At 41.2% G+C, this 144,179-nt stretch overlaps 1 protein-coding gene across 1 annotated transcript; it reads left to right on the plus strand.

Annotated features, from left to right (window-relative positions):
- The first annotated feature begins 8,605 nt into the window (after window positions 1-8,605).
- On the plus strand, window positions 8,606-112,189 carry LOC135880792 (contactin-3-like). The gene is made up of 19 exons (XM_065407132.1): window positions 8,606-8,690; window positions 43,944-44,147; window positions 44,486-44,588; window positions 45,495-45,679; window positions 57,689-57,825; window positions 59,002-59,131; window positions 60,449-60,599; window positions 79,204-79,331; window positions 80,199-80,374; window positions 93,685-93,802; window positions 95,067-95,225; window positions 95,323-95,472; window positions 96,920-96,990; window positions 98,003-98,237; window positions 98,435-98,550; window positions 101,945-102,131; window positions 107,589-107,701; window positions 110,021-110,189; window positions 112,086-112,189. Exons 3-19 carry the CDS (start codon window positions 44,491-44,493, stop codon window positions 112,187-112,189), a joined length of 2,427 nt encoding a protein of 808 aa, XP_065263204.1. The 5' UTR covers window positions 8,606-8,690; window positions 43,944-44,147; window positions 44,486-44,490.
- Window positions 112,190-144,179: the final 31,990 nt, after the last annotated feature.

Raw genomic sequence — 144,179 nt, forward strand, 5'->3', positions numbered from 1 at the left:
GTATCCATAGGGGACCGGCTCTGGCACCCTCTGGAGTGGTGCCGTATGGCGCAATGTAAGGGGTGCTTCCGGCTCCCGCCACCCTCAGTTCCTTCTTACCGCCAGTGACCGTGCTGGAACATTTCTTGCGTTGGCAAGCCTTCTCATTCTTAATCCTTTGAGACGAACTTTTCTCTGTAAATAGTTAAAAGTTGTTAGTAGTTTCCCTCAGTGTAGTTAGTTAGTTAGTCCCAGATGGGACTCAGCCTAGGGATGGGGCATGCCCCGATCCCCAGGCTTCAAACCCTGTGATCGCTGCAAAAAAAAAACTGTGCCCATCAGCGATCCTCATAGTAGCTGTCTGAGGTGCCTGGATGAGACCCGTATCAGTGACAAGTGTCGGGTTTGCAAGGGGTTCAAACCTCGGACAAAGAAGGAGCGAGACCTACATCTCTGGGTGCTCCTTATGGAGTCGGTGCTAGCACCGGCACTGGAGCCGTCCAGGTCGGACTCTGCTCCTAGTATCTGGGATCTCAGCGTGGGGACTCGTCACCCTCAGACAGATTATTAACTCTCACTCCGTCTTGTCCCCTCTTTGTGTAAGGAGTAAAGGTGCAAGAATGTTAGGGTGGCTAATGAGTTGTGCTGCCATACTGGGGGGAGGCGGGGAAGGGGCAACCAGACAGAAACATTGGAGGATCTGAGATCGAAGGGCTTGGGAGCTTCCTTTGAGCTCCCATTGGAATAAATCAGAGTTATAGGTGCTCAGTACCGCTGAACATCAGGCCCTGTGTGAATACAACTGGAGTAACAAAAATTACTTGATTCTTCTGAGAATTTGGGCCTCAGAGACTCATCCACATTCACACACACATTCCGTGGCAAAGCTGGGAGTACAAGCCAGTTCCTGAGCCCCTCTCATGTATCTTAACCACAGGATCGTCCTCCTGAGGACAGTTGTAAAAACACATGGTGATGGGTTCCCCCCAGGGTGCCACCTGGAACTGGGGTACCACTGAGTCCCCCCCGACCCACCAGCCTAGGCTCCATTTACACTGTATTGCTGTGACCAGCCTGCCAAGTCCTATCCCAAGCTCCAGCCTGCACTTCACCAGCACACATACAGGTAGGGACACACCCAGCTGCAGTTACATACAGATACTGTGATCAGCTCTGCATGGGGAGGCACAGTTAGGGCACCTCCCAGTTCCTAAGGCACACACTCCTCTCTGGAGTGTAAACCCAAAATTATACAGAGAAGTGTACAGCGTAAACTCGTGACATCCCTCCCCCCCATGTAGAGAGGAAATATACAACAGCTTTCTGCCCCAAGTTATGATTTACACACAAACTGGTTTTAGACAAAGCAAAAACAAATTTATTAACTACAAATGGTAGATTTTAAGTGATGATAAGAGATAGCAAACAGATCGAAGCAGATTACCTAGCAAATAAACAAAACATGCAAACTAAGCTTAATATACTACATAGAACAGATATGAATAGCAAATTCTCTCCCTAAATGAGGAGGCAAGCAGGCTGCAGGCTCCTGAGGGGCAAGCTGCACTAATTTACAACTTGGAATCCCCAGGTGTTTCATTCACAGGCTAAAAATTCCTTTAGCCTGGGTCTAGCACTTCCGTCCAATTCAGTTTTTGTTCCTTCGGTGTTTCCAAGAGTCAGTGTCAGAGTCAGTGGAGAACCCCGATGATGTCACTCCCCTGCCTTATATAACTTTTGCATATGGCGGGAACCCTTTGTTTCAAAGCTTGGTTCCCACACCAGTCAGTGGAAAAATACTGGTATCCCAAGATGGAGTCCAGCACCAGGTGATCTGATCACATGTGCCTGTAGTGTCATAGCAGCCATGAGTCAGAGGCTGTTTGTAGCATCCTCAGGAAGCCCCCCCACCCCACTAGGCCCCCACTCCCGGTGGGAGATAAACAACTTCTAAGGCCTAATATTTTCTCTAATGGCCCTTTAATCTGAATGGGCCCTTCCCAGCCAGCCATCTGGACGGAGTGCATTGTGCCTAGTGGGCGTTCCCCAGGTGTAAACACATTTGTAATACAGATATATAGTCAATATTCCTAACTTCAGATACAGAAAAGATACATGTATACAAATAGGATAACTATATTCAGTAAATCATAACCTTTCCAATGATATCTCACATGACCTATCTTGCGTGAAGTACATCAGAATTATGCCATAATCATATCATATATATAATAACATCTCTATGAAGAATACGGGGTGCAGTGTCACATATGTGTCCATATGTGTTGTGCTCCCAAAGTATCTGAGAGTCACTGGATGAGACCCATATCAGTGACAAGTGTCGGGTCTGGCAAGTCTGAGTGAAACCAATCTGCCTGTAAAGTGACTGACTCTGCCCCAGTGAGAATACAGTGTCACGCTGATATGAAAAGAGAGAGATGGTCAGGTTCATACATTAATCGGCTCTTAAGCGCTCACAGATGTTTTCTCTTTCAGTTTGATTTTTAGTGTTTTTAAATTGTTTAAAGAATAATAATATGAATAAGGAAAAGTACATTATTACTGTTGCATTAAGCAACAGTTTTTTTTAAAAAACGAGGCATTGAAATGCATAATTACTGTAGTTGAGTGGTCTTGTTGGGTTGAACATCTGTTGTTGCTTTTTAATGTTACATATAAATTACACTGGAAAACAGCTATTGTTGGTCAACCCACTATTTTTATTATGCTTGGCTGCAAAGATTTTAAAAAGTCCTTTGTGCGCGTCATCGAACATCTGTACATGATAACTTTTGTGCCTGTCCCCTTTCCAAAGTTGTAAACAAATCTTTTTCCCCTCCTAGCTGATTCCACTGATAGCTGTCTGGATTGACTTCTGTTTGGCCTATTAATTTGTAATGGTGTACTTCAGTTCTTCATTATTGTAAATAACACTCAAATGAGTATCTTGAGAGCAGATCTCAGATTGTACTGGAGGAAAACTGCCATCCACTGTGAGCTCTGTTTTCAAAATCCAGTGTTGATGTCTCTGCAAGTTTGCGTTTGAAAGATTTGCTTTAAGATTATTTAGTGTTTACTGGGGAGGACTTCTTTCTTTATTTTAAATTTTTTTTAGGATGGAGTACCAAATTGTCAGCTTGTATTTACGGCTGTTTCTGGCATCACAGATAGATGTAACAGGGCCTGACTGTCCATTGGACCTTGTGTCATCATTTACACCATTGCAAAGTGGGTATAAAATGTTATTGATCTGGAATTCTGCATTTACGCACAGAGTTAGCAGCATTTTACACCCACTTTGCACAGATATTTAAATGACTGTACAAGGTACAAGGCAGTGGAGAATCCAGCCCAATATACTGAGACCCAGTTCTGGTGTCCTTACTTAAACAAACTACCATGAACTTCAAAGCTAATTTTGCTTGAGTAAGGTCAGTAGTATCAAAAAGACATCCTCCAGTTCTTCTTCGAGTGATTGCTCATGTGTATTCCACAATAGGTGTGCGTGCTCACATGTGCACCGGCCCTGGAAGTTTTTCCCCTAGCAGTACCCGTGGGGGGGAGTGCCCCCGCGACCGCTGGAGTGGCACCTGCCTGGCACGGTATAAGGGAGCTGCGTGCTCCCCCCACCCTCAGTTCCTTCTTGCCGCCAGTGAAGATGCGTCGGAACTGCTCTGCTCCAGCTTTGCTGCAGCTTGTCCCCAGAACTGTTCGTTCGTTCAGTGTTAGTACCTGTAGTTAGTTAGCTGTTTAGCTAGTTTAGTTAGCCAGTGAGCCCGGGCCGGGGCATGCCCCGCGCCCCGGGATTTAAGTCGTGCAGCTCTTGTAGGCGTTCTATGCCAAGAAGTGACCCGGGCACAGACTGTTTGCACTGCTTGCGAGAAACTCATATCAACGAAAGGTGCAAGATTTGCAAGTCGTTTAAGCCTTGGACCAAAAGAGAAAGGGACATTAGGCTCCAAGCCATCCTGATGGAGTCGGCATTGACCCCGACCCCGGCACACTGTTCTGAACCGGTACCCGGCCCCATGGCATTGGTACACGGCGACTCTCCGGTACCATCAACCAGAGAAAGAAGTCAGTGGGACATACGTACTCGGCATTGTGCCCGGAGTCCAACCAAGTGGTGGACCCTCCGGTGCCAGCCGACACCCAGAGCACCGCACTGGCCTCTTCGCCCCACCCGGAGGAGGCGATTGCGGCCCCGCCCTCCTGCGTCCCACAGGAGGACTTTAGGGCCCACCAAGAACTCTTAAAAAGGATGGCAGCAAGCCTTCACCTCCAGACAGAAGAGATGGAGGAGCCCTCAGATTCCCTCTTTAACGTGTTGTCCCCATCGGCACCAGGTAGGGTAGCCTTGCCGCTCCATGACGGGTGGCTAAGATTTCAAATGCCCTGTGGCAAACACCGGCCTCGTTGGCCCCCATCTCTAAAAAGGTGGAACCCGCTAAGGGGCACGAGTACTTGTATACCCACCCAGCGCCCAACTCCTTGGTGGTTGAGTCGGTCTACCATAGGGAATGGCAGGGTCAGCCAGCCCTGACCCCAAAGAACAAAGACTCTTGGAGACTAGACTCTTTCAGAAGGAAAATTGATTCATCTTTGAGCTTCCAGTTAAGAGTAGCGAACCATCAGGCTCTCCTGGGCTGGTACGAATTCAGTCTGTGGGGCTCCCTGCCTAAGTTTGAGGACTCTCTCCAGGAGTGTGATAGGAAAGAGTTTAAGGCACAAGTGGAACAAGGGGCAGCAACCGCTGGGGGTCCCTGCAGGCAGCCTCGGATGCTGCGGACATGGCCGCATGATCAATGGCCTCTGCGGTGTCCATGAGACGGGCGCCATGGCTCCTGCTTTCTGGGCTGTCCAGCGAGGCGCAGTCTTCCATGCAGCATCTCCCGTTTGATGGGAAAGCTCTGTTTGTGGAGGAAACAGATACAAGGCTGCATGGAATGAAAGACTCCTGCACGACCCTCCAGACTTTGGGCCTCTATGTCCCAGCTCTGGCAAAACCTAAATTCAAGCCGCAGCAGACTCCCGCCCAGGCCGCCCTCCCGAAGTATGAGGCCGCCCATAGGAAGCAGTGGGACTATAAGAAACGCCCTCAGAGGCATTCTCAGCCTGCCTCCCAGCCTGGGTCCTCCAAGGGCAAGCAGGCGGGGAAAAGGCGTTTTTGATGGGATGCTCAGGGGCACCCTGCCAGTCCTCATCAGGGATCCACCCCCAATAAAGCTTCCCTTCTCCAACCAGTTGTGTGATTTCCTCCTGGAATGGTCGCGGCTAACCTCGGACCTATGGGTCCTCAACACCATCTCCCGGGGTTACACCCTCCAGTTTACTTCCTCCCCGCCCAACCACCCCCCGCCTCCGTTCCTCCTGGGGGACCTCTCGCACGAAGCTCTGCTTGAGCAGGAGAGACTAGGAGCCATAGAGGCGGTGCCCGAGGAGTTCATGGGCAAGGAGGTATTACTCCCGTTATTTCCTTATCTCGAAGGCTAAAGCGGGGCTCAGGCCCATCCTGGACCTCTGAGGTCTGAACCAATACATGGTGAAGCTCAAGTTCCGCATGGTCTCCCTAGCCTCCATCATCCCCTCCCTGGATCCCGGGGACTGGTATGCTGCCCTCGATCTACATGACGCATAGAATCATAGAATCATAGAATATCAGGGTTGGAAGGGACCTCAAGAGGTCATCTAGTCCAACCCCCTGCTCAAAGCAGGACCAATTCCCAACTAAATCATCCCAGCCAGGGCTTTGTCAAGCCGGGCCTTAAAAACCTCCAAGGAAGGAGACTCCACCACCTCCCTAGGTAACGCATTCCAGTGCTTCACCACCCTCCTAGTGAAATAGTGTTTCCTAATATCCAACCTGGACCTCCCCCACTGCAACTTGAGACCATTGCTCCTTGTTCTGTCATCTGCCACCTCTGAGAACAGCCGAGCTCCATCCTCTTTGGAACCTCCCTTCAGGTAGTTGAAGGCTGCTATCAAATCCCCCCTCATTCTTCTCTTCTGGAGACTAAACAATCCCAGTTCCCTCAGCCTCTCCTCATAAGTCATGTGCTCCAGACCCCTAATCATTTTTGTTGCCCTCCGCTGGACTCTTTCCAATTTTTCCACATCCTTCTTGTAGTGTGGGGCCCAAAATTGGACACAGTATTCCAGATGAGGCCTCACCAATGTCGAATAAAGGGGAACGATCACGTTCCTCGATCTGCTGGCAATGCCCCTACTTATACAGCCCAAAATGCCGTTAGCCTTCTTGGCAACAAGAGCACACTGTTGACTCATATCCAGCTTCTCGTCCACTGTGACCCCTAGGTCCTTTTCTGCAGAACTGCTACCTAGCCATTCGGTCCCTAGTCTGTAGCAGTGCATGGGATTCTTCCGTCCTAAGTGCAGGACTCTGCACTTATCCTTGTTGAACCTCATCAGGTTTTTTTTGGCCCAATCCTCTAATTTGTCTAGGTCCCTCTGTATCCGATCCCTACCCTCTAGTGTATCTACCACGCCTCCTAGTTTAGTGTCATCTGCAAACTTGCTGAGAGTGCAGTCCACACCATCCTCCAGATCATTAATAAAGATATTAAACAAAACCGGCCCCAGGACCGACCCTTGGGGCACTCCGCTTGAAACCGGCTGCCAACTAGACATGGAGCCATTGATCACTACCCGTTGAGCCCGACGATCTAGCCAGCTTTCTATCCACCTTACAGTCCATTCATCCAGCCCATATTTCTTTAACTTGGCGGCAAGAATACTGTGGGAGACTGTATCAAAAGCTTTGCTAAAGTCAAGGAATAACACATCCACTGCTTTCCCCTCATCCACAGAGCCAGTTATCTCATCATAGAAGGCAATTAGGTTAGTCAGGCACGACTTCCCTTTGGTGAATCCATGCTGACTGTTCCTGATCACTTTCCTCTCCTCTAAGTGTTTCATAATTGATTCCTTGAGGACCTGTTCCATGATTTTTCCAGGGACTGAGGTGAGGCTGACTGGCCTGTAGTTCCCCGGATCCTCCTTCTTCCCTTTTTTAAAGATGGGCACTACATTAGCCTTTTTCCAGTCATCCGGGACCTCCCCCGATCGCCATGAGTTTTCAAAAATAATGGCTAATGGCTCTGCAATCTCATCCGCCAACTCCTTTAGCACCCTCGGATGCAGCGCATCCGGCCCCATGGACTTGTGCACATCCAGTTTTTCTAAATAGTCCCGAACCACTTCTTTCTCCACATAGGGCTGGTCACCTTCTCCCCATATTGTGCTGCCCAGTGCAGCAGTCTGGGAGCTGACCTTGTTTGTGAAGACAGAGGCAAAAAAATCATTGAGTACATTAGCTTTTTCCACATCCTCGGTCACTAGGTTGCCTCCCACATTCAGTAAGGGGCCCACACTTTCCTTGACTTTCTTCTTGTTGCTAACATACCTGAAGAAACCTTTCTTGTTACTCTTAACATCTCTTGCTAGCTGCAACTCCAAGTGTGATTTGGCCTTCCTGATTTCATTCCTGCATGCCTGAGCAATAGTTTTATACTTTTGCATACTTCCACATCCACATATTCGAGGGGCACAGACGCTTCCTCCGTTTCATGGTGGGACAGAATCATTATCAATTCACAGTCCTCCCGTTTGGTCTGTCCATTGCCCCCAGGATGTTTACTATATGCATGTCGGTGGTAGCGGCCTACCTCAGACGGCGGAGCGTCCAGATATTCCCCTGTCTGGACGATTGGCTTGTCAAGGGCATCTCCCGGTCGCAGGTAAGGGATCACATGGCGCTCCTCCTGTCCACGTGCACCACCTTGGAATTACCTATCGTGGTATACACATGAACAATCACTCGAAGAAGAAAAGACAGGTACCTTTTCCGTAACTGGTGTTCTTTGAGATGTGTTGCTCATGTCTATTCCACATCCCATCCTCCTTCCCCTCTGTCGGAGTTGTCTGGCAAGAAGGAACTGAGGGTGGGGAGAGTGCGCAGCTCCCCTTATACTGCGCCAATCAGGCGTCACTCCAGGGGCCGCGGGGGCGGTCCCCCCCCTACGGGTATTGCTAGGGGAAAAACGTCCGGCACCGGTGCACATGGCAAGCACGCACACCTATTGTGGAATAGACATGAGCAGCACATCTCGAAGAACACCAGTTACGGAAAAGGTAACTGTCTTTTTCTGAACAACTATTGGCTATTGAGTATGAATTTACTGGTGATCAGAGGACATTCAAATCAGATCCTTAATGTTATTCCCAAATATCAAATGCTTCATTTCAGATGAAACTCTAGTTACCAAATAGCAGCAAATTAGAGACCTGATTCTAACCCAAGTTACAGTAGTAACACCATTGGAGTTGACTGAGTTATGCTGGTTTAAACCCAGCATCAGTGAAATCAGATTCAGGTTCGGTATCTATTTAGTCATATATCGGCATAAATAATTCCGATCCTCATCGTCACCCTTACTCAGTTGCTTATACTGAGTAGTCCACTGAAGTCAGTGCAACTAATTTGTCTAGTAAATTGCTGTTTGTCCTGCACAAAAATCACAGTCCTGGGCCCTCTGTGAATGTATTCTTCTGTCATTGTATGTGTTCTGATACGCACTTCTCTTTTCTTTCAAAAACAGATCTTGAAACCTTTAAAACTAAAAGAATTACAGTGTCTGTTCGAGAAGGTCAAGGAGTTGTGCTGCTTTGCAGACCACCGCCTCATTCTGGAGGTAAGAAATGTTTGCAGCTCTGTTGTTTGCTGCCATAGTTAAATGATGTCAGGTTGGAGCCCCTACACTAAAGGTGTCAGCACTGTGGGATTTTAGAGTAACTAACCAGAATTCCCCTGCAGTAGAAGTTTCATATATAAATATGCCATCTGAAATCTCTATTTCACAAAAAATTGAGGACTAGTCCATGTAAGGATACTCCATGCTAGTAAATGATTCCCCCCAACAATGTTTATCGTATTAGTGCCAGGTGAACAAGCATTTCAAAACCTTAAAGGACCTGAATGCACATCTGAGAACATACACCCTAGTTGACATTTTTAATATACCTCTCAGCAATAATTTCCATTCTTTATAACTTGTCTTAGATGCCTGCGATTTTAAAAATCTTTCTCCTGTGAGCTAGGCGTACTTAGTCAATTATGATTATTATTTTGTGATTATTGTTTGATATGTATTTATGTTGCAATGGAGGTTAACCAAGTTAGGGATCCTACATGCTAGGTACTCCACAGACATACAGGAAATGCCAGTGCATGTCCCAGAGAGCTTATAAGCCAAATCGTGAACATTGTTGGAACTATTAGGAAAGCAATAGGTAATAAGACAAAAATATCATAATGCCACTATCTGCATCCATAGTACACCCATGCCTTGAATACTGTGTGCAGTTCTGGTTGCCCCATCTCTAAAAAGATCTATTAGAATTGGAGAAGGTGCAGAGAAGGGCAACAAAAATGATTAGTGGTATGGTACAGCTTCCACATGACGAGAGGTTAAAAAGACTGGGACTGCAGCTTAGAAAAGAGAAGAGCAAGGGGAAATATGATAGAGGTCTGTAAAATCATGAATGGTGTGGAGAAAGCGAATAGGGAAGTGTTATTTTCCCCTTCACGTAACACAAGAACAACGGGTCACCTGATGACATTAATAGGCAGGAGGTTTAAAACAAACAAAAGGAAGGACTTCTTCACAAAGCCCACAATCAACTTGTAGAACTTGTTGTCTTGGGATTTTGTGAAGGCCAAAAGTATAATTGGGTTCAAAAAAGAATTAGATAAATTCATGGAGGACAGGTCTATCAATGACTATTAGCCAAGATTGTCAGGGATGCAACCCTATGCTCCAGATGTCCCTAAATCTGCAGCTGCCAGAAGCTGTGATTGGATGACAGGGGATGGATCACTTGAAATTGCCCTGGTCTGTTCATTCCCGTTGAAGCATCTGGTATTGTCCTCTTTCAGGATACTGGGCTAAATGGACCATTGATCTGACCCAGAATGGCTGTTCTTATAGGAGTGCATTCCAAGAAGATATTTATTGACTTAACCAGCTATGCCACTAATGTCCTCTTTCCCTCTCTGAACATCTTGGTAGCCAAGTGTCAAGCCCCCTCACTCTTCACCCTCTTCACTTCTGGGAAGGAGATTCTGCTCCCCCTTTTCTCCCACACCTCCACTCCACCAAACACACGTATCTTTGCTCCCTTACAGCTACTGGACGGAAAGTTCACTTGGCTTTTGACTGCAGGAGAGGAAGGGGCTGTTTAACTTCTCTTCTCTCTCCCTTTCATTCTGCTGGCTTGAGGGTCTGTATGTGTCAACTCCTGTTCTCTGTCCTGGCTTGGTGTGTGTGTGTTGGGGGGGATAAACCCCATCATGAGAGTGGGGGTACTTGTTAGGTGGGTTCCAGGGCTTTGCCTTCCCCACTCACACACTTGTCATGCAGCTCCTTCTCTCTTCTCACCTTGGAGGCCTGCAGTTGCTCCCATGCTTTCAGTACAGAAATGGCACTGACATGCCCAGTTGATTCTCTGCCAAGGCACTGAGTATGTAACGTTTACTGCAGATGTAAGTATTATTTCTCACTGGATGTAACACATGCTTGATGCAAAAACAACACGTGAATCAGTCATGAGGATCAGATTTAACCAGATATGAAATTTTGAAATAAAATGGCCTAGTGTCTCCCACTTCTATTCAGTATTGTTTAAATTGCTGCCTGTCAGACAATCAACACCTGCCACATTGACTGGCAGATGACACCCATCTCATAAGAAGTAAAATGTGCACTCTTGGTACAGTGAGAAGTCCACAGCCTCAAACATTGTTTATTTCCCTTATTTCTGCTCCTGAATTACCCTCTCATAAAACAATAGAAGACTTGGCTGCCTTTTGATTATGTTCTTTGGAAACTTAGAGTAAGTATCATGTTGGCAGCCTTTCCTGGTGACACTACAAGTAGCACTAGGCCCATTAATTAGCTGAAAGCAATAGCGTAAAACTCTAACTTTTAGCTTTAATGCAAATTTATTTGTGGGCACACTATTTAGTGGAAGAGTCACTCACCTCTTATTAGAACAAGATCAGTTCCTTTCAGTGATCCCAAGGGCACTGCTAGCGAGAGTCCAATAGTAATTGTTTACCTGGTTGCCTTTCCAGCCTTGCTTGTAGACCATGAAAATGTCACTCCATTGAGAGGTGAATGGGAGGGTGCATAGAGAAATTCATTAAAATTCCAGTCTGAGTCACTCTGTGTTGGAACGTAAGAATATAGAATCTGGTATGTTTCATTCTGTTTTGAACAACTTGAGAGACAAAGGACCCCCATGTATGAACTGGATATGGAGGAGAGAAAGAAAAATCACAGAAAGCTGAGGCTGAGGGAAAGGGAAGGGAAAGGTGGACGGATTTACCTGGATTTTGAAGTGTGTTCCAACCTCTAGTTAATTTCTTGGGGCTCAATGGCTTTGATTCTACAGGAATTCTAATAGTTGATTGATAACCCTTACGGTTAATTTCTGCCCTCTGGGCAGCATTGCTGAAGCCTATGTAGTTACGTAGCTGTAATTAGCCTAAGGAGCAGGTTTTGGTCTTAGTTTTGCTAGAATGGATCTATTTTCATGACAAACAAACTAATAAATCTGACTCTGTCTAAGGACGAGAAACTGTAATGTGGTGATGCTCAACCAGAGCTAAAACAAATATTCTGATGGACCATGCAATCATAGACATGAAAACAAAGTTCCGTTAGAGGCAAAAGGCTATGTGCATTTTATAATTCATGCTCTATTTTAAAATGTCTTGGACTAATTGGCTTTGGGCCTCCAATAAGATTCTGAAAGAAACTAGTTTTGTTTGCTTGTTTGTTTTAATTATTGATGTGCAATCACATTTCGGAAGTACCGCAATGTTAAATATTGGATGCTATTTCCTAGGCAAGGTGAATATAAACTAGACATGGGTGAATGGCTGGCATTGGTAATGCAGCGATTTAGCTATTATGGCTCTTTGCGTTTGACAGGGCCAAGCAGATGCAGCCTTAAAGGGGCCATTTTACAACTGGCTGAGCTTGCTAAATTTTTCTGTCTTTGAGATGATGTATATTCTGAACTCCTGTTCATTCCTCCCACACAGTTTCCCCTTTCTTGTTGCTGCGGAGATGGCACATTCTCCCAGCTCTCTATAGGAATAGACTAATGAAAACCTATTCCTGCAGATAGACAAATGCTTTTATTACCGATGTCAGTCATTCAATTAGGTCATGTACGTTGGCTTCCAGTATTTTACAGCACTGTGGAACTTCAAGAATATGAAAGTCTGAGGTGCCAAACAGAAGGTGATAAAAAAAACAGATGATTTTGCTAAGAATTTTTGTCCAAAATGACACGTAGAAAAAGTGAGAATTCCTGTCATCATCCACAGATGGGATGTGACTTGCATCCAAACTATAAATGTTATTCACCAAAATGGAGGGAAAGACAGCTGAGTTGCTACTGAGATACCACAACGGAATCCGGAGTTGCTCCTAACATCCATTTAGGATTCCTAGACTTGTGAAGAACTGTCCACTATCTAAAGCTGTTGGAGGTATGAGAACAAAGTGGAACAGCCATAGGAGTCGGATCAGGGTCCCTTTCTAAGCCCCAGACCACAAACAAACCTGAACATTGGGATGGTCAAGATCTGGGTCTGAGTTTTGCACCTCCAGCAGATCTGTAATGTTACGTGTCTCTGTGAAGCCAGGTTAATGTATTGCACTCCAGTAACCATTATTTTTGGTGTGATATAGTTGTGCCAAGATAAATGAATTTTTAAAATAAATATTGTTAAATTCACAGCCAAAGTTAATAATGTTTTACCAAGTGGTCTAATACGCACACATCCAAAAAAGCTATAGAGTGGAAGGAAGCACACAAGCATGAACAGTTTCATTTTCCACCTTTGAATTGGATCCTGACCTTGCAAACACTTATGTACATTTTTAAATATATGAGTAGTTCTATTGGCTTTAACGGCACTGCTCACAAGAAAGGGTAAGCACACGTTTGCAGCGTTAGGTTCTTGAACTGCCACTCAATCTGCAGTTGTTTACAGTCAGTTGATATAAAATGTATTGTATAAAGCCCAACATGAGGTAGTAATAAAGTCAGGTGAACAATGAAACCGTTACCTTTGACTATTTTATTCACACGTCATGGTGGTCTGTTATATTTGTGAACATCCATGAATTATTGATCCAGCTCTCCAAGCCAAAAGTTTAATCTCTGTCAGCCAGTTGTGTCAGCATTTCTCTCCCATTGATCTGTCAAATAAATAAACTAATTCTATACAAAACGGTTTAGAAATCTTCTTCAAAGATTTCATAATATCGTTTTTTAGGGTTGCTTTCCCCATGTCCCTGCAGAAACTATTCCTGTATTCTTAGTAATTTACTAAAGTGCACAGAAATGTTGAGAAGAGCTTGAGGAAAGAACTATTAAATCCTGTAAGAGATGAAGGGCAAAACACTGTCTGCACTTTGAATAGAGCTCAGGAAGAACTTAACACCCTTACCACCACACAGCCCATGTTAATTTTTAAAAAGTATGGGTCATCTTGCAAACTCTTAAGCATGTAAGTAACTTTACTCATAGGAGTAGTCTCTTTGAAGTTAATGAGATTACTCATGATCAAAGTTACTTATGTGCTTTCGTATTTGCAAGCTGAGCAAGTGCCAAGACTTCAGTGGGAGCAGGACTGGGCTCACATTCTAGTTTTGTTTGAATTATTTCTATTGGATTACGATGGGTGGATGGGAGTGATTTACAATAAATGCTCTTAACTGACTCATTATGTTTCTGGACTTAGTTTGCTAGCTAAGCTGTGCCATAAACTGCTAGTGAATTATATACTCACTTGCATTTGTGGGAGGATACTTCATGCCTCTTATAATGGACTAGGAAAAGAGGAGAAGACTGTTTATACTATAGTTATGGTAATTTTGGTGTTTGGCATTTGCCATTTGGGGAGATCAGATTAGATGTTAAATTGAATGGGGGACCTTCAATTTTGATGCATTTTGGGAATTTTATTTTTGAGTTCTTTTTTGGTCATAGATCCAACTGAATATTTATATTTTTATAATGCTTGTATTGGTGTCTAGCGGGTTGGGTTTTATTTGAAATAAATATTTTGCTGATATAACGGTGTGCACTTCACATCAAATCTCTTGTAATTATAGTTGACTGTTGTTTTTTGGATAATTCGGATGCCCCATATCAGGTATAATAATTGATTTGCAGATATGGGAAAACATTTCTAGCTGCTATAATTTTCACTGTATCACCAACTGTTCTGCTAAAACATATTGTTTTTCACAAATAATTAGGAAATTCTCCCCAGTATACACATGAGGTGAAATAAAATCTGAAGTTTAGATTTACGTGGACTTACAGCTATCTTTTTCATTCATTTTAACCATTAAGGCCCTCTGAAGTCCTTAAAGGGTGTTTTGATTTTTTGCTATCTTTATACTATGTTTTTGATTGTTTAGAAAGAGAAACAGTATATCAGATCTCTGGCGTGAATGAAACAAGTTAATGTTTGGCACACATTTCACATGCCCACTTAAAAATATTAATAGGATGTTCGTTTTCTCCTGAAAAGGAAGGAAGGAGCTAGCCACGAGGAGATGTTAAAAATTATTTTTTTCTGTACTGTTGTCTTTGTTCCAAAACAAGTAATTACTGAAAGAGTAATATAGGGTCAAGGCACTGTTAAGCAAATCAACTTCCCAAATTCATGTAGAGCATTGCCTGCTATCACATGTACATATGTATCTTGAGTTTTCATATAATTTACATACAAGATTTCTAATGTGCATGAGTTATATACAGTGATTTCTCCTTAATCTGTCAATAATTTTGTCACTGAAGGGAATGTTATCCATCTTTAAGATCTTCTCTGTTAGACAGGGAAGGGGTCACATTCTCCAAAGGGCATGGAATTAGTCAAACTGACCAACTTTCTATCTCACTCATTCAGTAATGTGGGCAACAGATAAACTGTATTTTTTAAGTTATTTGTGCCTGTGCCCATGACTCCCCTGTGATAGGGAGTTTTCTTCTTACAGATAACATTCAAGGTTCAAATCTTCTCTTGAAAGTCAAGAACATGGAGACCTGGGAGAAGGTTTAGAATGTGTGGGGAGCATGGGCTGTTATAGCAGGGGTAAAGGAAAGACAAGACAGAACTTGTGGCGCGGGGGATCAAATCAGTATCTTAGATGTCTGTATACTAATGCAAGAAGTATGGGGAATAAGCAGGAAGAACTCGGAATCATAGAATCATAGAATATAAGGGTTGGAAGGGCCCTCAGGAGGTCATCTAGTCCAACCCCCTGCTCAAAGCAGGACCAATTCCCAACTAAATCATCCCAGCCAGGGCTTTGTCAAACCGGGCCTTAAAAACCTCCAAGGAAGGAGACTCCAATACCTCCCTAGGTAATGCATTCCAGTGCTTCACCACCCTCCTAGTGAAATAGTGTTTCCTAATATCCAACCTAGACCTCCCCCACTGCAACTTGAGACCATTGCTCCTTGTTCTGTCATCTGCCACCACTGAGAACAGCCGAGCTCCATCCTCTTTGGAACCCCCCCCTCAGGTAGTTGAGCAGCTATCAAATCCCCCCTCATTCTTCTCTTCTGGAGACTAAACAATCCCAGTTCCCTCAGCCTCTCCTCATAAGTCATGTGCTCCAGACCCCTAATCATTTTTGTTGCCCTCCGCTGGACTCTTTCCAATTTTTCCACATCCTTCTTGTAGTGTGGGGCCCAAAACTGGACACAGTACTCCAGATGAGGCCTCACCAATGTCGAATAAAGGGGAACGATCACGTTCCTCGATCTGCTGGCAATGCCCCTACTTATACAGCCCAAAATGCCGTTAGCCTTCTTGGCAACAAGAGCACACAGTTGACTCAATGTTGGTAAATAAACAAAACTATGACATAGTTGGCATCACAGAGACCTGGCGGGATAATACGCATGACTGGAATATTGGTATAGAAGGGTAATATTGGTATAGAAGTGTACAGCTTGCTCAGGAAGGACAGGCAGGGAAAAAAGGGAGGAAGTGTTGCCTTATATATTAAAAATGCATACAAATGGACTATGGTGATGGAAAATAGAAGACAGACTTGTTGAAAGTCTCTGGGTAAGGATAAAAGGGGAAAAATACATGGGTGATGTCATGGTAGGGGTTTACTACAGACCACCTAATGAGGAGGAAGAAGAGGCGGATGAGGATTTTTTAAAACAGCTAGCAAAATAATCCAAAGCACGGGACTTGGTGGTGATGGGAGACTTCAGCTACCCAGACATCTATTGGGAAAATAACACAGCAAGGCACAGATTACCCAGTACGTTCTTGTAATGTATTGGAGACATTTTTTTTTTCAGAATGTGTAGACAGCTACTAGGGGAGAGGCTGTTCTAGATTTGATTTTGTCAAATAGGGAGGAACTGGTTGAGAATTTGAAAGTGCAAGGCAGGTTGGGTGAAAGTGATCATGAAATGGTAGAGTTCATGATTCTAAGCAATGGTAGGAGGGAGAACAGCAAAATAAAGACAATGAATTTCAAGAAGGCAGACTTTAACAACTCAGGGAGTTGGTAGGTAAGATCCCATGGGAAGCAAGTCTAAGGGGAAAAACAATAGAAGACAGTTGGCGGTTTTTCAAAGAGACATTATTAAGGGCACAAGAGCAAACTATCTCACTGCTTAACCAGGAGATCTTCAATGATCTCAAAATCAAAAAAGAGTCCTACAAAAAGTGGAAACTAGGTCAAATTACAAAGGATGAATATAAACAAATAACACAAGTGTGTAGGGACAAAATTAGAAAGGCCAAGGCACAAAATGAGATCAAACTAGCTAGAGACATAAAGGGTAACAAGAAAACATTCTACAAATACCTTAGAAGCTAGTAGAAGACCAAGGACAGGGTAGGCCCGTTACTCAATGAGGGAGGAAAAATAACAACAGAAAATGTGGAAATGGCAGATGTGCTTAATGACGTTTTTGTTTCGGTTTTCACCAAGAAGGTTGGTGGTGACTGGACATCTAACGTAGTGAATGCCAGTGAAAATGAGGTAGGCTCAGAAGAGACTAAAATAGGGAAAGAACAAGTTAAAAATTACTTGGACAAATTAGATGTCTTCAAGTCACCAGGGTCTGATGAAATGCATCCTAGAATACTCAAGGAGCTGACTGAGGAGATATCTGAGCAATTAGCGATTATCTTGGAAAAGTCATGGAAGATGGGAGAGATTCCAGAAGACTGGAAAAGGGCAAATATAGTCCCAATCTATAAAAAGGGAACTAAGGACAACCCAGGGAATTACAGACCAGTCAGCTTAACTTCTGTACCCAGAAAGATAATGGAGCAAATAATCAAGCAATCAATTTGCAAACATCTAGAAGATAAGAAGGTGGTGATAAGTAACAGTCAGCATGGATTTGTCAAAAACAAATTGTGTCAAAACAACCTGATAGCTTTCTTTGACAGGGTAACAAGCCTTTTGGATGGGGGGAAGCGGTAGACGTGGTATATCTTGACTTTAGTAAAGCTTTTGATACTGTTTTTCATGACCTGCTCATAAAAAAACTAAGGAAATGCAGCCTAGATGTAGCTACTATAAGGTGGGTGCAAAACTGTTTGGAAAACCATTCCCAGACAGGAATTATCAGTGGTTCACACTCATGCTGGAAGGGCATAACGAGCGGGGTCCTGCAGGGATCAGTTCTGAATCCGGTTCTGTTCAGTATCTTCATCAATGCTTTAGATCAGGGGTGGCCAACATGTGACTCCAGAGCCACATGCGGCTCTTCAGAGGTTAATATGCGGCTCCTTGCATAGGTGCCAACTCCGGGGCTGGAGCTACAGGTGCCAACTTTCCAATGTGCTACAGGGTGCTCACTGCTCAACCCCTGGCTCTGCCCCAGCCCCACTCCACTCCTTCCCCCAAGACCCCGGCCCCTTCCTCTGAGTCTGCTGCGCCCTTGCTGCTCCCCCCCAAGCCTTCTGCACACCACAAAACAGCTGATCATGGCGGGAGGAGGCGCAGGGATGGAGAGTTATGTGCTGATTGGCGGTGCTGCTGGTGGGTGGGAGACACTGGGGGAGAGGGGGGAGCTGACGGGGGGCTGCTGATGTATTACTGTGGCTCTTTGGCAATGCACATTGGTAAATTCTGGCTCCTTCTCAGGCTCAGGTTGGCCACCCCTGATTTAGATAATGGCATACAGAGTATACTTATAAAGTTTGTGGATGATACCAAGCTGGTAGGGGTTGCAAGTGCTTTGGAGGATAGGATTAAAATTCAAAATAATCTGGACAAACTGGAGAAATGGTCTGAAGTAAATAGGATAAAATTCAATAAGGACAATGCAAAGTAGGAAGGAACGATCAGTTGCACACATACAAAATGGAAAATGACTGCCTAGGAAGGAGTACTGCGGAAAGGGATCTGGGGTCATAGTGGACCACAAACCAAATATGAATCAACAGTGTAACGCTGTTGCAAAAAAAGCTAACATTATTCTCGGATGTATTAGCAGGAATGTTGTAAGCAAGACACAAGACGTAATTCTTCTGCTCTACTCCGCGCTGAGTAGGGCTCAACTGGAGTATTGTGTCCAGTTCTGGGTGCCACATTTCAGGAAGGACAAATTGAAGAGAATCCAGAGAAGAGTGACAAAAATGATTAAAGGTCTAGAAAACATAACCTATGAGGGAAGATTGAAAAAATTGGGTTTATTTAGTCTGGAAAAGAGAAGACTGAGAGGGGATATAACAGTTTTCAAGTATGTGAAAGTTTGTTACAAGGAGGAGGAAGAAATTTTTTTTTAACCTCTGAAGATAGGATAAGAAGTAATGGGTTTAAATTGCAGCAAGGCAGGTTTAGGTTGAACATTAGGAAAAACTTCCTAACTGTCAGAGTGGTTAAGCACTGGAATAAATTGCCTTGGGAGGTTGTGGGATCTCCATCATTGGAGATTTTTAAAAGCAGGTTAGACAAACACCTGTCGGCGATGGTCTAGATAATACTTCGTCCTGCCATGAGTGCAGGGGACTGGATTAGATGACCTCTCGAGGTCCCTTCCAGTTCTATGATTCTAAATTATATTGTACACAGCACTACAGCTGGTTGGGAAAATGTGATGGTAGCTTGGGGAGTGTTAGAAGTGTTGCTACAGAAAATGTCAGCTTTTTGTCAAACACCTGAAAACTTTAAGATTTTTGGACAAAATTTTTCTGATAGAAAAACTGAAAATTTTAGAGGAAAGCAGACACTCTCCACAAAAATAAAATAAAATAATTCAAAAAATCCTGTTTTGTTTTGTTTTTTCATTTAAAAAAAAATTACATGGAAAATTTTCAATCAACCTCATACAGTACATCTCAAATATACATCATTTGGAGGGATATCATTTGTTTTAGTGCCAGTTTCTCCTATATTTCACACAAATTTGGTGTACCCTCACTGTTATTGTTGCAGTAATAAAGACTCACATAACTAAGAATATACAAAGCATTATTAATACTAAAGAAGTGAATCCAACAGCATTCGAAGGCTCCTGCATAAATAATTATTTTTGTCTCTCTCATTTTGAGTGTTTATCACACATTGTGTCCCGAACTTGGTGATTGGAAGATTAAGATTGAGAATTATAAATGCTGACAGTATGTGCCTCGTGTGTATTGTATTTCAGCTTTGCCGTTGCAGTTCCAATTCACTGTATACATGTTACAGATTCAAGAAGTAAACATGTTGGGAATGCAAGAAGGTTGTTTAGACTTTAGAGATTTTTTTTTTTTTAACTTTGGACAAATCTGACAAAACTGTCCGAGACAAAAGTGTCTGTGTAACAAAAATAACTTGGTTACTCCAATTACATTCTAATGTAGTTGTTAGTATTTTATAGCTGAAGTGTTCACTCATGCCATTCTCCTGAGCACAAGTAGCTCTTCTTCATTGTTCATCTGAGGGGAGGTCAAGCCAAAAATTAGTTGAATAAATAGACTCTTTCTTCAATTTCTCTGCCTCTAAGGATCCAAACAGCCAGCGGATGGTGTCAAAAGGAATCTGGATTTTTATTATATAACTTGCTGCTGCATAACACCAGAAAAGCTGGCCATAAATAGTCCCAAAAAATAAAACACCAGGCTTTTGGTATGGAAGAACACAAGGATACCTGTAATGGATTGACGTTAATCTGTCAATAATACCTACTCGACACAGAGCAGACTAATGATAAAAGGGAATTATAATAAAATATAAACCCTGCCTCTTTTTAAAGGAAGACTATAAGCTCCATTCAACTTGCATCTCCAGCTACAATTACTAACATGCAAAAACATGGTCATTGAGCTAGAACAAAGATCAAATGACCTTTGGAGTGTGCAACACTGATTTGTAAATAAGATGGGAAGGTGGTGATGGGAGACCATTACTGAACATTGTGACAAAGTTCCGAGCCTGTATTGGTGGGTCCCACACTTCTGGGCGGATTCAGTGGCCTCAGAAACTCGACAAGGCCCCAATGTGACCTCCTCTTTCTCAGTGTAGTGGCAAGAGTCACAGCCTATTGAGTTACTTTCATCGCCAGCCAGTGTGGGAGATAGGAAGGGGGAATACCCCACAGTCTCTGTTGCTCCGTAGAGCTCAGTAGGCACAGTTTGGCCTCCTGCCTGGACTGAGTCCTGCTTCCCTTCTCCAGGGGATCTCTGTAGAGTATGGGGTGGGGGAAACCTGGGCCCACCCTCTACTCTGGGTTCCAGCCCAGGTACCCTAATGGTAGCAGCTGTTGGTGACTTTCCCTTCACCACTGACGCTGCTTTGATTCCCTGGGCCACTTCCCCTGTGGTCCTCTTTTCCTAGCTTCACCCTTAGCTCAGGATTCAGCAATGCTTCTTCTCCTCCAGCTCCTTTCACCTTGGCTCCCTGGAGGGCACTGGAAGGAGAGCTTTTAAAAAATATAAGAGGGACCTTGATTGGTTCCAGCTGTCTCCATTAGCCTAAAGGCCTTAATTGGTTAATTGGCCTGGAGTAGCCTTTGTTTGGCTATTCAGGGAACAGGGATCTGCTCATTCTGAAGGCTGATATACCTGCCTTCCACTACTCTCTTATATCCTTCTGGTCTGAATCTGTCACAGCATATTTTTTTTTCCCAAAGGATGTTTAAAATTTGTGACTGTGGACAAGGAAAAGGAGGAACTGTAAACTGTCCATCCAAGTAACTACCACAATATTGAATGGATTTGGGAACTGGACAAAGGATGTTTCATGAGAGACGTTCGTTCCACAGAGAATACGTCAGTGGAAGTACTTTAGTTGGAAGGTCACAAGGGAGAAGGCCAAAATAATCTGAGGGAGATAACGGAGAAACTTGAATCAGTATAGGTAGAAAGATGATACAAGACATCTGACAGCAGAGGCTGGGTCTCTGATATGTTGCCCTGGCCAAAGGTTTGGGAAATGGAGGAGAGAAAATGACTAGCTCTTGTAGAATCATAGAATATTAGGGTTGGAAGAGACCTCAGGAGGTCATCTAGTCCAATCCCCTGCTCAAAGCAGGACCAACACCAACTAAATCATCCCAGCCAGGGCTTTGCCAAGCAGGGCCTTAAAAACCTCTAAGGATGGAGATTCCACCACCTTCCTAGGTAACCCATTCCAGTGCTTCACCACCCTCCTAGTGAAATAGTGTTTCCTAATATCCAACCTAGACCTCCCTCACTGCAACTTGAGACCATTGCTCTTTGTTCTGTCATCTACCACCACTGAGAACAGCCTAGCTCCATCCTCTTTGGAACCCCCCTTCAGGTAGTTGAAAGCTGTTGTCAAATCCCCCCTCACTCTTCTGGAGACTAAATAACCCCAGTTCCCTCAGCCTCTCCTCGTAAGTCATGTGCCCCAGCCCCCTAATCATTTTCGTTACCCTCCGCTGGACTCTCTCCAATTTGTCCACATCCCTTCTGTAGTGGGGAGACCAAAACTGGACGCAATACTCCATGTTTGTGTGAGTCGATATGTTATATGCACTGTTCTTCATTTAAATCTCTCTTTCTCTCTACTTAGCACCTCTTGCTTTACTCCACCTACACATGGGTATAGAGTGTTGTTTAAGAATTTCACGCACACCAATGCAAAGGAACAGCCTTCAGACCCTAAGGAGAGGTCCTGTAGCAAAGGAAGGGTATTTGGAGTCCATCTGTTTTTGAGATTCTTGGTCAAAAGGGCACAGACTAAGGTCTGGTCTGCACTTAAAAGTTGTGCTGGCATAGCTTGGTCATTTAGGAGTGTGAAAAAATCACACACCCCTCATTTATATAGTTATCCAGACAAAAGCCCTAGTTTAAACGAGTTATTCCCACACAAAAAAGTCCTTTTTCTGATATTGCTTGCTTTGTTCAGGGATCTGGTATAAACTATACTGCAAACCTTTTCTAGTATTGTATAGACAAGACCTAAGGGAGACATCTACCATAGGGTGTATTGCTTTCAGTGTTAAGTTTCAGAGAACACATGGAAAATTCCAAATACTGCAGGTGAGAATTGAGTTAACTTGGCATAAAGTGACTTCCTTACACCCAAATCCCTGGCCTTTAAATATCTGGGAATGTAACTGCTTTCAGATGTTAAACAGATCTCTTGTCTCTGGCTGCTTACTTGCCATTGAATTCTTTGTTATAAGCTCACCTGTTTAAGAGGGCCTTTTCTAACATGCCACTGTCCAGTAGCTGGCCCTGTTCATCTAGGAGGCACAACCAAGAGCAGCCCTGAAATGGCCATTGTTTGGCCTACAGCAGACATTTGCCTCTATCTTACTTCCTTTCCAGTCAGTAAACAATTGTTTGGGGGTAAAGTCGGGGGGGCTCCTGTTATATTTTCTCCTGGATTTTCCCTTCTTTTGTCTCTGAGGATATCTTCACATTCCCATTCTCCTTCATTCTTCTCATCTATAATGCCCTGTCCCCTGAGGGGCGAGAGCTGTAGATTGTTGGTGTTAGAAAATGTAAAAGACAATGCAAGTCTGACCAGCATCAGATGCCAAAAGACAGTAGTGGGGTGAGAACAATAGTTGTAATTTCTGCCATTAGTGGCTTCTTCATCCCTAGAAGGTTCCTAGACAGTCTCATCTTCATCCTTATTCTGAGAGCATCTAACCTATAGTCTTTTTTGTGGAGAGGAGAATCACTGGTGCCAACCATTAGGAAGCACATACTGCTGGAAGAACAACCTCACCCTGCCAGGTATGTACAAGAGCAGTGACTCTGTTATAGCTTGGGAGCTAGGATACAGGATGTGACCTCATTGGAGTTACTCCTTGATCGTGGGAGGTAAGGTAGTCCCTGCAGAAGGTGTGCTGCCAGAGCTTTTCTGTCTGCTTTTACCATTCTGACTCTCCTCCTCCCCTGCACATATCATCTTTATGCACCAGGAGTTGCATTTTGCCTTTCCCTATGATATTGGTAGTGCTGCTGCAGTTTCTTCAGCAGGATCCTTCCATGTTGTTCCAGTCAGACTGGCAGAACTGCTGCGACACAGTCAGAGACCAAGGCAGTGTCAACAAACTGAACATACACATCTTGTTTTGTGAAGTTAACTTGTAATTTTTAAAAACGAAGGTTAGTTTTGTTCCCTGCTTAAACTGTTCTAGGAAAACAGTTTAAGGCAGACTTTAAGATCTTATGCTGGAGGAGAGGGGAAGGAGTCTCAATAACTCTGCATAACCTTTATATTGCTATAGCTGCACAAATTATCTTTAACATATGGAGGATGCGAGTAACCCAAGACAACTTGAATAAATTACAACAATCGTATACAAGAGATTATTGACAGTTCTATTCATTAGCCTCTGGGCAGATATGTTTCTGCCTTGCAGGCAATGGCATGAGTAAGAGAGACCTGCTGATACCTCTGGGATCCTGAGGCATTTGATTGCATGTGGTGGGTGGGCGGTTTGTTGATCATGATCTCAAATTAGCATTTCAACAGCAGTTGCTGTTACTTTAATCCACTGGGCTGCTAAATTACTAAAACATTATTATCGTTATCAAATACTTTCGTGTGCACAGTTTTAGGGCTAAATTCTGGTTGCCTTACTCACATGATTAGCCCTGTTGAAGGCACTGTTCTTAATTCATACTCTGCCAACCGGACTACTCTTGTGAATAAGGCAAGTACGAGTTTGCCCTGCCTCTCACTTCCAGCACCGATAGATGCAGTCTTAATTGATAAATGAATGTATATTGAATGATATTGATCATTCTCGCTCATGGCTCATTATTTTAAAGACTTGGCATGTCAGTTCAAAATGACGTGAGATCGCTTAAAATAGATAATTTACCGCTCATTAGTTAGTGTGACAAATCGTTCAATGAATAATGTCATGTCTGTTGCAAATTAGTATTTTCACATGCAAATTGATATTGCCATTTGGAGACCCATAAGTTCCAACAAAATACTTCTTCATGAATAAAATAGTGTGAAAACTCTCCTGTGCTGAGTAAGTATGTGTCAGGAGTATTTTCAGACCTTTATTTTACCTAACTTTTGAATGCTCTAATACCATTTTGCAACAAAGTATAATCCAGCATATTTTTGTTTAATTTGTTAAACACATCAGACCTTTTTTGTGTGCGCATGTATGCATGTGCGATAGAACTGCAGAATTCAATGCAAATTCTGTTACTGTTGTTTGGGCTATAAAGGGTCAAACGTTCAGCTAGCTGCAAATTGGCCTGACTTTGCACAAACCCACTTACACCCTTGTAACCAATTTTTCACACCCAACTGTATGTGCACTTAGAATAAATTGCACTTGGCACATACAAATCATGATGTGGGCACCCCCTTGCTCAATTTTTGTACACAAAAAGGCATGTACACCCAGGGTAGTAAATTGAGTAATCAAAGGCCAAGTAAAATCAAAGACCGAGGCCTTAAAAATTGTGTTCTGTAGCACTTCTTTAGCAGGTCTGCCTCTGCCATGTAGAAAAACTGTGTTCTACTTAAAAAATATAAATTGCAGTAGCCCTGAAAGTATCATCATCATTTGCACAAATTTCAGATGACAGCCTGAAATCAAATGGGACCCAAGAGAAATTTATATTGGCCCATATAAGGTACAATAATACACGTTCACAGCTGGAATTTACATTGATTCTATGTGTCGCGTTTTTTTTCTCCTCACCAGCAACAAATCAGTGTTGACAAAGAGAAATAACTCCTCAGACACGCTCTAGCTGTGTTCTTCCCTTGCACTAATGCAGTCCTTCATCATCTTTTTCTTTTGACAAAACTGTACACTGGGTAGAACTGAAAGTAAATCTGACCAAAATCATCATATCTTTATTTGAGTGACGGTTGCACCCACTAGAGAGACAAGGTGGGTGAGGTAATACTTTTTATTGGACCAACTTCTGTTGGTGAGAGAGAAGAGCTTTTGAGCCAGGCAGAGCTGTGCTTCAGGTCTGGGAAAGGAATTCACAGTTTCACAGCAAAATGCAAGGTGGAAGAGATTGTTTAGCATGAGTGGTTAGCACATATTGTAAGGGTCCATTCAAGGTAGAGTGGCGCGTTAACACCTCTGCAGTCATGGGAGAAAAAGAGGGAGTTAGTGGGTTACAGATTGTTGTAATAAGCCATAAATCCAGGGTCTCTGTTCAGGCTATGATTTTTAGTGTCTCACAGAGTAATTAATTTAAGCTGTCAGGCTCATGTTTTGAAAATGTTGTGCAGGTTTCCTTTGAGGGTGGGGACCGATAAGGCAGATATAGAGTGATCACTTTGTGAAAAGTAAAAACAACGAGGAGTCCTTGTGGCACCTTATAGACTAACAAATGTATTTGGACATAAGCTTTCGTGTGCTAGAACCCACTTCATCAGATATGGAGTGGAAAATGCAGGAGCAGGTATAAATATATGACAAGATGGGAGTTGCCTTACCAAGTGTGAGGTCAGTCTAAGGAGACAATTCAATTCACAGTAGGATACGAAGGGAGGAAACATAACTTTTGTAGTGGTAATGAGAGTGGGCCATTTCGAACAGTTGACAAGAAGGTGTGAGTAACAGTAGGGGGAAATTAGGTTTAGGTTTTGTAATGACCCAACCACTCCCAGTCTTTATTCAGGCCTAATTTGATGGTGTCCAGTTTGCAAATTAATTCCCGTTTTGCAGTTTCACGTTGGAGTCTGTTTTTGAAGTTTTTTTGTTGAAGAATTGCCACTTTTAGGTCTGTTATTGAGTGACCGGGAAGATTGAAGTGTTCTCCTACTGGTTTTTGAATGTTATAATTCCTGATGTCAGATTTGTGTCCATTTTTTCTTTTGCGTAGAGACTGTCAGGTTTGTGAAAAGTGTGCACCCACAGGCAGAGCCAGTAGCTCCTCTGGTGCGGCTGTACTGGCCCGAGCCCTTCCACAAAGCTACGTCTGCAGGGGTCTGTACAGCCCCGCCAGAGGGTACAGCCGGGGGTGGTACAGCCGAGCAGGACCTGCTGCCGGTGTGGGGCCGCCGGGCTACCCTATGTACTGCTCCTTTCACCACTGCAGTTCCCGGGAGAGCCCTGCTGTTCAGTTCAGCACTGACCTGAACTCCAGGGCTCTCCCGGGAACTGCAGCAGCGACAGGAGCTAAGCGTGCAGCCACTGCTCCCAGGAGCCAGCGCCTCGTGCCGGCAGCTCCTCTGGTGCGGCTGTTCCGGTACCGCCCCCAACCCTGTCCTCCAGTGGGGCTGCACAGACCCCAGGGGAGACAGCTTCATGGAAGGGCTGGGGGTGGTACAGCCAGCGTCAGAGGAGCCGCTGGCATGGGGCCACCCGGCGCTGTGGTTTGGAGACACTGTATGCAGAAGTCTGTATCCAGCGCAGTGGGAGGACAGACACACACCCCCCCCGCCCCCGGTAACATGGGATAGGGGATGGGGAAAGCATGGGGGCTGGGGGCAGGGCGGGAAGGAGTCACGTGGGGACGTCAGGTGTCCCCCTTTAGCTGGTGCCCCCCTTTGTATCCCTCCCATGAGTCGCCTATGCCCACAGGTGATACGGTGGTTTTGTCTTTTATCATTTTTCTGTGTGAGCTCATTCGAGAGCATAGTGATTGTCTGGTTGCACCCACATAGTTGCTATTGGGGCATTTAGTGCACTGGATAAGGTACACCACATCTTGTGATAGGCAAGCGTAAGACCCAGGGCTCTTTGAAAGGTGAGTAGTGGGGGGTGTTGATCATTGTAGCAGTAGAGATAAGTCTGCAGGTTTTGCATCTATTGTTCTGACAGGGTCTGGTGCTGCTTTGAGTTGATGTGGCCTGGTGTGTGGGGAGCTTGCTTCTGATGATGAGCTTGGAGAGGTCGGGGGGTTGGTGAAGGCCAGAAGTGGAGGGTCAGGAAAGATTTCTTTCAGGATGAGGTCACCAATGTGTATGGGATGTAATTGTTTAATGACAACCCTTATGGACTCCAGTGTGGAGTGGTAGGTGACAACTAGGAGTGTACGGTCAGGGGGGCTTTATTTCTGTATTGAAGCAGGTTCTCTTGGGGTATTTGGGTGGTCCGTCCCATGATGCAATCTACTTCTCTGGTAGAGTGTCCTTGTTTGGTGAAGGTGGTTTTGAGTGTGCTAAGGTATATATATCCTGGACTTCCTTCTCGGAGCATATTCTGTGATATCTGTGTGCCTGGCTGAATGCAGAGTTCAGTCCTGGATCCGATACTATTCAGTATTTTCATTAATGTTTTGGGTAATGGAGTGGAGAGTATGATTATAACATTTTTGGATGACCCCAAGCCAGTAGGGGTTGTAAGAACTTTGGAGGACAGAATTAGAATTCAAGATGATCATGACAAATTGAAAAATTGGTCTGGAATCAGGAAGATGAAATTCAGTAAAGACATATTCAAAGTACTACACTTAGGAAGGAAAATTCAAATGCAGAACCACATCATGGGGAATAACTGGCTAGGCAATAGTGCTGCTGAAAAGGATCTGAGTGATTATAGTGGTTCACAAATTGAATAAGAGTCAACAATGTGATGCAATTGTGAAAAGGCTGATAGCATTCTGGGGTCTATTAACAGGAGTGTCCTATGTAAGACACAGGAGGTAAATGTCCCACTCTACTCGGCGCTGGTGAGGACTCAGCTTGAGTATTATGTACCATTGTGGGCACCACACTTTAGGAAAGATATGGATAAGTTGGAGAGAGTCTAGGGGAGAGCAATAAAAATAATAAAAGGTTCAAAAAAACCTGATCTATGAGGAAAGGTTAAAAAAAAAACAACCTGGGTATGTTTAGTCTGGAGAAATGAAGGTTGTGTGGGGACCTAATAAGTCTTCAAATATGTGATGGGGTGTAATAAAAAGGATACTGATCAATTGTTCCCCATGTTCACTGAAGGTAGGACAAAAAGTAATAGGCTTAATCTGCAGCAAGGGAGATTTAGTTTAGATATTAGAAAAATCTTTCTCACTATAAGAATAGTTAAGTTCTGGAATAGGCTTAAATGAGGTTGTGGAATCCCCATTGGTTTTTAAGAACAAACACTTCTCACGGTTGCTCTAGGTAGACCCAGTATACTTGCCTCAATATAATGGGCTGGGTTTGATGACCTCTCAAGGTCCCTTCCAGCCCTACATTTCTATGATCCCATTATTCTATGTGCTAGACACTTTCTACACTCATAGAGATGCATTCCCTGTCCATAAAAGCTTATGATACAGGATGAGTATTTCAAGTTTGGGAGAAGGGGGACTAGACGGTAACACTGTTTTGTTTCAAATGCTTCACAAAATTTGAAATTCACAGAGGCCGTTTTGTACATTAATATAAAAATGTTTGATGTAAAATCTCTACTCTCGCATTGCACAAAGGACTATGTGACTTATTGGATACCCTACATTCCCGTGCTTTTCATAAGACATTGTTTGGACGTTATGCATAGATGGTGAAGGATGCTTTTGTGGGTCGATGGGACACTAGAGGTTGATGATGCTAAGACTCACCAATAATGCCCAGTGTTGCCAACTCTCATGGATTTTATTGGGAGTCTCACACTATTTGTTGTACTTAAAGCTCCACCTCCTAGAGTCAAATGATTACATGAGAATTTCAGTTTTCATTTAAAAAAAATAAAGCAAGTTTGTAACTTTTGTGTTTGTTGAGAAAAATTGAAAATATAACCTGCGTGCACGCCAGTTGCTAATGCAAACCAGAAAGAATGCAAACCAAAAAGAACCCAAAATGTATTATTGTATGGAAATCTAATTTTTAAGCCCATCTAATGATTTTTGGGCTGCTTGACTCATGATTTTTGAACACTTGAGGTTGTCAGATACGCTGGAGACACTGTGTAGTGTGCACTTCGGGGTGTAGTACCACCTGCTGCCATTGGGGGGAGTGCTGGTGGCACTAGAGTTGATTCAGTCCTTGGAGGCTGTAATATACAGGGTTCCAACTAGAGATGAGTAGTGAGAGTCCCAGTAGCACAAGCGGCACAAAGCTGAGGAAGGAGGCAAGGGGTGGGGCTAATTCCATGGGAGCAGGCATTAGGGGACATGTACAGAGATCCTTGTCACCACAGCAAGGAAGACCATGGGGTCTCCCTGGCACATGTTGCCTGATGCCTGCTCCCAGAGTCCTTCCCTGCTGGAGCAAGTAGAGATGATTTCTGAGATGTCGGAGTGTGGGGCTCCTTTTTTTATCTTCAAAATTATTATAGTCAGGAAGTAATTTGAAATACTTTCAACCATTGAAAAAGCACAACAGAGTTGTTAAAAAAAAACAACAACAATGCTTGGAGCAATTCAAATATAAAATTGTGGGGAGGTGATTAACAGAACAATTTGTCATTTGAAATAGATATGGCTAATGGGTATGTGTTTAAATATTGCTTTCCGAAGCAGTTTCTTACCCTAAAAGTATGCACAAAAGTAAGAATAATATGCTCACATTTTTGAATGGCATTGCTAGTCTGAAACAATTAGTTCAGAAATGTGATAAAGAGAAACTAATACATCATCCCCTCACAGCTACAGGGTAAATGAAATTGGGTTTTTATTCAGTAGTAAAACCCAAATGTATAAAAGCATTTTGTTAGACCTTTTCATTAGCATTTTAGTTTCTCTCCGAGTGACAAGGAACATTTAACCTGTCAGCCAAGGAGCGCTTTTATGTTACAAGGTCACAAGTTTCATCCCTCTTTGGGATTTTTCACTCCTGGCCTATATCTAAATGACTGCAGTGGAAGCACTGAAAACTCACAGATCTCATTCCTTCTGTTAGAATACAAGGAAAGAACATTGTTGTGGGCATTCAGTTTTAAATAAATGGTAGCTAATTATAAAATCCCCATGTGTCTGAAGAGGCAAAGAAGAACAAGTGGTGCCAAATTGCCAAGTGCTTATGTTGTTTGGATTTTTACTTACCTTGTGTTATATGCATATGGCATTAATACATTTTCTAAATGAATGAAATGACGGTTCTTGAAGATAAATGTGTAATGAGGGTGAGCATAGACATTATTATTCTTTTTTTTAATTGCAGCCACATGCTGCTCTTTGAAGGTTTTAAGAAAACTTGGGGGGGAAAACTGCAATATGCTGTTATTACTGAGTGTCGTCCCCCCCTCTGTTTTTTCAGCTGCTTTTGCTAAGCAAATGTATCCTTCCAATAGAGCAGACACAGAACTGGTCTTAGAAGGTTTTGCAACAGGGATGAAAGGACACTGATGATGTCATCAGGCTGCTTTCTAGAGATTTCACTGAACGTTCATCTCTTCTGTGCTAATTGGCTGTCTGCTTCAAATCCCTTCCCTCACAGTCTTTTCAGCTTAGCCTCACTGCACTTGCCCTTCATCCTCTTCCCCCCAGACCTCTCCTCCCTCACCCCCTCTTTCTTTCTGTGTAGTTAATCCACTCCCAACAAAACTCAACCTAGATAATTAAAAAAGGAAATACAAACAAAAAATCCATGGCACTAACTTAACATTTGCAAACTATCACTTTTATGCCCCTTTCCCCTGTCCTCTTTCTGTCTTGTCTATGTAGACTGTGAGCAAATCAGAGGAGGAACTATCTACTATTCTGTCAAGTATCAGGGGTAGCCATGTTAGTCTGTATCCACAAAAACTACAAGGAGTCCGGTGGCACCTTCCTTAAGGTGCCACCGGACTCCTTGTTGTTTTTATCTACTACTCTGTGATTGTACAGCACCAAGCTATTCTACTACTCATACGTGTCCTCTACAGGCAGCCCTACCAGTGTCTGTTTTGTGAAGGGCTTACGTGGGCACTTGGTCGAATCACATCACAGCCTCTGCATATCCCATGTGCAAGCAGAATCCAGTCTCTGGAAACTGCCCATCTCTTCACTGCAATTTGAGCTCAGCCTCCCCATGGCTTTTTCTAACTAGGTTTAAGTCACGTTTGGTGTGAGCTAAAAGCAGTTTCCTAAGTCCTGATCTCTCTTTTACAATGCCTTGGCAGGATGTGTATTGTGCCCATGCTTTGGCTTTTTTGTTAGTATTTCATTTGGCTTTGATCTTGTCGGATGTCTTAATTGTCCTTGATAGTTTTGTGTTCTAGCTCTTTTTGGAGCACACTGTGTGCTTGGAGGTGGGGACTGGACACTTTATGAATACAGTTATGATGTTTTATATTATGGCACCTGATTAATACTCTAAATGAGCTCTGAAGAGACGAGTGTGGTGTTACCCATTTATGAATGAGTGGGGAGGTGCTAGAGGTCAAATGGGCAGTGCTGCTACTGGAAAATCAAGATCAGCTCCTTCTTTTCCCCAGGATCAGACATGAGGCTGGATTATTTCTTCAATTTCACTTCACATAACACTTTAGTTTGAAGCAAAAGACTCAATTTCAACCAAAAAAATGCATTTCAACATTCTTACTAAGAATTTAGGGTTAAACATTCAACAGGTTACATGGGTAATTGCTCCCACGACTTTCATTGTTTTGTTTTCTTTTTGTGGGAGTTGCATGCCTAATAATCTGCATAACAGGCTGAAAATTCATCTTTTATATTTTATCTGCAAAACAATTCACTTTTTATGCCAGAAAGATTAATGATTTACATTAGTTTCAAATCAAAACATTTCCTTGGTACTCTGGGGAGTTTCAGTGTACAATTTCCATATTCTGCGTAGTTGGAAACAGAATGATCAGATACGAATTTCCATCATGCAATAGAGGGAAGGGCTACTAAAATGATCAGAGGAATGGAAAATCTATTCTATGAGATAAGACTTAGGGAGCTTGGCTTGTTTTTAGCCTAACAAAACAAAGCCTGAGGGGAGATAGGATGGGGCTCAATAAATACATCAGTGGATAAATACCAAGCAGGCGTGACAGAAATAGAATTAGGAACTCGGGGGAGGGGAGGAGGCACTGGCACCCGAACTGTGGCCCGGCTCCTGAAACCCAACCGCTTGCTCCGCCTCGTCCCTCTCATCGCTCGCCCTTAAAAAAGTGGGAGGGCATAGCCCTCTGCAGCATGTGGCACGGTCACATAGTGGTTTAAAGTAGAGTAAATGGCGGAGTCTTTGTAACTTGAAGTCTTTAAATCATGGTTTGTGGACTTCAGTAACTCAGCCAGAGGTTATGGGATGTATTACAGGAGTGGGTGGGTGGGTGAGGTTCTGTGGCCTGCGATGTGCAGGAGGTCAGACTAGATGATCACAATGGTCCTTTCTGCCCTAAAGTCTATGAGTCTAAATCCAAAATATAAATGAAATCAACCAAAAGAAGAGGGCAGCATAAATAGTGTTGTTAGGCTTTCAAAAGAAAGTCTCCACATTTAATTTGTACAAATGTAATGAGAAGGGGAAAGGACACAATTATTTTATCCACTTAATCTGTGCCCCTTTTGTTCCTAAAAGGGTAATTTTTTTGAAAACACTGCACAGGGGTTTCTATTTGGTAGATGTGAGTGGAGATGGTATCCAGTAATGGTTCCTGTTTCACTTTATTGTTGATAAAATAACTACATGCATGAGCACAATTCTGGAAGCCCCACAGAGCTGCTAATTCAGTTTCCAACTAAAAGTAATTGGGTCTGTTTTCCTTTTTCTGTCATTAAGAGTTATGAGTGCTCAAGGAATGCAGCGTCAGGCCCTGCTTGGAAATACTCTTTGTTTGCACTCAGCCTGTTGTGAGTCCTTGTCATATATGCAGTTACACAGGGCATCTCATTTAGGCAAGTGGCAGACAAGACCGGTAACCCTTCTACGCACACATCATACATCATTTGAAAGCTTATTATGTCTACTTTAAGATGAGGTATGATGTGGATCTGTCAAGTGGTGCCTTTACCATAGAAATGGGGATAAACAATGACACTATCACTATGTTAAAATGACTTTTCGATATTTACATTCGTTTCTGTTAGTTTAATGACTCCGTGTATTATTTTAAGACATAACATGGGTTTATTTGTGACCTCAAAGCACTGCAACAACAATCTTAAAATCTAATAAGAATTTGTACAGGTATCATTGAAATCTAATAGTGCTGGTGACATCATCATCATCTTGTTCATCACTATAATCTCTGGAGAGTATGTGGGTTACTACAGTCTTCACTGCCTTGGCATGTACACAGTCCTGTGCAGGGACCATTGTTCTGACTACAGGCACAGTTGATATTACAGTAACCCCTACAGGCATAGGCATAATTAAGAATTGTAGAAGGTCTGATGCCGTTGGGTCCCTGAAGAATACAGGAAGTAATTCATCCCTTTTTTTTTTCATCTATGTTGCAATGATGATCCAATATCTGGTTTATCTATGTGTGAAGACATCCAAATCTTTGTTTGCTAAGATGTTCTTTTGACATGCTCTTCAAAACTGTCCTCGCATGGTGGGAGTTTGGCCAGTGACTTGTCCTTTTTGATGGCTAGATTGTGGTGCAAGCAATTCAGGTCTCTGTTGGTCTCCTTTTCTTTCTCACTCAGGTCATACAGCATTGCTACCAAGTTCCTTGCAGCAGAAATTGCAGCTTGTCCGACACACTTCCCCCAATTTGGCAAGATCTCTGAAGCAGTAAGATCCCATTGTTTTGACAACATTAAATACATTTTTTTTCTCAATGCTGGATAGGGATGGCACAGAGTCGAATCTTTGAAATGCACATACAGCAGGAAGTATGTTGCAGAAGTCAGGAGTGAGTGCATCACAAATTGCATGCATAGGTCTGAAGAGATATTTGTCAGTCATGCTGGTAATGGTGCCTGTTTCAATCCACATGTTGTCCTTGTGTTTCATTTTTGGAAAGTAGTGAACAGCAAGGACTAAAACGTGTATCAGGTGACCTAATTACTATGGATCCTTTGACACCAAGAGACCCCAAAGTCATATTGGCACATACAACATGCAGAAGCATCCTTGTGTCTGTTTCCTCTTGAGTATAACACAAGGCTTGGTTTTCCGCATCTGTGTGGGTGAAGAACTTTGCTACTTTACCATTGGAAAAGCCTCCAGCAGGAAGGAATGTTTGTGTTGGGTGTGTTCCTACACACTCAGGTACATTTTGAACCATATATTCATAGAAGAATTTTCAGAGTTGTTGTCAAACATTTTAAGGACTTTGATTATAAAATTAACTTTGTCGGATCCTTTTAGGACCTGTCTCAAATACTCAGCAGCCTATTCATAGAAAATGTGGAATTTGTCTCCATCTGTACAAAAGCTGTGGAATCTCTCATGTACAGTGTGGTTTCTTTCCTGCATGCTCTCAACTCATGGATTGTTTCAGTGCAGTGCTGTGATAACTTTGGAACTGTTCAATACTATGCACTCCTCAGCTGAGAAGCACATTCTCCGAATGTTTTCTGAAGGATGATATTCACTGCTAGCTGAATTATATGCCTCTTTATCTAACAACCAAAGGTCAAACTCTTGCACCACTTGGGGCACAAAAGTAGCTGACCTCTGCAAACTACAATCACCTGGTTTGGATAATATTCTGAGGCTTTCATTTTGGCTATTTCAGATTGAAGAATTGAAGCAGCATTATATAAAACCACTTGTCCATTTGAAAGCTGTTTATCAGGCTCACTCAGCAGAAGAACATCCACAAAACATTTGGATGACTTAAGTTCCTGCTTCGTTTACTTGCAGCTAGGATAGCATCAGCTAATGTTATTGCACTGCATAGAACAATGGTAGACTTGCCTTGTCCATGCTGTTCATGGAATGAAATTGCAGAACCAGTCTTTTTTTCTAATCTTGCCTGTAATTTGCTACTGGAATTGCTTGCAGTTTCTCTATCTGAGGGAAGTAGGGCATTATAGTTGTGTAGCAGCGTGGACAGGAGAAGAGCCTTCTTGTTGTACATAAGATCATTGTCTACCTCTCCAACCAGCTGATAAAATGCATTGTCATAAGGTGACTGTATTGTTGCAGGGTAACTAGATAGTTTTGCTTTAAGATTTGTTTTACCCGAGTAGGAAAAAAGGCATGTTGAGTGATAAACTGCAGGCTTAGTGATCAAGTCTTCCACAGATATTCTGCGTAACATGTCATCATCTCCTTTTTGAAGTGCTGCCTCCCTTCAATTGGTTGTTCTCTCACATGTTTGTATTTGATGAAGTTTCCTGTCTTTTTGTGTGTTGCTTTTCTCAAGCAAGCAATGCAACAAGACCAGTCAGTGCAGGACATGCTTGCTTGGGTGGCTGAGCGTGATGCTCTCTGATCGGATTCAGAGTAATTTTCTTCCTGAGTTCAGTACAGCTCTGACATGTGCCAAATTCGACGTGCTTGTGTGTTTCTGAAAGCAAACCCTGTGATAGGGTATTGGTGGCACATCAGCTAAACTCATTCAGTAGCTGCCTATACAATTCATCTCTCCTGGCTCCAGCTGACAGCATCACCGAATTCTCTCCAGCACTGGTGGCTTTTGATACTTGCATTCTTTTGATTTTCTTGACAAATAACACATTTTTCAAAGTTTGTGGTGAGCCTTTTGCTCTTTGATGTAAGCTTTAAGGGGTTTGTATCCTCCACGTTTTCCTATTCTGTAATTCCCTGTAGAGGTAAAATTCCCAGGGTATATTGGTAACAGCACCATCACTACTGCCATTTTTTATTTTGTACAACTATGCAGATTTGTGCTAAATTAGATCTATATTTTAGTATCAAAATTGCCATTTTTGTTTAGTGAGCACTTTGACTGAAGCTCAGTATGAACCTGTGTATTGCCATCTGTAACACTAATACTCACCTGTGCATAAATGTCACTGAATTAAAAAGCTAGTTTCTAGAATATTTCAAAGACTAGTACTTCATGTATAGGAAATTACAAATTTAAACCTTCGACCAGACACACTAAATGCTACATTTTTGCCATATACTAAACAGCTTAATCATTTCTGGGGAAAAAATACTTGCCCGGACCCATACAAATCTTTTAATACATTGTTGTTTGGTAGCTTTGACTAATAAACGCCACATTACAGGGTTGAAATGAATGGAAACAATAAAAACTGTAGTCCTAGTCATGTTGCAGTGTTTCTGGAACTGTTCGAAAATGACACTTTTTCATATTGGGTACCATTGTTTCGCCTTGCCTACAGGCTTATGGCACCATTTGACAGCTCCTCATCATACCGCATCTAAATATACATAAAATAAGCTTCCAATTGAGATATGATGTGAGTGGTGTGTAGAAATGGGTACATTAAACTCCCCATATATGGCCCTTTTTAGAGAATTGTCACATGCCTACTTGTCATACAATGCTTTCAAGTTGATATGCAGACAAGTTGGTTGTCACCCCTCCAGACCTTCAGGCAATTTTCACACATCCTTAGAAAGGTTGCATGAGAGAGCCTGGCAATGTGTCAGTGGAACTAGCTGTCATCGCCTTAACAAGATTTTCAACTGGATTAAAACTGTTTTGAAGTTACATATAACTACGCTTTACATATCCCATCTATGGTGGTAGGGATCTAATATGAGTTCATTAACACCTTTTCTTCATGCCTGCAAGTAATAGAGTGTTATATTTGGGTCTACAGCTATAATGAATACAGGAAGTGTGCAGGAATTTGCATTGTATTTTACATCAATAATATACTGTCAACTTTTCTTGAGTCCAGTAACTAAAAATATGAAGGCAGATCATAGAATCATAGAAATGTAAGACTTTGGAGGGACTTTGATAGGTCATCTACCTTACACTGAGGCAGGGCTAAGTATTATCTAGAACATCCCCGACAGGTGTTTGTCTAAACTGTTCTTAGAAATCTCCAATGACTGAGATTCCTCAATCTCTGTATGTAATTTGTTTCTTCTGAGCTCTCCATTCCAGTTGCAGTTGCTGGTTTATGTGGAAAATCTAACTCCTATTGTTTCTCCATTTAACACTGTGATTATGATGCAGTTAGCGTCAGAAAAACATCTGCCAAAATGTAAAAGACAGATGGGTGCATCTGTAGACAGGAAAAAGTGTCGGGTCTGACCTGATTTTTCTGTGGATTTTAGCTTGCTTTCTGATAAATAGTGAAGTCTACTATTCCCTAAGGATTGACTGTTTCTTTACTGTGCATTGTGTCTTCCAAATGCCTCTGTTACAATCCATCTTGTGCTGCATCAAGGATATGTGGGGGTTGCATCTCACACATCCTTAATCCATCATGAGTCTTTCTCCATATGGTCTTGAAAGCACAGTGTCGTGATATGAAAATAGTGGAGGCACCTGGAATAAAAACACAGATGTTGGAAGGGAGATAAAACCTCATGCCAGTCTGCACCTGCAAGGCAGGGGGGGGGGGGGGGGATGGAGTGTAGTGGGAAATTATCCCACATCTGCCTACTCTGGGGTTTCTTGTACCTTCCTCTAAAGCATCTGTTACTGGGCACAAGATGAGTCTGATCCATGGTAATTCCTATGTTGATGTTAGATAAAGAAACCAACCAGAGACAACTTTTTAAATTTTTTGAAATAATTTATTTAATTTTTGTCTGGGTACATTCTCATATGGGAAAGCTGGCTATGTATCAGATGAAAAAGTCATGGCTAGAATAGTCTATTGAAAGTGCTTCGAAGAGAGCAGAGGAAAATTAGGTGAGTTGTGCTAAATCCAGGTGCCTCTTTTTAGTTCTCTTTGTGGATTAAATACACAATTAGGTATGGCCTTTGTAACAATCTGTATTCCTATGTTCACCCTTTTTACAAAACTATAATGGATTTTGTACAAAGTATTCCTTGTGAGGTATCATTTGAAAACTCATAATCTGCTGATCATTATTGTCCTGGTAAAATGTGTGTGTCAACATTGTATGTAAAGTTATAAGATTTTACTGTATAATATTACTGAGACATTCCAAGTTTCGAAAAGCAGGCACAAACGAGTCCCTCGAAGACAAAAGGCAAACTGATGCATCAGCCAGGTGTCAACAAAATCAAATGGGCTATCACCTGTTTAAGTGGCCATTCTTTGGCAGGAAAAAGGGTGTGAGCAAGAAATTTACATCTTGGCAAAGAAGCAGTTGGAAGTTCCTGTCTCCCCAGACTTTTTGTCTCCTGAACCCTGGAGATGATTCTCAAAGAAGAGGAAAAGGATGAAAATGAGGAACAGAGGCCCAAAATCATCTTTCCCTTCATCCCTACTCATGGCATCATTAGACTGGCTGAAAAGTTTTTAGCTAGTAAGACTGCTAAAGCATATGGCAAGAGAAACCTTTTCTTTGAATTCACTTTGCTTGTTAAATTAGGTATTAATTTGCATTTTACCTTTTATTTCTTTATAACCAATTCTGACTTTTAAGGGTCATTACTTATAATCACTTAAAAATGTATCTTTCTGTAGTTAATACATTTGTGGTGTTGTTTTATCTAAACCAGTGTGTGTTTGGATTAAGTATTTGGGAAACTTCATTTGAGATAACAAGGTTTGTGCTTATTATTTTCTATTAATGAAATGACAGACTTTATATGAGCTTGCATTGTCCAGGACGATGCTGGACAGTACAAGATGCACATTTCAGGGGGAAGGTCTGGGACTGAGAATCTGCTGGTGTTACCCTGCAAAGTAATTCATAAGTGGCTGATTATAGCACTCATAAAATATAGCTGAGAATGATTTACATGCTGGAGGCTATGTGTGAGCAGACCAGCAGTGGTTGCTCTCACAGCGAAGCAATGTAAGAGGCACCCAAGATAAGAGGCACCCATCAGTCCAGCACTCTGGGGAATGTCACAGCCTTAAAACACTGACCTGGAATTTCAGTCACTTCCTCAGCTTGCTTTCTTAGTCGTCTGAGCCCAGCTTAGCGTAGGATTGGCACTTGGAACTCAGAACCTGGCTGTACACAGTAGATCAAAGCTTCCGCAATCTCACTTCCTGATGGCTGTATAGACATACCCATCACTTAGGTGCTTTTGAAAATTGTACTCTTAAATTCCTAAGTGACAGAAAATGACAGTGCTAGACTAGAAAGATTATGCTGATTAAGACAATTTTATCTTTAAATTCTCTAGACTGTATACATTTAAACTTGGAAGCTTTGTAATTGAACTATTATGTATATGCAGTGCCTAGCACAAAGGGGGACTTGATCCCAGATGGGGCCTCTCGATGCTATTGTAATATGAATAATAATAAAATAGGGATAAATAATGCTGAAAAATTGACTGAAGTAATCATACTTGGAGAAAAACTGTGGAAATAAGCCACGATCTAAACAAATAAAAATTAAAAATTGAGTAGTAGCTATAATTCTCTATGCCTTATGCCCCTTGTAGTCTCAAGAAAGAAAAAACTGTATGGTTGAAAACAGAGGATTGGATCTCTGAGGAAACCTAAAAAAGGCTGCATTACTTTCATTTATAATAGAAGAAATATAATGGACAGGAAAGAAGAGATTTTATGTCACTAGAGGTACAGTAAGAGCAGCAAAAGGCAAGCAGAGCAAATGTAATAAGTCACAGAACAAGTTATTTAATATGAATTTATTGGGGAAAAATACAGTTTTGTTAGGCAGTGTAAATATAAATAAAATACTAGCTATGGGGTGCTGGGAAAAGGAACATTGTACTTCATTTTTAAAAGAATCAATGAAAATTGCTGTTGAAAGGGCAGTTAGGATTTATTCATAGTATGTCTATACGTCTGATCAAACTGGGATATACTGGCCTGACTGTTGTCCTCTGTCACAGGAGTAATTATTGACTTGACTGAAGTTACTCCTGCTTTATGCCAGGGTAATGAGAGCCGAATCAAGCCTCTGCTTTTTACACTAAATATCCAAATCCTTATTTTTTGCTTTAGTGTCTTTTTCTGGAGGAAAAATAAAACGGATTTCATTAAAGCAGAGTCAACAGAAAACAGTTTTACAAAAGAATCTGCTTTATAATTTACTTTAAACAACATTTCTTTTAAGGATAGGATGTAGGTGGCTGTGTTTAGTATCTCGAACTGCTGAAGAGAAACAATTACATCTGAAGAGACTATTCAGAATGATTTTACAATGTCATACTAATTATCTAACTTCTGCAGCTTTCAGTATAAAACAAGCTATACTGTGATAATAAAGTTAGTTAACTCGTTACTTTAACAAAATGAATACTTATGCTTCTATCCTTTATTAAACAGAAATTTCCCCACATTAGAAATTATTCCCTCCCTATTGTGAAAAACATTAGTATTTAACAGGGCTGAAATCAATAGGGCTGTGTGGAAATTAAATAAGATTCTGTAGGAAGTTCTCTATAGAAAGTGTGCCACTCTGTTTTTATCAGTTTTATGAATCATCCTATAGAATTCTATAGCAATTATATAATTCTTTATAAAATTCTATAGGGTGCTTTTGAAAACTAATTACAAAAATGTCACTATTTTATCTCATCCTATAGGACTTTTGCATACACTCCTGAACACTAGGTAAATTGAAGAGTCTGATCTAAAGTCTGTGTCTCTTGCCCATCTCCAGCATTAAACTATTTAAGCGAAGGAACATCAGAGTTTTCTCTGCTGTTTTAAATCAGGATTGGAAGGCAATACACTTAAGACTCTCAGTAAGAAAGGGACGGTGTAGCAGATTAGAGAAGAGAGGTAAAGGAAAAAAGGGAAGAAAATAATTCAGACCAGAGACAAAAGGAAGGGGAAAGGTGAAAACATGGTATGAGGATAAAAAGGCAGAGCAAAAAGGGCAGCTCAAGCAGGATAAGGAATGAAGAAATCAAATAGGTAAAAGGACATACAGTTTGATTTTTTTCTGTTTTATTATGCTCCCCTGTTGTAAAATCAGAACGGGTTTGGTTTATTTTATTTTAATTTTTTTAAGCATATCGGTATGCAAACTGGTGCAACCCTTTGCTTCTGGAAAGGTGCGGATGACCTTGATTCAGCATAGTTTTGGGACCCCTCTTTAGTCCTTTTGGGGGTACCTTAGGTGTAGCTGAGGAAGTTTCACCTTAGGAGCATTGCTTTTCACTTCCAAAGGTCGCATTATGCCTAGCTTGAACCCAACAGGAAGATTGCCAATGTGAAAATATGTAAATGTCAGAGCAGTTTTAAAGAGCCCCACAGTATCAGAAAGGGAATAAATGTCATCAAAGTTCAGTCGCTCACATACCGTGAATGTCTCTTTGTCTTAGAAAGCAGTAGTCTGGGCTCAGTGCTGCCATGTTTACTTATGCTGTGTAGTAGTTGAGCAGGCACAGAGTGAGGCACTCCACAACAGTGGGTTTTATCTAGTCCCCTTTTTCTATAAGATAAGGTGGGGATGCATGGGCTGATTTATAATATTTTGCACCCTCTTTGTAGTTGCGTTCCTTGCTATACCTCCTCCACCCCGCTCTGGTCTCCTGGCCTATCGTGTAAGGTGCACTCATTTTATATGCCTAATGGACACAGGTTACCCTTCTTCCCCACTTCTCATAAAGTTGGATACATGATATTGTGGAACAATTGCTAAGTATACAGAGGGGGACACTTTCAAAGGCGCTCAATGTTGACCTAACTCTGGTCTCTTTGAAGGTAATGATAAAATTCCCATTGCCTTAACCTGGGAGAACTAGGCTCTTTTAGGTAAGTTTTAGCCCATATATAGATTTTAAGGTCGGAAGGGACCATTGTGACTAGCTAGTCTGATCTCCTGCATGACACAGATCATAGAATTTTGCCCACTATATTCTTGCATCAACCTCAGTTAGCTGCCCTCCTCACTTAAGCAAAATTCCTTTTAAAATCAGTGAGGCTGTTGCTCCGCCATGCTCTTTTGAATCAGGCTTTAAATCCTTGTCTACAAAGAAGAGTTGTATTATTTATACTGATGCATTATATACATATGGTTATATCAGTATTGTAGCCTGATATGGGGGGAGGGCTAGCTCAGTGGTTTGAGCATTGGCCTGCTAAACCCAGGGTTGTGAGTTCAATCCTTGAGGGGGCCACTTAGGGATCTGGGGTAAAATCAGTACTTGGTCCTGCTAGTGAAGGCAGGGGGTTGGACTCAATGACTTTTCAAGGTTCCTTCCAGTTCTAGGAGATAAGATATCTCCATTAATTTATTTATCTATAGATTATATATTAATTATATTGATTACTTAAGAATTTACAATAATCACACTGAGGTTTGGCAGATTCTTGTCCGAAGATCAGGCCCAGTGTTATTAAAACTACTGTTCAGTTGGGAACCCCGACATGCACAGTTGCAACATTCACACTTTAAGAACCCTTCTGCATTTACAGTAGTTTATTAATACATTTAGCAAAGTTACAATCACTCTAACCCAGCAAGATATTTAGAGATAATACCGCATGTACATCTGAACATCCATCTGCAAAGTTCATAGGCCTCAATCCTTATGCTAACTGCTGAAGCCAGTGTCTTACAGGCTAAAGCTCTAAATGCCCCATGGGCTACAGTGTAACTCTTCTGTGTGGGGACACTTACACTGGAATAAATGTCCACACGGGGTTGCGGGGGTATAAATAGTCTGGTTTAAATTCACACCTTAGGTTATACTGAAAAGCTTTTCTGTTTAGGCAAGGGATTATCCTCATATAAAGAGACTTATACTAAAAGTTCATTAGGTCTCTTGGGTATATTCTTTCAGTAATGAATGCCTCCTAATATAACAAAACCCTAACACTTGAAAACAACATTCAGGCTCAATAGAAAGCAAAAGGTCTTGCTGTTAACATTGTCTATGACTTTGCTAATGGAGGGAGTTTAAATTTTAATAAAAGAAAATGAAACATAATTAGGAAATCCATCCCATTTTGATGTCTGCTTTGTATTACTCAGTACATAAATATTTTAATAATTTGCTTTAGTCCAACTTCTCCCATACATATCATCTCCAGTGTTGTGACATTGGTCTTCTGATTCCCTGTTCTCTTGGAACTCGTTGGGAATATAGTTCTAAGAATTATGTTAAATTTGCACTCTTTCTTTTGATAGCTGCACTGAAAGGATCACTACATGCACACCTATGGATTTCTAATTAGCTGCGTGCAAAGAGGTATAATGTCCATTTGCAAAGGCAGGGCAAGTGCTATAAGGTATTTTAATACTAGGGCAGGTCAATCAAATTATAATTAACTCTAATTAGCACTCACAGAAGCTCTAACTTTTAAAAAAACTTTCACCCAGGTGGCACTCAGAAAGGTGAAAAATTGTTTGCTGCCTGCAAAACATATTTGAAGCAGTGGATATAAGGTTTCCTGCCTCTGACTGTTTGGGAGCTGTGGGAGGTGATGGGGTAGAGAAATACTGGTGTATTTCTATATAAATTGTCCCAGGTAAAATGGCCAATCCTTCCTAGTTGAGGCATAACTAACTACACCCTGATACCAGTATTTGCGAGAATATCGTACCTGCGAGTAAGAAGCCCACTTCTTGTGCTATGAGGCAGACTGTGTGTATTACATTCCTATTTCTTTTTTTTTTAAAAACACAAATTAGAACTGTCATTTGCTTGGATCTTCAATAAATATCCATCATTTGTACAAGAGGACAGTCGCCGATTTGTATCTCAAGAGACCGGGCATCTCTACATAGCTAAAGTGGAGCCATCAGATGTAGGAAATTACACCTGTGTTGTGACCAGCACTGTAACAAACACCAGAATTCTCGGTTCACCAACCCCTCTAGTGCTACGCACAGATGGTATGACTTCAATCTGAAACTGTATATTGATTAAAACTGCTATCTACATACACATAGTATCTGGTGCATGCATTTTTCAGATGTAGAGTAATCTTTCATGCATATCAAGAAAAGTAGTTTCTAATCAAAAGATTCATGCTGACTTTGACTACTTTACTGTACACTTAAATTATTTGTCTCATGGGAAGAAAATCCCGAGGCCCACAAGTTTTTTTTAAAAGTGTGCATTTGATCAGACGAGATGGATATGTTGAACCTAACTTGCTGTAATGCTAAAGAAAAAGACAGAGCTATACAAATAAAAACTACTGATCTTTTGTTCTTCTCATAATTAACAGGTGTTATGGGTGAGTATGAACCCAAAATAGAAGTTCAGTTTCCTGAGACACTTCCTGCAGCTAAAGGTTCAACAGTGAAACTGGAATGTTTTGCCCTAGGAAAGTAAGTTCTTATACACTTTATTAAAATTAAAAACATGTATATAGGCAACATAGCAATTTAAATGAGACTTCAAGTTACCTTGAATAAAATCAATATGATGTTATACTGATATTTATTCAAACCATCTGTGGCATGCGAACACACACAGAATTCTCATTGTACTGTTAACTGATGCTGTCATAATACTTCTTTTCTTTGACATTGTAAATATCCATAAAAACAGTTTCTTAGCACATCATCATAGTTCTTTCCTCTTATCCAAACTTAGTCTCTTCTGCTCTTCACAAAAGACTTCACACAGTCTTAATTTCTGCAAATGTATTTGCCAGTTATTCTATGGGTTATTTGACGAGAGCTTTGCCAAGTATTCATGATTTAGGGTGTGAGATTGGCAACCTAAATCACATAGTACTGCTTGTACTTATTCACTAGGTGACTGAAATTTTTAAAATCAGAGAATTAATGAACAGCAACTGAAGAATGCAAATTTCAAAATTGATTAGCCTCATCCTATCTTTCTTCCCATGGAAGTCAATCATAAAACTGCCTTTGACTTTACTGGGAAACCAACACTAAGATTTTTTGAAAATCCTATCCTAAAGTATTTCTGGAATGAAACTACTGGGATTTGTAGAAAGTTTTACAAACACGAAACAGTCATCCAAATTGTTGTGAATAATGGACAATCTGCCAACACAAATAATAGTGAACCAAACACAATGCATATATTTGCAAATCAGTTTCTTCAGTGTTCCAACATCTCTAATATATGATAAAATTGACTACAAACCTTTTTTCTTTAGTCAGTTTTGAGGTTATAATTTCATATTATGTATATAATGTTGCCAAATGAGTGTTTTTAAGCAAACTTTTTAAAAGTAACTAATCCCATAACTTTCTTTTTAGCCCAGTGCCTCAGATAAACTGGAGAAGAACTGATGGCCTACCATTTCCAAGTAAAGTAAAGTTGAGGAAATCCAATGGCATGATTGAAATTCCAAATTTCCAGCAGGAGGATGCAGGCCTCTATGAGTGCATTACTGAAAACTCAAGAGGGAAAAACATTGCAAGAGGACGTCTCACCTATTATGGTAGGAACCTTTCATCGTTACAAAATAAGAGGCAATTTACGTAGGACAGACTATGGATACATGCTTTAATACAGTATCCTAGAATTCCTGCAGTTGAGAAGAAGAGAATCTCCACATCCAGTTTTTTTGCTTAAACAGGCTTTATTCCAAGAGAAACAATCTTTAAAGCTTCAAAAATAGGAAATGAGGGCTTTCTCCTGCTAAGAACAGTCCATGTTCAAGAGCACTCCTGGAAGTGGTATGGGAAGAACTATATTTAATGAATTGGCTGTTGCAACAGAATAGTTAGTTACCTAAAGCGCTCTTTTTTTTTTTTTTTATACCGTCATTGATGAATAGGTCAAAGCTTTCCAATGGCCATAATTGTTTTGCATACTACATGTGGAAGCCAGACTTCTGTTTAAACAAATAAGCTGATTTTTTGAGGATCCTTTTGGGATTATCAAATCATATTTACAGGAAAATTAAATTCCCTCTTGGTTTAGAAAAAATGATTCCCCAATACTCTCAAATCCTTTGCGTTCGAAAGGACCAATTAGACTTTAAGATGAATAAATAAATTAGGGAATGTAATCTAACTTAGAAAATGAAGAAACGTGGAATTTAATAGCTGGAGAACAGCTACAGTCTCTTGTGCATTTAAAACTATACAGCCTATTGAATATCAACAATGCATATTGGTGTTTTCTTAATGGTAAAGTGATTTACAGGCAAACTGGCAATTGACAATTTTTGTAAAAGTCAAATCTCAGCAAATGTAATTTTCCTTAGGAGTAGCAATTAAACGAATGTTTCACTGTATGCTATGAAGTGTTTACTTCATGTAAGATTATTTTAACAAAGATACAAAAGTTGTATATACAAGGTTAGAATGTAGACTCAAAGAAGATCACAGAAATATTCTTTTCAGATGTTTATGCTTTGATACAGCACACAAAGCGCTACAGCATAGATTTCCTGAATTTTGATTCAATTTATATAAAGGTGGTTTCACAAATAAGTGGAAAGGCAAATTTTCCTCCGTGTGCAATTAAAAAGGATAGACTGATTGTCCATGTGCAGGTTGCAGTTATGAATCCTACAATAAACATTATATATATATAAAGAAAATACAGTACAAAATGGCTAGGATTTATCATCTATGCACTGCTTTTTATAGAGTGACTTTCATTAGCAACTTGCAAAGTCTTAAGTAAGTGACAGTACATCCATCGAGTTTGTCACTTGGTTACAGCAGTTTTACGACAGTGTAATAAACGCATTGATTTATGAGCCACACCACCACAAACCTGGTGTAACACACTGGTTCTAGACAACTGATTTATTGGTTACTTGGCATAATTTAACCTATAGGACACTGTTTTCTATGTTGCATTTGGGTTCCTAGAGGACACCCTGCCTGAATCAAAGAAAGTTTCTGCACAAGAGATGGCACAACTGGGTTGGGGCTACTGAGAACAGAGAGTCCTGACCTGCCTCTGACCTTAGAACCATAAAAGGATGAAAATGCTCACTGCAAGCTCTGTATCCACATGGGAATTCGAACTGTCTCAGAGTTAGTATTCAGCTACAGTGTTGGGGATAGGTTCATCCCTATTATTGATGGTTAAGACAAAAACAACAACTATACATATAATAATGGTACAAAAGTTGTACAAGTTGATTCATTTGTTCTGCTTAGTGAAATCCATACCACAGAATCAAATAGTCTTCACCTGGTCTTTCTACTTTGATACTTGCTCTGTTGACATAAGTTGCAAACCAACCAGTCTATATTAAGGAAAGCATATTTGTATAACTTTTTTCTTTTGGCAGCTGGGGGATTGTTTGTAGATTAATACTGTTCTGTAACTGAAGATGCTGTCTTCATGTGACTCTAATATTTACTTGTCACTGACTGTGATCTCACAGCTCAGAAATCTTTCTGGTAAAGAAATGTAACCTTAAAGTATATGCAATTTAATCACCCAGTAAACTCCTGTGTCAATTATTCTGGAGTTCCTGAAGAAGTTATTCTGAGAACCACAGGGTGAGAAATTTAGTTAAAACTAATGCAATATATTAAGGATTCAGCCATCTGCTAGAAAGCACCAACTCTGGTAAAATACAATTATAAGGCATGGTGGTGATACTAGTGCAGGTTGGCTGGTGTTTCAAGGTTTTATGAGTCTGAGATGCTTCTGTTACTCATATGTGGTGAAATATGCACATAACTAATGAAGAATCTAATATGATTCACCAAGGCAGGGGAGGGGGGAGTATATCTTCCTCTCACACAATCACCACACTATCCTGCCCACTTTCCTCATCAAGAAGTTTGATGTTTTTACTAATTATGGCCCTCATTCAGCAAAGCACTTAGTCTTGTGTTTGACTTTAAGCATGTGCTTAATTCTCATTGACAATTTGGATTTAGGGACATGCTTGAAGTTAATCAGGTGCTTAAGTACTTTGCTGAATAAGGTTGGACTGGGGCTTAAAGTTAAGTATAGTCTAAGTGTTTTTCTGTGTCTGGGCCTATTTTATCTGTAAATACTGTATTGGAGGGGTGAGCGTATTTCCTTGTGCTTGTTAAAAATCCCACCCACACCAGTGGCACTGTATAAATAATGGAGCAGGTGTTGTTATTCTACTTCAGCACTCATACTTTTGACACTTTTCTGAAGTTGTTAATTAAGATAGATATCTAAAACAAATATTCTTGACCCTTTCATAATGTCACTAAGATCATATTAATCCTCTTAATTATTTCTCTCCTGAAGGAGTTTATTAGGGGATGATCCAACGTCAAGTTAACAACTTATTTTTCTTTCCACAGTTCTAACATGATTAATACCTGATTTTTCCACACTACAGTCCTCATCTTTTAAAAATTGAAAACCTGGCTCAGATATTGCTCTAATTTATTATATCATCATGACATAGATAGATTGCTCTCACCTTCAGTATTGTGCTCCATTACGATCACCCCCATCCCATAAAAGATAGAGGAAACTCAGTGAAGATGTTTGGAAACATAGAGATGCTTCCAAATGAGGAGAGGTGAAAAAGATTACCTTTATATAGTTTAGAGATAAATAAGAGGTGACAAGATAAAAGTACCTAAAATAACTATAGATGTCTGTGAACTCCTATTTACTCCATCTCTTCATCCAAACAAAGTCACAAAATAAAATTAGTAGCCAACACATTTTAAAATGATCAAAGGAAATGCATTTTTAAACACAGAATGACCCTGCAAAACTCAACTGATTCAACTATTATTGAGGCAAAGAGCTTAATGGAGGGGCACAATTCCTTCCCTTTTCCTTTCTTGCTCCTTAGGTTAGTCATTTTTCTGCTGGTCTATAATAGCAATACATTACTATTGTGCTGGCCAGCACGTTTGCAGCAAAACCAACGCTCTGTCCATTCCCTGATCACTCGCTTAGGAGAGCAGTGGGTGAACAGCAACCCCCGTCTTTCTGCTCACCTAGACCCAAGGTCTGGTGAGTGTAAGGTGAAAGGAGGACTTACACCCTTATGCAGGTGTATAGCCCAAGAGACAGTTAACCCCTTTGGTGAATAAGCTGCTGGTGCTCTGGGTCTGCAGTAATGTAATAGTAAAGCTACATTGAGATTGCAGTATCTTTGAAAATAGATCATTGCTAGAGCAATCGAATTATGTACACTCTAAAATATTAGTGCTTTTGTCAGATAACCTCAATCTGTCTTGTTCGTAGAGATTTCTTCACAACATTAATTACAAAAATATAAATAAACAAATTAACATTGACGAGTTGCTGAGCTTGATCAACTTGAAACTTAATCATCAACGTTATCTAATGATTTAATTGCTTTGCTACTGAGACAGATTGTTAATCTTTGTATGTACTAACAATTTTCCCAGTTATTAAAAATTACAAAAAATAAGTCTGATTGCTGGAGGTATTGAAGGCAGTTTGGTTTTTGGGGGTGTGCTTTTGGTTACAGAGGATGGGTCACCTCAAAACTCCAAAACTCACTTATTTTGCCTGCCAAAAAAGGCAAATTAATGCTTAGTTATTTAGTTTTGTATATACAAATAAGCTCATCACTTCCATGGTGGTAAAGTAGCTTGAGTCATAGCCTGAGATTGGGAAAAATATTGCCCTGTTATCTAGAAAAGCAGAGAAGAAATTTTCCATTTTTGCCCGATGTCATAAGTTGGTAATTTTGGTTGAACGGTTGTAACTAATTTTTCTCCTAACGTATTGCCAGACTACTGGGTCAGTAGAAAACACAGGCCAGTACAGTTGAGTTTTTCACCCAGGTCTCAGTTCCCTCCATGTCTTCTCCGTAGGGAGTTCCCCATCTTTATGGTAACTGGGGACAGACCAGATCTTTGCTCAGAGCCTGGTCTTAAGATCCCCTTCAGGAAGAACTCCCTACAATTCTCTGCATTGGCTCCCTGGCTCCCTTTGTCGCAGAGTTTTCATGAAGTTTTAGACAAGGGGAATAAGTCCCTCCCTTTGTGCAGGGGGAGAATCTTCAAACTACCTTATCTTGGGAAATGTTCCTTATGAAGCTACTGCTTCTCGAGGTTCCAGCAGGGGCATTACATGTTAGAAGGAGGCCATTGCTGTCGTGAGAGTTGGAAGACCAAGGCTGGGATTGTCTGGAAAACCATCCAATTCCAAAAGCTCCTCTTGATTTTTCCAAGTCTGGGCAGATTTTCCTGTTATGAGTGGAGTTTCACGGTGGGCCCTCATCTGGATGTGAACTACCACAGAAAATGGATGTTTGACATAATCAGGAGAGGATATAAAATAGAACTTGTTAATTGTCCTGGGGGGTAAGTTTATCCATTCCCAGAATTTAAGTAAAATAAAACAGCACTATCAACAAGTCCTTCATAGCATCAAAAGATGTAGGGGCCAATAGTTTCTCCTGCATAATGAAATGATAGAACCAGTTCTGTAGAGAGACAGATATTTTGGTAAGGTCACAAGATTTTGTGGTACCAACGAGAAAACAAAGTGATGTAGCCCATTTTAGATTTCAGATCTCCTAACAAGATCAGTATTCCAGGTGGAAATCCATCCTTAGATTATCTTCCCAAAATTTCAGAAAATGAAAATAAACCTCTTGGAGATCTATTGAAGATATGATCAGAGAGAGTCAGCCAGAGATACTTTAGCTTTTGTTACAACAAGAAGCGTTTTCAATACAGAATGCTTCTCTTGTAGTCTTGTAACTGGTATACAAGTATTCTCAGATGCCATTTCATCCCTCCATTCAGATGACAAACTTCTCATCATGTTACACATGATGAGAAGTTCTCAGACTTGGTTCTCAGACCTGATTTAAATATATCTGGAACTGCCTCTCAAACTCCCAATACACACACACACACAACAGTGCAACAGGGACTTATCCCTGTCCCAAACCAAAATCTAGCACTGCCTCACCCATCATCTGGGAAGCTAAGAGGAAGGTTTGAACTACCATCATGCATTTAAGAAGGTGATACACAGCTTGTTAGTATTTCAGGGGAAATTCACAAATGATGTCAATTTATCACTTGATGTAACAAGGGACACACATCAGGATAAGTCAACTGACGATGGGGCTCAAAGCCAACGTTTCTTGGAAAGACAAGTCAGACTGCAGGTACATTGCACTGTAAGATACCCAAGAGAGTCTTTCATCACTGTCACGTAACAGATTCCTGAGGACCAGCACTCTAACAATATGCAGATTGCTATCATGATCTTGATCTGTATACTACAAGTCCTAATAAAACCACCTTTCAGCTTCACAGTGATAGGTCTCTTCCTTGTGTCACTGAAAAGCTGTTTTCTACTCACCACTTCCTTGTCCAAGGGGTTTCAGAGCTTGGTTTGCTCTCAGTGAAACCTCAGTTCCATGGTCTATCAAGCATGGTAGTTTTGTGAACTAACCAGGCCTCCATCCCCAAGGTCACCACAATCTTTCTCCTATAATAGGAAGTGTTGTTTGTTGTCCTTCTGGATGAATCTGAATATCCTAAAAAAGTAAAATGCATAAGTTAATGCAACAGAGCCTAGAGGAGAGTAAAGCTGTATAGCTGAGGTACTCAAATCTTCTGGTTCAACTTCTCTCATTACCAGACACTGTTTTTTTAAAAATATTTTTTGGGTGTGGAGATATCATATTCATCTTATGAGGAAGTAGGTAAGACTACTATTACCATGGTCTTCCATCCATACTTTCTCAAACCTTATGGAGTTGACACCCTCACACCTGGTAATGCACCATTTCGTGGAAGGGTATTATGCAAAAGGGTGCCCTCGTAATGCTTACATTCTTACATGGTTAGAATGAATCCTTCTCCCTGTCTAGAAATGATATACCGTTTTCTGTATCCCACTGTGTAGAGTGTCTGGCATGGAGGGGACTCAGAAAGGGAAAATTCTGTCTTACCTGCGCGTTTTTATTCTAGGACCCTCTATGTCAGTCTGATGCTCCCTCAAATGATTGCATTATGTCCTTTTTTCCCCTTGCTATTGGTCACTTGTTAAGTGGTTTGAAAAAGAAGAGGGTGTTCCTTAAATTCCATGTTAAGACTCTGCTGCAAATGTGTCAGTTGAACAGTGCTTTTGAACTTATAGTTAGTATTTTTCAGCTTTGGAATCTATTCTTCTAGAGAGTTCTTCCTTGAGGGGGTCGTCCTGAGCCCAGGCTCAGAGTAAAGATCTGGTTTGCTCCCAATAGCTATAGAGACAGACAACAAGCCACTGTGAAAAATGATATGGAGTGTCCCAGAATGAAAATTTACAGATAAGACAGAACTTTCCCTTTCTCGGGAATACAGAAAATGATGAATTTTATAGCTATGAGCATCAAAGAACTGGGCTACTTTAAACCTACTTTATAGGAATGCTTTCAAATGAGGGTATATAGCAGATGTGAAATATTGCACATCTATGGATCCATCAATAATGCAAGTACTGTTGCCTGTTTTACATAAATATTTAGGTATGCAAAGTGCAAGAACCATGCAGACATCTATGCTCAGTCTTTCATCCCCCTTGACACACATGGGACAAACATTCCAAAATGATAGTTCAAGAAGTTTTAGCATAAATGGTGGCTCTTTTGGTAACTTCAGTTTAATAATTTAGCTTTTGTGATGTAAATAAATTTGATGATAGTAAGATAATAAGTTTGTGTGACGCAGAGATGAACCTGTGTTATAATTGAGGGATACCTCGATAAAGAGGACAGTTGAAAGTGCATTTCTTAGGGTACAAGAGGTTTGTCAATAGAACGGTATCTGCTGAGATAGGGCAGAAACAAGATCTGCAGTTTCTCTGTTCCCAGTAGCAGTTCTCCCTTGGACTCCCCTGGAATCTCATCACTTAAAAGGCCCATTCACTGTTCCTGTCTCAGCCCTTGGGCTTTTCATCTGGGAAACCCCTTACTTCAAGGTTGCTCACCTAGCATTGGTCTGGTCATTAACTCTTGTTTGCACAGCTAGTCTGCAAAACAAAGGAACCTCGGAAAGATTTCACAGAGGATGGGACAGAAGAGAGTGGTTTAAACTACATAATCCCCTTAATGACTGCCAGATGTGTACTGCATGTTTAATTTTAACTCTTTACATGAGCGTTTCATCCCATGTGCTTATACATCAGTGACCTATAACCGGTATGATATTAGTACCTATTAGTATAACATTATACTGTATTATTTTAATGATTGTAATGAGTCCAATGTAATACACTGTGACAACATCATCTTTTGAGGAATATAGACCTGGAGGTATATTACAGTACAGAAATGGGTAAATTGGTTTGTATAAAAAGAAAACCAACCCAATCTTCATCCAAATGGTAGACTAATGGTCCTGTGGCTAAGGCACAGGCCTGAGAATCAGGAGATCTGGTTTCAGTTCTCAGCTGCCCTGTAGACTACCCATGTGACCAAAGGCAAGTCATTAATTTCTCAGAGCTGAACTCATCCCTGGTGTAATTTCACTGTAGTCACCATCTCAACAGGAATTCATTAGGCCCTTTCTGCCTCAGTACTAGAGCGAGTTGCAATTTTTTATTAGAATGATTTTTCCAACCCAACATGCCCTTTTTGAAAAACTGAAATTTTTTTGTGAGAACATTTCAGTTTTGACTTAAAATTTTGATGTTTCTATTGGGAAAATCTAAGTGATGGCTTCCCACCTGGGAGGCTTGTGTCACTTCTATTTTTCTACAAATGAAACTGCCAAAATCTTTCCCAGAAGGCTGCGGAGGTTGAGCATCCTAATTCTCTGACCTCTCAGCCTTCCCCCAGCAATGGGGACAGAGAGGCAAAAGGCAGCCAGGAGACCAAAGCATCCCGTTTTGTTTCTCCCAAAAGGGAATTATTTTAGAAAACCCTTCCTGTGAAAAGTTTTGCAATTGTTGACGTTTCAGATCAGTTTAAGATGATTTTTTTCAAAAGCTTGAAATATTTCATAGGAATGGATTTCCATTTTCCAGCCAGGTGTACTCAGAACCCCATCTGTAAAATGTGGATATTTCCCTACCTTGCCAAGTCATTGTGAGGATAAATGTTTAATGTTTGTGAGGTGCTCAGTTGGGCTCCCAAATCATTTTTGAAAATGGGCCTTAGTCTTCTAGGTCATTCAGCATTTTCAAAAACTTACCCCAAAGCTTTTTTCAACATTCAAAACATTTTCAGTAACTTTTATTCTTCGTTTCCCCACAACCTGGTATTGTCTGAATGTGGAAAGATGCGTCTGTCTTGAGCTATGTTCTTTTCATAGCATTTCTGGTGTGGATGTTTATCTGAACCTTTTCATATTCACCCATCATTATTTTATACTGCGGAATGCAGTAATGCTGGGTTCTCTAGGGGTCTGTGTCAACAAGTAAATAGTGCCTCTGTTTATATTTTCTATGTAAAATGCGCAGAAGAAGGTGTGAGGTACTTTACTTTTTGAAATGCAGCTTTCACCCAATAAAAGGGAGTACATTAAGAAATTAAAAATGAAAGTAGTTTTGATTTAGCCTGATACCCATCTTCCAATGGTAAATTACTTATCCCCTTCCTGTTAGCAGTCAATCAAAGCTAGACTCGACAAGTACATAAGGTATCAATTTTGTAAACTCAGTTCTGGCAGAATGTTATAAGAAGGAGAACCAAATTCCAGACAGCCTTCTTTTTTCACAAAAAAATAGCAATTGCAGAAAATCCATAAAATCAAGAAAGTTATGGTTTTGAGCCCTGACAGTCTTATTTTAGCAAAGTGTTACACAACCTTGCATCTGGTTTCTGCAAATGCAAAGGTCAGGGTTTGTCTGTTGTGAGAGAAATAGCATATATGAGAATACAGACTTAGTACAAACTTTACTTATTTCTGTTTCAAATGGAATTCATAGTAATAACTTGTCAAGAAACTTTCTGCTTTTCAGTGGAGAGCTACTAAAGGGCCAGGTTATTATTACCTTTTACCCAGTTAGCTTGTAACTGCCAATTCCCCATTTCCCTTGTTTGCAAAGGAAAGGGGAAACAGCTGTCATATATGCATCCGAAGAAGTGGGTTGTAGCCCACGAAAGCTTATGCTCTAATAAATTTGTTAGTCTCTAAGGTGCCACAAGTACTCCTGTTATTTTTGCGGATACAGACTAACACGGCTGCTACTCTGAAAGCTGTCATATGATATCTAAATTTATTTCAAGAAATGCTGAAGAGGACACAATATGAATGGTTCCTTTCTTTTGTTAGATAATTGGTTATTTTTATGGTCCTTCTTAAGGCACGTGCTGGGTGGTGTGCCATATGTCACCCACGGCCATTTACCCCAGGGGGTTAGGGGGGTAATTAGGTAGGGTAATTACCTCACAACTTGCCTTTAATAGTCAGCAGATTTAAAATGAATAGGCAGCAGATTTAAAACAAACAGAAGGAAGTACTTCTTCACACGACGCACAGTCAACCTGTGGAACTCCTTGCCAGATGATGTTGTGAAGGCAAAGACTATAACAGGGTTCAAAAAAGAACTAGATAAGTTCATGGAGGATGGGTCCATCAATGGCTATTAGCCAGGATGGACAGGGATGGTGTCCCTAGCCTCTGATTGCCAGAAGCTGGAAATGGGCAAGAGGGGATGAATCATTTAATGATTACCTGTTCTATTCCTTCGCTCTGGGGCACCTGGCACTGCCCACTGTCGGAAGACAGGATACTGGGCTAGATGGACCTCTACTCTGACCCAGTATGGCCATTCTTATGCCTTGTGTTTTTCCAGTTCTTGATATTTTTGAGGTTCGCATTGCATATCGTTGTAAAATGGATTTTAAGAAGACTACTTGGTCTAAGCAAGATTTTCCAAACTGATGTTCAGTCCAAAGCTTGTTCACGACAGTATAGTTGTACCATGCTGTCTGTATCCAGGTCACAATGCCTGCCTAAGAGCCCCAAATGAGGTGCTGTAAGGTGAAGCAAGCTAGAATTATGAACCATAAAGATGAAGGTAAAAGTGGAAGACCTTGCATTTTGGGTCAGCAAGCCAGTTCAAGAAGCTAAACATTTCCGTACTCTGAGACTGATCAACTCTGAGGAAGAAAGTCATGATGTCAACAGGCTACGTACCCATGACTTGTCTCCCTGTATCTAAAGAAGCTTGCAAGCATATAGCATTGTGACAGCAATGTCATCATCTGGTGCTTGACTGCAGTTACAGCTCCCACTCCACGCAAGTGGAACGTCTGTGAGAACTAGAGAGTTCAGAGCCCTTTGTATCTTATGTATCTTGTTTATCCATTTTCTGTTTTTGTCTTTTGTTTTCATTAATTGAGGGACCTCCCAGCTTTTTATTATTTTAGGGTGTGAATGTGTGGTTATGTTAATGAATGTGTGTGTAACCACCCATAAAGACCACATGGGAAGGTGTGAAAGAATAATCTTCTACGTTTAAGTAGCCCTAAAATTTTGCCTGAAAATCATTGCATATATGTGTTCCTAGTTCTGTAAAAGCATCCAGAGAAATTAAATTTTCAGCAATATAATGCTAAGTGAGAGCTGTGAAACTTTTGCTTATTAGAAAGTTTGATTAAAGTCTGCATTTGTGTTAGTGAGGAGTAAATGGATTGTTCATCATACATAATAGCGGTGTTTCCCAAACTTGGGACGCCACTTGTTCAGGGAAAGCCCCTGGCGGGCCGGGCCGGTTTGTTTACCTGCCGCGTCTGCAGGTCCGGCCGATTGCGGCTCCCCCTGGCCGCAGTTCGCTGCTCCAGGCCAATGGGAGCTGCTGGAAGCGCCGCGGGCCGAGGGACGTACTGGCCGCAGCTTCCCGCAGCTCCCATTGGCCTGGAGAGCAAACCATAGCCAGTGGGAGCTGCGAGCGGCCAGACCTGTGGACGCGGCAGGTAAACAAACCGGCCCGGACCGCCAGGGGCTTTCCCTGCACAAGCGGCGGCCCCAGTTTGGGAAACACTGATAATAGAGATATCTGAGAAGAAAGTTTCAATTGGCTTTTGATGTTGTGATTTACATGTAAACAATAATTTGGTTTCTGTATTAAAATATTCACCCAGCTATGTTTTGATTACACTGCCATAGGAAAAATCCTTCACTTGGAGTTTAGAAATAAACGGACAGCCACCTCTTTAGATGTTCTGGTTTAAGTATGTGTTAATTTCATGATTTAACTAAACTGATTATTGAATTCCAATATTGGTGCTGATTTGTCTATTTACACTTATTTTGACCTCAATTTCTTACTGTATTGTTTAACACTTAATTAGTGTAGTAATATTTTAATACTTGGTGATATATTTAGCCTTAGTGATGTATTTATCAGCTTTAATCAAATTTATTTTAAAAGGACATCGAGTCATATTTCTTTCAGTAAGCAACCCAGGTCAGAACCATGGAGAATCTTTGGGCACCAGCTGATCCACCTAGCAGCCTAATATCCTCTTTCTAAATTAACCCTTTTGTTCTCACACTGAACAGTAATTTGCAATTTGTTTGGGCTTTCTTGTTTTGTATTTCTTATGTAGCAAAACCTCACTGGGTCCAGATTATAAAAGATATTGAAGCTGCAGTGGAGGATAGTTTATACTGGGAATGTAGGGCAAGTGGGAAGCCCAAACCATCCTACAGATGGACAAAGAATGGAAACACTCTAGCATTAGAGGTAAAGTGGATTTTTTTATGCTTTGTTTGACTTTTTTAAGTAAAGTCATATGAAATTAAGATCCCTACATATTAACTGCTAAGAGTTCATTGAGGTCCATGGAACTAACCAGTCCAATAGGGTGCCCAACTTTCTAATTTATGAAAACTGGACACTGAGTGCCGGAACCTCCCCCACCCCCTGCTCTGCCTTTCCCCAAGGCCCCACCCCTTGTTCCACCTCTCTCCACCACCCTCCCCCTGCCAGTTGAGCAGGGCTCTAGGGGTGGAGGGGTGACTGGGGCAGGACATTGAAGAGAGAGGTAGGCTCCAGGGGTGAGTAACTGGGGCAAGACGGGGAGGGAGAGACGCACTCTGGGGGCGGGGAGGGTGACTGGAGCCGGGTGCGAGAGGGAGAGGCGCGCTCCCGGGGTGCGGGAAGAGACTGGGGCAGGGTGGGGAGTCATGCTCCGCGAACAGAGGGGTGAGTGGGGCAGGGTGGGGGAGGGGTAGCCACTCTCTGGAGGTGGAGGGGTACTTCATGGACTCCAAATTATTGTAAATTGATGAAGTTAGAGCAAGTGATTACAGACTTTCAGTGATGCCAACTCACACGATTTTATCATAAGTCCCATGATATTTGGTCCGTTTCTTAAAGCGCAGCTCTTGGAGGCAAGTGATTGGGTGAGAATCTCAGCTTTTTAGTAAGTTTCTAATCTTCATGATTATAGAGAAAAATCTCAGGCCTTTAGGACTCAGACTAATAAAAAAGAGCCTAAAATTATTTATTTTTGTAAAAAACAACAACAACAAAAAACCATGATTTGGGGGGGCCTAACTCATAATTTCTGAGTACTTGCCGTTGGCAGTAGGGCACTTTGCTAGTCAGAATCACAAGTGACAAAGTTAAGATCCATACCTGGATTTCCTTAGTGTGGGGAGGATTTGGTGTCTGATTCAGGCCTTTTTCTCATTAGATGGCACCATAAAGCTCTATTTGTCTCACTCAAGCCATCATTGCATCATTCCCAAAGTATGGAGTTCACCCCTGTGCAGAGAGCATATCCCCTACATAAATCCCGCTTAGGGCCTCGTAATGGGACTTACGCAAACTCTCTGCACATCGATGAATTGCACCCCTTTTATTTATTTCCTGTAAAACTTAGTGTACATTAAAGGTGTTTTTCTTAATATCCAGGGAAGGATCCAAACTGAAGGTGGTACACTTATAATAACAAATCTAAATCTGACAGATTCTGGCATATACCAGTGCATAGCTGAAAACAAACATGGAATGATATATTCCAGTGCAGAGCTCAGGGTTGTAGGTAAGATTAATTTTTCTTTCTACTGGGGGGCGGGGGGAGATAACTTTTTGCCATTACTGCTGCAGCTAGTAACATGCACATGATCTCAAAGTTTTAACCCACTCAGATGCTTTCAACAAAATAAACATTTTTATTACAGCAGATAACTTCTTATCCACAGTTCTGAGGAGTTTACCCACCTGGTTCTAAAGGATTTGCTGGAAATAGCCACCATATTTACAGCCCAATCATTCACTGCTTTAACCCGAGGACACAGAGATAAATTATTAATTAGGGGGAGAGCAGAGACAAAGGCTTGGATGCAAGCCCAAAGATTAAAACTAATCACACAATCTGGAAGCCACATTGGCTAAGCACATTAATCAGTAGCACTGACCTTCTGCATCCTGACTCCACTATTCCCAAGAGAGAAATGTCATTTCAAAGCAATAAGCTGGTTGTATGTGCTACTTTCCTTGATCGTCGGGATAAGGGTCTGTCATTTTATGGTTCAGGTGATCTGTGCTCATTTTAAAAACAAATGACAATCACTTACTAGAATGAAACATTGAACTTGCAAAGTGTCATGTGAATTCAAATGCTTTCATGCTTTTTACTTTTAAGGCGAGGGAGAGTGATTTGGAAATTAATTGGAATGAGGCCTATGTAAAACAAACTAGTTCCCTTCCAATGATAAGGTTCAGAGTCAATCACTGAACCATTAACCCAGCCTCGTCTTCCTAAAAATTGGATTTCCATTCAAAGTTCAGTGATTGGCATTCTTCTCTGTCATGCCCATTTGTTGAACTGTTAATACAGAATATACTTCTACAGTCCAAGCGGTTTCATAATCCTGAGGCCCAGACCAGTGATCTGACACAAGACGAGGAGTCAGGAAATTCTCTGAGTTCTAATACAGGTCCTGGTGCTGAGTCCAAGTGATCGTGGGAAAATCCCTTCAGGCCAGATTCATCAAAGCTCTTGAGCATATACTTAAACTTATGCATGTGCTTAAACACGACCAACTTCAGTAGGACTTAACCATATGTTTAAATCCCAGTCAAGTCGGTGGGACCTTAAACCCACGCTTAAACCTCAGCATGTGCTTAAGTGCTTTGCAGAATCAAGGCCTTAACTTTTGTGTCCCAGTACCTCAAGTTGTAAAAAGGAGAAATAATATTTCCCTTACAGGAGTACTGTTTGAATTAACTACTGTACTTAATTAATGTTTGTAAATACACTTAGAAGCTGAGAAGTGCCATATAAATGCTCAGTACTAGCATCATTAATATAATGTCAATCAGTTTTATTTCACTGTTAACATTCCCTCTGTTTTAGCTTCTGCTCCAGATTTCTCCAAGAACCCAATGAAGAAACTGATTCAGGTTCAGATAGGCAGCACAGTAAATTTTGAGTGCAAGCCAAAAGCTTCCCCTAAGGCAATTTGCTCCTGGAAGAAGGGAGGCGAGCTGCTACAGGAAAATGAAAGGTATTATAATTGTTTTAATCTTATTAAAAGATTATTTGTTTATAACCTGCAAATTCCTTTTTAAGGACAGCTATATAATGGTATCACTTTCAAATCCAAATAGTAACTGGGCAAAATCTTATCTAATATCTGTCTAGATTTTAATAATTGAAAATAACAATATCTAGCTTTTATATAGCCTTTATACCGTGTGTATTGCCATTCTATCTGAGAATATTCTGCTCTGAGATACAAGCATACAGCATTCATTGAAGTCAGTGGGCCAGCCTCTGCTTTCTGGTTCACAGGAGTAATGGAGAGCGGACTTTGGCCCAGGGCAGTGGCACCTTGGGAAATCTATGTGAGACTTGGAAATATACTGCAATTACAAAACCTGTAATATAACATGCAAATACTTGTACTTGCAAAATCCTTTAGACAAAATCCTTCACAAGTGGAGGGTAAGAAAAGAGGTTTGGGGTAAGAACTGTAAAGTAGTGCTACAGTGAGAATTTGGCTCAGAAACAAAAAACAGAATAGGAATAAATGGTCGATTTTCATCATAGCAAAAGGTTAACAGTGGGGTGGTCTGAGGTCCTGCACTTAAGACAGCTGTTGTTTAATGTATTTATTAATAATCTGGAAAAGGGAGTGACCAGTATGGTTCAAATTTACAGATGACACAAAATTAGTCAGGTTAGTCCATTGTACTCCAGAGGGAGCTAATAACGCCAGGCAGTTGGGTTGAACAGTAGCAGATGAAAATCACTGTTAAGTAATGCAGACTAATATACATTGGAACAGAAAACTCAAATTGCTCATACACAATGTTGTGTTGTAAATTTTAACTATAACCACTTAGAGAAAAGATGGGGACATCACTGTTTACAGCTCAATGAAAAAAATCTGCTCAATGTGCACCATCAGTCAAAAAAAAAACCAACCCACAGAATTATGATGTGTAAAGAATGGGATAGAAAATATTATAATGTTGTTACATAAACTGATGATGTTCCCTTACCTTGAATACTGTGTTCGGTTCTGATCACCTTTTCATAAAAATATACCACAGAAATAGAAATGGATGAGAGAAAGGCTTTCATATGAGCAGAGACTGAAAAGATTAGGACTGCTTGATTTAGAGAAGAGCTAAATAAAATGGGTCAGAATAGAAGTATATGATGTAATGAATGGTGAGCAGAGGATTATCAGGCACTTGTGTATACCCTTTCTCATAATATTATGAAATAGAATAGCAACAAATGGAAAACTAATAAAAGGAAATACTTTACTAACGTAGCACATGACAAGCCTGTGGAGGTCCCTGCCACAGAATATCATTGAGATCTAGCAGATTTCAAATAAAAATTAGGGGTGTGATTTTTCAGATGCGATTAACATTGACCTAACTCCGCTCCCCTTGAAGTCCACAGTAATTTGCTTCAAGGGGGACAGAGTAAGGCCAGTGCTAAATGCTTTGAAAAATCCCACTGTATCATAAATGTCTAATGAGAACATCCATAGTTACCTTTTTTTTCATCCTATCTAATGTATAAAGAATGTGAACCCTCATGCTTTTGGGTATAAACCAACTAATGAGTGGAGTTTCTGTCGGGGCAAGTAATTCCATAATGTCCTTATGGCATCCTTTTCACAAGCAACTGGCACTGGTCATGGTTGAGGGTGGGATACTGGACTGGATGCAGCACTGGTCTGATCCAGTGTGGCAGTTCTTATGTAAACGTCCCCGTTTCCTGAAGACAGAATTTAGCCTTAATTGGGAGTTATATTTGACTCAGTGGTAGTGGTCCAGTCTGTCTGTCATACTGTGGGGGAGACAGAGCCCTCACCTATGTTTGCCCTTTCAATCCTTCGGTGAGTGTGGAGAGAATTGAAATATATTTATGGAATTTTAAGTTTTCAAGGTCTCTCACCACTCCCATGCCATCCCTGCTGAATGAGTAATTAAAGAGGCAGCATTTTTTCAGTGTGTGACAAGTGGCTCTGCTTACTACATTCAGGCGTAACCTAGTCAAGAACCATCAGTCTGGAAGCAACAGACACTCTTGTAAATACTTGATATCTAACTAGTTTAGCAGGATGCACTGAAATATTCCAGAGACCAGATACATTTCCTGGGCAAACAATCTTCCTGCCTTACATATTTCAGCCTCTCCTGTTAAAACCGAATATTGCATGCTTTAATTGGGCTCCCACAGCACTGAGATACTAAAAATTGTCCATGCATGTGCTGAATTCCATATGCACATAATCTGCATTTTAAAAAGAAAATCTGAAAAAATGTACACAGCTGTTTTACATATATAAATTAGTACATGGGCTTAAATTTACCACTGACATAAGTGATTGAAACTTTGCCCAATTATAACAGCATTGAATATGGCCTGGTGTTCTCAAAGTGCTGTGCAGTATAGATGCTGAGTATTAATAATAATTAGTTCATTAGCGGTACTATTACTATTATAAATACGGGATGAATAAATATAACTGACTGTAAATGAAAAATGGAACAAAAGCATGTCCAAAACAATGAGAAAAGTAAATGTGCCCCCTTGTACAAGATTATACAGAAACCAAATGATTAACAATAAGCAGAGTCCGCTAAGTAACTAAATGTGGGGCAGGAGGAGGGAGTTTTTATACTTTCTTGTTGACAGTTTGTGGTTCATTTCTACTTTGTTAAGAAAATAGACTGCTTCCTACCATAGTTAAATAAAGACCCCACCTAAGAACAGGTATTGAAAAATTGTCAAATCAGTTTGCATTTGCCAGATCTTGTATGTGTTCAGTTAAAAATCGCACACGCTCAGTGGTTCAGTTCCACTGACTCAGAGTACAGGAAAATACAGCTCTTTCTACCCTGGAAGAGTAGAAGCAGAGGTACATTTGCTTTGTGTTTCTTAAGCCTTGGGGGAGCACTGCTGTCCTCAGCATTCTCCCTTACACCTCACCATTTGCATGGAGCAGGTGCCTCCAAGATGTGATCACAGGCAGGAAGAAAACCTTTGTGGGACACTGAGTGACAAGCAGAAAGAATTCTGAGGATGGCTGAGAGCCATGAAAAAGGGTGGGCTGCAGAATGTGTTTGTTGTAACATTCTGGCATCAAACGTCCTCTATCAAGTGAGAGAGGGGATGTGACTCTAGGTGGAGGTGCACTTGAGAGGCCTGTGATGAGCATAGGGAAGCTGTGCTGACTGCTTTGATTTGATGGGGTGGTTCAGAATGCTGATTCTAATTTCTTCTACGTATACTTCCATGGAACCTTGTTTACTGTGTTAGATTTTGCAGCGCTTGACTTGCTGCTGGCAAGGTATTCTAGTTCAGGAGAAAATCACTGGGTCTTATTCCCGTAAAACATTGCTAGTACTGTCACTTTTTTGTTGTGAAATTAATTAAATATTTTTAAATGCAGAAAATTGGACAAGGTGTTTTTCATAGATATTTTGTGGACGTGGCTCAGAGATGTTACCTTTATTATTTGTTACATACATCAAACTAGAGATGGACCAGAACCAAAACCCCAACACCCCTGAGCTTTGAAGAGTCAGCAGCTTTTTGGTCTGTGCAATTCTCACTCCTCTCTTCACATCAAACACTATTCTTATTTGTGGTCAAGTCTAATGCTGAGAAGTATAGGAGTATGGCATGATGTTGGGCACACACCCTTACACAGCTTCATACAGCCCCATAAATTTGCTTAGCTGGCTGCAGACCCACCTGGGATCATGAACTCCTTTCAAACCAGTCTCTTTCCTTGTTGCTTCTGCTTTCCACATGTAATTTCCCATCATCTTGAAATGTCACAACATCTCATTGTCCTGTGAGTTTGTAACCTAGTACCTCAATATCCACCAAAATTTGTGAGATCCCCTTCATAATTTGGTGTATTTCAACTATTGCATGTTTTCTATACCTCCTTCTTGCTCATTTTTGTAAAGCACTGCTTTGCATGCAGAAACTCAGGGCCTGATGCTGTTCTTGTGAGAAAAAGTCCCATTGATTTTATTGGGGGGAAAAGACCAGGTCTATATTGAACATACAAATGTCCCATCACCAACAAATATTTTGTGTACAAAGTACTACCTGATAGATTTATGCACCTACTTGAAAACTAGGGTGACCAGATGTCCCGATTTCATAGGGACAGTCCCGATTTTTGGGTCTTTTTCTTATATAGGTTCCTATTACCCCCCACCCCCGTCCCGATTTTTCACACTTGCTGTCTGGTCACCTTACTTGAAAACGCAAATCATGGCTCTTAGATGTGAAAACTGAGTTCAGTTGTTTTTAAAATGTAGCCCAGAGTATCTGCAGCTTTATTTTCGATAGCATGCTATAAATGGCTTACAAAATAAATGTAATAACAAGCCAATAACCCTGGATTAATCTAATGAACTTGCCTTCAGAGTAGAGTGGAATTGTGAATCTTTGCAGGAGACACTCTAGTTCATTACTGTCTCCTGTGAATAATTGCAATTCAGGAATCTATTGCAATTCATGAAAGGTTTGTCACTATATACAAATCGCAATTCAGGAAAGGTTTGCAATTAGTGGAACTTTTTTTCATTCACTCTCTTCAAATGAAGAAGTCTTTATTAAAGCAAACAAGCAAAAAATATGATGCTAATATCCGGACTAGATTCTGCTCTTTGCCAAGCTGGTGAACGTAGGGGAGGCAGGCAGGACAAGCCAACCTGGATTTTGGGCCCAGGTCTAGTGCAGAGTGCAGCCCTTGTTCTTCAAATACTCTCCACTAGGTGCATGTTGGGAGGGGAAAGAGAAGGCAGGAAGTAGGCAGAACTTTAGCTGTGTCCCCTGTCCATATCCCCCTGCTGGCCAAATTAGTTGGCAAGGTGCAAGCTGGTAGGTAAGCTGGATACTTCCCAGGGACGCAGTAAATTATTTTCCCTTCCTGAAGCTGCCTGGGGGGGCAGAGGGGAGGACAACTCTGCACTACCCCCCTACATGATGCTGAGCGTAAAGGCTCATTATAACCCCATATTGGTAAAGAAGGCAACTAATCTTTCCACCCTCATCAGTTGAATAGAACCTTACCCATATTAATTTCAGTGGGTCTTCTTGTGGAAAGGGGGCCGCTCAGCTTGAGTGCAGGTGGCAGAACCTTGCCTGGTGTTAAACATATATTGGACTAAATTCTATTCTGTTACACTTGGGTAAATCTGGAGTGACACGATTAGAGTGAATACGTTTTAATAAAGTTTATACTTGAATAATTAAAAAATACGGTGATACTGTTTCAAAGTGTTCTCAGAATTTTATTGTTTAATAATTTATATTTGTTTGGATGTTGTAGCCACATTCCTTCTAAACATGTACGATTTTCACTTTGATGTCATTGTTGCTTATATTTTTTGAATATTTTCGAATATTTGTTGCTGCATTTTCAGCTCATGGGAGATTTGGAGAACAACTCATAGGTTTAATTAAAAGAGCTAAAAATGTCTTGGAGAAAAAGCATACAATTTAAAAATGAATTCATATCTTCTGTACTGAAAAACCACTCAAAACGGGTGGAAAAAATAAATTCTTGTGAGCCCCTAAAAAGGTGTCACTTTTTAGAGTGACTTGAATAAGGAATGCAGGGGCTTGGAGTGCTGGATTGGGAAAAGTGTTAAAGAGACAGGGGTCTGCATGGAAAATGCATCAGGATGGGATGGGAAGAATTAAATGACTTGAGTCATTGAGGCTGGCGTTATTGTCAGAGTATAGAGGTTAGTAGAGAGATAGGTGGAGGCAAAGCTTTGAGGGATATTGAAGGCAAGTTTGAGCAGTTCCAAATGGATCCAGTGCTTAAGGGGGATCCCGGGGTGGGATCAGAAGAGGAGTGTGATACCTGTAGTGATCCTCGCATATAGCTGTAGTTAATCATTTAAACCTTATGCTCCTTCCCCTTTTTAAAGCGAATTTTTCCTCTGCAGTAAATTTTGTAATCCTTTTAAGAGTTACACAATGAGTTACACAATGGGCATAAAAATTTTGATCTTGTTCTCATTTAAGTCAATAGCAAGACTCCTATTGACATCAGTGGTGCAGAATCAGGCCCTAAAAGAGGAGGAGTCTGGTTGATTTTGTGGTTATCTGGCATAACAGCACAGGTCAGTTCGTATTCCCCATTGTAGCCATCGTTGGGGCCCAGCCTGCTATGGGCAGCCAAGAGCTAGTTAATCTGTTATTTGCCAATCATCTCATGTTACAAGCAATGTTGCCAATTTGTGTGATTTTTATCGCAAGTCTTCTGATGTGTGGTGTTAACTGGAGAAGTTGGAAGCTCCAGATCATTTGGTGGCACTTCGTACAAATAGTGCAATTTGACTTCAGTTGGGTCTTCCAGTGAGAACTCCTGCAGTGCGTGACAAAATCACCTTAATCTATAAATTTAGTATGGGGCGACTTTGGTTACAAGGCCTGCAAAGACTTCTTTAGAGATTGTTTTATCAGCAGGTCAGTCATAAAGCAATAGTTTTGGCCGCTTTGATTCAAAGTTAAACATAGTTACAAATAAAAAGTCTGGCTCTTCTTTTGGTTGCATTGGAGCCACTTCAACGGACGATGGCAGAGCAGTGGTTTATCCACAGTGGAACTGCTTCAACAGGAGAGACTGGGGGAGCCCCACATCAGAATATCCCATAACCGAGTGGTTAGAGCACTAATCTGAGAGATAGCTGGTCCTTGTTTAAATCCCTTCTCCCCCTCAGGTGGTGGGAGGACTTGAACTGGGGGGCTTCTACATCCCAAGTACCTGAAACAGCAGTCTAAAACTTATGAGGGAGGTCCTCTCCTCCGCTTCCCCCTGCTTCTTGCAAAAAACCCATTGGGTGCCTAACTCCAAAGAAGGTTCACAGCTGAGAATCGCTAACAGAGGTAGGTGATTCCCCTCAGCCTGGAGTCAGGCATCCATCTCCATGAGAGGGGCTGGGCCTAGCATGCACCCCTCTCGTTGGCATCTCCCATTGGCTAAGTTAGGTGGCTTCCCGCTTAGTCTGCTGGCTTTTGTCAGTTGCAATCTAAGGGGCCTCTCTCTCTCCCCATACATTGTATAGGGAGTCTAAGTCCCTAACCTTTGTGAATCACATTGAGTTCCTATGGTTTTCTGGGTGCCTAAACCTTAGGCCTTGTGACACTAAGCACCACGAAGCCTACGTTTCTTTGTGAATCTAAGTATAAGAGAACGGTAGTGCAAATTATTTTCACCCATCAGTCTTCCAAATAAAAAAGAAAGAGCATAATGCTGGTGGAGATGGCATGGAATAAGAAACCGTCTTCGTATGTTATTGATTCATCCCCAGATGAATGTCTTCTACTCAGATGTTAGAAAACTCATGCAAGTTACTCCAGGTTTACACTCTTTCTTTCCACCCATCCCACACTCCACCGCACCCCCCGGAAATCTGATTATTATGGAACATATCCTGAATTGTTGAATTTTTAAACTGATAAAATAACCATTTGGAATGTTAGTGACTGCTGCCAATAAATGGCTACAAAAAATCCTCCCCTCTTAAGAAATGTAGTCAATCAGAATAAAAAAAGAGAAATGGATTGATTTACTGTCTCTATTAGATTAACAACTGAACTATCTGGGAAGCAGTGACTCTGAAAAAGACTTGGGGTCATGGTGAATAATCAGCTGAACATGAGCTCCCAGCACAATGTTATGGCTAAAAGGTCTAATGCGATCCTCGGATATATAAACAGGAATACTGAGTAAGAATAGGGAGATTACATTTCAGAGGTATTTGACACTGATGTGAACACTAGTGGAATACTGTGTCCAGGTCTGGTGTTCCCAGATTCTTAGGATCATTCTAGAATCAGTACTACTAGCTGGTTCTAAGCCTCTGTCTTCACTGTTTATTGCAAACTTTGATTTATCTTTCGATTGGGAAAGGGTTAATATTGGTGGTTTTGAGGGGAAAAAAGAGCATAGTCATAACAGTAAACAAATCTATCTTCTTCGAGTGCTTGCTCATGTCAATTCCATTCTATGTGTGTGTGCACACCCATGTGTGCAGTCATCATAGATTTTTGACTTAGCGGTATCCATAGGGCCAGCTGTGGTGCCCCCTTGAGTGCCACGCTCATGCGTTGGTATATCAGGTGCCACTGGCCCTACACCTTCTCGGTGGTGGTTAGTCGGAGCGTCTTTCCTTGCATAGCAAGGGCTAGCGGTTTCGTCTCCTCTGACTTCAAGTCTTAGGGCCTTGTAAATAGTTTGTTAGTGTTAAGTAGTTGTTAAGTGTAGTCATCAGGGGCCTGCTAGGAGGAGGGTTAGACACACAAGTTTTAGTCATCACTGCCCTTCCTCCTCCCACAGAGCCTGGCCCAGTGAAGCATCCTGGAGGCCAGAAGCACTCCTTTAGAACATGCACTCAAGAGCGATGCCCCATTGAATTCCCCTGATCCACACTGCCCTTTCCTCGCCCATTTTCGTGCCTACCGTTCGGCCTGGTTGCGGGTCACCTCAGACCACTGAGGGCTGGACGTAGTATCTCGGGGCTATTCCCTGCAATTTTAAGCCGTCCCTCCCTCCCCCCGCTTTCCTGTCCCTCTTCAGGGACCCTTCTCACGAGCAACTCCTCGTTCAAGAGATCGAGAACCTCTTGCACCTTGGGGTGGTGGAGGAGGTCCCTCAGGACATGAAAGGAAAAGGGTTCTATTCCCTCTACTTCCTAATTCTGAAGGCAAAAGGGAGCTTCAGACCCATCCTGGATCTGCGTCACCTCAACAATTCTCTCCAAAAGTTGAAGTTTTGCATGGTCTCCCTGGCCTCCATCATCCCCTCCCTGGATCTGGGAGACTAGTACACCACCCTCAACTTAAAGGACGTTTATTTCCATATTCCCAGGTCACAGACATTTCCACCGTTTCATAGTGAGGAGGCACCATTTTCAATTCACAGCACTGCCCTTTGGTCTCTCATCGGCCCTCAGGGTGTTCACAAAATGTATGGTGCCAGTGGCTGTTTACCTGAGACGCCGAGGGGTCCAGGTCTTCCCATATCTTGACGACTGGCTCATCGAGAGCAGGTCTTGGGAGCAAGTGCAGAGGAGCCTCGATCTGGTGCATTCCACTTGCCGCGACCTGGGCCTGTTAATAAACGAGAAAAAATCCACCTTAATGCCCATCCAGCAAATAGAGTTCATTGGGGCGGTTCTCGACTCCACGCAAGCCAGAGTCTTCCTTCAGGAAGCGTGTTTTCAGGCCATGTCGGACTGATCTCCCATGTAAAGAACCACCCGCTCACCATGGCTCACACATGCCTGTGGCTATTGGGCCACATAGCTGTGTGTACATATGTGGTCAGCCATGCTCAGATCCATCTCTGGTCCCTGCAAGTGTGGCTGGCGACGGTCTACATTCCCAACAGGCATGACCTGGACTGGGTAGTCAGGGTGCCGGACCACATCGGGTCGTCCATGGATTGGTGGTTGGACCCTGGGTCAGTGTTGGAGGGAGTCCCCTTCGCGACCCTGTCCCTAGCACTGACCCTGGTCTCTGATGCTTCGGACCTGGCCTGTGGAGCCGGCCTGGGGAGTCCAGCTGGGCGAGCTGAGCACCCATGGCCGCTGGTTGCAGGATGATCTGGCCCTCCACATCAACGTCATGGAGCTCAGAGCAGTTTGCCTGGTCTGCCCAGCATTCTTGTCCTGCCTGAAAGGCGAAGTGCAGGTCCTGACGGACAATACCACCACCATGTATTACATCAACAAGCAGGGCAGTGCCAGGTCTTCAGCGCTTTGTCAAGAAACTCTCTGCCTGTGGGATTTTTGAGTGCAACATGCCGTTCATCTGATAGCTGCTCACCTGCCTGGGACCAGGAATGTCCTAGAGGATCACCTCAGCAGGACTTTCTCCTCTCGCCACGAGTGGTCGTTCCATCCGGAGGCAGTCAGCATAATCTTCCAGAGGTGGGGGACTCCCCAGGTGGACTTGTATCAGAGGGGTAGCTGTGTTAGTCTGGATCTGTAAACAGCAACAAAGAGTCCTGCGGCACCTTATAGACTAACAGATGTATTGGAGCATAAGCTTTCGTGGGTGAATACCATGAAAGCTTATGCTCCAATACATCTGTTAGTCTACAAGGTGCCATAGGACTCTGTTCCAGGTGGACTTGTTCACGTCCAGGCAGAACAGAAAATGTCACATGTTCTGTTCGATCCAGGAGTGGACAAGAGCTCCCTGTCAGACGCCTTTTTCATTCCATGGTCAGGGGCGTTGATGTATGCCTTCCCGCCAGTGCCGCTGATTCACAGAGTCCTTGTGAAGATCAGGCAAGACAGGGTGAAAGTTATCCTAATAGCCCCCGCATGGCCTCATCAGCACTGGTTCGGCACATTGCTGAGCCTTTTGGTAGCCGCCCCACTGCAGCTGCCCCTCTGGCTAGATCTGCTGTCACAGAACCATGGCAGCCAAACCTGGTGGCGCTGCACTTGACAGCTTGGCTACTTCATGGCTAAGCAAAGATGAACGGGCATGCTCGGCCCGTGTCTTGCTGGGTAGCAGGAAACCCTCCACCAGAGTGACTTACCTGGCCAAATGGCTATCTCGGCTTTCCATCCTCCGTTCCAAGGCAGCTCGAACATGATGGCATGGTTTTTGAAAGGTCTGGAGCGTCTCTACCCACACGACCGGGATCCCATCCCCCCTGGGACCTGAATCTCGTGCTGTCGAGGCTCCATTTGAGCCGCTGGCTTCTTGCTCTCTCCTGCTACTCTCCTGTAAAGTTTCGTTCCTGGTCATGATCATGTCGGCCCACAGGGTGTCAGAGATCAGGACACTTCGGAGCCGCCCTATACAGTCTTCTACAAGGATAAGGTCCAGCTGTGACCGCACCCAGCATTTCTGCCCAAGGTCATTTCCCAATTTCATACTGGCCAGGATATATACTTATGTGTCTTCTTTCCAAAGCCTCATGCGTCAGGTGAGGAGCGCAGGCTACACACCCTGGACGTCAGGAGGACGCTGGCCTTCTACATAGGTAGAATAAGGCCGTGCCGTAAGTCGACGCAGTTGTTCGTTGTGGTGGCAGACAGAACGAAAGGTCGCCCAATGTCTGCTCAGAGGATTTCGTCCTTGATCACGACCTGCATCCACTACTGCTATGAGCTGGCGAAAGTGCCTTCACCGGCAATTGTGACAACACACTCGACTAGGGCACAAGCGTCATCAGTGGCCTTCCTGGCACAGGTACCAATCCAAGAGATCTGTAGAGCTGCTATCTGGTTGTCTGTCCACACGTTTGTGTCTCATGATGTGCTTACCCAACAAGCTCAAGACAACACTGGCTTTGGCAGAGCAGTGCTGCAAGCTGCAAGACCGTGAACTCTGAGTCTGCTTCCATTGATACTGCTTGTGAGTCACCTAGAATGGAATCAACATGAGCAAGCACTCGAAGAAGAAAAAACGGTTACCCACCTTTTTTAGTCTTAAAGGTGCCACAGGACCCTCTGTTGCTTTTTACAGATTCAGACTAACACGGCTACCCCTCTGATACTTGCCACCTTTTTCATAATTGTTCTTCGAGATGTGTTGCTCATGTCCATTCCATTGCCTGCCCCCTTACCCCTCTGTGGAAGTTGTCAGTAAGAAGGAAATGAGACGGGTGTAGGGCTGGTGGTGTCTGATATACCGATGCATAAGCGTGGCAGTCACGGGGGCACCACAATTGGCCCTATGGATACCACTAAGGCAAAAATCTCCGATGACCGCGCATGTGGGCGCGAGCACACACCTCAAATGGAATGGACAGGAGTAACACATCTCGAAGAACAACAGTTGTGAAAAATATGGTTAACCGTTTTTTTTCTCCAGATAGTTCTAGGCTCCTCCAGACTAGAAGAAGGGGGTTAAAAACCACAACAAATAAAAGATGCTAAAAATTGTGTTTTACGGTTGTGATGAAGTGGTGTCAAATTAAGGGAAATAAGATGATTGCTGATTAAAAAGTTGAATGAGTCTGATGAGGATCAGTAACTGGATTCATCTTGACTAGAATTTGAATTAAGTAACTTTTACTTACGTTTGGTCTATGGTTTGAAACTGTGTGTGATCTGGAAAGGTAACGTATTTGCATTTACTTACCAGGACATCAATATGAATTTAATGATGCTAGCTTTCTTGTTGAGTAATCTGGTTCAATCTAGCTGGAATTTGACTGATATATAAAAAATCAGTGTTGACCTAGTTTCCTACTGATCCTTTGTATTGAAGTGTTGTGTAGTGGGAAAGTAATACATTTGTGTTTATTATCATATCAATAGGGGCCTAATTTTGTTGCTTTTATGCTGAATAATCTGATAAATACAAAAAAGCAGTTGGGATGTAGCTTTGTTGTTATTTTAGTAATAAAACGTTGTGATCTGAAGAGTAACAAGCTTGTATTCACTTACTGTCTCATTATTGGGTCCTGATTTCATGCTACAGTCCTGTCTGGGACTGAATAAACAGGGTCCCCAGTAGCAAATACTGAGGTGGGATCAGGGCTTTAATCTTGTGTGTTTATGCGGGGGAGGGTGGTGTTCTATGAATAATCAGATCTAATTTAACTTGACTTTGATGGGTAAAATATGCAGTTTTTACCTACTTATATAGTATGGGCCAGATTCCCTAAGCAAGCCACACTGGTCCTAGGGGAAAGGAGGGTGGACACAAAAGTGACTTCAGCTGGTGCTGAAGTCAATAAAAAGACTCCCATCGACTTAATCTTGGGCATGGTTTATTTTTGAGCAGCCTGATGAGATAGAAATGCCCTGGCCCTAGCTGCTTTCTGCCAGGAATGCCCCCAGTGCCAGGGGCTGGACATTCTGTTGTCAGAGCTGCTATAAGAACTCCATGCTACCCATGGATTATACAGGGGGAATCCTCAGATGGATGAATCAACAGGCTTTAGAGATGGGTTGTGTTGCCATACCCCTGGTCAGGCTGAGGATCGGGCCCTATGTGTTGAATTCTTACATGCTGTAATGAAATTTTCATGCATGATTAGCCACCTGATTTTTATCTAATGGATACTGAACTACTTAGGGTGTCTTGAGGAGTTGGCGATGAGCTTATATTTATTGCATTGTCCATTATTGTCCTGACCTGATTATTATTTTATTGAAACCCTTTAAGTTATACCTATTGTGACATACCGGGGCACAATCCAGACTAATGAGTAGCTGTTTCACCTCTGCCCTGCAACCTGTCATGCCCTTCACAACGCCTTGTTGCTTAGCCTACAACCTGGACTGCTCACAAACAGCCTTCAGCATGTAAGTCACTCCCAGCTATGACTGTGTGTATTGCAGCCAGCCAGCCACACCTTGGCTCTTGCCAGCCTGGGTTAAGCTGCAGAGTGACCCCAACACACTCCCAGTCCCAGATCTTCCCCAGAAATATATGTCCTGTACTTTCCAGCCCTTTCCTGGACAATACAAATGTATTAAGTGTGTTATTAGTTTAAGGGAATTACAAAATACATCTTATTATTTTAAATAGTTATCCAGACACTTCAACTGAAACACATTGGATTAGCTAAAATAATAAAACAGGTTTATGAACGGCACAGAGATAGATTTTAAGTGAGTACAAGAAATGAGGCATAAAAGTCAGAAACGGTTACAAGAAAAATCAAGATAAAATGCTTATTGGTGCCTAACTTCACAAAGGATATTAGGTTCAAAACAAAGATTTCCCACCAGATGCTTTCGGCTGTCTGAGGGCAGGTCTACACTTAAAATGCTGCATCAGCACAGCTGACCCTATGCAGCTGCGCCATTAAGTGCTGCTTAAGTGAAGGGGCTCCTACACTGACGGGAGAGCCTCTCCCATTGGCGTAGTTAATCCACCTCTGTGGGAGGTGGTAGCTACGTCGACATGAGAAGCTCTCCCATCAACATGGCACTGTCCACATGGGGGGTTAAGTCGATATAACTACGTTGCTCAGGGGTGTGGATTTTTCACACTCCTGAGCGACGTAGTCCTACCAATATAGGTCTGTTGTGTGCCTCACTGACCAAACTCTTTGGGTTAGAACCCCTCCTCCAGAGTCTGATGGCTGCTTCCTTTTTCTTTTTGGATGCAGAGAATATGATGGGCAAGGAGAGAAAGAGGGGTGTCTTGCAGTGTCTGCCCCTTCTTCTTATAGTTCTTTCCCCCTTTTGCAAAACATTTCCAGCTGGGAGCAAGATGACAGGCAGTCTGTCCATGCTGTCTCTTTGCTAAGATGTAGATTTTTGCCCCAACCCCCTTTCCTGCCAAAGAATAGCCATTTAGCAGGTAATGGTGCATCAGCCTTGTTTACCCCTCTGCAGCTGCACTGCTGTAAGCTCTCCTGTGTAGCCACTCTATGCCTGCGGGAGACGAAAAGTTGTTGAGTCCAGGAACTTAGCAAGATTTAAAAATCTTGCGTGAATATCGAGAGTTATCATAATGAATTTTGGAAGTGATATTTAACCTCGTGCTTCATGGCATAAGCCAGTCTCTAACTATTGGAGATCAGGATGACAACTAATGTTAGGGATAGATCACTAAGGGTTTCTTATACCTTTATCTGAAGCCTCTGGAGACACAATAATGGACTACATGGACTGATCCAGTGTGGTAATTCCTGTGTTCCCACCCTACCTTCCTATCTCCTGACTTATTGCCAAATTTTCCCATACAAAGCCATGCCTCAGATTGTCTAATAAAGGGCATGGGGCTAGCAGCCATGTCAGTGTATTTTCTCCTTCCTTCCCTGATACTTGGAGGAGAGATTACTAGCAATGAGCCATTTCTTCTATATCTATGGAGGTAGGAAGAGCTGTCATTTTTTTGTTTTTGTGTAAAAAAAAAAAAAAAAAAAAAATCAACCCTAATATTTTAACACCTTGGGTTTGATTATCAGTGAGACCTCAAATTAGCCTCCATGTATGTACAAGTGCACACATTTTTACTGCACTCTTTCCTGTTCACTTGCAAAGGCAGAATGTTAATGCACCAAAAGTGCATGTGCGGGTATTTGAAAATGGAATCTAGTCTCTGAAAATTAGGGTCGAGTCTTTCTCTATTGTGCAGTATTGAAATATACTATAAATATGTGGAATACTAGAAAGCAGTCTCATTTTTATGTATTATAAGCTAATAAGTAGAAATCTAGGTCACTTCTTGAAAGCCAGCCTGCTGGAAAGATATTTGCTTTGTTAGAAAGTGTAGATTTCTGACTCTTTATATATAAGTTTAGATTGTCTAGAATTACAGGGAGATGGCGGTGGAGGTTAGCAGATACTTCAGGAACAATTCTCTTCATCAGCTGAGCTGTATTTGCTGCTTTAGTAATTGAAAAAGTAAAGAGCTCGGTTTTTAATTTACCAATAAAGATTTTATTTTGACCATACAGTTTTTCAAGAATTGATTTGTTTTGTTTAATTCTGAAAAATAATGTGATTCTTAAATATATCCAGTTTTAATAAGCTTGTTCCTTCATTATTTCAGACAAGCTCGACTTGCAAATAGCTCAAAGCACTCTAAATGTCATTTGTTTTAATTAAACAATAGACTTTTTTTTTTTTTTTAACACCCTGATCCAATTTTCTCTTTTGCTTGATCTAAGGCCTTGTCAACACTGGATTTTTTTGCACTGAGATATCTACATCAATGTAGCTACACTAATGCAAACCCCTTGTGCAGAAGACACACATTGTTATAGAGTCAAACAGTTCAATAGATTGCTTCTAACCATGATCGATAACGTTCTAATAACACTTTCTCTTGAAGTGCTTATTACTATCTATAAAACCAATGAATCATGTCTGCAACATGCTTAAACGTCTATTAATCATTTATTAACCTTTAATAACTATATATGTGCCATCTAATATACAGTGTGACCAAAAGGTACTTGTAATGGTGCAGCTCACTCCAGTTTCACACCAAGTTAAGCCACACTAGTGAAAATAACTTTTTACCCAGGAGCAGTACCCACCTCCCACAGCTGTTTGGTGGCACCCCCAATTAGCTGATATGGGGTGCTGCCAAAGAGCTGATCGGGCCGTCGCCAACGAGCTGATAGGGGGCTCAGGGAAGGGACTGTGGGAGGGCAGAGAGCGGCGGGAAGGCGGGGGCCTCGGAGGGGGTGGATTGGGGGTGGGAAGAGGCAGAGTGAAGGCGGGGCTTTGGGGAAGGAACAGAGTGGGGTGGGGCCGCAGGGTGGAGCGGGAGGTGGAGCACCCCTGGGCAAAAGTAAAAGTCGGCGCCTATGGTCCCAATCCACCCCCCTAACACACAAATATGTAGTCAAGAATCTAGATATATCTAGTGATACTGTTTTTGCCCGATAAAATGTTCTAAATCTAAGTGAACATCTTAGAAATCTGAATCTACATAAATTTGTTTAATATATGCTTTCTCCTTCCCTTTAACATCCTCTTATTACATTTCCCTCTGTATATCTTTCTACAAATTAATAAAAGTTATTTTTCTCTTTCCAATTTTTGTTGACATTTTTTCTGATCCTAATTTTGTTTTTAGACTACATCTGTCTGTCCACTAGTATTTTGGGCTCTGTTCATCAGCTCTGTAAAGGGTTACATAAGGATTTAAATGCAAGGGATTTGTAAATAATACGGAAATATCATTTGCATACTGGTGTAGTTCATTGTGTTTATTACTGTGTTCTAAATCCCCTAATTAGAGTTGCGGTGAGGAGGGTATGCAGACAGGAAAAGAGGTCTGGCTTATGTAAATAGGGGCAGCAGTAGTGAAAGGGAAACTAACCCAAATGTCCGAATTAAAGCATCTTTGCCACCCATTTTCACCCTTGTATGTGAATATTTTTGGACTGATGCAGTATCTAGACTAGCTCAGATACGCCAGGTTACACTGCAACCCTGCTCTCGCAACAGCCATTATGCAAGCGTGATATAGGGTAATATTTTTTTCTCACAATAAGGTGGAAACTAAAGCTGATTAGGAAATGATTTTTGTCTTCCACAAAAAAAGGTGAATGAAATGTTCATTGTTTAGTTTTCATTATTATTTTTCTTTGTAAGGTTGGTTTTTGAAGGGGTGGGGATAAGGTGCTGTTGAGATGCTGAAAAACCAAAACCAAAACCAAAAATAATTGGTTTAAAACCTATTTTTCTTTGGTTGCCAAAAAAAATACTAGTTTTTTATTTTAAGTTTTTCGCTGAACATTTGAAAATTTTCAACAAAAACTGACATTTTTCCATGAAAATTTCAATTTTTGCTAAAAAAAAACCCCTCCTTTTCCAGGAGTGTGGGTGAGGGAAATTGACAACATTTTTAACCAGTTCTATTAGCAACACACACGGCCCTACAAAACAGGGCCAGCAGTGATCCTTCAGTTCCTTCCTCTCCCTCCCCTTTCCTATCGCTCCAAGGATGCCAGGTGTCTACTGTGGTTGACCAGTGTCGTCGTCCTATCTCCTCTGGCTGCATAAACGTACATATGCATCTTTCCGCAGCCCTCGGAGTGACACTCTCCTTGCATGGCTGCGTGACATTTGCCACAGTGGAAGGGTACCTTAACTGTATCTTCACTATGCGGGTACATTAACCAAATCAGGTCCCAGCCAGACTGCCTCTGGCGTATTACACTGCCAGTGAGCACCACGCATGCTATGTGGCTGAGAGCGTCTGCCACAGCAATAAATGAGCTCCTGTCTGAATAGGTGAGTATTATTGTTTAAAATTGAGAGTAGACCCTGAGTAAAGCTAAATGATAAAATTAGTACTGGGGATGCATGTCAGCTCGTTGGAGTTCGAAATAAATTTGAATTTTTTTATCTTCTCAGATGCATTTGGACATTTTTCATGTTATTACAAGAGAATGGTAAAGTGATAAATTTAAGCTCTAATTTTTGCAGGCATGTATTTCCTTATGCATTATCATCACACTTGCCTTTTAAACTGTCATGCATTAGTCATAAGTACTTTTCTTATTCTTTACCCTGAACATCTGTCCGTATGTATCCTCAAATTAACAATGCAAAGTGTCTCTTGTAATCCAAAGCTGCTTCGTTATTTATTGTACTAGTGGATAAACCGGTTAGTTTAATTGTTTGCATCTTGGTATATTTAAATATTCTCTCCTTTCAGCTAGTCTAAAAGAAGAGCGTTCCTGAAACACATACAGCCGCTGTATGTGGTTTTAATGGTTAATTGGGCAATTGTTCCACCTTAACCTTAAGAGCAGAGTGGCAATAGTATGGAGTCTGGCTACAGTACCTTAGGGCTGGTCCACACTAAGCCCCCAGTTCGAACTAAGATACGCAACTTCAGCTACGTGAATAACGTAGCTGAAGTCGAAGTATCTTAGTTCAAACTTAAAGGTACTTACCGCGGGTCCACACGCGGCAGGCAGGCTCCCCCGTCGACTCTGCCTACTCCTCTCGCGGAGCAGGATTACCGGCGTCGACGGCGAGCACTTCCGGGATCGATTTCTCGCGTTTAGACAAGATGCGATAAATCGATCCCAGAAGATCGTTTGCTTGCCGCCGAACCAGCGGGTAAGTATAGACGTACCCTTAGTCGTGATGTTCATTTATGTCTTCTGCAAACCTGTGATGCATTTTTCATCTCTCCATCCTTTTTTTTAGAATAACGTTATTAAAAGATGGAGGCCTAAGCCTAGCTAATGTGACTAAATTAGATGCTGGAAGTTACTCTTGCCTGGCAGAGAATCAGTTTGGAACAGCTAGTAGCACAACAAGCTTAATAGTTACAGGTATGTTTGGGGTTTTTTAATAAGATTATTTGAAATGGCTCTGAATTGCAATAAGTCCAGCAAGTAGAACCCACAAGAAGCATAGGAGTTCAACATTTGGGCTGTAGTGGGTTTATTGTGTGTGAATGGAGGTAAAGGGTCTGAGGAGTTGTATGTTTAAAAATACTTAAATAAAAAGAGATAAGTTCTGGTTCTTTTTTAAATTTAAGGGGAAATCTCTCATCTATATTGTGAAATAGTTCCTAGACCAGGGCACTTGGAGTAAGGTCATCTGGATACTACTACTGGCTTGCACACTGACTCACTGTATAATCTAGGGCAAAAAATTAAATCATGCTTCCTCAGTTTGGCTATCTGTAAAATGGGTCTATTTTTACTTTCAGAGTTAACTGGTGTTTGTAAAGCATTTTGAGATTGACAGATTAATCGCTAAAATTACCACATTCTGTACTTGCTTGACACGTAGATCTTCCACTAATAATACAAAAAGCATGCAGGAAAATCCAACAGAAATCCACAGTATGGATCAGAGAGGAAGATTTTTCCTTTAATTATTAGCAATATTAGATTTTCTATAGTACGGTACTTTTTGTGTGCATTGCAATTTGTTGAGCACTATAAACTACGCAGCAGGTCACATTCTACTCGGAGCCACAAGGAACTCCTATTGAGGTTAATAAGCTCTCACAATACTTCAGGAACAGAATTCGATCAATAATATTTACAATATAGAATTTGACTAACCTAAAGTGACTGCCACTGGTCAAGTGCATCTTATAGAATGTGAATGTTTAAAGAAAGCTCAGTAACACAGAAAGGTGGGATAACTGCTGAGATGGCTAAAATGACTATTTCTGCTCTCCATAGAGCCAACAAGGATAACTGTGGCACCTTCAAACATGGATGTGACTGTTGGAGAGAGTGTAATCTTGCCGTGCCAAGTTCAGCACGATCCATTGCTAGACATTGACTTCGCGTGGTATTTTAATGGAACGCTCACCGATTTCAAAAGAGATGCTTCTCATTTTGAGAAAGTAGGTGGGGTAAGTTGTGAACATTTGTTTCTTTGATTATAGGTGCATGTATCTTAAAGACAAGGTTGACTTAAAAGAGCGAAAATGTTGCACGCTTTGTGACTTCAGTTTCTTGTTTTGTTTTTGTTTTTTTAAATTTAACATGGTAGCCAAAATACAACCAGATCTTCCCTTCTTATGGTACGTCATCTGTGCTGCTCCCAGCTACACTGCTATTTTTAGCATCCTAGCTTGAGCAGAGCTAACGTGTCCGTCTACCCCAGCTGGGAAGTCCACTCCCAGCTGCAGGGTAAACATACCCATAGTATTGTAGAATTGCCTTCCCCAAAGGAGATCAGTTGTTCAGAATTACAGGCACAGAGCTTGCTGCTGTACATATTCCATAATACAGATATTAGATACCTGAAGCCCAATAATACAAAAGAATTAAAAATGTAAGAAAGTTATTTACACCTCACAACCACAATATCTCTTTGAACCATAGGTGAGGATCCAGATAAATTGAAAACAAGTTGTTTGCTTCCACGCAGAAATCTGTTTAAATAGGTACTTCATGAGATGTATCCCATATTCTTTGCAGTGTTTGCATTCCTCAATGGTGCACAACGTTGATGTTTTAGTCTCTGCCACAGTCAACCACAAATTGACTTAACCATCAAATATGCTTTTTCTAAACAATATCACTTTGATTCATACCTATAAATACTGAAGTCTCCATTAATAAGCATCAGAGAGGGCTCCTTTTATCCTGACCATATGCTGTCCGCTTAAGAGAGAGCAATATCAGAGTCAGATGCGTCAACTGTGCGGTTCTACAAAGTAAGACTGGTAAGAAGTTTGTGTGAACCTTGTGTCGAGTTTGTCTGTGTAGATTTGTACCACCCCAAATTTCACTCCGAGGTTTGGGTTTAAACCCACACAAAGTTTTAACATAACTGTTACAAGAGATCTCTATACCTGTATATAGGTAAATAATTAGGGTGCTAGAAGAGAGATACTCAAGAATATGTAGCAGAGTTCCTGCATTTTGTAGGACTGATAAAATTTGCTGTGCACTGCGAATGGCTTCCTCTGTGTAGCTCTCTACATCAGCTCTTAATAAAAATTGCTGAGTGTCACCTGGTTTTGCATCCAAACACTATGCAATGGCATTACATAGTTTCAAAGGAAAATTCATACATGGGTTCAAGATGATTGGAAGGTTTGTGTAAGCCTTGGAGACCCCTTTGATAAATCTGAAAGGCATTTCAAATTTGTAACTGTCAAATCTTCATATCCCCAAAAGAACTAAAAGAGGATTTAAACACCTCTCCATCCCAGGCAAAGGCAACAGTTATCAGCTTGAGCTCCCTTCAAGACTAAAGCCGGAATGTGCAAATTACTGCCCCAGTATCTGGTATAGGGGAGGACCATTCATTCCTTCATCAGTACAGACTAAAGCATGACATAAATCCAGGATGATCTTTTCAAAGCTATGTCTATGCTGGGCCATGTTATAAACATAGCAGACAGTATAAGACCCCATGTCATCCAAATATTTTGGCCTAATTTGAAATCATTTATTTGAATGATACAGGTATGTAAATAAGAAAATAGATTAAAAGTTTGAGGCCAGATCCTCAGCTGGTGTAAATTGGCATAGCTTCATTGTAGTCAATGGTGCTATACTGATTTACACCAGCTGAGTATCTGGCCCGTGTAAGCTGTTTCTAAGGACTCAATGTAGTTAATTGTCTGAGCGCTCATGTTCTCCAGTGCTCCTCCTAATGTATGGTTCTTCACCACTCCCTGCTCAGGGCTGTGTCACAAAAGCCACAATCTGGGCTTCTAATTAAGACATTCGGCTCTTGTAAAATACTTGTCTATATTTTCAGACACTCGCTGAATTGTGTCAGTCTCTGAACGTCATGCTTTCTGTCTAGTTAGCAAAATGGTTGGTTGATTACAGTGAATGAGCAAACTTGGCTTCTAAAATTTTAAGCTTCCAGACTCGACAAAATAAAAGAGGATTGCTTCATTTTTGGATGACTTCTATATAAAATCAGGTGTTTTATTTAGTTTTTAGTCACACACATGGGAAAATCTCCAGGTTTTCCCTTTCACTGCTCGAAGCTTACTTTTCTGTTTGTTATAATAACTGGGGGTCTCCCACATCCTGGACACTGGGCTAAAAGTTATGAGTGAGCTCGCTCTCTTTCTCCTCCACTCCCAGCTTCTTACAAAAATGACGTAGGTACCTAATGCCAAGAGAGGGTTTCCAGCTGAGAATCCCAAGCAGAGGGAGGCACCTTCCCCGAGAAGGGCAGGGCTTAGGAAACACCCCTTGCCTTGGCATCTCCCATTGGCTATTTTAGGTGGGGAGCTGCCTAGCATGCTGGCTTTTGTGAATCCCATTCTGAGTCACCTATCTCTCCTCATTCATTGTATAGAGCGCGTAGATGCCTTACTCAAGTTTGTGAATCCCAGTGATATTCTAGGCGCCCAAGGCGTCTACATAGCATTTAAACACCTGCAGGTGGTTCGTGTCAGCTGACTTGAGCTTGTGGGGTTTGGGCTGCAGTGTTGTAAAATTGCAGTCTAGCGGTTTGGGGTCTGGAGCCCGGGATCTGGAACTCTCCCCTATCACAGAGTCCCAGAGCCCATCCGCAGCCTGAGCCCAAATGTCTAGACTGTGATTTTACAGCCCCATAGCCTGAGCCCTGCGAGCCCGAGTCAGCTGACTTGGGCCAGCTGTGGGTGTATAACTGCACTGTAGATGTACCCAGAGTGACTTGCCTGAGGTCACACATGCAGCCTGTGGCAGCGCCAGGAACTGAACTCAGATCTCCTGAGTCTCAGTCCATTGCCAAGGTCATCCTTCCTCCCTTATTTTTCCTCTGTCTGTTTGTCTAATGTATTTATAGTGTGGCCATCACCATACCATCAAGATCTTTATGTGTGAAGGAGAGTGGTTGTGTCCATTAGTAAATATTTTTATAATAAATGCTATTTAAGACAATGCAATGCATTTAAAAGGTTGTTTTTTTTAAATACTCTTTGGAATTATCCATTTAATCCAAACATAAAAGGTAAAGTTTGCTATAACTGCCAAAGCCAAGTGGTTGTAAACAGCCCACTTAGCCTCACCAGGTAACATTGGCCTCTCAGTAGGTTTATTAAAGTTCCATTTCCTACAACTCTGCCTTCTTGCTGATGAAACCAATGACCAGTTAGGTGTCCGACTCCCATTGAAAGTTAATGGAATTTAGGTGCCTAACTGCCCTTCTGTGCCTTTGAAAATCTTCTCAAGAGGCATAGCATTTAATCAGTGGACATGAAAGAGGATCCATATACAGATTGGCACGTGATTAAATGCAATTGCATTCAAGAGAAATTAGGTTTCTTTTGGAGAGCAAAGAGACTTTTGTAGACCTTATAATTTTTTATAAAAATCTTTCTGGAAATTTGAGCTGACCATCTGTCATGTCCCAATGTGAATCCTCTGATTTCACAGCCTGTTACCTTGCCATGTTGCTGCATAGTTATTATTTATTTACTACGTTTCAAATAAAGTACCTAAACAGGCTCTACATAAACATAATAAAATTACAAGGGAAAGGTTAACTATCGTTGATAAAAGGATCTCGTCCAATATACGTGACTTCAGTGGTAGATATGAACTGGTTGGAAAACTGATTTTTTTTTTCCAGTGAAAATTTCAACCTTTCGTCAAAAAGGATAAATCAAGAACCCAAAGTTTTTGATCAAAAAACCAACTGAAAAGTTTTTGCTTTTCAGGAAAAAGTCAAAATTTTCAGTGGAAGGCAACTTTCTTTATTTTTTTTTTCACTGTGTTGAACATCCAGTTTTCCATCAAAAAGCAGTTTTGATGGAAAATTTTCAGTCAGCCCTATTCAGCACCTCTCAGGACTCATTCCATTGATTCTTCATTGGCTAACCCATAAGTCTAAAAGTTATAGCTTTTTATTGGAATATTTGCCATAAAGAAACAACAGCTGAGGGTATGTATAGGAAACAGGAGCCTTGTCATTAATGTTTGGACAAGGTGGGGTACTGGTGCTCTGCTAACTGGAGACTACAGAAGTTAACCACAAGACAAACTAAAATACCTCAGGGGCCCAATCCAGCTCCCACTGAATTCAATGGAAAGACTTCAGAGGGAGTTGGATAGGGCCCTTAGTGAGCAAATGAGTCAGAATACTGATTTATAAAGTGTCTGATGGCGTATTCGTACACTTGAAGTTCATATTCCCCAATAATAATAGGGGATTTCAACTGGAAACACGTCACCTCAGATTGGTATGCAGAGATAAAATTTCAATACAACATTAATGACTGCCTCTTGGAGCAGCTAATCCTGGAGAGGCAATTTTTTATTTAATCCTAAGTGGCACATAGGATCTGGTCTAGCTGAACTACTCAGTAATAGGGACCATAACAGAATGAAATTGAACATCCTTGTAGGGGGTAGAATACCAAGGAAACCCACTCTGGTAGCATTTAATTTCAGAAAGGGGGGTGACACAAAAACAAGGAGGCTAGTTAGATGGACATTACAAGGAACAGTCATAGGAGTGAAATGTTTGCAAGCTACATGGACATTTTTTAAAACACCATAATAGAGGCTCAAACTCTATGCATAGCTCAAATTAAAAAAAAGTAAGCTTACCAAAAAAATGCCACCATGGCTTAACAGAGTAAAAGAGGCAGTTACAGACAAAAAGACACCTTTTAAAAATTGGAAGTCAGATCCTACTGGGGAAAATAGAAAGGAACATAAAGTCTGGTAAGTCAAGTGTAAAAGGGATAATTAGGCAGGCCAAAAAAATTTTGAAGAGCAACTAACAAAAGACACAAAAACAAAAAGCAATTGTTTTAAGTACATCAGAAGCAGGAAGCCTGCCAAACAATCAGTGGGGCTACTGGACAATCAAGGTGATCAAGGTGCTAAAGGAGTACTCAAGGAAGACAAGGCCTTTGTGGAGAAGCTGAATGAGTTTAGTGCAGAGGATGTGAGGGGAGATTCCCACACCTGAGCTATTCTTTTTAGATGACAGATCTAAGGAACTGGCCCAGACTGAGGTGTCAGTAGAGGAGGTTTTGGAACAAATTGATAAATTAAGCAGTAATATGTCACCAGGACTGTACCAGATGACTGGAGGGTAGCTAATGTAACACCGAGCTTTAAAAAAGCCTACAGAGGCAATCCTGGCAATTAAGGCCACTAAGCTTAACTTCAGTACCAGGCAACTTGATTGAAAGTGTAGTAAAGAACAGAATTATCAGACAGATTAACCCAATATGTTGGGGAAGAGTCAACATGGCTTTTGTAAAGAGAAATTACACCTCACCAGTTCGTTAGAATTCTTTCAGGGGGCCAACAAACATATGGACTATGTTGATCCAGTGGATATAGTGTACTTGGACTTTCAGAAAGCCTTTGACAAGGTCCCTCACCAAAGGCTCGTAAGCAAAGTAGGCAGTCATGGAATAAGAGGGAAGGTCCTCTTACGGATCAGTAACTGGTTAAAAGACAGGAAACAAAGGGTGGAAATAAATGGTCAGTTTTCAGAATGGAGAGAGAGGTAAATAGCGGTGTCCCCCAGGTATCTGTACTGGGACCAGTGCTGTTCAATACGTTCATAAATGATCTGGAAAAAGGGGTGTACAGTAAGATGGCAAAGTTTTCAGATGGTACAAAACTACTCAAAATAGTTTATGTGCAAAGTTGAGTGTGAAGTTACAAAGGGATCTCACACAACTGGGTGCCTGGGAAACAAAATGGCAGATGAAATTCAGTGTTGATAAATGCAAAGTAATGCACACTGGAAAACATAAGCCCGGCTAAACATACAGAATGATGGGTGTAAATTAGCTGTTACTACTCAAGAAAGATCTTGGCGTCATTGTGAATCATTCTCTGAAAACATCTGTTCAATGTGCAGCAGAAGTCAAAAAAGCTAACAATGTTAAGCACCATTAGGAAAGGTTTAGATAATAGGACAGTAAATATCATAATGCCACCATATAAATCCATGGTACACCAACACCTTGAATATCGCGTGCCATTCTGGTCGCCCATCTCAAAAAAAGATATATTAGTACTGGAAAAAGTACAGAGAAGCACAACAAAATGGTTAAGGGTATAGAACACCTTCTGTGTGAGGACAGATTAAAAAGACTGGGATTCTTCAATTTAGAAAACATATGACTAAAGGGGGATATGATAGAGAGCTATGAAACCATGAATGGCGTGGAGAAAGTGAATGAGGAAGTATTATTTACTCCTTCACGTGACACAAGAGCGAGGGGTCACCCAAGGAAATCAATAGGCAGTAGGTTTACATCAAACATAAGGAAGCACTTCCTCACACAACACACAGTTAAGCTGTGGAACTCATTGCTGGGGATGTCATAAAAGCCAAAATTATAACTGGATTCAAAAAAGTATTAGATAAGTTCATGGAAGATAGGTCCATCAATGGCTGTTAGCCAAGATGGTCAGGGATGCAACCCCATGCTCTGGGTGTCCCTAAACCTCTGACTACCAGAATCTGGGACTGGATAATAGGGGAATGATCATTCAATAAGTTTCCCTCTTCTGTTCATTCCCTCTGAAGGATCTGGCACCAGCCACTGTTGGAAGAGAGGATACTGGGCTAGATGGACGTTGGCCTGACCCCGTGTGGCTATTCATATGTTCTTATTCACTGTATGAAAAATTTGCTAGAGACCCCAATTTTGGTGGTGGCTGGCAGTGACTGCGGCAAATGCAAAGTAACTTTTCAATTGATGTTTTCTCTTTGAGATGAGCAATGATGTAATAATGTAGTGGGAGTTCCTGGAACATTCTTGAGGGAAGTGGCATGCCTTCAATCTTTGACATATAGCAGCTCTTAGAAATGTTATGGTAGCACCTGTTATGCAACATACAGCTCTTCCATATGGACCCCAAAAATGCCAGGATATAACATTGTTTTATGTCTCTTTTTGGTTAGAAAGATGAGTCATAGGAGCAGCACGGCAAATCAAGCAGTTTTTGAAGTTGTGAACAGATTGCCTGTAAACTGCTTCAGATATCACCTGTTCAGACAATCCAGCAGCAGTTGAAATTGTCTTCCAGCCAGCAAAATGAAATGCAAGGATGGATTTAGTTTATGTTTTCAGTCCAATTCCATCCAGGAGCAGTAAGAACAGATGCACACTTGCAGACATACACAGAGCAAAGCTGCAGCATGGATTTCCTTTTAACACTGACCATGTTGGTTCAATCCACGCTGACCTTAGTTTGTAAGTTCTGTGGAGCACAATGCCGTTACAGGTGCTCATATAGTATGGGCTGCCAATTTGTGTTGCATAGGTTAGGGTAGTATGCAGCGGGGAAGGTGACCTTCCTATCACTTTAACTTGTCCACACTAGCAAAGATTTAATTGTGCTGGCCAGAGATGCCAATGAAACTTACTCTGTTGCGAACTCTCTAATGATCAATGACAGTAGAGAGCACCAGCTATGTTGCAGCAGTATTGGCCAAGTATTTTCAAGGTATCCCAGAATGATTTATGTGAAACTTCAGGACTTTGATAGCACCATATTATTTGGGATGTAATGTATGAAAAATATTGGAACTTATTCTACAGCACTTATTGTTTACCGCAACTAAAAAGGGGATTTGGTTTAGCCCATTCTAACTTGTCATCCAAGGAGCAGTCAGACTTTTATTTAAAGTAACATTATTTTATTTGACAATCCTCTGGGTAAATTTATGGGTAGAAGGCTTAGTACAAGATTAGTTTGTGCTGATAAATTGCAATGTTGAGAATATGTGCTGAATGCGCACTTCCCGTCAGGTAGTTTCTGTACTCCAGGTTGCCTTTGCATTGCTCAGTCTCAGGGTATGTCTAATCTGCGATTGGTGATGTGATTACAGCACATGTAGAGATACACAAATTACCTTTAATCTAGCTAGCTCAGGTACCAATACCAGTGAAGTCACGGCAGCATTCACTTCAGTGGTAGCCACCGAAGTACATCTGCAGGGTCCCAGTTGGGCTTATACAGCCCATTTTGAAGCCCGTTGTTGCCATCACTTCACTGTTATTGGTTCCCAAGCTGACTAGGTTAAAGCTACCTTGGATATGTCTACACATATTGCAGTCGTGCGTCCCGATTTGCAGTGTAGACATACCCTCAGTACATTGTGGGGTATTGCAGCCAGTGTTAGCATTGTCTTGTAAATTCTTTTCCTGTCATTGTTTACATCTGCATTATATTAGTGAACATAACATTACATTTATTTATTCCTATACAGTAAGGAGAGCTGTTAAAAACATGCTTTTAAGTTGTGTTACACAAAGAGGTTGTGGGTAGTATTGCTGGGACCAGCACTTAAAAAAATCAAAAGTAAAGGCTTGATTTTGCTCTCATTCAAGTCAGCAGTGAAATTTCTTTTGACTTGAATGAAGCAGGAATAATCCCTGAGAGACAAGCCGGTAACAATATTGCAAGTTTATGTAAAATTTATTTTAGAGCGTTGTATTTTAATAATGGGCAGTCTCTCTGGAAACAAATGATCCTTGAAATATTAGGATCAAAATACAGGTGCTAATGGTTGTGAACATAAAACAAACACCCCAAAGAGTTTCAATATTTATTCATTCAGATTGCAGTCTCAAAGAAACCCTTAGCAAAGAGTGCCCACGTACATTTCTGAGTGACTTTGGCATACATTTGTAAGTGCAATAAGGGTTATAAAACAGCAATCATCCAAAGCAGTGTCACTTCTCCTTTCTCCCACACCTCGTTAAATCACCAACCGCGTGACCAATATAACTGAAAGGTCCCACCAGACAGGAATCCCACCCTCAGATTCATCACTCCTCTACCTGACAAATGGGCTTGAAAGCATGCCTGGAAGGTCAACACATTTTAGTAAACACGAAGAAAACTTCTCAAGTCTTCCAGGATGTGTCTATTCCAAAAGGGGGCATATCTTCATTCTGTGGAAGGGCAACTTATTCAGAATAAAAGTCACCCTGAGGAGGAAGCTAGTCACCAAATGGGAGGAAGAGGTGGTGTATTAAAAAAAATTGCATAGCTGTTGAGAGGTGGAGAACATTTACTGAGGGTTTTACTCTTGCAACATAAAACACTTAATTCTCACCAGTGCACTCCAAACTTACACACACTGAAAATGCTCTGGCCATGAGTAATCTCCCATTAAAGATGCAGGTAGGGCAAAGTGGACTGTTGTAGCAGTCTACTCTCCCATGACCTCAGTCCTGGAGGGTGCTGAACAACTCTGCACAAGATGTGGTCAGCACCCTTTCCTCCCACTGAAGTCAATGGGAGTTGGGGGTGTGGAATACCCCTCAGGATCAGCTCTCAATTTGGAAAGTTCATAGAAATGTAGGATTGGAAAGGACCTCAAGAGGTAATCTAGTCCATCCTGAGCTGAGGCAGATTAAGTATACGTAAACCATCCCATTCTTAAACTCCACTGATGGGGATTCCATAACCTCCCTAAATAACCTGTTCCAGCGCTTAACTCTTCTTATAGTCAGAAAAATGTTCTTAATATCTAACCTAAATCTCCCTTGCTGTAAACTAGCAACCTTTTATGTATTTGAAGACTGTTATGTCCCCGCTCAGTCTTCTCTTCTGTAAACTAAATATATCTACTTTCAACCTTTCCTTACAGGTCATGTTTTCTATGGCATTGATGTTTACAATGGCCTAATTGGTCTGTGTGTTTTTCTTAAATGTTCTAGCCATTCAGAACTACTTTACTACTCTTCTCTGGCTGGATTGTTTCTGTCTGAGGCCTGGTTGACGTCAATAATAATGATAAATAATTAATAAGTGTATTATATTTTATTGGTATTAGAGGCTTCAGCCAAGATTCATGCAAACCCATAGTCAAGCAGTCCCTCTCTAAAGAGCTTACAGTCTAAGTACACAAGACAAACGGTGGGAGGAGAAACAGAAGCACAGTCAAGTGAATGACTTGCCCAAAGTCACTCAGAAGATCAGTAGCAGCACCATGATTATGACTCCCAGTCCAGTGTCCTGTCCAGTAGACTACATGACCTCTCTAGACAATGCTGCCTCTCCTGTAATAACCCTTGAATAGAGGGCCTCAAGTAGTGAACCTTTCTACCAACTAAATGATCCATAGATGGCTTGTTTAAAATTCTTCTGCGAGTGGCAGGGTTTCCAGGCTATAATCAGGCTGAGTCAGGGGACCAGGTTCTGATTTTGGCTCCATGAGTGTAAATCCAGCATAGTTCCTTTGGAGTCAGTTTGACCCCAGATTTACCCCAGTATAACTGAGTTTAGAACAGGGGTAGGCAACCTTTCAGAAGTGGTGTGCCGAGTCTTCATTTATTCACTCTAATTTAAGGTTTCGTGTGCCGGTAATACATTTTAACGTTTTAGAAGGTCTCTTTCTATAAGTCTATATTATATAACTAAACTATTGTATGTAAAGTAAACAAGGTTTTCAAAAAGTTTAAGAAGCATCATTTAAAATTAAATTAAAATGCTGATCTTACGCCACCAGCCTGCTCAGGTCGCTGCCAGCCTGGGGTTCTGTTCACCTAGGCCGGCAGCGGGCTGAGTAGGGCCTGCGGCCGGGACCCCAGACCAGGGAGTGGGTGTTTCAGGGGTCAGGGCAGAGGGCTGGGGGAGGGGGTTCAGGGCAGAAGGCTGGGGTGTGGGGGGGGGGTTCAGGGATCAGGGCAGAGGGCTGGGGTCTGGGGGGTGTAGGGCAGAAGGCTGGGTGTGAGGGGGGGGTTCAAGGATCAGATCAGAGGGCTGGGGACAGTGGGGGGGTGCAGGGCAGAAGGCTGGGTGTGTGTTGGGGTGTGGGGGGGTTCAGGGCAGAGGGATGAGGCTGTGGGGGTGCAGGGCAGAAGGCTGGGTGTGTGTTGGGGTGGGGGGGTTCAGGGCAGAGGGCTGGAGGGTGTGGGGGGTGCAGGGCAGAAGGCTGGGGTGCTCGGCTCGTGGGGGTGCTCCCAGCCCCCTGCCCTGAGCGGCTCAAGGCAGGGGGCTGGAAGCGATATGCCCTGTTCCACCCCCTTCCCCCAGGCTCCGTCCCTACCTCTCTCTGCCTCCTCTACGGAGCTGTGTGCATGCTGCTGCTCTTCCCCCTCCCCCTTGCTAGGGCCATCAGCTGATTGGCGCAGGGAAGGATAGGGGGAGGGGCCAGAAAGCACCACGCTGGGGGAAGAAGCGGGGGAGGGGGAAAGCTTGGCTGCCACAGAACCAAGCTTCTGCCTCCTGCCCCCGCGTCAGGGGAGCTGCGTGCCACTCAAAATCGGCTCGCGTGCCGTTTTTGGCATGCGTGCCGTAGGTTGCCGACCCCTGGTTTAGAAACTGACTTAGAGACTCATCTCTTGGGAAGGTGGGATATGAAATGCCTTAGGAGTTACTCAGCAGCTAGAAAGAGGGGATAGCCCTTCTTCTGAAGAATCTTTCTCTGTGGCTGTACAAAGAGAAAGAGTGTATCCAATGCAGGATCAAACCCTAAAGCAGTACTGCAGAAATAAACGTTAAGTTGCAAACCTAACACTTCCCGGTGCATTTTGAAATTACAGCTATCAGTCAAGACTCACGTCTACCCTCTCCACACACAGGAGGAAATCAATGTAAAGCAAGTGCATACAGTGCAGTCTGAGGAAAGAAGAATGCACTATGGATGAAATGCTCAGTTAAAAACCAAAAATAACACCAAGGGAATCTTAAAATCGTGTGAATTCAGCCAAAGAGTTACAAATGTACAACTCCTTTTAAAAAAAGGTATTCATGTGACATTAAATATGGAACACCTACCATGAAAAGTCTGCAGAAGGAAAAAAATTAATTTTGTGATTCTCACCTACAATTTTATCTCATGTAAGGACACAACAGTTTGATTGGGGGTGGAGGGACAGCAAAATTGACTCTCTAAAACCAATCCAATCTTGCATTGTCACATTCTATTTTACTCACACACCTACAGAAGAAGCTGAATTTTTTCATACCAATTTCACATGGCTACCTTTTCTAAAAGTCTGTTATATCTGGACTATACTAGGAGGCTGCTTAAGAGTGTACCCTTCTATTTAGAATGCAAACTCCACAAGTGACTAATAAAAGGTCCTTTGAGTCAGGCAACTACATTAATGTATTATAGGAGATGAGGTTAGTGCATCACAAGTAAAATCATGGGAGTGACTGAGCAGGGCTGTGACAGTGGAGTTGCAGAGGGCTTACTGTGCTGCTGCAGGGCTGATGACACCCAATCCTTGCAGGTGCAAAGGGCGAGGAAGGGGAGTCTAGGCTTCTGGTGGGGCAGGACTGCAAGAAGGAGGAGGAGCCTCTGGTTGCGGGAAAGGGCACCCCACAGCTCAATGGCTCCTGTCTTCTCGATTGTCTGAACTCCCAATTATCCGAATAAAATCAGTGTCCCCCCTGCTATTAGGACAATCAGCAGTATGCTGTATACCAAAACAACCCCCTGCATTGTGCATACTCACAACCTTATGGAGACCATCAGATGTATCAGAAGAGAAGATGGAAGGAAAAGTAAGTGGAGAACCACTGTAAGTGGATGACATTGAAGTTTCCACAATCCTGTCATCCTGATGTCCCAACTAGGGATTGAGCATACACTTCCATTCTACACCTTGACCTTACAACCCTACAATTCCAGGACCGTATTTGATTTAAGTTTCAGCCCCTTTTTGCATATATGTCATTCCAAGGAACCATAACTGGCATTCTGATTGCTAACATAAGCTATTTGTGTCAAGACATTCGCTAATATTTCCAACATATTAATGTGGTTAACCTCACGCGTACATATTCCAGAAATCCCTTAGAAATCTGTTATTTCAAGCGTAAACAGACCTTTTGTGGATTACTTGTTTATCACAAGATACATATTGTTAAGTCGTATAACCCTAGGCCAAGAACTGTAGGCTAACTAACTAGGCCTCATACTTTTGCAGAGCCTGTAACAAATATTTTTATAAATTTTCTGTTTCCCCCTATTTACATTACAGCTTTACTTGCTTTCCTTATTGGCATTTTTAACATTTCTTAACATATAAATTAGATAAGCTCGTTAGATACAGACCTACCAAAATCAATTCAGGAGGTCAGAGGTCAACAGAAGCATATTAGTTATAACATGTGGTGAGCACATTTTCTCCTCCTTACAGAGCAGCTGTACTTTGGAAACATTGGACATTTTGGACTGCTTGTTTATTAGTTAATAGAACATGAACCTTGCATTATATTAACAACTAAATATATAACAACTTTATGTATTCAACAGAGTGCATCAGGAGACTTAATGATTAGAAACATCCAGCTGAAACACAGTGGAAAATATGTTTGCATGGTAAAGACAGAAGTGGATAGTGTATCATCGGCAGCAGATCTGATAGTACGAGGTAAACTTTGGCTATTTTGCTGATCTTATTTTCTAATGACTTTCCTAGCTGACATTGTGAAACATAGAAGGGGCTAGATTGTCACTTGAACTATACGCACATGTAAGTAAGGAATGGAGAGTATGAATACTCTCTCCTCTCCCCAGTCCCCCCGCCTGCCATGTGCATGTACACACAGCCCTGCTTGGGCCCTGCATGCCCACTTACACTCTACTTGGAATCTGGAGGAGCACTGGCTTCACACCTGTTCTCATGGCTAGTTGAGCTAGTGGGGGAGGGCAGGGGTGTAGAAACTTGCTGCTAGTAGAAATGCAATTGCGAATGACCTCCACCAAAGGAGCAGATAGGCAATTGTGGCCCACTCATACACCTGCCACTCCTGAGGCTTTGTCCTTGAGACACAATGTAGTCCAGATTATGGAATCTGATGGTATTTATTTTAACTCAAGCTTTATTTTAGCTGTTAGAGATTAAACTGTAGCTCCAAATAAACTCTCATTATTGATTAGCCAGCTGAACTTTATTGCAAGAAAAACAGCTGTAATACAGTGACGAAAATTCCAAAATCTACATTCATTCAGTGTATTTTAAAATGCACTTGACATTTTACAGTGGTGGCTGAACTGTTGAGCATTTCATCACTACCACCACCCCTGGGGCAAGGCCAGTTTTCATCTTCTGTTTGTGCAGCGCCTAGTACAATGGGCCATGACTAGGGCTCTGAAGTGCTACCACCATAATAATAATTTCCTCTCCTGTTGTGTGTGAGGCAAAAGCAGCATCTTTTGCAGGGTCTCACAGAATCAGGATTTTCCAGCATGCTGCAGGAAGCTTGCCTGAGTGAATTGCTGTCCAGGGTGCTGATCTGATGTTGTGCTGAAAAATTACTGCAGTGCATCATACAGAAAACAGCTTTAGATAACAAATTGGAGGCCTGCCGAACCGTATTAGTAAATTAAAGGAGGACATCAAAGACTAAAGAAAAAGGCATTGCATTTGGAAAGGTAGAGGAATCCTGCTGAACAAAAGTCCCTGAATCTGTGTTATAGTTTTGGAATTACCATTTCAGAACTTGGTTTTCACAGCTATAAAATACCAGACAGAAGTTCAGGAAATGTGAAAACTGGTATTTTTATTGCAGGCTAAATTGTTTTATTCCCCCCACAGTGCTGGTAAAATAGGAATCAGTTGGGGCTGTATTTGTGGGTTTTGCTACCTTCACAACATACCACCAACTTCTCAGTCTGCTTTCTGATTGCATTAGGCTCCCCTGGCCCCCCTGAACATGTGAAAGTGGATGAAATCACGGATACCACAGCTCAGCTCTCTTGGCAAGAGGGCGCAGATAATCACAGCCCAGTCACTACTTACGCCATTCAGGCGAGAACACCATTTTCAGTGGGTTGGCAGAGAGTCACAACAGGTAAAACAAGAAATCTTGTTACAGTGTCTATATCCAGTTGAAATGGTTGTTTAAGGGGAGGGAGAAGTTCCTAATGCCCCACAATTTTATTGAATAGTTCCTGATGTCATCGATGGAAACACTTACACGGCCACGGTAGTGGATTTAAACCCTTGGGTTGAATATGAATTTCGTGTCGTTGCCAATAACAAAATTGGAGGTGGAGAACCTAGTTTACCCTCAGAAAAAGTAAGAACTGAAGAGGCAGGTTAGTGGGTTTTTCTATTTGTTTGTTTATAATTAAAATGCCTTGGCTACAGAACGGCATTCAGACCTATGATCCTTTTCATACCAGTTTTGAACTACGGTCCAATATAAAGGCACCAGAACTAATTTGTTTGTGATTTTTCCATGCAGCTAGATGAGTGGCCTTGCTCCACTGCTATCATCAACAAAACATCCCAATACATGCTACAGCGTGCTGAGATCTCATTGTGTTCAGTCAGCTATGTAGAGGCTACAGATTTCAATGGATGTAGAGGGGATTTCTTTATTTCATTAAATAAAGGAGGACAACAGTGCAAGTTTCAACATGGGATTGCTTCACATTTGCACTTAGTTCAACCAGAAGAAAGCATCATTTGTACTAGACAGTAACTAGTTGTTTTCATAGTACGGCATGGGAGCGCTGCCTTCCTCACACATTTAATGTTCTGCCATTAGTGCTATTGAACGCTCATAGGTGATGGATAACGAAGCACACACTCTAGTGCTCACATGCTAAGATAAGGAAAACCAATTTTAATCACTACAGGATGGAATTACTAGAGAAGGTCACTAAATAGCTGCATTTTCTCTGAAGCACTGAAGTATTAAAGGAGTCTTTAAAAAAAAAAGAAAGCAAAGCACAGGGCTAGAAAATTACTCTATCGAACAAGCCCTGTTTTTAATGCTTGAGAAACACAAGGGGACTTGAGTATAAGTGAAGATTGGGACTTTCTTTGTAATCAGCATCATAAAGGTTTATAGAGTATACAAAGAGTTGGAGCATAAAGTATGCATGTGTGATTATCTAACAGTAATATTTTTCTGCTCAGGACACGGGAGGGAATTATTCAATAATCATCTTTCTCATGAAAATCTAATGCTGTCATGCTGGCAAGGTTACTGCTAATTTGTTTATCCTGAGGTTAGGTATAGGTTGTCATTTTTTTTTCATTCATAGATCAAGTTAGTTTGGTTAGTTTTGCCACTTTTGCTTTTCTTCTCCTCTTTTGATCTTGGTGCACCTGGTACATATAAGACACGTGTCCCAAGAGAATATATTGATGAATTCCAATAAGGTGGTAGTTACACTGAGTAAGAGCATTGCACAAGTGATCTGTGTAGCGTACCCAGCATGACACCTTGCAGCATGTCTCAAGTTGTTCGGGGGCTCTTAAATTTTAAACCAGGGTGCAATCCTGCAAATCAGTGAGTTCCTCCTGTAAGTTCTGTGCCGAGCACAGCAAGTGCACAAGCAAAATGAGTGCAGGAAGTGCTTGGTGCTTCCAAGGATTGGGCCCACACAACAGTGTAGAAACAACTGCCCTGTTTCGAGCAACAAATTGAGTAAAACTCTGAGTTCCCTTCAAAGCATAGATTAGTGTCATACAAAGTCATCTGTATGGTATGTATCTATATGTTTATCTAAACTATGTGTTTCTTCTTCACAGTTCCTGAAATACCCCCATCTGAAGTAAGTGGGGGAGGAGGCAGCAGATCTGAACTGGTCATAACATGGGATGTAAGTTTTCTTGCAAGAGATATTCTTCCAAGAATAACTCTTTTCATTCAAATTCCCGCTCAGAGATCAAACCCCTTGCATTCAGCAGCATCTCATCTAGGACATATGAGTGTGCTAACATTCTATAATGTGAGCTATGCATATTTCCTTCCCGCTTTCACTTCCATTAGTTACTGTCCTAGAACAGAATCAACAGAAAATATAGTTGACATGCCTGAGATTGCTTCTGGCTTAGCACAAATGTTAAGAGAAGTGTAGAAACATTGTTGAAGAGTCAAGCAGAAGAGTTATGCCTTTAATTTTGTCCACTCCCAGTGGCACTCTGGAGTTTCTCCTTGATTCTGCTAGTTTTGGACATAGGAGTAAAGAAGACAGTTTGGTAACACTTTATATTAAGGGTTTTATTTATAAATTGTTTATAAAAGGTTAATAAATGTTATAAACATGTTACAAACATGTTACATTCATGTTACATTACATCCCTAGCCTCTGTTTGTCAGAGGGTGGAGACGGATGGCAGGAGAGAGATCACTTGATCATTACCTGTTAGGTTCACTCCCTCTGGGACACCTGGCATTGGTCACTGTCGGTAGACAGGATACTGCGCTGGATGGACCTTTGGTCTGACCCAGTATGGCCGTTCTTATGTTCTTATAAGTACTGTGTGTTATAGATGGTTGTCACTTCAGTAGGTGTTAAATAGTTATAACCCATAGTAGTAAGCAATGCGGTGTCCTGATGAACTTTTCGTACACATATCAATTAATCACTTTTTAATCTTTTATAAACAATTTATAAATGGAACCTTAATAGAAAATGTGACCAACATTTTAAAAAATATTTAATCAGTGTCTGTCAATCCAATTTACTTAGTGAAAAACAAGCAACGTTCCTAACAATTTATTCTGTTGTTAAAGGCAATCATACCGTACAAATCGTGAGGTAGCCTCAGGGGAGCACACTTTATTATACCGTACATAACCCATGAACTTGTATCCTTGTTTTTGCACAGCCTGTTCCTGAAGAATTACAAAATGGTGAAGGATTTGGATATGTTGTTGCTTTCCGACCTCTTGGCGTTACGACATGGATACAGACTGTAGTCACATCTCCTGATACACCAAGATATGTCTTTAGAAATGAAAGCATCCTGCCATTTTCACCGTATGAAGTCAAAGTTGGTGTATATAATAATAAAGGAGAAGGGCCATTTAGCCCAGTAACCACAGTCTTTTCTGCTGAAGAGGGTATGTGTTTGAATCATCTCTTGAATGGTTTTTTAATGCCTGTTTGATATGATAATATTACAACAGCTGAATGAATATTTGCTTAGCAGATATCACTGAGGCCATTTTCAATTAAAAGCCGTGCTGACATTTTTATTTTCCTCTTTACCATTTACCATTCCTGTTTACTATTGTTCTCTTTTTATTTCCAAATACAGAGCCTACCATAGCACCTTCTGGTGTCTCTGCAAAAAGCTTGTCATCTTCAGTAATTGAAGTTTCCTGGAATACCATTCCTTGGAAAATGAGTAGTGGACGGTTACTGGGTTATGAGGTAAACCCCTTTAACTATGCACCCTCCAGTAAGGTAGCATGACCATAATTATGTTTTATTTCCTGATCATTTATTTGTGAGTTAGCAGTCATGCAGTATGTTCAAATAACAATAAGAACATAGCAGTAGGAATATATTACCAACCACCTGACCAGGATGGTGATTGTGCAATGCTCAGGAAGATTAGATAGGGTCTAAAAATAGAAAACTCAATAATAATGGGGGGGATTTCAGCTATATGGACTAGGTCAGGGTGGGATGCAGACATACATTTTGTAGACACCATTAATGACTAATACTTGGAGCAGCTAGTCCTGGAACCCACAAGGGGAAAAGCAATTCTGATTTAGTCCTAAGTGGAGTACAGGATCTGGTCCAAGAGGTGTATATAGCTGAAAAACTTGGTAATAGTGACCACAATGTAATGAAATGTATCATCCTTGTGGTGGTAGGAACCAAAGAAGCCCACTACAGTAGCATTTAACTTTAGAAAGGGGAACTACACAAAAATAAGGAAGTTAGTTAAACAGAACTTAAAAGGAACAGTCACGAGTGAAATGCCTGCAAGCTGTATGGAACCTTTTTAAAAACACTATAATAGAGGCTCAAATTAAATGTATACCCCACATTTTAAAAAATAGTAAGAGGACCAAAAAAATGCCACCATGGCTAAACAGACTAAGAGAGGCAAAAAGGTTAGAGGCAAAAATAAATCCTTTAAAAATTGGAAGTCAGATCCTACTGAGGAAAATAGAGAGGAGCGTAAACTCTTGCAAGTCAAATGTAAAAGTATCATTACCCAGGCCAAAGGAGAATTTGAAGAGCAACTAGCAAGACTCAAAAACTAATAACAAAAAAAAAAGTAAGAACATCCAAAGCAGGAAGCCTGCCAAACAAGCGGTGGGGCCACTGAATGATCAAGGTGCCAAAGGCGCACACAAAGAAGACAAGGCCATTGTGGAGAAGCTAAATGAATTCTTGCACTGGTTATCACTGAGGGGGATGTGAGGGAGATTCCCACACCTGAGCTTATTCTTTTTAGGTGACAAATCTGAGGAACTGGCCCAGATTCAGGTGCTGATAGAGGAGGTTTTAAAAAGTAATAAGTCACCAGGACCAGATGGTATTCAGCCAAGAGTTCTGAAGGAAATCAAATATGAAATTGCAGATCCACTAACCGTGGTATGTAACCTATCACTGAAATCAGCTTCTGTACCAGATGACTAGAGGATAGCTAATGTGATGCCCATTTTTTAAAAAGGCCGTAGAGGCGATCCTGGCAATTATAGGCCGGTAAACCTAACTTCAATCCCAGGAAAATAGGTTGAAATTATAGTAAAGAACAGAATTATCAGACACATAGGTGAACACGATTTGTTGGAGAAGAGTCAACATGGCTTTCTCAAAGGGAAATCATGCCTCACCCATCTATTAGAATTCTTTGAGGGGGACAACAAAGATGTGGACATGGATGATCCAGTGGATATAGTGCACTTGGACTTTCAAAAAGCCTTTGACACGGTCGCTCAACAAAGGCTCTTAAGCAAAGTAAGTAGTCATGGGATAAGAGGAAATGTCCTCTCATGGTTAAGTAGCTGATTAAAGAAAAGGAAACAAAGGGTTGACATAAATGGTCAGAATGGAAAGAGGTAAATAGCGGTGTCCCTCGGGGATCTGTAGTGAGACCAGTGCTGTTCAACGCGTTCATAAATGATCTGGAAAAAGGGGTAAACAGTGATGTGGCAAAATTTGAAGATGATACAAAATTACTCTATAGTAAAGCGGACTGCGAAGAGCTACAAAAAGATCTCACAAAACTGGGTGACAGGGCAACAAAATGGCAGGTGAAATTCAATGTTGATAAATGCAAAGTAATGCACATTGGAATATATAATCCCAACTATGCATACAAAATGATTGGGTCTAAATTAGCTGTTACCAATCAAGAAAGAGATCTTGGCATCATTGTGGATGATTCTCTGAAAACATCCGCTGAATGTGCAGCAGCAGTCAAAAAAGCGAACAGAATGTTATGAGCTATTAGGAAAGGTTTAGATAATAAGATAGTAAATATCATGCCATAACGCCCATACCTTCAATACTTCATGCAGTTCCGGTCACCCCATCTCAAATATTATATTTTAGAAATGGAAAAGGTACAGAGAAGGGCAGCAAAAATGATTAAGGGTATGGAACAGCTTCCATATGAGGAGAGGATAAGAAGACTGGGGCTATTCAGCTTGGAAAATAAACTAAGGGAGGGGGTCCATCTAGCCCAGTATCCTGTCTTCCAACAGTGGCCAATGCCAGGTGTACCAGAGGGAATGAACAGAACAGGTAATCATCAAGTGATCCATCCCCTGTCGCCCATTCCCAGCTTCTGGCAAACAGAGGCTAGGGTCACTGATGTCCAATGTATAGGTTCTATATAGTAGAGAATTTTCTTTTCTCTCTCTCTCTCTCTCTCTCTGACTAAGTGTGGTGTCTCTTTCCAAATATCTTTGAGAACCCACCAGAATGGGCGTGTATTGTATAGCGATCCCTGTGATGGCAATCATGGCTCTATCTCTCTGTCTGCCTCAAGCTGATATTTTTTGAATGACAGCTTTAATTTCCATGGGAACTGTTTTATAAGATACAGTGTTCTAATGAGTTTAGTGTGTGTTGTATTATTGTTTGTTTATTATTGTTAATCGTGTTTGTTACGATACTGCCTAAGGACCAAGAATGGGGTCCCATTGTGATAGGTGTACAAACACCAAATAGTAGACAGCCCCTGCCTGGTAATGCTTACAGTCTAAATAGATGAGGCAGACACGGGGTGGGAGAAGGGGTAGAACACACAAACAGTGTGAACGATATGTTGGCAGCAAACGTCATGTTAGGTCTATGATTTTGGGGGGGGTGGAGGGCCTAGTCAAGAGGGTATCAGCTACATGGAAAGAAAAGTGAGGGGAGAGGTGACATTGAAGAGAAAGGAAGGTTAGGGAGACAGGGCAGGAAGACGAGGATGAGAGGGGCACGTATGGCGGGAAGTTGAGGTGAAGAGGCTGTAAGGGAGGGAGAGGGTTGAAGCAAACAGCCAATCAGCGCAGGGCAGAGAATGTAATGATGAACTAATGCTTTTCCTCTGTCATCATTTTCATTCAAATAGTCTCTAACATTTTAGTTTCCTTTTTTCTATAACCACACTAAGAAAGAAATATTAGTATGAAAAGTAAAGCCAGATAGGGAATAGGGATGGTATTTTCATAGGATATGTATTATTTCTGAAACTTTAAGGTAATTCCACCATTTTCAAGAGAGAAAAAAGCACTTTCAGGAATCAGACATAATACTGCGTATGAACATTTTGTCATGAAAACATTTTAACTCGTTATGTTTTGTATCATAGGTCAGGTACTGGAATAATGGTGGAAAAGAAGAATCTTCAAATAGAGTAAAAGCTACAGGGAATGAGACATCAGTAAGAATAACAGGCTTGAAGAGCAACTTAGCATATTACACAGCTGTCCGGGCATATAACAGTGCTGGGTCAGGACCCTTTAGTGCCACCGTCAATGCCACCACAAAAAAGACACGTGGGTATCATCAGTCTAAATAAATGAGGGGAGGGCCATCATGGGTTTTCATCACTTGCAGGCAAAAGGGAGAACGTGTGCATTATTGGGAATGATGAGAGGAACAAATGAACCAGACTTTCATATAAAATAGAACCCTCACACTTTTTCAAATTCAAGCCCAGAGCCAACACCCACTTCTGTGGATGTTGTTAATGATCATGGTTATGCAAAAATCAAACATGTTCATGGACCTGACTAGCTGAAAGTCACCACCACTGATTTCCAAACGTTTGTGAATCTGGACTACTAAATTCTTCTTACTGATGAAGAATTTTCAAAAGTCAGGTTTGATTTTATGATGTTGAAAAACAATCTTCTGCTATATGGAACCAAGTGACTCACTGAATATTTCATGGCTTTATAATATAAGTTCTCTAGAACCTGACTTTGGAGGTGGACTGCAGTTCATGTAAAACAATCACTTATGTTGACTCTTGTGTTCTCTTGCCCAGATTACTCACAAGATACCACTTTACTACCAAAACAAGATTTAACTCCGGAGAACACACAAATACTCAGAAAGGCTGTGATAATTTCCACAGAACAGGAAATGTTTAAACACAGTTCAGAATCAATGCCATAAATTTTGAAGCATTGCTTTTTAACTAACATAAATCCACAAGTAAATCTGAATAAAGGGCCAAATACACCTCTACCCCGATATAACGCTGTCCTCGGGAGCCAAAAAGTCTTACCGCGTTATAGGTGAAACCGTGTTATATCGAACTTGCTTTGATCTGCCGGAGTGCGCAGCTCCGCGCCCCGGAGCGCTGCTTTACCGCATTATATCTGAATTCGGGTTATATCAGGTTGTGTTATATTGGCGTAGAGGTATATATACACAGAGAGACAGACTCTGATATATTTACTAATGCAAATTCTATCTTGAGTAGTCCCATGGCCAATCCCAATATGAGAGTCAGTTTATCAGACTCTGGCCCTTGAAGAATAGCCCCAATAAAGTTAACATCATTGTGGCTACTCACATGAGTAAGGCAGGCAGGATTTTTCCCATTAGAATTTTAAAAGTGTTCCATAGAAATGCTAAATATTGTTTTGTTAGAATGTTTACATTATAGTATTGTCGATTTTACTATATCCCGTATCAAAAAGTATTAAGTAAAAACACCACTGCCAGTTTAACTATCATTTTACTGATATTTTTGTACCTTGCTCATATTTTTGTTTAAATGTAAGTTTTCTTCCCTAAGTCCACTGATTACTGCCTGACCCATTCACTGATGCTGCAGTCCTAATTTTGTGACATCGTGGTGTCTTGGACGAATATACAAAACTAAGTGAGACAAAACCACTTGACTGTGGTAGTTATTGAATTAAGGCCTCATGCCATTGACTTCAGTGGGCTTTGGATTTGGCCCTGAATGAATACATCTGGTAGATGGAACAGGCTGATTAAAAAGTTTCTAGCTACGCATCAATATTTTGGTAGTGAGTAATGAAGGTAAATAGATTATGGTTCAACAGAAGTGTGTGGCAATTTGAAAATTTTTTGTATCCCTCACATTAAGTGAAAGTAAACAGCTTTCTGCACAATTTTAGTACTCATGCAAAGAATTTTAATGTTTCAAGTCTTCTCATCTTCTCTAAGGAAAACTTTAATTCAAACACGGCTTTTTCAGAATTCCTCCAAACTTTCCACTCATGAAACATTCCTCACCATCTCGTTCCTTTCTTTTCATTCTCTACTTTCTTTTGAGTAGAACTGTTTGAAGAATTTGAAAATTCAAAATTTTCAGTGAAACGTGGACACATTTTTCATTAAAAGTTGTTGAAAATAAGTGTCCCTTTCTTCCATCAGCTCACATTTTAAGCTTTTTAATTCCCACCAGTACCCCCACAGATCTTTTTGAATAACGCCCTTCTTATTGTGCATATGATTATATATGTTACAATTGCACTTTCCACATTTTTGCATGCAACCCATACGATATTAGTTAATATTAACCTCTAACATGAAACATACAAGTCACATACCATAGTCATGGATCACGAGGGTTCAATGGCCAACGTTCTCGTCATAATCAATGCATTATGCCTAAAGCCAATGTTTCTCAACCTTTTCAGGCTGGCAAGTCCTTATTCAATGGAAAAAAAATGTGCCCCTCCCCCCCCGCCCTTCATATTTTATAAAAGTAAGAGTAAAAAAATAGTGTTTCAGTGCTAAGCCTATGTAAATGTATTTGTGGGGGTGTTTTGAGAGGTTGACAGAAAACCTGATTTGCATGGGTTAGGGTGTTCAGAGAGGGGGGAAAGCAAGATTTTCTTTGCATTAGATTGTTATAAAATTTGCCTCACAACCCCAGTGATTGCTTCTCATTACACTCACCATGAGGCTGGGGGGTCTGAAAGCATCAGTTGAAAAACACTGCTGTAAGCCATACTAAATTGTTTCCATTGCAGGTTCTGTATCAACCACCTTGGAAACAGTGTTTCCCCCTGTTAAATATTATGCACATTTTCATATTTCTAAGAGAGTATCACCACATTTCTTTTAACCTTGTAAGAGTATCACTGAAGGGTGACCTCCTAGCAAAGGCTTTAAAACTTGCCCTAATAGCTTCATTGTTTTCAATCCCATCAGGCAGAACTAAAAGCAGAGGTGCAATATATTGATCCATCAGAGCAACTCCCCTATTTTAATTCCCATAAATCTAATGGTAAAATTCATTTTGTGTCAACATGACAGGAATAAACCTAATTAGAACTCTCTGAGGGAAAGTCAACCAGTCACATTTCATTTTTAATAGGCTTCAGTTCAGCATGGGACTCATAATTCCCATCATGGTCAATTATCTCACAGTTGGTCTATAATGATTAGATGCTCTCTCTTAATTGAAATTTCTTGATGTGGTGTAGAGAGATGCAAATATAAGTTTCTGCATAGGTTTGGCAACTGGTAAAGAAGATCCTGAAATGAAGCAAGAAGGAGCCAGTTATTGTAATATCTCCTGCAGCAGAATACTCCCATTTAGGTTATCATGTTACTGTCGTAGTCATTGGAGAGGCAAAGATCATTTTCAAATGACCATAATTCTATTAATTATAAACTTAATATAAAGCTAGTACACTGTGAATTCAGCTTATAGAGGTTGGGTTAAGTCAAGGCCATTGTGCAAGAGAACTTTTTAGTTAATTGCATAGGAGAGAAGTCAGTGGAATGGTGGACTAAAACTATCGCATTCCAAACACTGGCTGTGGTATGTTAACTGTTTTGGGGAGAATAAATTTTTCTTCAGAAAAAAAGGGCTTTGAATTTTTTCAATAAGTTATATTCTGTTTATCCCAAATATTTGACAGAATATTTTTGCAGCATATTTTAGGTTTAAACATTACATTGTGCCTTTATCTTTATGCAAATTAATATTTTTAAACCAAAAATCAAGAATTACTGTTCTGCCTTAAAAACCTTGAATTAGGCAAAAGTTCAGATAAACAACTGTGCAAGTCTTCATATGATAAACCATATGCTAAAACAATTTAATATTTATGAGTACTTGCGATATATATAAAATTCATTAGAACATATGTTCTGCGCTGAAGGCCTAATTCAGCAAGGTACTTAAGCATGTAACTAACTTTAAGTATATCAGTGGTCCCAGTGAAGTCAGTGGAATTATTCACATGCTTAGAGTTGAGCAAAATTTGACATGCAATTTTTTTGTGTGTGCACACAAAATGCAGGTTCCAGTTCTTTCAGGTCATGAAATAATTCATCCATTTGGGTCAATTTTGGCAAATTGTTTTGGTCAAATAAAAAAAAATGAGAAATATCAAAACATTTCATATTGGCATTTCTGAAACAAAATATTTTGATTTTTGTTTTGGAAACATTTAAAAGGTTAAAAACCTCAAAAATGAAATGGAATGTTCTGTTTTGAGTCAAACATTTCATTTGATCTGAATTGATATTTTTTTTTTACTTTTCAAATGTCAGTGGATATTTTTTAATTGTTTCTGTTGATCCAATTCAGCCAATTTTGTTTGTTCATCCACTGAACCAAAAAATTGATTATTTGCACATCTATACTTGTGAGTTACTTCTGTAAGTCAAGTGGTAGAGGCCTATGATTTATGCATAATTATTGTGCATTTTTCCACTTGTTTGCAGATGTCATATTACTATTTTGCTATGGGTTTAAAAGAATGATTTATTAATTCTCAAACCCAATCTTAATATCAGTGTGTAAGAACTACTAAAACACGCTATAATACTCAGCTCTCGAGTATAAAAAACTTTATTTGACAAACTCCTTTTATATATATAGAAATTGGATATTAGTTCATCAAGGTAAATCCTACTTAGTGATCAGAGCAAGGAATATACTGGAAAAAGATATTTGCTTTTGTGTCTGCTTGGTATGAACATATGTGAATCCAGATTTACTGACATGCATGTTCATAGAAAAATTACGAAGTTTCATATGTGAAACAATTTTAGTTTTGTTCCAGTGACTACTTGCACTCAAAATGCTCATACTACAGATTCCACCAAAGGTCATTACCATAGTTTGATATTGACCGTTCTGCTCCAAAGCTTAGACTTATGCTCCTTGAGCAATAGCTAACTCTATTAGCTGACAGCATTAGTAGGCTGTTATACTTTTCAAGTGTGTTATGTGCTCAGGACAAGATTTTCAGAAATGACTGGTGACTCTAGATGCCTCATTCTCTAAATACACAACTTGAGACACTTTAAGGGATCCTGATTTTCAGAGGTTGGGAGCTTGTTTTTGAATATCTGGCCCCTTCGAGTTGTATCAAAAATTTGGGCACCCAACATTTACTAGTCTGTTTTGAAAATCTTGGCCTTATCCTGTCAGGGAACAGAAAGAATACTATGTGGTTTATCTGACCAGTGACAGTCTGACTGCAGCTCTAATGGGAATTACTGAAAACTTACAGATAACTCTTCATAATCATACCAGAGTTAAAAAAAAAAGTAACAAAAGAAATGTCAAATACTTTTGCCGTAACCAATAAATTCAAATGAAGAAAGACTAAATTTGTCAAAGAAGTTATTCATTGCAAAATATTTTCAGTCTTAACAGAATGTTAAAGATATAAAAGGTCTGTATCATCATTCCTCTTATTATAATTTGTTCTAATTCATCATTTTTATATCTTGATACAAAAGCTTTTATCTGGCCATGTTCAATGAAGGACCATAGACTGATAAGTCAGAAATAAAATTTTTGTGCATCTCTATTTATCTCCTCTTCTGTTTTTCCAATTTAGTCTCTGAACCATACAGTCTACAAGCGATGATGCTCTATTTGAGTTGCTTTTACATCTAACATGTAATGACAGTCAGTTACCTGAACTATTATTTGCTGCTGTATAATAAATCACTAATGCCAAGTAAATTAAAATCATGCTTTCATTATGTATTTCAAGCACCCAGTCAGCCTCCAGGAAACCTTATATGGAATGTTACAGACTCCAAGGTAGTACTGAACTGGGAGCAAGTGAAAGCAATGGAGAATGAATCCGAAGTAACTGGATATAAGGTAGGTAAAAACAGTATAGTTAGAGTACTTTACGGCAATAAACACTTTCATTTTAAGCTTTTTTCATGTTTATTTCCAAGGCAGCAAATTTAGAGTTTAAAATGCTTGCAGATGCAGCCATTTTGCAGAACTCCTGAATGTGGGGTGCACGATACCACTCCCAAAACATCTTTACTGCGCCCCTTTTTTATAGCCATTGTTTATATTATTTCATTTGAAACAAAAGAAAGTGAGCCAGATCCTCGGCTGGTGGAAATCTGCACAACTACAATGTTGGCCCAATTTATCAAACTGATTGCCATGTGTCAAACTGATAATTTCATGGCTTTTTAACTACTGTGGGAAAACTTCCACTGCCTTGATAAAACTTCCATTGTTAATAGTATTCTAGCAGCAAACAAATGTTCAGAGCGTTCTATAAATCTATATGTGCCTATACAATTGCTATCTCTTAGTTAATTACAGAGGATGCTTCTACAGAGCTACATTGATTTTCACCCCTTGATGTTATTACTGTAAACAGTATTTACATCACAAATCTGAATACTGGCAACATTTCTGAGCCATTCTGGGTTGTGTTAACAAGAGACTGATGGTTGGTTACAGCCTATGCAAGATACCTGGAAAGTTAGGTCATTGGGCTTGCAGGGCATAGTTGGAATGCAAATATACCTAGTCACAGATTCAACACTATCTCTTCTGCAGTATTTGGCACAGCATTAGGTTGCCTTGGCTGTAGCTTCAATAAATACAATACAAACGCCTACTACTGAAGTCTTGTTACACTGGGTAGAGTTTTCAAAAGCACCTAAAACCCATTTTCAAAAGTGATTTAGGCACTTAGAGGAGAGATCATTACCCCTGCTTCAGACCATTTACGCCAAGTAAAAGGGCCTTGGAGCAGCATCAAGGGGCCCTAAAAGCCCCACATTTGCCAGGAGAGGATTCTCCCAGCACAGCCATTATAAAGGAAGAAAGCCATAAAATTGTTCTCCGAGGTCTCACACGAGCCGTGGTTTCAGGGGCATGTCTTGGCTCAGAGGTGGGGCTGAGAGTGGGTGGGGTGTGCCAAGGGTGGGGCTGGATCATGTAATGCTATAAAGATTCTGAGCAGCACTGCAACCTATAGGGCAACGCAGGAGGCTGTCATAATGTAGATATGTTGTTGTAGCTGCGTTGCTCCCAGGAAATCAGAGACACAAGGTGAGTGAGGTAATATCTTTTATTGGACTGACTTCTTTTTTTGGCAAGTATTCAAGCTACATCAAGCTCTCCTTCCCAGACCTGAAGAAGAGTTCTATGTAGCTCAGAAGCTTTCACCAACTAAATTCAATTTGGCCCAATAAACTTGTCCCGGTAATGTAGATATGCATTGACACCTTGTCTCTGTAACGTAGATGGGCATTGACAACTTATGGAGGGATGTCATGCCTACATTTCCAGTGGACTTCTGCTATTTTTTCACTCCATTCCCACCGATACCATTGGGAAGTTGTGTTATTCTTGTGCAATTACCCCCATCTTCCAAGGACGACTCTGAGTGCAAGAATTGCCCTGATGGATGCTATTCTGGGGGATGCATTGGATCAACACATTCTCTGGGCTTCCAGCCCGTGCTATCTTCCCAATCAAGCCACCCACTCTGGAACCTGTGCTGGCCAAATCCAGACCTTATGGGAGAAAGGGGGATGTGGGCACATTGGCCTGCTGTGACACCACCACCAATACCCTTTCTCCTCCAAGGACAATTTTTTAACACTGTGGGCTGCAACCCTGGGTTACTCAATGGAAGCTGACATAACCCAGGGCTGGATATAGGTCCCAGTGTTTAAAATGCAGCAGGACACATACAGTTAATTTCCATGACAGAATAATCATTCAATACTTGCAGAACTTCTTCCAGTATAGCCCATAATTTCCACATTTTTATTAACTCCCTTCTCTGTGTCCCCTTACGATTTATTGCTTGAAGTGTTTGATCTAGATAATGACAGGTTCCAAGTGGAGGGATAATTTATAGAACAATACATTACTAAGAAACTCAAGAGAATATATTATTCATTTGTTATCATTATATATTGTGCCATTTTAGATTAAAGCTGGGATAAAAGAGCTTGATTAATGTTATCTGCTTTTATTGCCTTTCTAGATATTGAGTACAATTCTGCTACATGAAGTCAACCAAAACTGAGATTGTTTTCCCCCTGTATTTTTTTAGAATTTAACCCTTTTTCAAAAAACAAAATTCGGAGCAGTACATGGTGGAAGGAAAACTGCATGCAGCATCGCCAAAAATTCTGTTTTTTGTTGTTGTTGCAGGTTTTGTACAGGACTAGCAGTCAAAACCATGTGAATGAACTGAACACAAATACGACATCAGCAGAACTTTTACTCCCGTTCAATGAGGATTACATCATAGAAGTAAAAGCAACAACTGATGGTGGAGATGGCACTAGCAGTGATGAGATCCGGATTCCCAAACTGACTAGTATGTAGTCACTGATATGAGGTGTCATTATTTTGTCTTACCGTAATGCCTAGAAGCCAACCGATATCAGAACCCCACAGCACTAGGCACCATACATACAGCTTAGTAAGAGATGATGCATGCCATGAAGAGCTTACATTCTAAACAGGCAAAGCGTGAGGGGGAAACAGAAGTACGGAGAGGTGGAGTGATTTGTACAAGACCACACAGCTTGTCAGTGGCAGAGCTGGGAAAATAAATATATGGAGATATACCTATCGCATAGAACTGGAAGGGACCCTGAAAGGTCATCGAGTCAAGCCCCCTGCCTTCACTAGCAGGACCAAGTACTGATTTTTTGCCCCAGATCCCTAAGTAGCCCCCTCAAAGATTGAACTCACAACCCTGGGTTTAGCAGGCAAAAAGCTCAAACCACTGAGCTATCCCTCCCCCCAAGAGAACCCAAATCATCGGACTCCTAGGTCAGTGCCCTGTCAAAACTGTGGTGGTTCCTCTGTTGACATATTGTCTGACATTTCATTCCAAAACTTAGTGGAAAAGCAGATGCACGAGGAGCATAAATTCTGATCTTTTGTTGCTCTAGGTTGTGAGAGTCCAAGTAAGTAATGTGCTGATGCTCTACTCAGGGTGATGTCATCTTGTTACATAAGTACCCACTATAGGTTGATCAAAGGACTGAAGAGAGCAACTCACTTGTATTCCGGGCTAGATAACCTTAACTTGAACTCCCTGGACATCTAGAAAGAAGGCAGATAGTGACAATGTTCGGAAAAGGAAGTCTCTTAAGTAACGCTAATATAGTACTCTGGGAATGCTCAGGCTTTAGAGTTTCTCAACATGAAGTTAATGGGGCTTCAATGATTTACCCCAGCTGAGGATTTGGCCAAGTGTGTGCCTTCTGAAAAAAATCTATGAAAGGTTTTGCTCTGCTAATGTTTTATAAAAGTTCTATACCCCAGTAACAGGATACAAGACAGACATAATAGCATAAGGATCATGAACTTGACTTGAGCTTAGTTTAATTGAGTTTCAGAATGCAAAGTAATGCTAACTAGCATCTGAAATTAACAGAGAAATTGTTAATCATTTATACATCTGGGATTAAAGTGCTTCAGCAATAGGCATTAAATGGCACCACTAATTATATAATTATATATATATATATATATATATATATATATATATATATATATATATATATATATATATATATATATATATATATATACCCAGTATTTTGTAACACCACCTATTTTGTTTTAGTTGACTGAATCATGATTAGACTTTGCGCCTAACATCCACAGCCAGCAGTTGAAGGAGCCAGTCTTTATATGAATGGATTCTTTATTGATTAAAAGGGGGGGAAAACCATGCTTGTACGCTGTATGGTAATAAGTTAATAAAAAGGAAACCAATTAACATTCACATGTCCTTACTCATGATAAACTTCCTTCTTTTGGTTTACCATGTAGATTAGACAGTCTGTGTGTGAGTGAGAGAGAGAAATTGTGTGTGTGTGTGTGTGTGTGTGTGTGTGTGAAAATCAGATTTTCACTTTTCATATGGCTCTCTTTTTTTATTTATAACCTTAAAGATGAAGACAGTTCTGTGAATCCTCCTGAAATGTGAATGTATTTCAATTCTTTATAAATATTTTGAATTATTTGGTAAACCTTGCATTGATTAGCTGAAATGAAGAACTGTAATAAATCTTATCTGGAAAATAACAGAGGCTGAGATACTCAAAGGTGTCTAGGTTTCTAACTCCCACTGCTTTTAATTGGAGTTGGGGCCTAAATAGCTTTGAGGATCTGTGCCAGAGTACTTACTGGTTACATGTTTTGAGACATCATATATATTGCATTAATTTAATCCCAAATTTTTCATTTGTCACAGGTATGGATGCAAGAGGTTCTGGTGCATCAGTCGTGAACATCTACAGTTTATCCAGCTTCATACGGATAGTACCTTTCTTGACTTTTAATGCAGTGTTGTGGTGATACATTGTCATTCATTGGATACATTAAATCAGTTACAAAAGTGCTTTTTAAAAAAAAAATGCAGTGGTTATGCATGGGTTTTTTTTTCAACTCTGTGTTTTTAAATACTTCATATTCCATTGTAGGTTAAATTAAAAAAAAACCCACCATATAAAAATTCAGTAAATCCTTTTAAAGGAATCTAAAATGCCTTAATACTTGAACCAAAGGAGTTTACATAATACATTTGTCAAATCTGATGTAAATGAGAGTAAGAGTATTATGCTACGGTTTGAGAGCTTCACAGAGTCTCAGATACACCTTAGCTCTATGATGAACTCCATTTTTTTTGCAGTGACACTAAATTGTTTTGAGTATATCCCGTGTCATTGTGATAGAATAATTCTAATCCACACAGATGAAAATGGATGCATATTTAACTGGAATCTAATGACAAATCTTGGACCGATGAGATCTTTTAAAAGCAGTATGTTTACCAAGTATGTTCAGATAAGCTTGCATACTGTCCTTTTACGTAATCTACTCTAAATCTATCAGATAATCATAGGTATTAGAGATGGAAAAGACCTTGTCCATCTCCTGTCAATGTTTTGTCCCATTTACCTTTGAAAGTCCAAGAGACAGGGTTTCCAGCACTTCTCTTGAGAGCCACACTTCAAAGGTTTTCTCTTTTTCCTCATAGTCAGCATACATTTGTATACCTCCCTTTGAGAACACAAGTCCTTTCTCTCCATTTATATGTATCTGAATTAATTTTAGATTTTTTTTCTCATTCCCCTACTTCATCCATCTCTTTGCCAGGTTATCACATACATATTTAGCACTATATTCTGTCTTCATAACCTGATCCCTCCCGCTCCCAGCTCATTTTTGTTGCCCTTCTCTGAATTCCCACACCCCCAAGATGTTTTGGAAAATGCAGTGCCCAGATGCAGCACTGTATTTTAGGTGCAGATGCACCGTGGCCTTATAGAAAGGGACCGTTGCCTCCCTGCTCTGTGATGTGTTTCTTCTGAATATTCAGCCCAAAATTACATTGGCCCTTTGTCTACCACATCACATTGCAAACTATGCCTGATTCAATATATGCTGTTACTCCTCTGCTCCCTTTTAGCATTGCTGCTACCCAGATTTCTCCTTTTGGTTGCTGAAAGGGACCTCTGTGTCTAAGCTCCTCCATCTCTCTCAGCTGGGCTGGCATTCTGTAATAAATCCCATGAAAATCATATAATTTTTGGTATGACTATGGCAATATACTATAGCTTTTACTAGATATATAGAAATATATATATACATATATATATAAACAAAGACTTTTTGTCCTTGTTATTACGGAGATTGTTCTAAATCTATATGTTCCATAGCAATATATAAAAGAGATGCCAAACCTGGTACATTTGATTTTCTACATTTGCAAAGCTTAGACAAATCATACGTTATTCTATCCTTTCAGACAGCTTTCAATCGAATAGCAAATTACACAATGTCAAATGTTCATGTGACATAAAAATGATATTCTGTTTTTTTCAGTTTAATCTCAAAGTATTGTTACAACACAAAAAAATCAAAAATATCAACCTCAAGTGAACCAAGATCAGTAAAATTCTGACATCACTGTAGTAATGTTTTAATATGCATTCAGATATCAAATTCACATTAATATAACACACAAACTATCTTGCTAGCTATCCAAGCAAGATCTGTATATACTGTACATACATAGTAAAAAAAACATAAATGGCTAGTTGTTTTTTCAATATGGCTAACCATTGACGTTTCTAAACAGTAACAAATGGGGGGAAACAGACATTCCTAGTAAATATATAGTTCAGTTTCATGCAATGAAAGGTGAATCTTTCTATTCTTGTTTAAGAAATTCTGCAGTGTCATTTTCATGATTATTCTATCGCATTATTTAACTTTGTTATATATCTCCATGAGATATGTACTGAGTATCTTGTTTCATATTGAAAAGTATGAAATTTATCCTTAAACTTCCAGTTGTGTGTGTATCCTATGGTTATCTGTATGTATTTTTTTCTATTATTCTAATAAAATATTTATAACATTGAGGAATATTGGAATATTTCAAAATATGTTGCCCTCTCAATATCACATATTTGTACTCAGAAGAGCACATTGTAGAGATGTCCAACCACAACACTTGCCTATATTCTTAACAGCATTCCTGCTAACTGCCAATTCTCTATTTTTTCCCCATCTCTGCTCTCATGAGGCCTGATCCAAAGGCTATATAAGTCAACAGAAAGATTCTCATTGACTTTACTAGGTTTATGTACTCTTTTCAAATGTTTCTTATACTGTAATATAGATCTGCCTGGGCCCATTTCCTTAAACATTTAGTCCTTAAACATTTGTTAGTTTTTGATGACTCTCCGCTTCCCTTCCTAATATTTTATTTTCAAGGGAGGCAGTGTTGGCTAGAAGATAGAGCAATAGATTGGCACTCAGGACACCTGAGTTTGTTTCCAGCCCTGCTATTGCTTGGTGAATGACCTTGAGCAAGTCACATCACCTAGTTGTGCCTCAGTTTACCCATCTGTAAAATTGAAATGATACCTCCTTTGTAAAGCACTTTGAGATCACCATATAGACTGTATTATAGAAGAGCTAAGAATTTATTATTACACATTATTATTATTAAAAGGTATGGAATGTGTATTGAAATGCAAAGAAGTGACAGCCCTTTTATGTTCCTAAGTGCCACTAGTAACAAAGTATGCATTTTTGGCATGGAAGACATGCAGGGTTGGGACACAGAAGCTAGATTCACCGTTTTAAGGCTCCGATCCTGTAAACATGGATCTGAGTAGCTTTACTGTCCCACTAAGTTCATAAATGTTGTGTTTTCATTCTTTTCCATTCCCTTCTTTAGTTTCTTATCTTCCCTACCCAAGCTGCATTTGCTCATATTTTGATCCTTCTCCCTATCTCAGAAATAGCAAGACCTGTTTGGTCTGGCTACTGCTCAAAAAATTCAGCTGCTCCTTCTCAAGCCAAACTAAAGGAAAATCCAACCTGGGCTTTTCTGCCATTTAAACCTTATGTTTAAAATGGCATTTGGCACAGCTAGGCAATGTTACTAAGAACGCATGGCCTTCATGTCCTGCCAGTTGCTTCTAAATCCAGCATATTCTGAGTCTACTAAAAGAGCCAATTATGAACCAAATAAGACTACATGACCTCTACCCATGTAGTATAGAGCTGTTCCAAATGTTGCAATCCCAACATGTTTTACAAGCTTGCATGACAGGAAATCAAAAGGCAATGTATAGGCCATTTTCTTGGCTGAGCAAGTTTTGGAATTCCGTTCCTAGGATTGTGAATTGGCAAGTACATTTGTGATGAAACGAGATCCAAAAGAGCATTTGCACGGTGGTTTCCCAAAGGCTCGGATGAATCTTTGTTTAAGCTGAACTCCATTTGTGAAACTGCACCTTAGCTTAAGAGTCTGGCACGGTTAATATTTATTTATCAAAGCAGGACTCACTTCGATATGCAAAGTGGGGTCTCCGGGAAAGTAGTGCAGAGAAGAAGAAATGGTCAGTGACGGTAAATGTAACAATACACCTCTACCCCGATAGAACACTGTCCTCGGGAGCCAAAAAATCTTACCATGTTATAGGTGAAACTGCGTTATATCGAACTTGCTTTGATCCGCCGGAGTGCACAGCCCCGCCCCCCCCCCCCCCCCCCGGAGTGCTGCTTTACCGCGTTATATCCGAATTTGTGTTATATCGGGTCACATTACATCGGGGTAGCGGTGTATCTGAAAAAAAGCCACGTCTATTTTGAAATATTTCATATAGTTGGCCAAATTGCCATCCCGACTTTAACCAGGCCGCTTCCTGCACACCTTCCATGTTGTAGACCACTGTTTAAAAAAGCTATCCCATAGGAATTACATGAAAGAACATTGAAAATTATTCGTATGATTAATGTAAAATGGTTGATATCACTGTGTGACTACGCAGTGTGACTGCGAAAGCGTTTCTGCTTTTTTATTGGTAAGAAGGAAAAAAGCATTTACAATGAAACTAACCAATTCTACATTATATCAATAATTCCAAGATGATGCAAATGATGATGAATCATTTGAAGCACCATTAATGGAGCATAGTTAGTTTGAGTGGGAGCAGTCTATTATAAATAGCATTGTTTAAACATTAATTAGTATTCATTTAGGCAGCATGTAGCATATCTGGGGGGCAGGGGGAATCTGTCCATCCTGTTGTATCCTTCTAATATATTTAATGATTTCAAAACTTTATACCGAAGCCAAAAGAAGCATTGAAAAATAGAGTGCCCAGTGCAATGGGGTTCAGACCCATGACTGGTCCATGCTCTATCCATTAGGCCGCACTGCCTCCCTAAAACGCTATGGTAATATAAATCAATAATAATAAAGGTGGTGGGGAGGTTGGCCAAAGCTCTGAAAGATAAATCCAAGTCTTTATTACAGTCTGCAAAACAGAGACTCAAAGACAGGTCCTGAAACAAAGACCACTGAGCAGCAACAGATCAACTCTGGCGTCACAAACACAGGCTCTGGGAGTTATTTCAACGTTGCCAAAGAAACACGTCAGCTCTTAGGCCCTACTACTCATGCCCATGCTTTGATATGCAGGTGTTATAAGCATTAAAGCAAATCTGTATTGTAACCATGTAGTCACAGACCCAACAATCACTATGCCGTGCTTGAAGTGCTTAGATTGCATGGCTTGCAGGACAGCGGTAACATTAGCCATTGAAATATAGCATCTATGTTAGGTGTCCCTTTCTTTAGAAACTGTTAATGAAGTACGGTAGCAAGGGGTTCTGCTGGAAAGTCTTAATTCATTAGTTTTTAGGCTTGAGACTTTTGATGGAATGTGATTTAAGTTGTCATTCTATAAAATGTGCTGTAGCTCTGTGTAAATGACACATACAAAATAGGGATGGAAAAAACTCCAAGTTCCCAGTTCAGATTTAATTGAAAAAAAATATTTAAATGGACCACTTCTCCCAGTTCACAGCTGTGTGAATCTGGCATAATTCCCTTGAAATCAATTACTGTAGTTACTACATATTTACACAGGTGCGACACAGGAGGCTTTGGTCCAAAATTTCTACGCGCTGCACCTATGTCCTACCAAGGTTATCCTAGTCAACTCTATTCCTGCTCAGTCTAAGGGCCTTGTTCGTGGGTTCTGGCTAAGCTCTGATTTATCTGTGGGAATGGATGATACTTGCGATTCTGAAGTGTGAATTTCTCAGATGTGGCTGGTATCGAAATTAAATCCCACATTTCATTCTCGGACAGTTTGCTCTGTCAGATGTGTGGTTGGAATGTTGGGCTCTTTCCGAATACAAAATAAGTTGAAAACTCATATCGCGTTAGCCTTAAGAAATATTGGAGATCTACATTTTCAACTTAAACTTTAATTTGCCTTTTGCTGGGGAAATGCAGAAGTGGGCAGTGCCTGTCAGTATTTTCATATACATGGTTTCAGAGTAGCAGCCGTGTTAGTCTGTGTCCGCAAAAAGAACAGGAGTACTTGTGGCACCTTAGAGACTAACAAATTTATTAGAGCATAAGCTTTCGTGGGCTACAACCCACTTCTTCGGATGCATATAGAGTGAAACATATATTGAGGAGATATATATACACACATACAGAGAGCATGAACAGGTGGGAGTTGTCTTACCAACTCTGAGAGGCCAATTAAGTAAGAGAAAAAAAACTTTTGAAGTGATAATCAAGATAGCTCAGTACAGACAGTTTGATAAGAAGCAAGTGTGAAAATACTTACAAGGGGAGATAGATTCAATGTTTGTAATGGCTCAGCCATTCCCAGTCCTTATTTAATCCTTAGCTGATTGTGTCTAGTTTGCATATCAATTCCAGCTCAGCAGTCTCTCGTTGGAGTCTGTTTTTGAAGTTTTTCTGTTTTAAGATAGCCACCCGCAGGTCTGTCATAGAATGGCCAGACAGGTTAAAGTGTTCTCCCACTGGTTTTTGAGTATTATGATTCCTGATGTCAGATTTGTGTCCATTAATTCTTTTGCGTAGAGACTGTCCGGTTTGGCCAATGTACATGGCAGAGGGGCATTGCTGGCACATGATGGCATATATCACATTGGTAGATGTGCAGGTGAACGAGCCCCTGATGGTATGGCTGATGTGATTAGGCCCTATGATGATGTCACTTGAATAGATATGTGGACAGAGTTGGCATCGGGCTTTGTTACAAGGATAGGTTCCAGGGTCAGTGTTTTTGTTCAGTGATGTGTGGTTGCTGGTGAGTATTTGCTTTAGGTTGGGGGGTTGTCTGTAAGCGAGGACAGGTCTGTCTCCCAAGATCTGTGAGAGTAAAGGATCATCTTTCAGGATAGGTTGTAGATCTCTGATGATGCGCTGGAGAGGTTTTAGTTGGGGGCTGAAGGTGACAGCTAGTGGTGTTCTGTTATTTTCTTTGTTGGCCCTGTCTTGTAGGAGGTGACTTCTGGGTACTCGTCTGGCTCTGTCAATCTGTTTTTTCACTTCAGCAGGTGGGTATTGTAGTTTTAAGAATGCTTGATAGAGATCTTGTAGGTGCTTGTCTCTATCTGAGGGATTGGAGCAAATGCGGTTATATCTTAGAGCTTGGCTGTAGACAATGGATCGTGTGGTGTGTCCTGGATGGAAGCTGGAGGCATGTAGGTAAGTGTAGCGGTCAGTAGGTTTCCGGTATAGGGTGGTATTTATGTGACCATCGCTTATTAGCACAGTAGTGTCCAGGAAATGGACCGCTTGTGTGGATTGATCTAGGCTGAGGTTGATGGTGGGATGGAAATTATTGAAATCACGGTGGAATTCCTCAAGGGCTTCTTTTCCATGGGTCCAGATGATGAAGATGTCATCAATGTAGCGCAAGTAGAGTAGGGGCGTTAGGGGACGAGAGCTAAGGAAGCGTTGTTCTAAGTCAGCCATAAAAATGTTGGGATACTGTGGGGCCATGCGGGTACCCATAGCAGTGCCGCTGACTTGAAGGTATATATTGTCCCCAAATGTAAAATAGTTGTGGGTGAGGACAAAGTCACAGAGTTCAGCCACCAGGTTTGCTGTGACATTATCGGGGATACTGTTCCTGATAGCTTGTAGTCCATCTTTGTGTGGAATATTGGTGTAGAGGGCTTCTACGTCCATAGTGGCCAGGATGGTGTTTTCATATACATGGAAAACATATACATGTTACATCTTAATAACAGGCAATAAAACAAGCCAGCCTGCATAAGGGAGTACATTAATCTGACAATTTTCTGTCTAAAATAAATAACAATGGAATATTGGGAAAATAAAAGGAGTTTGTAAGCAGGCACGCTCTCAGAAAAACAAATTCCTCTGTTGTTTTATGCAAATTCTCTGCAGTACTGAGAACAATATAAAGGCTACATTTAGCACAGATATAACTGAATGTACATTATGGCTGTACATTATAGAGACAATTCTTTTCTGTTAATCTGATACCATATGCTACTAAATAGGCAAAAAGACCTTATAAGAACTAAATGTATTGCTTTCTTTAAAATCCACTTGCATGGCTTTTCCTCTCTTAGTGGAGGGCTCTCCCAAGGTGGGGTTTATGGTTCATGTTTTCCCTTTTTGACCTGCATTCAGACACCTCACACCACTTTGGTCTCATCGGGAAAGTGGAGGCGCAGCATATAAAGATGTGTCTAAGACATTTGTGCTTCTGAGATTATTCCTATTTCAACATTTTTATTGGGTGTACCCTAGAGCTACCTACACTCATGCTGCCTGAGTTCAGCTTCTAACACCTTTCAGCTCTGGGAGCTGATTCTTCAAGCGCCAGTTACTGCATCACCTTTGACTTGCTGGATGAGATTTTCAAAGCTGCCATAGGCAATTGGGTGCCCAACTCTCATGAACGTCATGGGGGATGGACATCCGAACCCCTTAGTGGGCATTCCCCTATATATATCGATGGAGACTTTCAAAGCTGCCAGACACATTGCTGTGGCATTCCTTAGGAATGGATTGCATCCTCTCCACAACGAGCCTCCCAGAACGAAAGGGCCTCCCTCTCAAGGATGTAACCATGGTCTCGTGGATAGCAGTGCAGCCACTGGCTCACCAGGCCAACACAGGATTGTTTTGTAGCAGTAGTTTTCATTTTACGGGCTTAGCCAGTCAGTGCAGCAGATTCACGCCAACTGACATTTGTTATCTCTTCTTTGCCAAAGGAACAAGTTCAGACACATCCACACTGTGAGTTCTGTCTATTCAAGAGGGAGAAATTTAGTGTGTTTGTGAAATTCCCTGATAAACAGAAGTAATGGATGCCTGAAATATCCTGAATCTTTTCTCCTGACCGTCTTTTAGGGCCTGATCTAAACCTAACAGAAAGACTCACATTGACCTCTATGGGCTTTGGATCAGGCCCTTGCAGGATAATGGCCGAGTGTGTTTTTTACATTAACGAACCAATTTGCCTGTTTATATACCTACTGAGTGAAAAGGGGCGTCTTTTCCCCCATATCCACATTGGCAAATTGTGTTTATGAAACCGTCAGTCAAAGCAATTACATTTTTCAAAAGCTAAGCCATGATCCCTTAGTAATTTCAGTGGGGCTTCACATAAGATTAGGGCCTTTGTGTTTGAGTTCCCATTTAATTTCTCTCTTTTTATTAATGTTTTGCTATCACCCACCCTCTGACTGACCCCTGTACTGTATGTTTACATAGAATAGTTGACATTTCCTGTCCCCATTGTCTTGTGTTAGTTTTTCTTCCTTTTGCCTCACAATCTCTCAATAAAATCTCCTTCCCTGCAAAAGAGAATCACTAGTTCTTTCTTTAAAATTTGCTCTTCATTTGGTTTGTGTGGTCTAGAATGTACTCCCTCTCCCACCCCCACCCACCTTCCCTACATCTCTCACTTAAGAAACAATTATTTTTCCTAACTCAAAATATCTGCTCTGGTTTTGTTGTTGTTGTTTGTTGACTTCTCTTTTATTGAGACTACTTTTGTTGTAAGAATACACTAACAAAGGCCTTGAATGGGGAGGATTTCTTTTCGTTTTTCACATCACAGAGAGCCAGGAAAACTTGGCCAAACTCACTTTGAATTAAATTCCTTTTCTCTCTGTGCACTCAACAGTCTCCTAACCACCCTACATTTTGTAAACGTGACTGGAACTGTCTCCGCATGACCATGACGTCATTTCATTGGGAATCTCCCCATTATTAATTTAGCTCCACCAGTATGTTCAGCACTGCCCAGTACAAAGAAGTAGACATGGCTCCTGCCCTCCCGGGCTCAGTATGATTTTAAGGACTGTATCCTACAAGCTGCTCAGCACCCTTCATTCCCACTGACGTTTGAGAGCATGAACCAGGATGGATTGGAATGATGGATTTTACAAATGCTGAATCAAAAGGATCTGTCAAGAACCAGAACATGGATAGGAATGGAGGGACAAGTGCAAGTAACAAAACAAAAAATAAAAATAGAATAGCTGCAGTGATGGTGGAAGAGAAAGGAAAGGGTTCAGGGGAGGAAATATAGTGGCAACTAACTGGCATAGGTATCAGTGGCTAACAAAACAGTATATTTTAAACAATTCACAACAACATGAGCCTAGTGGCAACGTGGTATTTTTTTCTAAGTATCAATCCACCAAATACTTCCACCAAATCAATTTTCAATTTTACAGGATTTATGAATCGCTTAGTTTGAAAGACTTAACATTCCACTTTTTCTGCAGGGATGATCTTTTTCTATTTAACTTTGATTTTCCAGTGGAATTCAACCTGTAGAGAACAGAAGAGCTAGTTTATAGAGCCTGCGTTAAGACAAGGGTAGGGTAATGCACCTGGAAGAACTGTCTGAAGTTGTATCCGGTGCTTTGATTGGGGGAGAGTTGCCTGCCAGTCATAACACAGGTTCACCAACCCGAGGACCCTGCTGTATATCCATCTCCTTCATCATGCCCAAGACACATTTTTACATGTGTGCTTGGCCAGAAGATTGTATCCTTTCCTTTTAGTTGTGGATATTGGCAAAATGCTCCATGCTTTTGTCACCCTGCTTTTGGATTACTGCAGAGCAGTCTGTATGGGGAAAATACCGTTCAGGAACTTCTCCCAAGTTATTAAGAAGATCTTATGGGGAACAGAGGCATTATTTCTGTTTAACCTTGCCTGGCTGAATGTGAGAGGAGGAGTTTACTATTTAATTGGTGAGTCATGCCAGTGTGTTTAGTGCATGTGTGCTTGGAATGATGGTGAAGTGCAGTTAATTATGGTGTAAGTCAATACATTTACCCAAGGAACGGGTGCAATACGGGTTGCACCAGTGTAGGCTTCCTTATGCCATTCCACCATTGCACCTCAATCGGGTCTGGAGAGGACATCTCAGGGGACAAGAAGGAAGTTTGGTCACCTCTGTTCTGACACAGCCAAGAAAGGTATTCATTACGGTCAAATCCTTGGTGAGCCTTTCATTATTGAATTTCATGTTCTTTTATTTTACATCAGAACATGAGTAAGGACCCATTATATCAGGAAATGTCATAAAAATTAAACCAAATTGAGGAAAAATAAGGGAAAACCTCTTTTCTTTTCCCTTTTATTATACACATAATGCAATTTCCCAGTTCAAGTCCTTGAAAGAGGAAGATCTGTCAAAAGGGGCATTGTGCATTTAACAAAAACTGTACCACCTGCAATCCATGGTAAAAGCCAACAAATACAGTTACATTTTTTGTCCTTAACACTTCCTAACATTGCTACTAAAATGCGGCATTTAAAGTTGCACTTGTCATAACACTAATTATCTATTTGATCACTAGAGTTCTCAGCTGATTGAATTAGTTCCTCTGGAGTGAGAATAGATGATTACTTCAGCAGCCTTGAATCTGTTACCTGGTGTAAATCAGGAGTAACTATTGAAAACAGTTCAGAGAATCAAACCCTTTTGTATGGAATAGAAAGAGTTTCAAGTTGTCTTAACCTTGTCTTTAGGAAAGATTATTCACTTATTCTTTCAATATAACAGAACACTTGCTAAAACTCTCACAACAAAATTGTTCCAAGGGAAAATTTGAGGAGGGGAGGGAACTTCTGTAAAAAATAACTGTAACTCGGTAAAAGCCTCTGAATTTCCTTAAGAACTCATGCTAATTTATGGACTACACAATTTGTTCCTTGTCTTAAAATTTCTGTTGGCTGGTTACGATGTACATTAATCTTTATTTTCATCCTAAGCACAATTTTTAGCACACCTTCCACTCATTAATATTCAGAAAGCTGTCCATCGTACCTGTAAAAACTACTTATCTAGCTTGGAATTCCAGCTACATTTTGATACCCATATTCACATTGAATAATTCTGTATGCCACAAAGAGCACACTGGACTATATGGGGCCATGTGTGGATTAAGATGTCACTCAGCATACCCATGGCAGGGGTGTGCACAAGGGGGAGAAGCACTTTTGGAGGAGCTCTCCCCACCACAGCCCCCGGAGGAGGAGCGCTCTCAGTCTCCACGCCGTGACCCCTGGGATGGAGGAGCTCTGTGACCCCACCGCCGTCAAGTACTTGTGGATACATGTATTCAGATAGCTCCATGGCTCATGGATTTTCATTGAAATGGTGAGTGTACAGCTGTTTATTTCTATGCATATGTTGCATGTGCGTGTGGTGATAGGATTTAATGTGGATAACTCGTGTGTGTGTTTAATGGATCCCTCCAAAAGTGGTCACATTTAAATTCCGGCGCATGCCCCTGCCCATGGGTATCAGAATCTAGAAGAATATTTGAGAAAAATTAGATACCATTTTAAATTGATATGTGCTTGGACTCTGGAAGCAACCCCCTGTAATGAAATGAGCCTACGCGTGTGGGGCAAGGTATCTCAAGATGCCAAAGTCAAACTCTCCATCTGCAGTTCCTTTAGCTTCTAGGATTCCATCCCCTTTGCACAGCCTGCACAAAGACAAGGCAGCATTGCACTTCCTGCATCCAGGGCATACAGAAACTCCTCCCTCCCTACTCCCCTGGGAGCTGTGGTGCTCCACATAGAACTGGGAGGAAGCAGGAGCAAGATTCTTACCTTTCACACTGGCCAGCATAGAATCATAGAATCGTAGGACTGGAAGGGACCTCGAGAGGTCATCTAGTTCAGTCCGCTGCACTCAAGGTAGGAGTAAGTATTATCTAGACCATCCCTGACAGGTGTTTGTCTAACCTGCCCTTAAAAATCTCCAATGATGGAGATTCCACAACCTCCCTACACAATTTATTCCAGTGCTTATCTATCCCCAACAATTAGGAAGTTTTTCCTTATGTCCAACCTAAACCGTCCTTGCTGCAATTTAAGCCCATTACTTCTTGTCCCAGAGTTAGAGAACAATTTTTCTCCCTCTGCCTTGTAGCAACCTTTTATGTACTTAAAAATTGTTATCATGTCCCCTCTCAGTCTTGTCTTCTCCAAACTAAACAAACCCAATTTTTTCAATCTTACCCTCATTGGTCATGTTTTCTAGACCTTCCATCATTTTTGTTGCTCTTCTCTTGACTTTCTCCAATTTGTTCACATTTTTCCTGAAATGTGGCGCCCAGAACTAGACACAATACTCCAGTTGAGGCCTAATCAGTGTGAAGTGAAGCAGAAGAATTACTTCTCATGTCTTGCTTACAACACTCCTGCTAATACATTCCAGAATGATGTTTACTTTTTTTGCAACAGTGTTACACTGATGACTCAGATTTAGCTTGTGATCCATTATAACCCCCAAATCCCTTTCTGCAGTACTCCTTCCTGGGCAGTCATTTCCCATTTTGTATGTGTGCAAATGACTGTTCCTTCCTAAGTGGAGTACTTTGCATTTGTCCTCACTGAATTTCATCTTATTTACTTCAGACATTTTCTCCAGTTTGTCCAGATCATTTTGAATTTTAATCCTATCCTGAAAAGCACTTGCAACCCCTCCCAGCTTGGTGGTATCCACAAACTTTATAAGTACGCTCTATGCCATTATCTAAACCACTACTGAACATATTGAAAAGAACGGGACCCAGAACTGATCCCTGCAGGACCCGCCTTAATATGCCCTTCCAGTTTGACTGTGAACTGCTGATAACTACTCTCTGGGAATGGTTTTCCAGTCGTTATGCACCCACCTTATAGTATTGTAGGTTGTATTTCCCTAGCTGGTTTATGAGACGGTCATGTTAGACAGAATAAAAAGCCTTAGTGAAGTCAAGATATACCACATCTACCGCTTCCCCCCATCCACAAATGGGATTAATGTGCAGGAGAGATGCCACAGCCTGTAAAGGGGTGTAATAGTGATCTAGGCAGCTTCAGGAAGCTTTCTCCTTTTATGTCCTTCGTGCTTCCACAGGGTGCTGTGACTCTATTCTGCCCCTTACAATGGGTTGTGCCAAGCTGGCACAATCTAGTCTACTGCAAAACAGCGACTTTACCACTTAATCCAGACTCCTCCCATTCCAAATGCCAATAGCACAGCATCTCCATTGTGTGCATGGGCCCTTATAATGGAATCTCTCCGCTGAACGTTGGCATTATTATATATGAATTTCAAGTGTCCTTACTGAGGTTTTAGGCTAAATGCATCATACAATATTTCAAATGTTTTTACATAAAAGGTTAATGAGGAATAAAAAGTGCTGGACACTGATTTCTGTCTAATCCCTCTCCTCCCCATTCTCACCACCTAAGCTGCTTTTGCTGTTGGCATTATTCTACAGAAGAATAATTAACATTTTAAGACGAGTAATTCATTGGCAACATCATTTCATTAGAAGAGTCACTGATAACCAGTCTAATTCAAATTATTCCTTTTCTATGCTGAAACTGTTCTGCGATTATGCTTGAAAAGGATCGTGTTAGATACTGAAGAGTGAAACTGGTGGTATGACTGGGATGTTAAACAAAATGCCTTTGCTCAATGGTCGTGCTATTTAAACAAGAGGGGGAAAGATAGCAGGGCTGATTCTTCAGCCACCTCCTGCTATTGAAGGATGTGTAATAATGCCCTTATCTGTCAACCTAATGAATCTTGGAATTAGTGAATTCATTGGGAAACCTATCCAGTGTGCTGGGTTACTCATCTATGAGTATGTTTGGGCATAATCAACTATCAGAAAAATTTCAGTGTAGGGAATTTTTCTGAAATACTTCCTTCTATAATGGCATATGAACTTATTGTCCTGTTTGATACCATGTTTTTATACAGTCAAGATCACTTAAAAGAGACAAAGCAAGGCAAATTCTGCTTTCAGTTATATGATGCAAATCCAGAATCACTCCCGGTTACAATAAAACATGTTACCTCACCCACCTTCTCGCTCTAATATCCTGGGACCGACATTAGTCATACATACAAGTCTGCCAATGTCTAAATAATGAATATCTGAGTCTAAAAGCACATCAGAGATGCCTTTATCTTTCTGAAAGGAAGGGAAGCGCTGAAGGGATAAAAACCGAGTCCATCTACAACAGCATACTTTCTCCTTCAAAAACACTGAGGAGTAAAGCATTAATATGGATTTTTACATGTAACAGAATGACTCCAAATCCCAAATAAATATACATTCTGTAACTTGACTTAAATGTCCCGCGGTACCATAAGATATATGATGGCTGATCCTGCACCATTATAGAACCTGATCCCGCATTTGATAGCATGTGAGTGAACAGCTGTGCCTGTTTAGAGTCCCATTGACTTTGGATTAGCCTCACAATGCCAATTTTCCTCTTTTCAAGCACTATGAACGTTATCTCCTGAACTATTCAGTGCATTTTTTTCAGATAGATTCCACACACTCTTTGGAGTTCCATTGAGCTACCCTCCGGTCACAGGCTTCTCACCTAGATAATTAATGTTTTGAAAGTTCAATGGCTTTAACTTTATAACTGTTGAGGAGTAGCAGTTATTGAGGAAAACTTGGTGCTATTTTAATTAGAAAATACACACACTCCATTTTGGAGTGCTCATCCTGAACCACTTAAAAGGGACCTGATTTTCAGAGTGTAAGTGCTCCACATTCTGAAAGTCAGGCTCCTTCAAGGGTGGGTATCCAAAATTATTGATCACTTTTAAAACAATTTTCCTACATATAAAAACTTACCAGAAACTGTTTTGTAGCCATTGCCAAGCAACTATAAATGTTCATATTGATTATGCAATTCTTTCCACCTATAAATTACCATAATTCTTGTGCAAATTGAATTGTTTATACTGGAAATTTGGATTCTCTTTTCTCCATCCAAGTTTCCATTGGAATAATTGCCATGGGTGTTTTTAGTAAGTATCTTCTTACTCTTTTTGAAGGATAAACTGATTGGCTCTTAGAGGAAAGTTTGATCAAACAAAAATCCTTTATCCTAGAAGCACAGAGAAACTTTACAATAAAACAAGATAAGCTAGAAGTTCACATTTCTACCACATGGATATGCTTGTAAAGTAGCTGTTAAAAGATGGGACATTTTTAATTTGATCTTGGAGTCTTTTTATAGCTAGTAGGAGAGAAAAGAGACAAGATTGGCAATCAAGTTAACTTGTAATGTATTTAATTTAAAGTTCCAGAGATTTCAAGATTTTCTGCCTGCAGGGGAAGCTTCTGTTGAAACCATTTTCAAGTACGAGAGAAAAAAGAATAAAGTATCTCCAGATAGCCCTGGGATAGCACTTCCATGAAAGCAGCAGAATAGGTAAGATTCCAAGCAGCTGCTATTAACTAAGCTGAGGATTCAAATCAAAGCTTGCTAGCACAAATCTAAGCACTGGTGGTGTTTTTTCTCCCCTTCACTTTGATACATTACAATTGGTAGAATTATATTAGTTTAGAACTAGCGAGGAGCCAGCCTTAGATTAGAACTGTCCCAACTTACTTCTCCTTGCCAAGTCCTCACAGGGCTCCTGAGGAAGAAGCAGCCAAAATTAAGCAGCCAGCACTCTCTGAAAGCAAGAAGCTCTTACAAGGCCCCCATGTGAGTCCTTCTGTATGTTCCTCAACTGTAACTGAGGAACTAGTATAACATTCTAATAGGATTAATAAAAACATTGATTGACCCAAATAGTAAATATGAGAGCTGGATATAAAATTTCAAACAGTGAAAGAAGGGAAACGTTTTCCAAACAACATTTCACAAAAAAGTGCCTCCTTTTGTTTGGACTGGTTCTAGTAAGTATTGACTAACTCAGAGCTAAGTTCTACACATACATTTATACCTGACAACCTGTTGCTGAGGCACCTGATCACATACCATTTATGTTTCAACATCAAACAGCCCTCAACAAGGAGGACTACTGTCCATTCCACAATGAATTAGTTGTCCAACCAAAAAGTTGTAAGAAAAGACAACGCCTAAATGTAGACCTGTTTGGTAAAGGCTTGGTGGAAAAAATGAGGCTTGCACCATATTTTAAAAGCTAACCAACTCAGGCTTCGCTAGTGAATTCCCTCCACCATGAATACTCTGCTGCCAGTCCTTAGGAGTACATAGATAGGGGCTGTCAACAAAAGCACCTCAGCCAGGTGGTGATGATTGTTTATTTGGCAAGAGGTGGTCTCTAAAGTCCAGAGCCTCCAAGGTATTTAGGCACCTACCTCCCATTGAAAACAGTTGAAAACAATGGGAGCGAGGTGCCCAAATACCTTTGAGGATTTGGGCCTAAGATCTCAAAACCATAGAGGGCTTTACAGAGTCAAAGCAATTTCACACATCAAACCAGTCTATTAAGCTGGAGGGTTGCCTTTTCCTGCACTGGCTGAAGCTCCCAAGTGGTCTAACCTTGGAAGACGAACATCAGTCTTGATGGTACCTTAAAACAGAAGCTAATATTTGAGATGTGCCTGAACCAACCCCTCTGATCTGAACATCGAGTCTGGAATCAGATCCATATCTAGTGGATGGGATAATTTATTCTATGCATATAGCATGTATTAGTTTACACTGTGCTATGAACTACAGTCACTTGTTAAAAAAAACAGCTAAAGAGGCATACTTATGGTAATTTTTCAGTTTCCGAAGCATAGCTCTTATCTGGACAGCACAGGGCTGGTCTAGTGTCTGTAAGTAGAGGAATTGCTTACATAATTTATGAAGTCCATTTCTTGTCAAAACAGCCAGAGAAGCTTAAAAATGAAATGTACACTGTTATCAATGGTATGTTCAAAATGCTGATTTAAAGGTTTTTGATGGAGGATGGGAAATGCTTAACATTAGAAGAGGATAACCAGTTCAGTTGCAGGACTGACATCAAATGTGTTTCATCCTCTACCCAGAGAGCTTTTAAACATGTGGTACCAATAATGCTCGTGCTTTGCTCCAGAGATAGAAAACTAAGTTTTCTGAGGTGGCCCGAAGGAAATGTTTGATGTACTAAGCAAACATTGCTGCAATTGTTGGCCTCAGAAGGTATTGATATGTCACATGACAGTTCGCAGCCACTGAGGGCCACTTCATAAAGTGAAGCCCAAGGTTCCTGTGAATTTTTGCACCTATTTTACATGTGTGATAGGCATGAAAATTTGGGTTTTGTTTGCACAAGTGGGCAGTTAGGCATCTAAATATCTATCTGTGTGCGCAAAAGGCCTAATTTGGGCACCCAGCGTTAGTGAGTGCACATACATTAGGCATGCCTACTTTTGTGTGCCACTATCAGAATACAGGATACTGAGCTAGATGGACCCTTTGTCTGACCCACTATGGCCATTCTTATGAGACCTTGTGACATTTGAGCAGATGGCAGAGAAATCAGGGTTAACTAGGTCAGTTGGACGGTACCACCCATCATTAGAGCTATTCTTAATTCTCTATAAGATACAAATACATTCCTCTTGGGTCTCGCTATAACATCCTTCAGCATAGCACATAAGCACTGGTGATATTATTGCTTGCACAGCAAAGAGGAATAAAAGGTGAAATTCTGTGGCCTGTATTATGCAGCAGTCAGACTACATGATCATAGAGATTCCTTCTGGCTCTAGTCTAGAAATCATAACTATATGCTAGAATAGAATTAGAGGTGCATCAGCACAAAAATATTCATTAAATAACCTCCAACTGCCAAACCCATCTACAAAAACTCTGAAATGGTGAGTGGGGGAGTAAAGAGAAGTGACTGCCTGCCTGTTCTCCTCAAGTGGGTTCAGAGAAGCAGCAGGAAACAGGAAGCTCCCTGAGAAGCTGGTGTTAATCCGTCCAGGCTCCTGGGGGTGCTAGAGAGGTACATAAGAGACTCCTCCTCCTCACCCTGTAGCTCCTGCTGCTTTCTGTTATTCCATCTCACCTTTTCTCCTGCCTGCCTGTTATGTCTCGTGCCCTCTTTCCTCCAGCACCGCACTCCACCATCTCTGTGCATCTAGAGCAGAGAGAATACATAAGCACCAGCAACAGACACAATTTTCTATACTCTGGGTCCTAGTGGCACTCCCTCTCCCCGCAGTCTGGCACCTGAGGCGGCCGCCTCAGTTCGCCTCATGGTAAGGCCAGCCCTGCAAATACATGTTCTAAAGAACCTTCCAAGTAAATATTCAGTGGTGTATATTTATTATTATTCATTTATTATGGAGGTTCAATATTGTATTTGGCACTGTATAATGGTGAAATATAAAGACCCAAAGTGCTCACAGTCTGTTATAAATAAAAAACAAATTGCAGATTTATACTGAAACATGTTCGATGCCCAAGATAGAGAGAAATCCATTTAAAAACATGTTTGCACATCTTTAGTAAATTTCCTATGAGGTTTTGTCTCATCAGCTTAAAACATTACATATTTTGCCAACACAGCGGATCAAGCCTTCTGAAATGAAATACAGTGGCAGAAAAACACCAAGATCCACTAACCCTTATCAAGGCCCTTCTAAACCTTAGGTTGAAAATAATTCTTTAGATGCAGGGATGCTCCGTACCTGAGCCAAGATTCTCCAGCCTATACAAATAAATCTGCCATGTGTGACTCTTTCCTGAGAAAGGGTTTAGTTCTGAAACCACGTAAGGAAACTATGGTAAAATCACTCAACCAGATTCTCCCCTCATTTACAGCCTTATATATAAATTAGTAGTAATTATAAATTAAGAGCAACTCCACAGCAGTCAAAGGAGAGAGAGATGAGTGTAAAATTGGTGTAGGTGAGAAGAGAATCAGGCCTTTGATATCTAGATAAAAAAATTGTAATGTGGCAACAATTTGGAATTTTGTTTTTCAATAATAATCCAAGAATGCAAAGCAGATGGAGTTAATATCTTAGATTACCTTTTATAAACAAAGCATTAAAAATAGCCAATTTTCCCTTCTTAATGCAAGAGAAACAATGCCCACAAATAAAGTTTGGGTCGATCACAGAATTCTGAGTAAGCCACTTTTATAATTATTATTATTTATTACCATCATCTCATGTTTTTTCTGCTAAGTGCCCTAAATTTGTTTTCAGGGTTATAATGCAATTATTTACATAATGAAGAAAAAGAACTAGCTGAGGGGTTCTCCAACTTCATTTCACCATGGCCCCCTTTTGACAACAAAAATTACTACACGACCCCAGGAAGGGAGACCAAAGCCTGAGCCCACCCAAGCTCCTCTGCCCTGGCCTGGGGGACAAAGCCCAAGCCCCACAGTTTCAGGCAGGAGGGCCAAAGCCCAAGGGCCTCAGCCCCAGTCGGAGGGCTTGTAATCTGAGTCCTGCCACCTAGGGCTGAAACCCTTGAGCTTTTGGCTTTGGCCCCAGCAAGTCTAACACAGCCCTGGTAACCCCATTAAAACGGGATCGTGACCCACTTTGGAGTCTCAACCCACAGTTTGAGAACCGCTGAATTAGAACCAAGTAAAATGTATGGGAGCTCTACCTGCAGATTCATATTACATTGGAAGAATGGGAGAATTCAAAATATAACACTAAATGTAAAGGATGACATTATTTCTTGATGGACGATTTTTAATGGTCTCCAAAAAACGGGGTGGGAAAAGAACCATAAATCAGCAATAAACAGCTGTTGGAGCTATACTATAGAAAATGCTAGCTTAATACATATGCAAGAGAATTGTTTACAACAAGAGTTCTCGCCCTGGTGGTTGTGATGCCTTTGTGTGGTCACAACGAAGTCTGATGTGGGAGGGAACACAACCACATGCCCTTTCTTTTGGCTAGACAGGTAGGAATCTCAGAGACCAGCTCAGCCAATGGGAAGGAGCTACTTAATGGCCAGCTAAATCTATCAGTTTGTTTGTATGTGAGGGAAAATATCCTGGTTTTGAACATGTATAAGAGCTTGAGAGTTGAGAGCAAAAGAGCATGCTGACCTGTACTGGGTTTTATTCATTATTTAATATTTACTCTGTCTTCTAACCATGCATGCATTGTTAAATGAAGTAACACATGGGGTTGAAAATTAACAAGCAGGTGTTTAAAAGATATCTCTAAGCAGTTCTGCTGTAGACTAATTAGTGTTCTAATACATTGTACAGTGCACAGTCATCATTATTTCCTCTTCATTAGCTGCTGATATATAATGCATCTTTTTATTTAAAAAAAGTCTACCCCCTTTTTAAAAACAGTTGTTTCTTCCGTGAGCACAACAAAGGAACGAGGAATATGATTAATGGATGCCATCTAAACTATGTGCATTAAACATTAAAAACCAATGTGCCATCTCAGCTTAATGTTCATTTGCAAATTATAAAATATACTTGTCGATGTTAACACTTGTGCCAGTTGATATGCTGTTTTGGAAAAGAAATTAGCAGAATGATAAACCTGTTCTTAGAGCTATCATTATACTAGGCATGGGACTGCTTAGTCCATCCAAATGCAGCTATTGCATAGTTATTGCAGGTGTGGACTGATTTGATGCATAAAAGACTCAGACCAGGATTTTCAAAAGTTTCACTGGGAGTTGGTCACCTAACGCCCCATGCTCCTTTGCGAATCTGAATGCCCTTTGCCTCCCTCCATAGAGCTAAGTAAGTCAGATATTCTGTGAGTTTGTATACCAGGGTTCTTCCCAGTTCTGATTCAGGGCAGGGTTTTCTCCGCACCACAGAAATGGAAGAAATCTGCCAGAGGCCAGGGCGGTCCATGAGAAAACCCTGTGCTTCTACAGTCGCCCTGGAACACCTCTGGTCTCTTGACAGCATGGTTCGGATAGAGCTCTAATTTGGTCCTTAGTGGAAATTCCAGTTGAAAAATGTTCACTGATTGCGGTTAGTTTTGGCAGAGAACAATGGGGTGGTCCTCCAATAAAAAAACAATTGTGACCAGCTGAAGGAGTCTAATGGAGTGTATGAGATGTTCAATGCACTTTAGACACATTGGGCAATCTAGCTAAGCAACGACTAAGGAGTTCGGTGTGAGGGTGTGCGGGAGGGTATAGCAGAAAGAGTGGCAGAGGGTGGTCAACCACCCATCCCATTCCCTCCTCCTGCCAGCACATTCCCCATAGAGGGGATCCTGACAGATTGGGGGAGCAGGGGGAAGAAAGAACAAATATGCCTTGGAACTGTCATGCCCTACATCCATGCCCACTCAAGCCAGGTTCAGAATCCCTACTGCACTAGTAAGCAGACAGCAGCATTTGGGCCTAGCATCTTAGTGACCTTCTCACAGCATATAATACAGGACTAGTGCTTTGCCCTGTCAAATATATCCTTTCAATTAAAAAATAATTAAAACAAATAAAGAATAAAGACCACCCAGATGGGACTGCTGTCAACATAGATATAGTTTTATTCCTACTCACTTTGCCCGTGTCCCTTTAATTACAGCACACTGTGAGTCTGTCACAGTTTGCCAATTCCCTTTTATCCCCAAAACTCAACTTTCAGTGTCTCCCAAACTCATTCTCTCTCCGCCCTCGCTGACAGAGCAATGACATATGTTTCACAAGCTGATGTCTGATGGACTATAAGACCAGAGCTGTCTTGTGGAATCCTCCAACAACAGCCCTCCTTAGAGAGCTATAGAATCCAGGCAATTTTTAAAAACAGGAATTACACATTGATGGTGAGGAAGACGTTGGGTAGAAACCTTAACTTGAGCCTTTGGGATTAGAGAAAGATGACACATTTTGTCTCCAATCCTACAATTGAGCCAGGCAAGCAGACCCCTTAGGTCTGTGTGGAGCCCCAGGCCTGCATTGATCTGATTGTAGCTTGGTTCTCTCAGTGGATTTGGAATTTTAATTGAAAATAATGGGTGAAATCCTGCCCCACTGAAATCAATAGGGGTTTTGCCATGGACTCTAATGGGCCCAGAATTCCACTCATTGTATCACCTTTGCTGATGAGCCATAACAGTCAGCTTCATAATATTGAAAAACTGCCTGGAACTAATCCCAGAATTTCTGGTGCATGTAGCTGTGTAACTGAAAAGAAACACTATTATTCTGTTTTCTGCGCCTTTAACTGTAGAGCAGTCTCTCTCCCTGATGCAATGACAGATGTAGAACAGCTGATATTCTCTGTAATAGCTCACATAGAAGATAGCAGAGTGAGTGTATGGGTACAGCTACATGGTTTAAAAAATCCATGATACGTTTCAGAGCTCTGGCTTGTGGGGCTCATGCTATGGGGCTAAAAATAGCAGTGTAGACATTCCTGTTTGGTAAGTGTCCAGCCTCTGAGACCCTCCTCCCTTTTCCAGATATCAGAGCCCAGCCTCCAGCCCAAACCAGAACATCTACACTACTATTTTTAGCTTTGTAGCATGAGCCCTACCACCAATTGACCCAGGCTCTGAGACTCACTGCCATGGGGTTTATTTTGCAATGTATATGTATCCATGTGTGTTCTCAAAATCATGGAGCCTTTATATTCATTCTTTATTTTGTGTGTTTTGTTATTGCTATTTTCCTTACTTTGAAATAAATTAACCTAGAGTGAAGAATATTGATGCTGACATGTAGATATGAGAAATATAAAAAAAATTCATGCTAAATTGTTATCACATTAAGCTGAAAATAAACATGGTCACATTTTATCGTAAGGGTGCTGTCATTACAGGGCAGTTACAGGGCAATTACACTGTGGCTATGCTTTCAGGGACCAGGAATTACTACTAAGTCATACACTGGGGAAGTTCATTTCATGACTGGGAACAATCGCACTATAAATACAATGTAGTTAATATAGCTAGATTCCAATAGCACATGTATTAAGAAGAATGCCAACAAGGTAATAGGAAGTAAATCATGTGACTTAATTGTAATTACAGTTTGAAAAAAGAAACAACAGTGTTATTACATGGTAACGATGGGCCAGATTCACAAAGGGATTTAGGTGCCTAACTGCCACTTCAGCCACCTAAATCTCACAATCAGGCCCCACTGGGATTCACAAAACACCTGCTCAGCTGCGCCTGAACCCTGTAGGTGCCTACGCTCCCTTAGTGCTTAGGTTTCTGCAGTACAAGTTCCCTATGGGCCCATGTTTCTGTCTCTGGTCATGCACACGGCTGCCTCCCTCTAGACATCTGGAGGCCTAAGAACCAGGGGAAGGCCAGCGTTCCTCCACCTAACTCCACCTGCAAGGCCTGATCCAGTATGTGTGCTCCTCTTCCTCCTCTCCCTGCCCTGCCTTCTTGCAAAAGATGCCTGAGGTGCTTAACTCTAACAGAGGGCTCACAGCTCAGAATCCCAGGCAGAGATAGGTGCCTCCCTCCAGCTTGGACTTGAACCTCCTGAAAGGGGCAGGGCTTAACACATACCCTGGCATCTCCTATTATCTAGTTTAGGTCGGGAAGCCACCTAGCCTACTAGCTTTGTGAATCTCATTCTATCTCTCCCCATTCATTGGATAGGGAGCCTGAGCACCTAAGTCAGACTTTGTAACCCTGTGATGTTTAGGTGCTCACAAGTGAGGTTTCAGGATGCTCAGCATCCCAACACCTAAGTACCCAGGCCGGCCCGGTAATTGGAGTACCTTTATTGCAAAGTGTGATCACGAACACTAATCACATAGCTGATCTTAAGCCTTCTCCCATTGTTTCTTCCCACCCATTGCATGCTGCTCATCTTAGGTGGTAAGTTCTCCCAGCACAGACTCTGTCTTTTACTGTATTTGTACTGCTCCTAGTATAATAGAGCCCTTTATAGGCCACAGTAATATGAATACTCTGTAATAATAGTGATGGTAATTATTAAAGCTTTGCCCTTTTCTAACATTAACTCGGTGTACAGTTCTACAATTAAAATGCCATTCTGTGCTCCCACTTCATCTGAATGTTGGTTAGTTCAATTAGTACGAGTTGGTGACATGTGAATCCAAAGAAACTAATAATAATGACTAATGTTAATATGGAACACCTAGATCTTAGGATCACCTGGGCTCTCAGATACTACGGTGATGTGTGGTATAAAAAGAATAGAATAGAACCTATAGTAATATTTTCCATTTGCCAGGGATTAAAGCTATTATAAGTAGGATACAAATAGTCTTGATAACAAGCAAAGATCCAGAGGAACAAGCAGTGACTATCGCTTACTGATAGACTCTAATTTTGTTGGGACAGGAGAGCATTTGATCATTCCTTGCACTTCCTTTGAGGTAAGTGACTCCAGTTTGTAATGATGCTGATAGGACTTTCCATGTTGAAATCACTGAACATATAACAACTAATGAACCCTCAGAACGATTCTTTGGGATAGGTAAAGAAGCATTATTACCTCCATTTCACAGATAGGAAAATGGAGGCAGAGAAGTTAAGTAATTTATCAAATGCCACCCAATAAATCAGTGACAGAGCCAAGATTAGAATATGGAATTCCTGACTCCCAATTGTGTGCGTCAAACCACATTGACTCAACTCAGCTGGAGGCTCCTTCATCATTTTCTTGTGACGTTGCATGTAACAAGTCAGCACAGCAAATGGTATAAACTTGTGTGTCACGTTTAAGAAAAGCTTGATAGGATTTTGTTTCCTTTGCTCTGAATAGCCAGCACAAAGAGCCGAAATGGCTGGTATTAGACTGTGGGCCAGTTTTCTTTCTTTAATTTTTTTGTTAGCTAAGAATAGTCTGCAGTTTCAAAATGAAAGGTTAATGGTGTCAGCAAAATTTGACACGTGTTCTAGATAAATTCAATGCAGCTTTAGGTGTGTTTTCTTTGTAAAGACACGTTTACATCGCAGCTTGACGAAACTATTGAACCACGTTGAGCTGAAGTGGTGTGCTACACCCTCAAACAGCCAAAAAGCAGAGTCGGTTGATAATATTTTAATGCACCATGGATACTGCATTTGATTTCACAGTATTGATCATTCTACACACAATTTGTTGAGCAAGTGCACGTTTACAATTTGTGCTGCTCCTGCTCCTGTTTGTTATAGTGAATGAAGCTGATTGAACTATAAGCATAGGAAAGCAATTGTGCTTTATGACCTTAGAATTTATGCCATCCACATTAATGAAGCATGAAGGTTTTTAAATCCCGTAAAACAGCAATTCATTGAATAGCTGAGTTCTGCTGACTGGCATACCTTATACATTTTAAGGACTTTTAAAGTGACACTTACAGTAACCTGATCTTGGATGATAAAGGACTTCTGAATTAATGTTATACTACAGCTATGTTGAAGTGGGAGGAAAAATGGTAATTGTTTTAATTTTATCTGCTTTCAGTTCCAGGCACTGATATATTTTATAAACCAAAATCACATAATGTTCAAGGTATGTAAAGTCTACAATGTTGATTTTTCTCTTTCTTCTGTTAAAATGAATTTTGGTAAATCTAAATTACCAGGAGCACATATCATTTTTATCACTCTAGCTATTTACATTATATGCTAACTGTTGCCCACTCAGTGACTGTGCTAAATGTCATGTAGTGATGAGCTATTCAAAGGACCCTCAATCCTGTTCTTCTTACTCCAGCCAACTCTCATTGAATCCACAAGAATGTGACTACAATGTCTATGCTTTACATGATTATTTCTGTAGTCTAAACTGTAATTACCCACTTAGCCTATAGAAATTATTTTTCAATACACAATCAGCTCATCAGTCAGGACAATCTTCACTTTACTGCATACACAAAACACAAAAGTCATTAAGGGTATGTCTACACTGCAATGTAAGCCCAGGGCTCAAACTCAGGCTCAACTCTAGCCCCCCCCCGTCTACATACAAATCATGCTAACCTAAGGCTCAGACCCAAGACCCCACGGGGGTGGAGAATCTGAGCCTGAGTCAAGCTGGGACTCAGGGTTCAAGCCCTGTTGCTTTGAAGTGTAGATGCAGCCCCACTGGATGTGTGCTCTGGGAGTTCACCAAAAGTATCCCACAATCCCATGGGCTGACTTTCTTTGTCCTCTGGACAGTCAAGTTTTCCCACACTGCACCACAAACGAAGGGCTAGAGTGGCCACATTTTGGGAGGGTGCTAGGACGTCTGGGGTTATGAGTCGTTGCACTCAGGCCCACATAATGCAGCGTAGACACTGGAGCGTCAGGTTGGGACCCAGGGTTCAACAATTCCTAACCTGGAGTTATAGAGGAGTGTAGACGCTCAAGCCGTAGATTAACAAACCCAGGGTCTGCTAACTCAACTTCTACTAACCCTGGGCTTACACTGCATTGCAGACATAATCTATGGGTATGTGTAACTGCACACTAAGCCCAGGCTCTGACTCGGGTTTGAGCCCAAGCCCCCCTTCCATCCACACACAAATCAGGCTAACTCTAGTCAGCAAGCGCTTAAGACCTGGATCCTAGGACCCAGGCCACACTGCAATTCAGGCCCAAGCCCTGTCATTCTGCAATGTGGATGTAGCTCAAACCACAGACCTGAGTCAGAAGGTCTGCATAGTGCAGTATGGCACATTAGCACGGCTGTGAGACCCAGGTCCAGTAATTGTAAGACCAGCTCACAATGCAGTGTGGGCACTCAAGTGTTGGCTTAGAAAGACGGAGTCCACAAGCTCAAGTCCCACAGACCCGGGTTTACGCTGCATTGTAGACATATCCTACTGGAGATCACAGTGTGCGAGAGTGGAGGTGGCAGGATCTATTTAGCTAGCTCCCAGCAATGCAGAAGATGTCTCTCCCTGGAACAACCCCTACAAATCCCTTCTCCTCCCCATTGCACGTGCTCCTGGCACAGCAGAACATCATTGCTTCTGCTCCTGTGGAGGAGGAGGTCCCTATGAGCTTTAGTGAATTGCAACCCTGACCAACATATTCCAAACTTGGATCTTTTTGGCACTCTCAGGAATAAAATTCTTCTTTCTCTCATCAGTGCCATCCAGGGCCGGCTCCAGGCACCAGCCCACCAAGCTTGTGCTTGGGGCGGCACCTGGAGGGGGGCGGGCGCGGCGCTCCGGTCGCCGGGGAGAGCGGGGCCACGGCCAGGCTCGCCGCCCTCCCCCCGGCGCTCTGGCCGCCCTCCCCCCCCCGGCGCCCTCCCCCCGGCTCGCCGCCCTCTCGCCGCCCTGCCCCCTGCGCTCTGGCCGCCGGGGGGAGAGTGGAGCCCCCGCCGGGGCTCGCCGCCCTCCTCCTAGGGCTCCGGCCGCCCTCCCCCCCGGCGCCCTCCCCCCGGCCGCTGGGGGGAGAGTGGAGCCCCCACCGGGGCTCGCCGCCCTCCCCCCAGGGCTCCGGCCGCCCTCCCCCCCGGCGCCCTCCCCCCAGAAAAGCCAGAGCCGGCCCTGGTGCCATCTGGCCATTCCATGTCAAACTCACTGTTCAAAACCCATTAATGGCATAATGTTAGGCCAGATTTTCAAAAATGCTCAGCCCTGCATCTGCTTCCATTGTGACTCGTCAGAAGAGCCCAGCATCCAACAGATTGGGCTATTTTGAAAATCTAGCTCCAGTTGTGGGTTCAGGCACCTTGTGAAAAATCTAGCCATAATGACCAGCTTAAATAGTTAAAACTCTAAAACCTACCCTTTTTACTATGAAAGTATTTAGGCTGCATGACTTTATGATACTCTTTTTTTAGTCCTGGCTATGTAAAACAAGCAACAGCCATATAATCCTTAGAATCTAATAAAGATTCCATCAATGTAAAATCATTATCCTTAGGCAAGAAGGAAACCAATTCAATTATGATGCTGGATGAAGAATTGAGGATGAAAAGTTGTAGTACATATTAAACTTGAGGGTGGAAAAGTTGTAGTACATATTAAAATGGTTACTACAAAATTTGTGCATCCAGGCTAACAAATGCTAATATGTTCTTTTGTTACCCTCTAATTTTAATGATTCATGTACGCCTGCAGCCAGAGAAACTTGTACTAAATTTCATCTACATTAAAAAATAGCAACGCAATGAATTGCAAAGTTATTAACATTCATGTCTAGTTGCATTATTAAGCTGTACACATCAAATCTGGTAGTACAAGTAGAGAAATGTCATAATGAAGTAGAACAGCATTTAATCAGAAGGATTTCTAAAGGTCATCAGAGCATCATATAAATCCATCCATGCATGACAGCAGTGTGAAATAAACAACTGAAAGGACCACAATAAGAATAAATGCGTTGAGTATTGTTTGTAGTAGTAAAAGAATCAGTCAAACTCTCCTGTTAAGGGAACAGCTAACAAAATCCTGGGTTTTGCAGCCTTAATTAATCAAAGACTAATGAGAAGCACATAAGGAATATTTAACATGAAGGGGACTTATGAGCTATGTATATTGATACTTTGCAATGAGAAGATCTAAAATGTCTGTACAGAACTAAAGAAGAAATTTTGAGTTTGGCTGGGTTTTCCTCATTGGCCAGAAGAGACATAAACGATACAATTTAAATAATCCATTATTTGTTAATATTTTCTTAGTTGTAATAGCTGTTTGGATGCCTCAGGACACGTATTATGGGTCTAATACTTGGCAAATCCAAACATTTGAGCCCTTTACGTATTTCAGATTAATGATGTGAAAAGTTTCCTTCCTGAGCACTTTGCACAACTGTAATGGTCACTTAAAGCCAGATAGTCCTATTCATACCTTGTTCCGTGAGTAATCTAATTGATTTCGCTGGGACTCTTCCAAGAATAAAGCACTATTCAAAGTGATTAAGAGTATCAGAATCTGACTCATATTGTGTATTCATATTGGTCTATGAATGTAATGTGGGGCAGACAAGCTAGACGACTAATTCACCAAAGCCATTTTCTGATGCGCTGCTTACAAACCAACACACAGAGCCCGTTCTCCAGCTAACTAGTTCACATCAACAGAAACAGGTTTGGGCCATTTGTTTAGGCACTTTCACAAACTGAATACAGTTTACATGCATCGTTTTTATAATCCTATAACCACTGCACTAAATGAAAGAGAAATTATAACTCCAACCAGGATTCTTAGGAATGTATCCTAGCAAGTTTACTGACACAGCAGTGGGTGGGGGATGGGAATAGACAAACAGAAAGAAATCAGAGAAGACAAAAGTTTTCTACAGGAAGGATATGGAAGCTGAGAAGGATCATAAGATTATGATCTCAAATTAAAACTACAATGAGGGGTAATATAAAAGATATTTTAATTGCCACATCTTATTAAGAAGAACAATTAAAACAAGTTAAGTGCCTTAACTATTACAATAATTAAGAATCAAACAGAAATCAAGCATCTTTGAAAGACTGATGATGTGCATTAGGGGATGAACAGGGAATGAAGCTCTCCATTTAAATGCACAGAAATTGCAGGAAGCAAAGGCGGAGAGCTCTCCCCTTGGCCGCTGCAAGCAAAGAGTAGCAGCGAGCAGCAGTTCTGCATGGTGTTCCCACTCTATAAAATCATTCCTCTTCCACTTGCCCCTATGGTAGCCCTTTCACAAGGTTCAGACTCTGCATGGACCATTGTCAGTCGCTTTTCTACAATCATTCCTTCATCCCATGAGAATCCTGGTGTATGTGGGTCACACAATGAGCCTATTTCCTACCCACCCACACTCACCATTGCTTTGGAGGGTAATAGACAATAGGGAAGCTTATGACAGTGGAACTACAGCAGAGGAACAGGGAACAGAGAGGAGGCACAGGGCCTTATTGTAGATGGTGCTGGTTTGGAGGAGATCTGTGTCTTTTAGGGAGCAAACCCGCCTGTCATTTTGAGTTGGAGGGGGAGGAAGCTACATCCACCTTTCATTTAGGGAACGTGGGATGGAGGGGGAGGAATGTTCAAGTGGAAAATCTGAGGGGACGTCACACAGGTAGGGGAGCATCTGGCACACTGATGATCGTGCAAATGGCTGAAATAATATACGAACTCAGTCAAAAGACCGGATCTTTAGCAGACAAATTTGCCAGAAGTCCATTAAGTTCAATGACGCAATAGTGATCGACACCAGCTGAGGGTCAGGATCTAGCCCAGAAAATTCATTCATGTCATATATTGCCTTTCATCTATCAAAAATATACTGAAAACCCATAATCTCCCCAGTTAAAACTATTTCAATCTGGGCTGTCAACAGTGTGGGCTACCTTCACAAAGCAAATTTAGGCTTAAAAGTTCGAAAATCTAATTTTAGGCACCCTGCCACCTAGTGGAGTACACAGCCCAAGCTGAGTTAGCTGCCCAAGCTCCCTATACAATGCATGGGGAGGGTTAGGCACCTGAGAATGAGATTCGCAGAAGCCAGCAAGCTGAGCAGAGAGTCACCTAAAGTAGCCAGTAGGAAACACTATGGAGAGGGTCGTGACCTAAGCCCCACCCATCAAAGGGACTTGGGCACCTAACTCTGGGCTAGAGGGAGGCACCTATTTCTGTTCAGGATTCATCGCTGTGAATTCTCTCTTGGAATTCGGCACCTAAGGCAGGTGACACCCTACCCATTGGTATTCTGCTCAATCGCTCCTGTTGAAGCTGTTCCACATTGTATAAAATACTTAAATATTTCATTGGGCCAGAGAGAAATCTAGGCAAGACTCTAGAGACTGGTGGTTGGCACATTCACCTGGGAGAGCCAGGTTCCAGTCCTTGCTCCGAACCAGGCAAAGTGAGCATTTAAACCTCAGGCTCCCACATTCCGGCTGAGTGCTCAAACCACTGGGCTATTGGATATGTGTGGGGAGAGGGCAGCACCACTACCTCAGCTGTGTTTGGTGCAGAGCCCAATCTGGTAGACAGCCTCTGGGAATCCTACCAGATTAGGCTCTGCAGGCAAGACAGCCGGGGGAACGCATAGGTTGAAGCACCTGCCAAGGCTGAGGCACTGAGCTGCTTTTCAGTGTCAGGACTTAGGTCTGGTCTACACCTAAAAGTTCAGGCCCTGGAGAGAGATAATTAATCCAACCTCAGCCCCAGTATAGACAACGCTAGGTCAACAGAAAAATTCTTCTCTCCACCCCTTGAGGGGGTGGATTTACTACAACAGTGGAAAAACCCCTTCCTCTGCTGTAGACAGTGTCTTCACTACAGCCACGTAGCTGCAGTGCGATACTGCTGTAGCACTTGTAATGTAGATATAGCCTCAGGCAGCTTTGCTCATGTCCAACAACAGAAGTGTAGGGGGCTTTACGTGTGGAGACTTAGGTAGGTACCACGGGGCTTCAGTCACCTACATGGATACGTGGCAGCTGCACAGGGATTCAGAGGATCTAAATTTGGGACTTAGACCCTGTAAATGGCTGTCTTTGTGGCTCTAGTCCTGCTGGTTCAAAGGCAAATAAGTAGATCATGTCCGTCACATGTAGAACGTTATCCTATAGCTCATAGATTGGTGCATATGTCCGCATTGATGGCCTACAACAATTGTATTGTTCTCTGAACTTATCTGAGCTTATATACAGTCATTGTTTCCCCACCCTCCTTTGGTAGTGCAAAAACAACATTCTGATCACAATCCAGTGTTACAGTACAAGAAGAACATTTGGACAAGAAGCTATAATTTAAATGAAACCCATTATTAAATTAAACCCACTTCAATCCTCCACTTTACATTAGTCCAAGTTTGTGAATTGGTAATAGATGTTTTAATTAGCCAAATTAGGAACCGAGAAGCATAGTCCAGA

Source organism: Emys orbicularis, chromosome 7 (assembly GCF_028017835.1).
Source record: "Emys orbicularis isolate rEmyOrb1 chromosome 7, rEmyOrb1.hap1, whole genome shotgun sequence".
Classification (NCBI taxonomy): Eukaryota; Metazoa; Chordata; order Testudines; family Emydidae; genus Emys; species Emys orbicularis.

Coding starts and splice junctions, on each gene's coding strand:
- LOC135880792 (XM_065407132.1), top strand. CDS start 44,491: ATGGGTGAGTATGAACCCAAAATAGAAGTTCAGTTTCCTGAGACACTT. Junction 59,132..60,448: donor TGCAGAGCTCAGGGTTGTAG/GTAAGATTAATT, acceptor CCTCTGTTTTAG/CTTCTGCTCCAGATTTCTCC. Junction 107,702..110,020: donor CCGAAGTAACTGGATATAAG/GTAGGTAAAAAC, acceptor TTGTTGTTGCAG/GTTTTGTACAGGACTAGCAG.